At 37.3% G+C, this 122,636-nt stretch overlaps 1 long non-coding RNA gene across 1 annotated transcript; it reads left to right on the top strand.

Annotated features, from left to right (window-relative positions):
• The first annotated feature begins 18,169 nt into the window (after window positions 1-18,169).
• On the top strand, window positions 18,170-89,153 carry LOC140614489 (uncharacterized). Its single transcript, XR_012015343.1, has 4 exons — window positions 18,170-18,307; window positions 18,401-18,674; window positions 25,854-25,971; window positions 85,599-89,153. It is a non-coding gene; the product is annotated as an uncharacterized lncRNA (long non-coding RNA).
• The last annotated feature ends 33,483 nt before the right edge of the window (window positions 89,154-122,636 follow it).

Here is a 122,636-nt window from a genome sequence, read left to right as displayed (position 1 = left end):
TTTTATACTTGTTTTTTCTACTGAATATTTTATGGGATCCATTTCCAGTTAGTAAATGTGCGTATATTATCATTTTAATAGTTGTGTAATATTCTAGTAATATGCTGTGCCCTATATTTTTTTTCCAGCAAATGATCATTTTCTTGGATATTTAGTTTCAAGTCTTTATTTTGATGAGAATCTGATGCATATATTTCTCTGAACTGGTCTGACCATTTTTTTCTGGTATGATCGCTAGAAGCAACATTGCTGAGTCAAATATATATATATATATATTTATTTATTTATTTATACTTGAAATACTGATGCATAGTGTCAAATTAGTATTTCCAGGTTTATACCATACTAGTCCCCAAACAACAGTACAGCTTTGCCAATATTGATTTAAAAATTAAGATTCTTCCACTGCAAGAAACAAAAAAAAATGCCAACTAATGGAAAAAAAAAAAAAAAAAGGATATAGCAAAAGGAGGCTGAGGTAGCTCACAGATACAAAGAAAAGACTGAATGGCCAAGGTGGGGGCCATTCCTCTCTCTAGAGTTCTTCCAGAAGGGAGTATTGATCTATCCCCTTTTTATTTCTTTGTGATTTAAATTTCCAGAAGGAAATTGGGATTGGGATTGCCAGAGCCTGGCCCCATGCTCACTCCTCTGGACAATCACTGCCTGCAGGGCAATGTAGTATTAAGTGTCGATTGGCCATCTCCCAACATAGGCTAACACAATGAAGAAATGAAGAAATACCAGTCCTCCACAGTGTGAACACCAAAGGGAAGCCATTTTCGGGATAAATTCTCCCTGATGTCCAACCTCCCAGTGGTCCATTCCAAGACCAAATTAATAACTGCAGCTAAATCTGCAGAAAGAGAGTGTGAAACATTCACTTCTTGGAGCATGAATCACCTGAGAAAATAAAGAATGACATCAAGATTCCTGAGAATATCAGCCAAAAATATAGAAGCTGAAGGATAAAGGAAGGTGACCAAATTCCCCTGAGACATACCTGCTGAGAGTTTTCCAAATCACATTCTGTATTCCATGTAGTCTCCTGCATGTGACCATGCTTATGTTATACTCTGAATAAACCATGTAGACAAGAGAAAAAGTACCTCTTACCAAATGAAAGGCATATTTCTTTCTAGATGATCTGCATGCTACACTTCATAAGGGATAAAAATTTGACACAAACATTACACTAAACCTCAGATCCTATATGAATACTGAACTTACCCTTGTATTTCATTACTTGGGTAAAAAAGGCACATTAAATTTTACTCACTCCACCCTTCCCAAACTTATCCTTTTATCTCAGTGGATATCAGTGCCATTTACCAGGTAACTAAGCCCATGTTCTGTTTTTTTCTTGACTTTTTCTTCACCTCTGCGTCCCATCCATTTCTAGATTATACTTAATGGTAATGGATACCACATTCATAGCATTTACCATATGCTGACCAGGGTTCTATGCTTGTTACAAACATGAATTTATTTACTTCTCACTACATTTCTAGAAATTACTATGATTATCCTTGTTTCGCAGACAAGAGAACTGAAATGCAGGATCCCAAGTCACAAAGCTATAAAGTGCTAGAGCTGGGATGCTGCCTTCAGGCATTCTGGCTCCAGAATCAATGCTGTTAACTATTAGAGTTTGTGTTCTGTTTTTTGAATCTCTCCTCTTTGGTCAAGTCCTTATCAAAAATCACTTGGATTTGATCTTAACAGTGGGGCCATTATATGAACCTAAATATTTGATAAAATTTCACAAAACTATAGATAAGCAAAAGTTGATAAAATCTGAGTAAGGTTGGGACGCCTGGGTGGCTCAGTGGTTGAACATCTGCCTTCAGCTCAGGGCATGATCCCGGAGTTCTGGGATCGAGTCCCACATCAACCTCCCCGCGAGGAGCCTGCTTCTCCCTCTGCCTATGTTTCTACCTTCTCTCTGGGTCTCTCATCAATTAAAAAAAAAAAAAAATTGAGTAAGGATCATAGTCTAGTTAATAGTATTGTGCAATATCAGTTTTCTGGTTTTGGTGCTGTATTGTAGTTAAGTAAGTTGTCACTGTTAAGAGAAGCTAGGTTAAGGATACACGGGTTCTTTGTAGTATTTTTGCCACTTATTGTAATATATAATTATTTCAAAGTCAAAAAAATTAAAGTCTTTTTTAATTAATTATTTTTTAAAAGGAGGAAGTCTCCAGTTTTTTATCTCCATGTCCTGTTCTCCAATTTTTTTTTTTCTCACTGTAGCCAGAGGAATCTTTCTGATTTCCTCCCATTATTTCCTTGGTTCTTCTACGTCCCCCATTGCTCTGAAGGACGCAATCGACATTCCTTAATATATTTAAAGCCCTAGCTTCAGGCTAGATCTAGAATTCCACCGCCTGGCTAAGCCTGCATTTATTTATTTATTTATTTATTTATTTATTTATTTATTTACTTATTATTTTATTTATTTGAGAGAGAGAGAGGCAGAGGGAGAAGCAGGCTCCATGCAGGGAGCCCGATGTGGGACTCGATCCCCGTTCTCCAGGATCATGCCCTGGGCTGAAGGCAGGGCTACACTGCTAAGCCACCGGGGCTGCCCCAAGCCCTGCATTTAATACTGCATTTCCATACTGCACTCTCGGCAGACTTAACTTTTTCTTTCCAGAATGTATCCTGGGATCACTACTCTGGGACTTTGCTCCTTTTCTTTTCCTCATGCCTGGAGACCCCCCTCTGCTTATGATGCTTCATCATGCAAGCTGAGTAGGTGCTCAGAATTGCATTCTCTGGGACTTTTTTCCACATCATCTTGCTACTCCACCTGAGTTGAGTTTGATCCCTCCCAAAGTCCCCATAGCACCTGATAAGTGCCTCCACCTTGGCATTTCCTAAGTTGCATCACACCCATCTATTAATCATGTGCCTCCTGGCACACTCCCTGAGGACTAAAATAAATCTATCTTACACAGCACCTAGGCAGCCCAGTAGGTTAAACAACTGACTCTTAATTTCGGCTCAGGTAATGCTATCAGGATCATGAGATTAAGCCCCTGTATTCCGTTCTGTGCTCAGTGGGAAGTCTGCTTGAGATTCTTACACCCCACCCCTCCCCCTCTGCCCCCTTTGTTCCTCCCCCTGTTTGTGCTCACATTCTTTCTCTCTCTAAGATAAATAAAATCTTTTTTAAAAAATCTACCTTAAATAAAAAAAAAAAAAACCTACCCCATAGTGGGCCCTGAATAAGTGTGTTTCTTGAATGAAAGAAAAATAAATGGATCCCTGGGTTGAGCACTTTCTATCTAGCTAAGTATCTTTATTTACTTGACACCTAGCTCAAATTCCTTTTATTTTATTTTTTATCACAAAACAGTTAATGCACTTTTATGCTGCCATTCCCAGGTCCACATTTTAATTATTTTTTTAAACATTCCAAATGATATTTGGGAGAATTCATAAATGTACAGAAATAATTTCAAAGGCTATCAGTTTATGAGAATATAAAAGGTACATGATATTGCTGTGATTTTTGAATATTTCTATAAGGAAATACATTGGGTTCACATTTATTCTCTCATCCTAGGGTTGATCACTTTATGTAATTCTCCCTCTTGTCTCAAGGTTGCTTTATTCTGCCAAACAAAGCATGCATTTAGTTTCGATTTCTTTAAATCCCAATGTAAACTTGATGCTTTAAATATTTGGAATTTTCCGTTTATTTTGTCATGCTTACATTCTACAGAAACTTAAGGTAACTCAAATCTTCAATATGTTTTCTTTTAATCTCTCATGTATCATATGGCACAGATTCTGTCCAGGAGAAAGAGAACTCACCAATTTGAAATTTATCTTTTTTTTGATACACAAGTATGACTTTTTGGTTAAATGTGACCAAAAGTCACTTACAATTATTTGCTGATGGTCTGAGATACCTAAGTATGCACAGGGAGTAATAATGGTGAGTAAATCCAGCCAGACACATTTCATTCTCAGCAAGTGTCTCCAACTAGTTTGATAATGTGACCTCTTCCAGAATGTTCCAAGCAGAGTTAGATTACTACCTTCCTTTCCCTTGAAGCCCAGGTATAGTCCAGGGAAATTTAGGGCACATGTTCCAGACGTCTTACACTGAAATACCTTTGGCTATTGTGGTTAAAAATACTTTCTCCAAAACTAGAATCATTCATGAGGGAATTCTGAGACGATTTGGTCGCTTTTGTTCAAAAACAGAAAAGAATGATTTCTTTAAAGAGTAAGGAAAAGAACTTGAGGCAAAGAGTATTAGGTTGAAACTTAGAACTTACATAGCTGTCATGAATTGGCACTCTGCGATCTGGAAATACCTTCTGGTATTGTCAAGATGTTTGAAAGAGAAGTCTATTCTTTCTACGTTGGTGTGCTCTTAAAAATGCAATTTAATGATAGGTCTCCTAAAAAGTCTCTTGTGTAGATTTAGTCATGTATTCCTCTGAACTCCTGTAGCATTGGTAATAAGAACAAACTCTACGACCTGCTGGTGTTCATCTGAGCATATTATATATATATTACTTCATCTAATCACCAAAGTGATCCTTTGAGGTAGACATGGTATTACCATCAACTGCATTTTTCAGATGAGTACACGGAGACCCAGAGAGGATAGATAACTTGCCCAAGGTCGCACAGCTAGGAAGTGACAGAATAGCACTCAGCTCAGGCCATGTTACTCCAGAACACCAGTTCTTAACTCCCATGTTTGGTCACTTTCCATTCCATTCATGTTTCTGCCAGAGCACTGACCCTGCTAGAATACAGTTCATGTCTGTGGATGTCTCCTTTGCTGACTGAAAGGCCTTCCATCTCATTCATTCCTATACAAATGCCAAGAAAGTGCTGCCCATTGTTGGCTACATAAAGAGTTGTTGAATTAGTAAATGTCCCTTCTGTTGATTCAATCCTTTGGATTATTGGTAAGACTTAAATACAGGTACAAGAAGAGAAATAAGGAAAAGGCAAACTTGACTACAACATTATTGTGTGCAGTAGGGAACAGCATATTCAAAGACCTCATAGCAGAAAGGAACATGGGGAGCAAGAAGAAAAGAGCAAAAGAAGGATTCAGATGATCCTGGAATCTCACTGGCTTTGTCCTCTCCATCCCCAGTGTTCATGGGCAATCTAGGATTGACAACAATTGACCGGTTTCCTGTTCAATGTGTTCTTTGGAATAAATTTCATTGCATTCCTATCAGGATAATAAAATCATGTTCCAAATGATTCCCATTTTCTGTTCTCAAAAAGAAATCATTCTATAAAATCAGGCAATGGACATTTGACCTTTCAAACTCCTTTTTAATTTTATTTTATTTTTGTTTTTTTTTCCCCAAAACATTCTGAATTGAAAACTCCAAAAATTAAGGAATCTTGGAAATTTAGTGACCTTTCATTTATGCTTCAGTCCAAGCTCTGATGGTTGCCATCACTGAGCTACAAAAAAGAGGTAGTTGCTGAGAGGTAAAGAGCAATGACAGTCATTTCTTTCAGAGATTTAAAATGCTGAACTTCCCTTCCAGGAATAGAGAGAGCTACTTTATGCTCTTTATTACACCAGCACTGAGAGAATTCCCATGGAATTTCTTAGGAGGAGGAACAGATCTTGTTCTTTCCTTAGCTTTTAAAAATAGGTCAGGATATCAGAACTGAAGTACATGTTTATCTTGGTGTCCCAATTTATCCTATTCTATTTTATAGTCTTCCTGTTTGTGTGTGTGTCTCTCTCAGGGAACCACATGGAAAACAAATGTCTAGTGAGCAGTTTTTCCTCAGAAATAAAAATGTAAAAGCAATATGAATTCCCCAGTAAGCCTACCATCAGGGGAAATGGGGTAGGAAGGCAACTTTCAAACAGGTTTTTCCAGAAACCTAGATAAAGTGTGAGAATAATTGGAGCTGTCCCTCGAGGGAAGCCATAAAATGCTATGATGCTGAAGTGAATAAAGAATTAAGAGACTCCGCAGAGGGCACACTCATTTCCCCAGCACGTTACTGTGCAATGCTGTTTTCAATGCAGATGTCTTTGTTCTGCAGGGAGAAGAGTGAATGGATGGCTGTGCTGTGGGTGCTGGGTGCCTAGTGGGTTTCCTAGAGACCACCGAGATAATTAAAATGCCCAGTAACTAGAGAAAACAAAACAAAACAAACACAAAAAACTTTGATCTCAAGTATGATATGGATGAGGCTGCCAGTATATGGCTTGCAAATTGGGTTGCTTTTCTTTGGTCTATTCTTCAGTAATGGGAAGCAAGGATATTTAATATTGGCTGGAATTATGTTCAAAGCAAAATTTATTTGAAAGCCTTCATATTTTATTTTGTTTTGTGTTTTATCTTATTTTATTTTGCTGGTGGTGACTTGGAAGACTAGTGTTGGGTTTTTGAAATGATTAAGATCTTGACCCGGATTTGCTAAGCTGAGATGAATGTGTTTTAAAGATGACTGGCTTTGGTGTAGGATGTTCTCTATGGGATCATACTGTGTACTTTACCCATGGGCCTCATTAATTACACCCATTCTGCAAAATCACACTACATAGTCCCCGTCTTACATGGTCACAGGTCATCATTAATTAAAATCTTATCTGGCATTGTCTTTTAAACTTTTTAAAATTTTGAAATAATTTCAGACTAACAACAACATTTCAATAAATAGTACAAGAATTACTATTTACTTTCTACTCAGGCTCCTGTAAATGTTAGCCTTTATTACATCTATTATTTATTTTCTCTCTTTGAATTAGACACAGTGCATTGATATCTCATACCATTTTAATATTAGCTTTTTAGTTGCTGCTGAAGATCTGAGTTGCCATTTAACTTTTGTAGTCTAAAATGTCATGCCAAGAATGAGGTAATTTATCAATTTCCAGAGAACTAAATAGAATGCAATCATTACTTACTTATCCAGCAAATGTAAATAAACACAAGGATAAACCAAAGAATGTCAGGAGGGTATCTGATGAGAAACAAGGATAAGAAAAAATGAATCTAATTCCTGCTTCTTGTATCTAAGTTTCAGGGACATCTTATTCCAAAAATGAAGGCCCAGTGTATCTGAGATATGCAGATCCATAGGTGCTCTTGGCCATGGCAGTGAGAAGCAGTAGGAGGTAGGCAATTAAAGAGGCAGAATATAAATTTGGTAAGTGTAGGTGAAATCAATACTGATGCAGAAGATTAAATAGAGTTTTGATTAATGTAATTATTTCTTGAAATTCATGTGCCAAATAACTGCTTGTGAAGCTAGGACTGAAATCTAAAGTACCAGCCCCACACCCCCTCACCTCTGCATTCAGTGTGTTCTATCTTCACACAAGCAGTGTGTGTGTGTGTGTGTGTGAAACAAACTTTTTCATGTCATGAAAAAAATGAAGAAACAATGAAATACATTTTTACTTTATTTACTTTTATGAAATACACTTTTAAATAAAAGCAGTCATAATACTGGCTCAGTTGTGTAAGTCAAGTGGACATCTCTATGGTCACAGTCTCTATCCCTTCCTAGACTGAGTATATTTTGCATTTTTATGATCATTTGATATCCAGGTTGCTTCATGAATAGGGGCAATTTGTTATACCTTTTGGTATTGTCAAAGATCAGCCAAAAGCTTCAATTCATCCAATTGTCATTATTATTTGTTCTTAGTTAAGTATTCAAGAAAATGTTTTAACTTAATTAATTTGACATGTTGATATATTGCCACCGATTGTTAGGGTTGCATGGAGCAAGACAATCTGTGTGGTTTTACTCAGATCCAGATAAGCATCCTTCTTTAAACAAAGCTCCTGATAAAATCCTACCATAAAAACAAAAAACAAAAACAAAATTCTAAATAATACAGCAACAACATGATTTATGGAGCACCTTTTGTGTACGAAAGAGTGTTCTAAGCACAATACAGACCTCATTTTATATAGCTCTTACCATAGATTACTAATGAAGACACTATCATTTCGATATTGTAGTTGAAGTGATCCAGGCTCAGAAAGAAGAGTAGGTCACTGAACTCATGGGTGATAAACTTGGGATTTATCTTGTTCTTCTCTCTCACATCAAATTCCAAGTCTTTGTTCATTCTGTTAAAGTGCCTCTCATGACAATTAAAAGGAAAAATGTGTAAAGAAAGTATCAAGGTACAACAGGGATCTTTCCCATCAAACTCTGTCCATTTATTTCATGTCTTGCTAAAACTGGAAGCAGAGCTGCAGTTTATGGTTGCATGGTTTGTGCACTGCACAAGGGTGACCACCCGAGAAGGAGAGTGGGAGCTGACTCATAGCCCTTGCTTGACCCGTCTGGATCCTTTCTTGTCCATTCACAGGGAGCACTTTTTCTCATACGGAGCAGTCAACTGGAACAAACACTGCCACTCACACAGTTCACTCATCTCTTCCACTTAGTTTTTAGACTTCTCCTAGAATGTCTCTTGGCTCCTCATTCTAATGTTTTAAACTAACTATCTTTTCTAAGTTTTAGGCTAGCTTACCTCAAAATGAGCCCAATGCTATAACATTATTCTCTATCTTCAGCTAATCAGAAGTCTGCTGCAATTTGCTGTTTGCTCAATCTGTGCTTCCCTTTTCCTCATCTCAAAAGGAAGCCCAATTGTGTAGTCTGCAGTCTCATAAGTAAATCTCTGCAGTCATGTGTATTACTACAAATAATTTTTCTAATCCAAGACAATATTTACTTTTTACTCTACATTTCAAAGGAGCACCTGTGTTCTATGAAATGTATACGATATGACTCTTTCACTATATGCAAATAAAAGAATCACTACTCATAATCACCTTTTCTGGCCTGGATGGGAACAATGACATCAACATCAAAGATTCTACAACTTATTCTAAAAGATCTTGTATCCCTACAGGTTTCAGTAAAGATTTGACCAAATGTGAAAACTTGGAACAATTTAAAGTGGTTCCTCCACAGTCACAAAAATAAGTGCCTTATTTCCTTCTGTTATAGAGCATTTACATAAGTACATGATGAGGGAATTAAAATTCACACGAGTATGAGGAGCAAGAGAAGAAAATAAGAGGCATTTCAGGAGCACATAATGTTGAGGCCCAGAGCTAGCATGGGAACAAAATTAGAATTTGCTTTGTTGTTCCCTTCCCCCACGTGAGTCTATCATTTGCTCATTTGGTAAATATTTACCGAGTATCTGTTATGTTCAATGAATGAATTGAATTTTCTTCCAGCAATGAACAAATAAGAGGATACCAAACTTCATGAAGTATACAGACTATTGGGAGGAGACATCAAATAATTTTTTAAAAATACTTAATTGCTGGGACACTGCCAATAAGGAAAGCCTGCAATGTATGGTAGATAGGCAGCTGTAGCTTGAGGTCAGTCTTCAACACAGCAGCATCTCCTCTCATCTACTCACGGGGCTCTGGGGATATCACAGTTACATTTCAGAAGCAGTAGGAAAATGTCATTTGTGAATATGGAATATTTATGAAAATTACAAATTTGAAATATGTTTATAGTCATCAAAATCTAAACATACATGCACACACTCTCTTCACTTTTGTAAGCTATTTAAAATGAAGACAGACAAGGGCACTGCCTAAAAATGTTAGGCATAAGTAGGACTCAAAGTGTGCCCAAACGCAACATGACTTATAGCAAGGAGCCTAGTTCTCAGAGGGGTCTGGGGAGACCTCAAAGACAGGCAGGACTGATAATTTGCCTGGATGGAATAGTTTCATGGGCCATTTCTCCACTGTGTGTTCCTGAGCACCATATTCATCTCACTCAGAAGACCCCAGAGAAGCTGTTTGATTTGTTGGCTCATCTGTGGCAGATTCCATCCTTGGAGCTTTCGCCTTTTCAGTTCCTGTTTCTTTGGCTTCGTTTTCTGGAAAACTAGAACTGGGGAAAGGACATAAAAAGCATTTAAAGAATCCACATGTTCTAGATCTTCTCTTCTGCTCTTTCTTCTTGCTTTCAGCTCATCTTGAGACAAAACTGTCTTAAGTTCGGTTAAGTTTGGAAATTCAAACCTGAAACACTGGCTCCTTGAAAACACTCATGTGGTCTGGGAGGTGAGGAGGAAATACTATTTAGGCAGGAACTAATGAGCTGAAGAGAGTTGGCCATATAAAGGAGAGCAAGGGGGGAAGATTGTAGGGAGGAGGAATGGTTATAGGAACACACTTGGTATAAAGTAGTGGGAAGCGTGGTGCATTCATCAGAGCCACTGAAGGACAATGTGTCTGGAGCATGCAGGGATGTGGGGAGACTGATGCAAGATAAGGCTGGGGAATTAGGAGGAGGCCAAAATCTATAGGTCTTTCAGAGCAGCCTTTAGCAATTTAGACTGTACTAGAATAACAGAAAGCTCTTCAAAGGCTTTACTGAAAAGTAATCAGAAGAAAAGGGACTCAGGCCAATTGGAGCATAATTAGCAAAGCAAGTTCACAGATTTGTGCCTTCTATTACCATATGAAATAAATGTTGACATCCAAATTAATGTTCTAATACCTTCAGCCTTTGAACTTTCTACACACACAAATACAGATAAGCCTTAGGTATCCTCAGATTGCCTGGGTCTCTTCAGTATTCACCCACAAGTCATGGCATTTGTGGAAGAAAGTTTTCAACCATTGACAAAAGGAGAAGAAATAGCAACTTGTGTTTCAAGGCAATGAATAATTGGGCAAGATACCCAGTAATTTCAGCCAAAATAATGATGTGCTTATTTTTTGTGGGACAAAATATAAAATTCAATTAGAATTTCAAAATTAGTGTCTACTTAGGGAAAAGTCCTTAACATCATTACCAATCTATTTTAGAAAGGTAAATGTAAATTGTCATTTAGATTTAAGTGCTTTTCCATCAAAGTATATAATGAGCTTGGCTGAGGTGATTTCAGAACATCAGTGTGAACATAATTAATACATGGAAATGTATGAAAAATGATCATGAGAAGAACAGAATTAAATAATGAGAATTCATAATGCAGAGCACGTTGCAAGGGCTTAACATCCATAATATTCCTCATTTTCAAGGAAACACTATTATCGAATATGAAAATGATTTAACATAACCTTGCAACTTTAGGCCAGAACAATTGATAAAATGTCACTCATTTGCACATTTCAGATAAAAGTGAATATTAACACTCTGACTGCCTAATCTCAGAAATGCTTTTTTGCCCAGGACCTAGAACATCTAGAGCACAAGAGGTGCTCAATTTGAGTACGGATTCCTAATGTGATAAGCCTGTAAATCTTTTCAGTGACATAAATTAAAAAGTACTTAAAAAAAATGCTGTTAACGCAGTCCTATGCCTAGCCCTTTGTGAGGTGTTCTGGAAACAAAAGATGCAGAAAAATACTGTCCTTGCTTTCTAGGAGTTTACAATATATTCAAACAGTGTCTGGGAAAAATGACCATAGTGAGTGAGTGTGTGTGTGTGTGTGTGTGTGTGTGTGTGGCGGGGCAGTTAGTTCTAAAATCATGAGCCCTGTTAAGGAAAATTTTACATTACAGATAAAAGTTATATTAATATGAGGACCTGCATTTACTTAGCACTTTATCATTCTTTCATTTAGCAATTAGTTATTTAGCACTGCTAGTTCTTGGATTTGTTGCTTGGTATCTCACTTACCACTGTGACTAAAGATCGATGTTACACATTTAGGAAGCAGGAGATAGTGTTAAAACTAATTTCTACCCAGCTCTGAAGTCCAGGGTTTTTCCTTAACTAGAAAGTGATCATTTGTTGTTTCATTTGACCCCATGCAACGATTTCATTCCTTTTTGGGTAGCTGCTTCTCCTACAAGGTTGTGATTCTGCAAGGGGTTTCCAATTCCCAAGCTGGAGAGCCTTGGTCATGTGTGTAGGCCCATGACCTAGTCATTGTAACCATCTCCAGGTGCACTCCTATTGCTTCAGAAATGGATATGCAACTGAACCAAAACAAGAACAGTTCTTTCCTAAATAGTTTGTGCAAGAAGGCAGAGGAGACTTCTATTTTCTTTGACATGTGGTTGTAAGATACAACACTGAAGCTGCTCATGGCCATGAGTTCAGACCTGGGAAAAAATGATGGAGAGAATGAAACTCCTATCTACTGAGAAATAGCCAAGAGGCAGAGGTGAGAGCACAGGTGGAAGTAAGGGTAGAAGGATGGCAGGAGGGAAGGCATAGGGAAACCCAACGGTGTGTACTTAGAGACGGTTCTTTCTTCTTACTCCTTCCCATGACTTGCTTCTGAAATGAACACATTCCTTGTAGTTGCTTAAACTGATTTATATTATACATCCTGACCCATATATCATTGGGATTCAGCATGTAAAGCGGACAGCATTTGGAGCCTCAGCTGGGGTGCTTGGAATCCTGACTTAGGGCTTATTAACTGATTAAACTTAACATTTTGTAGCTTTGGTTTTCTCATCTGTTAAATTTTTTTTCTCCTATGTTATTGAAAAGATTGCACAATGTAATGTACTTGGTATATTTGGTAAAATGCTCACTGACAAAGGGTTTGATGCAATAGACTTTTTTTTTTCTCTATAACCCTCAGTAGCTTTTTTCTGTGTCCCTCGCAGCTTTCCACCATCCTTTCCAATTGGCATTCTTGAAAAACATCTGTTTAGCTAGAAGTTACAGAGTGACTTTAAAAGTTTCTGTGCCAGTGGTGACCAGGCAGCTTTCCTTAATTCAGACCACAAGCAGCAGAGGTCAGCTACATGCATGAGAATACACTGTGATATTTCCCCCTCGCCATCTTTCCTGTTGGCCCTTATTCTCCCATTATTCGTGAAATTTTTACAGGAAACTCCACCAGGAAAGCCAACTGAATATAAAACATGTTTCTGACAATATGAATCAGCTACCATAGAACTATAAAGTTGGAAAAACCTTAGAGAAACAATGGCCAACCAATAGGCAGTTATTTTACAACGGAAGAAGAAAGAGGAGAAAACACTGAGCTGAACCTTTATATATGCTTGTTCCTTCAACTCCTCACCATGAGAAGTAAATATTATTACCTGATTTGGTAGGGGTGGAGACTGAGGGTCAGAGAAGGGAAGTCATCTGCCCAAGAACACAGCGGAGGCATGTCTTACTCCAGAGAAGGCCCTTCACCTAGGTGTGTTTTTTCCAATAACAGAAGAGCTGATGAGTAGGAGTAAACAAGCCTTAGGATAAGTCTCAGAAAAAGAGTTTTTGTTCACAAAGGGGGCTCTGAAGGAGTAGGACTTTTTAGGATAAAAATAAAACCTGAAATTTCATTTTACTCTCTCTGAGCCATGCACTCACTTTCCACATGTGGATTGTTCTTTTTCTTTTCCTTTTTTTTAGGACCTGATGTTCTATCGTTATGCCAACTTCTTTGAAAAACATTCCTGCACACAAAAAACTGGAGTGGAGGAGGGCTGAACAGACTCTTCAAAGGAAAGAACTAGAATTTGGTCTTTTAGCTTTTTTTCTCCCTCTTCCTTCCTTCTCTTCTTTAACCAAACCCTCCCCCAGAATACACACATTCATACTTTTCTATAAATTATAACTAATAATAAATTTGATTATGCAAATTCTCCAATGTATCTCAATATTTTCCTTATAATCTGTTTCAACTCCTTCTTGTGGGGACAGGCAGTATTCCATGGATAGACCTGTAACTGAAATGTTACGCCCATATCTCAAGCCAAGATTTCACCCTCCTTTGAAAATTGAAATGCCCTCTCCGTGTATTTAGTCTTGTTAACAGCAATAATCATCATCATTTAGATGCTTTTAGAATATAGAATTTTCTTCGTATGTTTTTGAGACGGATTTCTTTTTAATTGGCATAGTGTTGTAAAAGCTTAGGCTCTGGAGTCTGATTTTTCTGGGTTTGAATTCTAGCTTTCCCACTTCTAGCTGTGAGTCCTCGGGCTAATTGTTTAATTGCCTTAATCATCAGTTTTCTCATCTGTAAAACAGGAAAGAGTAATATAGTTCTCATAGAACTATGGAAAAGTTAAATGAGCCTATGGTTGGAAAATATTTAGTAAAATGGATGGAACATGGTACATGCTGCATAGTTAGCTATCCTCCATCATTATCTTCTTCTTCATCCTCATTTTAATGTGGGATATTGATGAAAGAGCTACATAAAATAAAAGAATAATATGTACAAATCATTGTGAGGAAAGTTTCCCAATACTGACTTTTAAGTAATTTAAAGCAGTCATAGGGGCAGCCCCAGTGGCACAGCGGTTTAGTGCTGCCTGCAGCCCGGGCGTGATCCTGGAGACCCGGGGTCAAGTCCCACGTCCGGCTCCCTGCATGGAGCCTGCTTCTCCCTGTGCCTCTGCCTCTCTCTCTCTCTCTCTCTGTGTCTCTATGAATAAATAAATAAAATTTTTTTTAAAAAAGCAGTCATAGGGATCTATGTTATAAGACTGCAAATATGGCTTAAAACTGGTACCCAGAACTTCTGATTCAAATAATGCTGCAGTGCAAATGTTTTTGACAAAGACATGGATTACCTGGGGTATGCCATCCCTTTCAGAAATAGAGCATGTCAAACAATGGCCAAGTCAAAGCATGTGTTGGATATTTGAACAGGATATATCCACACTATAAGTTCAACTTTTAAACACCACTACTTTGGCTGTTGAAGATAGAGGAATTGAAACCTTTCTAGAGCACAGTGGGTTGTGAGCAGGATTGAGAAACCATGATCTCCACACAACTGTTGAACAAACAGTATCCTTAGTATCTTCTCCATTCCAGCATGGTGCCTGGTTATGACGGGGCAGTGGAGCACAAGGCAATGTTCTGGCTCTCCAGAACATTGTGATCATGACAGGGTGGGTGGAGAGAGGCCTTTAAAAAAGGCATATCAGTCAGGTTCTGCTGTAGTAACAATGAGCCCAAATCAACGACTTAGGCTAAAAAGTATGTACAAGGGAGATAAAGAAGCATGTAACCCAGAGTTCCTCAAAATTTTTTTCATTAATGCCCTCTTAAGGAGAATTTTTATATGTTTTCTTCTAATGCATTCCCAAAATGAAAGTTTCATACCACAGATAAATTGTATGTCTATGTACTATATGTATATCTGTACATATGTACTATATGTATATCCTTATATATAAAAATTGTAGGAGTCTTTTGCCTACCGAGAACAAATTTTCATCCCACTGTGGGCATTATCTCCCCCATTAAGAATTCAGGATCTAACCCACCTTGGAAGGTTTACAAGACACATCAAGAGTCTATAATACTTGGGTTTCATCTCAGAGGTAGCAGGAGGTTCTCCAACAAAGAAGAGGGAATAAGATTCCAGTCAGTGGGAAAGGCAATGGTACCAAAGGTTGAAAGAACCTTCTGTATTTTGGAAACTGTTAGAGTGCCTGGACTTTTGGGCTGAAGTCAGGGCATGGTGTGACAGAGAGCTGGGGAGGTAGGCATGTAATGATTCAGAGCTATGGTAAGGTGGTGAGGACCTCACCATAAAACCAACATTTCAGTTTTTCTTGACCTTCCTTGCCTGCTGACGCTCTAGTCATGGAAACAACTTTATTCCCAAGGGCAACTGTCCCTCACTTTAGCCTTTAAAATACTCCCACAATTGAAGGGGAGGGCTCCTAGCAGCAATGAGGCTAGCAACTGAGGCTTGAAACCTGCTGTTCGCCTTCCGAATGGGTCAGCTGGGAAATCAAGGGAAATGAATCATTGAAAACAGCTGTGTGGGTTGACCATGCTTTGGCAGTTGGCCATTGTTTGCCAGTAAAAGTAGCAGCAGAAGTCAACCTGTACTGAATCTTATTCACACATTTGGCTCAACCTATGGTGAATTTCTTAAAGGCTGATTTAAAGATTCTTTCTGAATTTCACTATTAACAAGAAAGCCATATCCTTATATCACAGAGGCATATTCAGATTGCCTATCAATTTGCAGAATTTATGTCAACTTTTCTATCTTCTTCTATCTTTGCAGCTTTAGCAATTAAAAAAATCATTCCAGGAAGTAAAGCACACATTATTTTTTGACAAACTTTTGTGTGTTCATATTTTCAAACCAAAGACTGGGTCACAGTGATGTGATAAACATGAACCTCCCTAGGGGTGGGGAATAAGACAAAAAATTGAAATATGGACTGTTTCAAAAAAATCTGGACATAAATTCACCATGTTTAAGGCTAGTCTGGGACTTAGTAAAAATGATCATGTTACAAAACATTAAAATAATTCCCTGACCTATACCTAATTACTTTACTTCAATTTCCACTGAGACATTTTTAACCTCTATGGACAGCAAAAATCCCTCCACTGACTATTTGCAAAATTGAATTCCAAAGCCTGTCTTTTAGGCTTGGTTTCTATAATCTAGCACGGATTACATTTGTGGAATGCTCTGATTTGTCTATATTTCTGTAACATATGGAGAAACAGGAAGCCCAGAACTGCTAAGTGCAGGTCATCATGCAGATACAATGTAATTGTGTTCAGATGTGATATTATTCCTTCTTCTGGGTCTTATTAGAGACACTCTAATTAATTAAAGGATGACAGATGTCCTTGTTGAATTCTTTTATCCCTTATAGTTAAGGCTTCATTTTTGGAGAATGGTACCATCTGAGTGAAAATAATCCATTAATACCAGGTTAAACAGAGACAAATAATGAAAATATAATTAAGAAGAACTGAGCCTCACTATGATTCAGAGGTAAAATTAAGTCCAACTTGTGACACTGAAGTTTCCCTGTGTCAGAGGCCCCAGTCCAGGTGGGTGCTCCAGCTTTCCCAGCATAGTCACCCCCTCCTGGAGCCAACATCATGAGCATTATTTAGATATTAGCACTGTATCCAACTTCCCCTTCACTATTAATGCTCTTTTGACAGTGGGAACCTCCCTCTAGTTCCAGTTCAAGTGGGTAACTTTGCAGCTGTAATTCCACAGCTGCTGAATGTACTAAAGATGTTGAATGCACTAGAAAAAGAATCACAGAATCATAGAAACTGAAGGAGGCTGCAGGGACAGGCTGGTCCATATCCTGTTCTTCCCCCTAGAAAAGATGTAGCCACACAGTGAATCCATTTTTTAAATCAAGACTAACTTTAATTATATTGAATTCTGAAAATTAAAAGATCTGTTCTGTATAGTACCATATGGATTTTTTTCCCCTCTTTGGCTTGTTTTTGTCAAGAACAGAGGTGGATTTATGAAGAAGCTAATGAAGCTTAAACATTAAGACTTTTCCAAAATGATGGAAAAAGTTTTGGAAAGTCCATGTCTTTAGTAATGTTTCTGTAACAGGACTCTAAAAGTGCTCTGTTTTAACTAAAACCTCACCACTGTCTCTTTCCACTCTGACATCTCCATCATATTGTCTCTTATATCAAGTGGCCACAGATTGGAGTTCCAGCTAGAAAAATGTTAGGTAACTCATATTTATATAATTTGCTGACATAGTTGTATATTTATTGATAGTGGTACCATTGTAGGAATGGCCTCTAGAAATAACTCCCAATTCAACTGTGCTCACTTATCCAGAGCCATGTCATGCAGGTGTACAGGCTCCAGACGTTGTATTATGAACTGAGGCTATCTCATGGACACATGGCACAAGAAATAAGTAAGTAGTGGAGCAGAAACAAGGCTTAAAATGTCCAGTGCTAGAAATGAGTCTATATAAAGAAAAATCTTCCAAATCTTACATGTCATACAAGAAGAACACATACATTTTCTCGAATTTGGTGTCCTGAAATTTGATGACTTTGCCAATACAAAGTTGTATAAAGTTGAGAAAAACTTTTCAAATACCAAAAATAAAAAATAAATAAATTTTGATCAATCATGCCAGATGAAAGACATTATTTTTACTTTCTATCTATAGAAAGATATATAATAAAATTACTATCATAAAAAGAAATGATCAAAGATTTTACCTGTCAAAAATGTAAGGAAAAGTGCTACAGTCTCCAGCAGTTAATTGATTAAATGTATCATTTTTTTTAGATTTTTGGCATTATTATAGTTGCCCATTTTATTAGATTTATAGGTTATTGTAATTTATCTTCTTATTCTAAATGTTTATTTTTGTTCCTAATTTGTGTTTGTGATTTTGTGCTCTTTTACTTTAAAAGGGCCTCCAAATGGTATAAGTTTCAGCATGTGTGGAGGTTTGGAAACAGAAGAGGTTGGGTGTGATTAGCAGCATCCAAAGGGCCCCTGAGAAGTCCTAGTCCCCTGGTATTCATGTTTCTAGGGAAGGAACTTCTTTCTCTTGAATGTGGCTTGGACTTGATGACCAACTTCTTAAAAATAAGGTAGGACAAGGTGATGGGATGTCACTTGGAAATTACAGTATAAAAAGAAAAAAAGACTATACTTTTCTATTGGGTGTCTCTATCTCTCTGAAGGAAGCAGCCGACATGTGACCAGCCATATGGAGAGATGCACAATAGCCAAGACCTGATGTCCCCAGCCAATAGACAGATTGGACTCAAGGCCTGCCAACAGCCACGGAAGTATGCTTGGAATGGAATCTTCCCCTTCTGAGAACCTTGAGATGCAGCCTGACAAACAGCTCCATCATTCAACCTTGTGCAAGGCAAGACCTGAGCCACAGGCATCCAGCTAAACCATACCCAGATTCCTGAGGAATTTGTGAGATAATAAATGCTGTTTTGAGGAGTAAGTTTTCAGACAATTTGTTATGTACTAATAGATGACTAATATGTTGGGGAAAGATAAAGATAATTTAATCAACTTATTAAATCCTTCTCAGCATGGAAGGAATATTGTCTTGTTTAATGAAATATCATTTCCTGATACTGTTGAAAATCCATTTCCTTGCTTCTTTCTATGTTCTGATACAGGACTCTGGTGATACTCATGAATTAACATAATATTCATGTTTGCCTATTGGAGTTGATGAGCAATTCATAATATTAAAAAGTTTGTATTATTCTTAAACCTGTATGTATGTGAGTGTAGGTGAAACATGTGAAATGTGATAAACTTGTTTTCATTGAAAATTAGACAGATATTGAATGTTAGAATTAGGAAATTTTACTTTTTATAAAATATTTTACATATTTAAGAGGGAGAGAGAGAAGTAGACTCTCCACTGAGCAGGAAGCCTGATGTAGGGCTTGTTCTTAGAATCCAGAGATCAGGACCAGTGCCCAAGGTAGACACTTACTCGACTGAGCCACCCAGAGGCCCTGGAAATTTTGTTTTTTAAAAAACATTTTAAAAGATTTTGTTCTGTATTCAATAACATTTTTAAAATTCAGCTTTAAATAAATTTCAGGGTAAAATCAATATTCATGATTTCTAATTATACTTTGCTTGTTAAATTAGTATATAATTTTTAATATTTTATAATAAAATATCTTTTTAAAAGCATTTGCATAATCATTTTATTTTTAAAGTTTTTACGTTTATTTTACTTTACTTTTTTGATGAAATAATATTTAAATGTGTTTATTTGGAACACAAATACTCTTAATTTTTGCATCTTGTATTTTATTTAAGCATCCATAGATGCTTAAGATTATGTTGGGGCACCTGGGTGGCTCAATTGGTTAAGCATCCAACTTGAGATTTTGGCAGATTATGATCTCACGGGTCATGGGATGGAGGCTCTGTGCTTAGCAGGGAATCTGCTTGAAATTCTTTCTCTCCCTCCCCTTCTACTTCTTCCTCATTTGCACCAGCATGTGCTCTCTATCTCTAAAATAAATAAATCTTTAAAAATTATGTCAAAATGTGATTATTTACATAGAGATTTTGCCAAAATGAAGAAAAATATGATAAATTTCATGGAAGAAACATATCAAATGTTATGAACTACACATATCTCTATTTTATCATCCACTTTAACATGACTGGTCTGTCAATAAAACACACAAAACTACATACTGATAATTAAATTCAGTAACATTTGATATCATCTGTCATATAAAAACCATAACTTTATATATAATTTTCAAGTTTGTCATTATGAAGATAAGTTTCAGAGTAAGAGGATGGAATATAGTTTAATTAACAGTTTGTTATTTTGATTTATAATTTTAGAGTATTTAGCTGTATAGCATGTGGACATCATTGGTACTCTTGCTCCAGGTCCTGCAAATATTAGGGGTAGGTGTGTCCTTTCTGACAACTCTATTTAAAATTTCAACATCATCTGTACCCCCCAAGTATACTTCTTCACCTTCTTAGATTTACTTTTCTTTAAAGCTCTTATCAATATATTACATGCTATACATTCTACTTTTTATTTATTGTTGTCTTTTTTTTCCTTACTGGAGTGTAATCAAGCTTGATAAGAGGAGGGATTTTTGTTGTTTTCATTGCTATATTCTTGGCACATATAATAATGTCTGGAACATACTTGGTACTCAGTAAATTCACATATTCATTCATTCTTCAATCACAAAAATATTTATTGAGTATCCCTTATGCTTCAGACATTGTTGAATTCTATTAGTTGGCACTTGAAAAGCAAAGATAAAAAAGGGCAGGAGAAGTTGTACTGTGCTTTTAATTAGAGAAATAAATAAATGAGGTTATCTCATCCCAGGGCTACACCGTTTTCTTGAAAGGCGAGAGAGCATAAGCCACCAACCACTCCCATATCTCACTATGGGATTCCTTTCAACTACTGGTTTCAATTTAAAAACCATGACATTATTTCTTTGTCACCTGTTTTAGAATACAAGAAGTGACTCATAAATTCTTTAATCCCTCTTGGCAGCAAGGTTGTTTCTGAGTCCACATAGTTAATTGTTGCCTCAGGAATCATCCCAGAGTAAAGATGGATGTGAACCAGCCTTAAATGGTAAGTTTTAGGCTACAAAGGCTTTTATGTGGCTCAATTCTTTTTTCCCTACAAGGGGAATTCACACACACACTGCAAACATCAAAGGCTACCTGCAATTAAGATCTTATTGTAAGGCTACTCATGTACTTTTGTCAAGCAAAATAAAAACTGAGCTTGTTTCTGAAGCTAAGTACAGTTTTGTCATCATCTCCTGTTTTTACAGCAATGCAAGTAATACTGCTTTTAAAAACAACGAGCAGACTTAGAATCCTGAGTTTTATTTTCTGCACTGCCACTAAGCCATGTGACCTTGGGAAGGTTACTAGAGGTTATGTATGCCCCATAAATGGTAGAGAAATTTCAAGAGCTTTCAAAATTGAAATACATATTTACAAATTAACTTACTTATACTTTTTATTGAATATATCATATATTTAATATATTTATAATTCAATATATTTATAATTTGTATTCAGTATATTTTTTTACATATATATTTCCTACTTTATGCAGAGAAAGGAAAGAGGGAAGATTTAAGGAAAGCAAAGTCTGCTTATAAAATGAGAATCAATTGTTTAATCCATATTGATTGATAGTAAATCAAATAGATGAGAGGAAAAAGCCAATCTAATTCTGTATCTAATTGTCCATTCAGTTTAGTCAAATATCATTTGACCCCCACGTATGGACACATAGAAGACCGTCTGCCACAAGGTCTGTTGAATTCCCTGATTGCCAGTAGTGCCGGGCAACAGCCTCTGCCTAGGACAGAAATATGTGCAAAGAAGGGATTTGGGAGTCTGATAGTTAATCAAAGGCCCAGATGAACGTGCAAGGGTTTTCAACTTAGATTGCTTATAACAGCAAGAAATGGAGAATAAACTACCTACCTATTTAAAAGAGTTGGTTAAATACAATATAATAATGAGATATATACATATAGGTTGATCATGAAGGATGATGTGATAGAAATAAATGTGTTTACATGGAGAGATGCTTATAACATATCAGATGAAAAATTAACATGAACAAGGGTTTAGCTGATGTGGTTCTGTCTTCATAGTAAAAAATTATATATGAATACATGTAAATATATTTCCTGTCTTCTTCTCTCTTATTCTCTTTCTCTTCTCCTCCTCTTTGCATGTGTGCATGTACATGCACACACATGCACACACACACATCTACAGAGATATACTGAAATCTTTACAACATTTATCTTCAGGTGGTAAGATTATGGGTTATTTTAATTTTTTTCTCTATGTCTATAACATGAAATTTTTAAATAATGAAGATTATTATTTATACACTAATATTTAAATAATAAACAAATAATAAAAGCAGTCAATTGCTCTGCCCTCAAGCCTTGAAATTTGAGAAATCTTTAGAGTTTTCCAGATCAAGATTTACAACCCTAACAGAGAAGACCTGATTCATCCTCTCTTGCCAATAAGGTGTGACCACTTAGGGATTCTCCTGGTAATCTGGTTACTGGAGAAGTTCAATACTACCTATATAATAATTATTCCTTGACATCTTGTTGAATAATTCCAAACACTCATTCATACCTCATTCCTGATTCAACCTTCCAGTAAATATCTATTAGACACTAGGCATGTATTTTATTATCATTTTATTATTTTTATGACTTATATAGTAATATTAATAATCCATTATTTGATTATTATTATCTGATCTTTATGTATTGAAAGCCAGGCACCTTATTAAGCACAAGCCTGGCTCTGTGCTAAGCAATAAGGTTATAAGGGATGAGGAAAAAAAAGAAAAAAGCTAGGCATGATCTTTTCTTCTATGGGAAGCTAACAAGGTCATTCTTCATTTTGAAAAAGATTAAATTCAGTACAGGAAGTTTAGGTGGGTGACCTGCAAAGTTGTTCAGCATTGACCAGATCACAGATCTTCTAAATCTTATGTCAGGACATTTTCCTTTATACCACACTTAAATAAAACAAACACAACCAAGATAAAATCCAAATAGTCAAATTTCTTCTACTGTAAATTGGAATAAAATTAGGAAAATAAGAAAAATAATTCTCATCCAGAAGTTTACCACCTTGTAGCATTATCAACAATAGCTAAACTATGGAGAGAGCCCAAATGTCTATCAACTGATGAATGGAAACAGAAGTTCTCCACCCTAAGCTTACTGTTGACAAGGTAGCATACCAGAAAATTTTTATACTTCTATATAGACAGTGTGATTTTGTAAAAAGAAAAAAAAGCAAGCAACTAATTAATTAATCTTAGGTATACAACAAAATATAGGCCAATTCACCTTGTTTCCATTAATTTTAGACTAAGTCTTTTTTTTTTTAAATTTATTTATTTAATCATGAGAACAGAGAGAGAGAGAGGCAGAGACAGAAGCAGGCTCCATGCAGGGAGCCCGATGTGGGACTCCATCCTGGGTCTCCAGAATCACTCCCTGGGCTGAAGGTGGAGCTAAACCGCTGAGCCACCCAGGTTGCCCCTAGACTAAGTCTTAATCATAGATAATCCACTTAATTTTAAAACTTAATTATTAATAGTTAAAAAGCAATGATAGTTACTTCTCATACATAAGAGGGTTTCATACATAAACTATGAAATGTATCATTTCACTACTCATATTTTTATAATTAAGATGAAAGATAAATATTGCCCATAAACCACACAAATTCTTCATTATAACTGGAATCATATTTGGCATCTAGGTTTCTCTCTACACTCTTCATGTTGACAAGGTTATGAGATCTTCATTCTTATAGGAATCAACTTATTTTGTAATAAAGAAGCCATAATAGTTTAAAAAATTAAAACAGACCACCATCTTCTCTCTTCTTCCTCCTCCATCGTTTCCTCAGTACCACTGACAAGTGAATTTGCCTCCACATCAAATAATAAAACCAAAGGGTAGATGCATGATAATTTGAGAAAAGTGACAAAAATATAACCCTTACTCCAAAGGAGATATAACATGCATATTTATTTTTAAATGCCATCCATATGTAGTATGTGTTTTTATGAGCATTTTATTAAAGACAAGAGGTTCACCATAATGTTCTAAGACAGATGGTAAGCAGCACACACACACATACATACATGGATGCCATATTTCACTTGGACCTATAATAATAGATACAACTGGCTCAAATTGCTTCCAGTTCCCTGGGTTAAGGAGGTAGAGTCCTCACTGCATCGCTGCTGTGGGCTCTGAGGGTGGAGTTGATAATCTCAGGGCCACAACAGGCTCCCAGGTCCTCTGACCTCATATACTTTCTCTGTTCTACTTCCAAAACCATTTGACTTCCATCTCAGTTCATTTTTTTTTAATCTCAAAAAAGAATTCAAACTCATCAAAGTATTTGTGAGCATAATAGACTTTCTTGGGGAAGGACATCATAATTCAGAACACCAGAGTAGGACTTCGCTTTTCAGCAATAAAAACAGCTTTGCCAGGAATAAGAAAGCATCATTCCTCTATAGTGGCATTTCACTGGCCACACCAAGTCTCAACCTCTCTCCATCTATTCCACTCCTGTCTTTCCTTCTCAAATTTCCTTCTCAGGTGCTCCCTATGTACAGCCTTGGCATTCAAATTATATCTGCTATCACATGGAGCATCCCACTCTGGTTTTAGTATCTGGCCATACCCACATCACACCCAGTCTCCTGTTTCACTCAGCCTTATTCAAGTATTTCCCAGATGAAGATACTTCTCTCCCCCCAAAGACTTTTGTTGGGCAAACATTTTTAAAAAGGAAAAGAAAAGCATTTCTCTCTCTGCAGAGATTTTCCCCCTTTTTATGCTAAGATGCACAATTCTCATATTTTAGCATTTCTGAAATCCAGATGAGTGTGTTTATATAGTAATAGTCAACTATTTTGAGACTCAAAAGAATATGGGCCTGGGATAGAAGGTTGTGATAATGACTCAAATAACATTTTTCAAAGAGAAAAATAAGTTTGCTTTTGTCCTCTCTGCCTCAAAATGGCCAGTGAACTTTGTGCAGACACAGTCTGGTTTCTCTGTCCCAGGAAGATAGTTACTTCTTATGTCAGAGGTTCATCAATGGTAGTCTTGTCAACTGCTGAATCTTCAGTACCAACAGGTCTGATGGGGCCACTGCATCTGTACACAGATGCTCAAGCACTATGTCTTGATAAAAATATGAGACCACTTGGACTATGGTTCAGATTTCCAGCTGTCTGATAACACAGGTTTGACACACCTTAATGTGTCCTTTCAGAGGAGAAAGGGGATTGGACTTCAGGACAGCAAAGCTTCTGTAAAACTATCAGAAATATGGTGCAGAAAATCATTTTTTAAATGTCAAATAGATTGTAGAATCCTGTTGGAGGTCATCGAGACGACGTGACTGCTGGTTGATACTCAGGCTAGATCCAGGCAATCAGAGACCCCTGACTCCCTCCGTCCTTAGAACGTATGTTCCACCTACTGTTTCCACAATAGGAGCTGTTTCAAGGACACAGCGTTGAGAGAGCAGTGTGGTGTTGAGAATACCTGCAGAGTATAACTGGCAGAGCACATGTAACATGGTTAAAACCTCTTTTTAAACTTTAAGATCCTAGAAGTGGTTCAGACATCTACACATCTTGCGGTCACTCAAGACAAATCTGATACATAAGTTTCTTGACTTGTTCTACCTGCCACCTACCAATCTGGAGTGGCTGGTCTCTTTTTTCTATCTCTCCCTGCTCTCAGTGAATGGGAGCCAGTTTGTGAACCAACAAATCCACACATGCCCAGAGCTACTGTAAAGAGATTTTGAGTCTCTACTGCCAGGCAATTTGTAATACTGACAATAACACGGAAAACTAGTAACGATATGGTCCATGGAGTAAAGAGATGGAAAACCAAGAGGTGAATGTTGTGAGAAACTTTTACAAATGGTGAGAAAGTAATTTGCTATATGGCAAACATGATCAGTGCTCTAGCCACATCCCTCATACCGGCCAGTTGCTCATGACAAAGTTCATCAGTGTCTGCAGCTTTTACATGTGGGCTTATTTTTCACCAGACCACAGAAGACTGCTCTGTCCAGAAGCATAAGTAACAAGCCAGAAAAGTCAGAAAAATTAACAATTCCTAGGACCAGTGCTCAACCCATAACTCTCTGGAGTGAATGTAATTCCAAGGTATGTGTTTTTCCACACCCCAATGTTTCCTCATGGCATTAAGTTTCAGCTGCCCAAGTAATGGGTAGCTCCATAACCACCCCTTCCCCAAGGCCTGCTAGTCCTCCCTGCAACTCCTTGACAACTACTTGCACTGAATTCTTGCCTCATGTCTGCTTCTGGGGAACCAAACTCTGGCACCCAAAATCAGACTTGGAAATTTTTGGTCTCTGTACATATGGTTAAGATTCTTTGTTGATGATCTTGGCTATTAAAAGTGATTTGTCATTAGTCTTTGAAATTCCCATGTGCAATACCAGACAGCCATGTTATGAAGAAGTGAAGTGGAAATTAGCTGCTGATGTCATTTTTTGTCACATTATTTGTACTTGGCATTTGGGTTGGTTTAAGAACATTGTTAGGAGACTACAGCATTTAAACATATTCATTTTTGGTTATTTATTTCAGTGTCTGTGGATTTATAACTTTGGCAAGTGATTTGTGTTTATTTTTAGTGGCAGATATCCATCTTAAAGTTAAAATTTTTAAATGTTGACATATCCACATTGTGTAGAAAATGATCATTAACTTGTAACCAAGGTATGATCTCATATTATTACTTCTCCTTTTATTGAAAAAAAAAAACCTACATTTTTATTATTTCCTCCAAGAACAAGTCATACATTTGGTTGAGATAAAAAATAATATATAGTAATACAATAATAGTGAATTTTTTTAACTAAAAAGCTCTTAACTTTATGGTGCTCCTATAATCAATGATGTCTTAAAATTCAGGAAATACGTACATATATTGTGTTAATAATATGTGCTCATTATAAAATTTCCTAAAATAAAACCTCAAAAGTATAAAGAAAAAAAAGCCATAATCTCAACAAATATAAACCGTATTACCATTTTCAAATGTATTTCCAAACATCTCCTTCTCTGTGTTTATACTCATATATTTTGGCATAAATAAGATTATACAATATGTATTGTTTTATTGAATACTATTGTTATGTGATAATGCTTCACAAATGTTTTTCCACTTATTCAAAATGCCAATATCTTCCTTGACAAGAACAGATGCTATGCAGATGTTGACTACGTGACCAGTGTATGGTACCGATTGAGAGTACTTCCTACTTTGAAGTAGCAATATTTGCCAAGAGCATTTGAAATGGCCTTCACTGTATTAATTATTTTTAGTTGCTACCTTTTGGGAGACTATCCAAACATGTATATGAAAATGATACCCAAAGATGTATATCTAACTAACTCATTAATGCATCAATCCTGATGAAGAGAGCAGGATTGTAGCGAGGTAAAACAAACCTATCCTGAACTTGGGGGCAAGCAAGGCAGGCTCAGGCAAGTCACCCAAAGTGGGGGACCTACAACAGATAGGAAACATAAAAAAACCAAAGGTGGGACCGTTTTTCCTTTAAATTACTGTGTACCGGATGCCTGGGTGGCTCAGCAGTTTAGCGCCTGCCTTCAGCTCAGGGCGTGACCCTGGAGTCTCGGGGATCAAGTCCCACGTCAGGCTCCCTGCATAGAGCCTGCTTCTCCCTCTGCCTGTGACTCTGCCTCTCTCTCTCTCTCTCTCTCTCTCTGTCTCTCATGAATAAATAAATAAAATCTTTAAAAAAAATAAAAATTAAAAAATAAATTACTGTGTAAATCTGGGCAATTTTCTCAACTTCTCTATGAGTTAGTTTTATTCACTGCACCTGGAGGAGACTGATTCTTCTTCTATATGACAATTTTGCTGGTTAAGATTTTATTAATTGATCACTTTTTGAGTTCTGGCACACTGTAATAGACATGTATGGTTTCTATCAGCTTCCCTTCTGCTGTTAACAAAACCCATCCTTTCCTTTTGGGGAACCACACCTTCCCCAATGTCCGCCAGAAAGCTTATGTGGGGCTGACCCCACCTCTGGATCCATAAGTGGGCGAGTCAACCAGTCTTGGCCAGTTAGGATACCAAATCCCTTGAATCATAATGATGGGTTCAGAAATCAACATATGATTCAAGTCAGCCAATGAGAATCCTACTTGGGAAAGTCTCCCCTTGTGTTGCAAATCTGGTAGAAGATAAGTCTGGAGCTGCTGACTGGCTATCTTCTTTATTGCTTGGGGGGAGTTTATAAAGGATAAAGCAAGCAACAGGAAAGATAAATAGGAAAGCAGATCCTTTCTGTACTTGTTTCTGAAAGTTTTTCAACAGAGGAGGTCTAGGGGCTCCAAGAGCAACAGTGATTCATGAACCACACTGTGGCAGTCATACAAGGTGGTAAATAAACTTCAGGGAGGCAGAACCCTGGGCAGGAAGTTTCCAGCTTCAGTGATGATTCCCATATTTCAAGCCTGCCATGGAAGCAGAGATCCACCACTGTGGCCTGGATAATAAGGGTGTCAGTACATTTGGGAACTGGCTATTAGAAGTCCTGCTTCTGCTATCCAGACACCACAGAAACCTCTTGGTTCTGGTGGGAGCCTGAGAGAAAGGAAAGACTCTAAAATGCCCGCATCTATATTTCTTATCCATTTCAGTGCAGGCTTGATGTTAGACTTTATTTAAACTTTAAAAACTATAAAAAATATTGAAATGTGATATGTCTCGCAAACGTGAATTATTTAACTAGAACTCTGCGAACTGCAGGGCATGCTCCTTTTTCTCTTTTCCCTACATTGCTTTTTTTGCCTCCGTACTTGTGTGACAAGTTGTCTTGCATAAAGTTAGTCTCAGTGCAGGGCATGTGTGTGTGTGTGTGTGTGTGTGTGTGTGTGTGTGTGTGTGTTTAAAGGAAATGAGAAGAGCTTTGCTATTGTTAGGAGCAAGCTGCTAAGAGAGGAGAGCATGGGTGTGACAAAGCCAGGGTTTCTACTTAATAGGAGGAGGAGTGGTGCTTGGCCTGTTTCTTAAAGCATTTGTGGGACCCAGGCAATGATGGTGGAAGAAGACACTGCGTGACAAGAGTCATGACACTGAGAGATCACAACACTCTGGGGAAGGAAAGTGGTGGAAAATGGGTTGATTTTGAAGGGTCTTAAAAGTTGTTCTAAGATTATGAACTTTGTTCAGTAAGTAACTGGAGTCCATGAACGTTTCCTAAGGAAGGAGTCACATGAATAATCTTTGGCTTATAATAACTTTGATCATGCAGTAGAGGATAGTGGTTCTTAAACAGTGAGCCCAGACCAGCAGTATTGCCATCACCTGGCTACTTGTCTGAAATGCAGATTCTTGGACCACACCCAGGCCTATGATCTGGGTGTTTAATAAGTCCTTCAGGTGATGATGATGCACACCCAAGAAGCAGTATGTGAAGGGGAAAGCACCTTTCTTATGAGTCACCTGACGAAAGTTGAATGTATTGCCTTTAGATGTTTTAATCCAAAGGTAAGTCAGGCCACAGCTTATTAACAGGCTGTTCACCCCATAAGGAGAGAAAGTAGAATTTATTCCTTCATGTAAAGAACATATTAAAGTGCTGCATTTTTCTCCTTCTTTGCTGAATTCCACACAAACTATACAAAACACACCCCAACCTCAACTATTGTCTAGAGAAATACAATAAAATAAAATTTAGCCACAGGCTCCTCCCCTCCCCAGATTCTCCCACTGGCTAACAGGATTTCACTATATTAGCCCCTGTTCTAGAGATGGGTGGATACCTTCGAGATAGTGTTCATTCATGTGAATGTCACACCTCAGAGACATCAGCTTTGAATTTCTTCAGAGCTGGATCCAAAGCTATTTCTCAAACCCTTCTCAAAATGTTCTTGATTTAATGCCCAAGAAATATTGGCAAGGATAAGGGAGCACATTCAGGGCTGTTGGGACTGCCAGCAGGCAGACAGGCTTACAGAAGACCCTTCTTTGGGTCCTGCCAAGCCTTGAACATGCTTTCTGGTGCACAGTGCTGCTGCTTTAGATCCAGGAGCCTGGAAGTCCTCCTACATGGGGAAACCATTCCATGCTGTAGGGGATAGGACCAAGGAAGAGAGAGCCTCTATTCCCTTGATAAGAGTCAACCAGCACTGTGGTCTCTGACCACTGGTTTTCCAGCTCGTTGACTCATGCACATTTTGTTTCATAGATGTCTTATGAATGCAATGAGGAACTCCTGGAGTTTGGAGTTTAAAGGGATTCCCTAAGCCATGAAGGTCTTTTCTTACTTTCTTCCCTGATGGATGCTCCTGTGGTCTCTTGAACACTTCCAAAGATGGGCCTCACATTATTTTGAAGACTGTAAAGTATCAGAGTGTGAACATGTCCATGGTATTAGACCACCAAAGCAGGACTGCAAAGGAGTTACCCAAGAATCAGTCTTGAGATGCAAGAGATCATCCATCTCACCCTATAAAAGGGATTAGAGGTAGCCAGAACGATGGGGAGCATTTCTTTAGAGAGGATTGGTGTTGCTATGCAGGGAGTCCCACCTCCCTCTGTAAAATGGCAAAATATATTAGTGTCATTGTGAGTAGGATTCTTTGCAGAGTCAATTATATTATGTGTCTAAACCAGGGTTTCTGAACCTCAGGACTGATGACATTTTGGACTGGGTAATTCTTTGTTGTTTGGGCCTATGTGTACATTGTAGGGTGTCGGGCAGCATCCCTGGCCTCTCCTGTAGATGCAATAGCACCCTATCCTCAATTGTAATAATCAAAAATATCTCTGGACATTGCCAATGGCCCCTGAGGACAAAATTGCCCTTGGTTGAGAACCATTGAATTAGACTCTAATGTCCCTGAAAATTATTATATGCATGTATGTAGGGTGTGTGTGTGTGTGTGTGCATGTGTGTTTGGTAAAATAGCTACCTCCTTACTGCCAGGAAAATGAGGAGACCTATCTTGACTTCACACAACTCATGACTCATGATTGAAAGACTTTGAAAAGCTAGTTGCTGGGTTAGAGTATCAAAGAACACTTTGCTGTGTTTTCTATACTGCATCCTTTGCCTCAAGCCCCAGCCCTTTGTTATGCTAGGCTTAACTCAGACATTCAGAACCACCTTGCCCAGGAAGTATGGGGAGCTCTGTGATCTACAGATTATACCGGTGAGAGTGGGAGAGAGAAGACAAGACTGTAGGGCCAGACCTCCTGGTGGCAGACAATGGTCTCTAAAGTGAGGACTGAATTCCACATTATAAAAGTTTTTAAGGGGGATCCCTGGGTGGCTCAGTGGTTTAGTGCCTGCCTTTGGCCCAGGGCAATCCTGGAGTCCCGGGATGGAGTCCCACATTGGGCTCCCCGCGTGAGCCTGCTTCTCCCTCCTCCTGTGTCTCTGCCTCTTTCTCTCTCTCTCTCTCTGTCTATCATAAATAAATAAATAAAAAATAAATCTTTTTAAAAAAAGTTTTTAAGGGGAGACATTCTATGGGAACAAAATTGAAGGTTGGGCCTCCACTCAAGGGCCAGGTACAGTAACTGGAGGCCTGATGAAGAATTTAATTTTACTTGTCTCTGAATTATTTCTCCTTTGTTTTGGGAACTGTCAAATTCAATATAAACAGTACATGTTTTCTATACCTTAGTTCTTGTTGGTTACCCTGTTCTCCTAGATCCATTACCCCTATATGGCTTGTAGGTGGTGCTGTGGGGAATTATTGAATGAAGCAGGAAAGGGTGTTCTGGTAAACAAAGCCATCATCTCTCAACTTCCTAACCTCCTTTCCTCCACGGCACTGAAGCTGAGATCTTACTTCTGCTTTGCCAGCTCCTTCCTTGTTAGCCTCTTAACAATAGGGGTCCTAGAGGGATTCAGGGAGAGTGCAAGACTGGAGAAGGGAGGAAGGGCTTGCTTCTGTTTGCTGCCTCCTCACTGTGTCACCTGGGCAATGGTTCACCATCAGCAATGGCTGGCTTCAGTGGTAGCAATTGGGTTCCCTCTGCAATTTTTCCCTTTTCCTGTAGGGGAAAGCTCCTAAGGTCTTGGTGCTGGTGGCAGTGTCTCCTCTTCAGGACTCTGAACCTCAAGCTTCCAATAGTCTGATTCCCTTGCTTCATCCCCCAGTCCTAAGAAGGGGGCAGCTACTTCCTATGGGCACTATATCTGTGTGGCTTAGAGGACATTTTAGTCCTCTGTACATATTTAACCAACTCCTTATATTACATTCTCTTTATTAAAGCAACTGGTAGGATTCCTGTTTTGTTGGCTGGACCTCAACAGAGGTAAGGAAACAGGGGTTTGTCTACAACATCTCTCTGATGAGATCAGAGTAGTGACAGCAGTTCTGCTCTGAGCCATTTAGTGATTCAGAGTGTTTCCAGCAAGACCAGCGGCAGAGCCAGCAAAGGACTTCAGAGATAGGCTGACAGTGGCAGGAAGAAGGACATGATGCCCAGAAACAACTCCCAAGAGGACAGACTGGGAGTACCCGTGCAAAAATCCCCCTTGTATCCCAAATCTGCAAGAAATTATAGGCTAGCTTTTCTGTTTTTCATAACAAAATAGAATTTAATCAGGTAGAGATGAAACTATCAGAGCATACCACATATAATCAGGAAAGATAGTACCTCATGAAACTTTTGTTCAATTTTGTATATATGCATGCATGTGGATACTGGTATGTAATATGAAACACCTTTTTTCTGTGGGTCTGGAAAATAATTAAGAGCAGAAGGGAGGCTGACATTTAGGATTCATGTAAAATCATGAGATTTCTGTGCTTTTTAAGTTCCAAGACAACTGACCTGGGCAAATGACTATACCATAATTCAGTCTTAAGGACTCTTTATATACCTAAAAGACTCTCAGTAGGTAATCCCAGGACTCCCCCAAACCTGGGGAATGGAAGTCCCAGGAAGGCCTAAGGATACATGGTCCCTGGATCCTGCCTCCATTTCGTGAGGCTGCTATACCAACCCTGGCTCTCCTGATCTCTTCTCATTCTTGCTTTACATTGGAACCATCATGTACTCATCCCACCCCTGCTCACTAAAATGAATGCAGTCAGAACCCATCACAGTAACTGAAAGTTATATCAGCTTTTTAATTTAGAGACATGTTCTTTGAAATGCTTTAGGCCCTGTGTTAAATATTATTAGACTTCACCCAGTCCAATGTTTTCTAGACTTTTGGGATTAGTATTCTCTTTCTAAAACTCACCGTAGTTCTACTAAACACACACACACACACACACACACACACACACACACACGCCTTTTATTATAATCCCAGGGACTGGTATCTGAGATTATGATGCAGATAACTCCTCAGATACCAGCACCAGCTGGACCACACTCCCTCACCTCATGGGTCTGAGTCTTGTCTAAAATGTCTATTCATAAACTGGCCATGTTTGGAGAAGGAAATGAGAGGGAGATCTCAGAATAAAAGGGCCCAGACAAACCTAAAAATTGGGAATGGGCTATTCTTCTAAAGTTTATTTTAGAGTAATACTGTGACAAAAAGACTAGTGGCATCTCAGGATGCAGGCTTCTGCTGTTGTATGATTTTTTTTTTACCAACAAGCTCCTCCTCAGGGAACCTGCCTTAACTTACCAGCATCTGGCCCTTTGATTATACTGTGCATTCCTTGGAGAGCTTCTGTACCTCCTTGGCATTCCATCATGCACTCTTCATTGTGGGGCTGAGTCACACTATGTTGCTGAGCTTTTAGAAGCTCTTTCATGCTAGGGATAAGAAAAGAAATAGTTACCTTAAGTGTAATTAATGAAGGGCTCAGGAGATTCCACTCACGAAAGAATGCAGGGGGAAAGATATTACTTGGCTGCAAATTCACTTTGTTCTTCCAGACTCTCTAACTCTACAGTAACTTTTAAAATTCCAATTCTGGTTGAAACTTGGATGAGCTACATAGAGATTACCTGATCTAAAATTACAGGCAAGGAAAATAAGAACCAAGGCATTTAAATGACTTATCTGAGCTCATTTTAACTGGTTATCAGTAAAGCTATTTGACATAGCATTGATTTCCAATAGATAATTTGTCTTAGGAACATCAAATATAATCCATTGTTAAGCAGCACACCATATGGCAGGAGGGCTGCAATTTCACAAGCACTGACTTGGCATTGAACATTTAATTTAAAAGTTTGCACCAACTGGAAAGCCCCTAATGGAATATCTGGCTCAAGCTTCAAATGGCTTACCCCCACAAAACACCACACTAATGAAAAGGGACATTGTTACCCAAACAGGTAGAGACACACAGCATCATTTCCTTGCTTAGGCGGTGGGCAAATAGGCTATTGTGGATACAGTTGTATTAGTATTAAAAATGTTATTTTCAAGAAGTGAAGATGAAATTATAGAGCTTAAACCTGCATAATATCTGAAGAAATGGCGTGATCTCTGCTATCCTATTGGTATTTCACATACATGATTTCAAATGTCATGTGTGTTAATATGTTGTTCAGTTGGAGAAAGGAAATGCTATACTTGTAAGTCACTGGTACAGTGCTTCTCATACTTCAATGTCAACTAGAGATCTTGTAAAAATGTAAGTTTGGATTCAGTAAGCCTGGGTAGGGTCTGAGACTCTGTCTTAGTAACAAGCGCCCAGCTGATGGGGATGTTGCTACTCCTCAGCCCTCACTTTGAGTAACTCAGACCTAGAAAGAGTGTATAGGAAGATGGAAAGATTACAGGCCGTAGATACAAAACTATAAGCACCTTGTTTCTACCACTCATTAGATGAATAATTTTACAAGATCCTTGATCTATCTGAGCAGTAGTTGTCCAGTGAATAAAATGAGATAATAGAAATGATACTCATTCTAGATAACTGAGAAAATACAGTGGTTTTGAAAAGCCAGGCTGTATATGTAGTTACTGGCTGTGGATATCATCCTACTATGTACTCTAACCTGAAGTCTTAAGGGAAAATATGGTTACTAGGTCAAGAAAAGTTCCTCAGAAAAACTCAGGATGGATTTCTCTCCATCTGTACTTTATAATAAAATTTCCAATAGCTTGGTGGAGAAACAGTGTCCTGCAGGAAGTGGCTAATGTGCCGACAAGTACAAGAACACCTTTAACTATCATGCGTCGTGTTTGGTCTTGTTGAGATTTAATTCAACTGGTGACATTCATAGGCTGCACTATAAAATCAGCCTGGCAGGAATGGCTGTGCATGCTGTTGACTTTATTATAGAGTCAGGACTCTGATGGGCTTTCCAGCCGACGGTGGGTTTTGAAAAGCTGCCACTGTGGGCTGTGCAAACACACAGTGTGCCCAGGCGAACCTCTGTTTGGTTAATGGGAATCTCACAGCTGAGCAAACGCGAGAGCTCTATTTGTAAGATCTTCCTTCCCTTCCATGGCAAACCAAGCAGGAAAGTGAATTCCTTTGGGCTAACCCGCAAGATGCCTCTCTTAGGTAAATAGCAGATTTGTGAAAAGCTGTCTGTCCACTCCTAACCTATTTACATCACAGATAGCTTTCCTGGTGCGTTTTCAGCTGCCAATGAATGCTAATCTAAAGGATAGATTTATCTGTTAGACAGTGGTCCCATTTCTACTCCCTTTCCTTCCCCATCCGCCTCCTACCCCTGACTACACACTAGGATATAGTCTAAGTAGAGACAACACAATCATTTCGATTTACAATCTGTCCTGTTTAAATGGAGTGGGAATGATTTCATAGTAATAGTTTTCAACAACCCATATAACTAATGGAACCAAGGCTATACTTTATTCTGAGTATCTAGATAACAATTTTTTACTCACAAGAAAATAGTGATGCGAGCTCACACTCAGTGCTTATTCTATAGAACTACACAAAGACTTAAAGTAAGAATGATAATCTCCCTCAAATTAACAGAGATTACCTCTAGCAAGGGCTTTACAAATATTTTCTCTTAGACCTTATCAGGGAAGAGAGTATCCATAGAGATTTTTAGCCCTTTGCTCCACCTCTTTCTAGTTATGTGATCTTGGGCAATTAACTGGTGATTATACTTCAACCCATTCATCTGTGAAATGGGGATAACAATAGCTCACAGAGTCATTGTGAAGCTTGAAAAGATATTGTGCTTGTACGGTATTTAGCGTAGGATTTGGTACATTAGTAAATGTTCAAAAGTACTAATATTTCTTACCATCATTGTCTGTATGCTAACCTACTGACATCACAATATTACCTAGCAGGCACAATATTGCTTAGCAGTACATATTTTCTGGGTCCAGGAGTCTGTAGAAGTGATTTTTGTCGTCTTATAGATGTCTGGGCTCTGTCAATGCTGATGCTCATAATCTTATCAGCCACCATTATTTGGGCAACACAGAGCCCATGTATGAATTACAGGTATGAATTCTCAAGGTAACCCTAAGATGTATTATCTTCACACGCAGATAAGGAAACCAAGGTTTAGAGAAATATTTGGTAAGTTATAGAATTGGCATTTGAGCCCCTGGGTGTCTAACATTTGTGCCCCATGATCTGACATACTGATTATAACTAGCATGTGTGCTGAAGTCCAGGTGTCTCACACCTCCTTCTACTCACTCATATCCAACAACTGTATATATACTGCTGGAGCATTTGGGGACTTTTTAGGAGATGCATAGTTTTCTCCTCAAAAACAGTAGCATTTGGGAAAAAATTTTAAAAATCAGTAGAATTTGAGATGGTTACAACATTTGCATATGCAAAGAATTCCTTCTTTCTAAAAGGGAGCTTTCTAATAGTCTCTCAGATATGCCTTGACTCGTAAGAATAAAAATCCACAGGCAAGTTTCATTTTGGCATGGAAGATGTCTCTGTCTTCTTCAAACACTTGTGAGTCTTACCTTCATGTATCAGGGTAAGTATTCATATACCCATCTTGGAAGGCTCCCATGGTCCCGGGATCAGATGACCTCAACCTATTCATCAATGTCCAAGTCCCTTCAAGGCAGTGAAAATCCATTCTGTCATTGTAGATTATGTCAAATATAAATGCTCCTGGAAAAGCAACAAAATGACACGTCATAGAGGCAGCATTTGTGAAATTAAATGAATCACGGATTTTGAGTTCAACAGACCTCCATATGCAATCTAGATAAGCATGGGCAAGTTTCTTTCAACTTTTCTAAGACTTTAAAATAAGTGTAATAATAATCATCTCACGGACCATTGCAAAGATTGGATGAAATAACATTTCTAAAGCACTTAACTCAGCACTTGGAGTGTACTAAAGGCAATAGAGTAACTACTGTTATTGCTAGTTACTTTCCAAAGAGTAATTTGGAATGAAACATAAGGACTCTGGATACCTGTGAGATATAGGGCATGCTGTGGGGTGGATGAGATAGGAAGTGACAGAAGGATAACCAAAGGGACAGGTAGGGTTCGGAAAATAGTTCACCTTCCTCCTAGGACTGCTTAGGTTAGCCTTGCTTTATATGATCCTCAACTTTGCGAACATTTTCACAGTGTGCAGACCTGATCTCCCTTCAGCAGCATCTCTAAATGACCAAGAAATATTAATCTGTTTAATGAATGGAAGTTCGTCTTGCTCAGCTTCTGAACTGACATTTTCCAGAAGTATTAGAAATAAGAAAACTTGTTTTAAACACAGATGATCTTAAAAGAAAATGGAATATGTGGGCCCTAGAAAAGATGGTAGGCATGAGCAAGAATTCCTTATAATTTAAAGAGTGGCTTTGCTTGTTCTTGGGTCTGCTGCTATGGACCCCATCAAGTGCTTAGTAAATGTGCACTAGGTGAGTGATTAACCTAGTGGGTGACTCAAAGTTTTCCTCAACAGTCAATGATGTGGGATGTTAAATTTTGGATTGTTCTCAAGCTTTCTGTAAAATTCCTTTCCCAGATGGATGCATAGGCAAATACCTCTGACATCAACTTTTTCTAGTAGAATTTTTTTTTTTCAAAGCATGGTTTAAAAGCAAGTATTCCCTAAAGAAAAACACTCTAGATCATTCTTGGTTATTGACTTGGTTGTTTTTCTGGGAGTATCTGCTAATATCATGTTGGGACTCAGAAGAAGGTCATTTCTGATTTGGAAGGTAAGAAGGAACTGAATTAGAGAACACGTGTCCCTAATTCCAAATGTTTTCAGTGGTGGGTACTGGGAGGGGCAAGGGAGAGATGAGAAAGCCCCAGGAGGCATTGTGTTAAGGAAGACACTAAGTTCGCTTCTCAAACTTTAACTTCATAAGAGTCACCTTGAAGTTTTGTTAAAATGAAAGTTCCCAGGCACTATACTCAGAACTTCTCATTCAGTAAGACAAGGATGGGGGCCAAGAATATGTACTATTAAAATGCTTCTCGGTGATACTGATGCTATTTGTCTGAGGACCACAATTCAAGAGGTACTGATGAAGATATCAGGGAGGTGAGTGAGAGAGGGCTTATGATGGGGGGAAGGAAGGATTCCAAACACTAAGGAGTATGTGTAGAACCAGACTTTAGTAGAGTTGGGGACAGATTTATACATCCTATACATTCAGCAATGAAAATCATGCTCTCCAGATTTTGTAGATGCCATATCCTTCACCAGAAATGCCCTGAGGTCCTGAATCACATGCTGAACCCCAATCATCTTTTAAAGATCTGTCCCACCATCATCTCTATGAAATATTTCCTGACCAACTATGACTTATCATGACCACTTTTTAGCATGCTCTCCCAGTACTTTAATTGGACCTTTGTTAACACTGCTCTGTAATCTCTTATTTGCATTGATCTGACCTCAAAAGCAAGTGCTCAGCAAATTGGAGTATATATTTTTTAAGATTTTATTTATTTATATTTTTTAGAGAGAGAAAAAGAGAGAGAGAGCGCAAGCAGGGGGAGAGGCAGAGAGAGAGGGAGAGGGGCAAGTAGACTCTCCACTGAGTGTGGAACCCAACCCAGGGCTCTATCTGAGAACCTGAGACCATGACCTGAGCTGAAGTCAGATGCTTAAGTGACTGAGCCACCCAGGTACCCCTGTATCATATCATATTATATTTGTCTTAGTACCCATTGCACCTAGTGTCATGTCTTTTATATAGTTAACATGAAGTAATTTTTGTGACATCAATGGAGACAAATTAGTGACTAACTTGGGCTTACTTTAAAGAGCTAATCAGCTATCTTCTCTACTTTATTGTAAAACTCTCCAGGCAGTCACCTATACTTGTGCCTCTACCTTCCTCCCATTCTCTATTGAACTAACTTCAGTTAAACCTTCATCCACATGTCTCCATCAAATTAGCCCTTGAAAGGTCACCAGTGACGTCCACATTGCTTAATCCTTGGTCTTTTGGGAATTCTCTACTTCCTCAACCAATCAACAGCATTGAAACTTTGATTTCATTGGCTTCTAACTGAATTTGTCCTTGAATCATCTCCTTCCTCTCTGGCCTTCTCAGTATTTTTTTTTTTTTTTTTTTTACTGATTATTCCTTATCTCCTTGACCCCTTAATGTTGGACTGTTCCAGGGCTCAGTCTTTAGACTTCTTCTTCTTCTTCTTCTTTTTTTTTTTTTTTTTTTTTTTTTCCCTTTTCAGTCTGCGTTCATTCTCTTGGTAGTTGCATCTAGTCTAATTGCTTTAATGCAATCTCTATGGTGGTGACCCCCAGTAGATCTCCAGCCTCAACTTCTCTACTGAATTCCAGATATATTTCTCCACCCAAATGACTAATAGACATTTCAAATTTTCATTTCAATTCAAAACCCACTCCACCCTGAATTCCACAAGCCCGACACCTGCTACTCCCATAGACTTATTTATATCAATAAATATCAGTTTATTCTACCAGCAGGTCTGCTTGAAACTTCAGAGTAGTCTGCCTTTCTATTACATTGGAACTTCAGCAAATCTCTCCTTTACCTTTGAAATATATTCAAAATACATCCAATTCTTACTAACTTCACTGTATCTACACCAGTCTATCATTTCTCACTTGGAATATTGCAACAGCCTTGGGATTGAGCTCTTGCCTTTCTCATCTATGGTATATACTCAACAAAGCGACACAAGTTTTAAACACCTGACTTTTTATCATTCTTTTGTTCAAAACACTCCAATAGCTTCACATCTCAGAGCAAAAGTCATAGTTCTTATAATGGCCTACATCTCTGCCCAGTACTTCTACCACTTCCAGCCTTGCTCACCCTGCTCTGACCACCCCAGCTTTCTTACTATTCTTCACACAAATGAATCCTTGTCATAAGGCTTGCACTTTTTGCCTCTTCTGTCTGGAATCCTCTTTCCTGGATGTTCTCACTTCCTTTAGGTTTCTACTCAAAAATCACCTTATCAGAGAGGCCCTAACAAGTCTAATACTCACCCACATGAAATCTCTATCCCTATACACTACTTTATTCTTCTGCATAATACTGACGAATTTTACATTTTTAAAAATATTTATTTATTTATTTTAGAGAGAGAGCTGGGAGGGGGGGAGAAGGAGCAGAGGGAGAGAATCTTAATAGACTCCCTACTGAGTGCAGAGCCCGATGTGGGGTTCAATCCCATGACCCATGAGATCATGACCCAAGTCAAAACTAGGAGTTGGACACTCAACTGACTGAGCATCCATGATTAATTCTGATTTTTTCTATATTTATTTTATTTGTTTGCTTGTTTTATATCTTTCTCCCCTAGAACAAAACTTTCCAAAAGCATAAACTTTGTCCATTTTGTCCACTACTCTAACTCCAATGCCTAAAATAGTGCTAGGGATATGAATAACTGAATGGAAGAATAAAATGAGAGCATGTGACTAGAGACCCATGGATCCTATTTCTTTGTTCTGGCACTATGATTAGTTTAACATTCACTAGCACCTTGAGTCTAGGTGGTAACCATGACTGGATCTTACCAATGGGACGGGTGTATTTTATTGTTTAGTTTTATTGAGATCATATTTTGAAAATGACAAAGCCAGGTACAAAGTCACCTCCATCCCTGAATCACCTGAATCACCTATGGAAGGCAGACTGTTGAACCCACTGGATGTGACATGAGCAAAAGATACCACAGGTTGTATTAAGCTTGTAACAAGTGGGGAGCACTTGTTATAATGGTTAGCCTTTCTTAACCATGAAAAATCATATTAAAGCTAGAAAGTATTTAGATAAAAGTTAATCTAATAGGGAAATGCTAGGCTCAGAAAGATTATGCATATGATTCTCTGAGAGAGAGTTGCCAGATAAAATACAGGATGGTCAATTAAGTTTTTAAATTTCAGATAAACAGTGAGTAATTTTTAGTATAATATTGCATGGGACATACATATACTAAAAAAACATTCAGTGTTTATCTTAAATTAAAATTGAACTGAGCATCCTGTATTTTCATTTGCTTAATGTGGCAATCTTAGTCTAAGGAGACTTTGTAGCAGAGACCTGAACCTAATTTTAATTACCAATCCAATTCCTTTCCACTAGTCTACCTAGAAAATCACCAGTACAGAGATGTCAGGAGGCAAAAACTCTCAAATTTTTATTTCCTATCTTTCATTTACAAAAATACCTAACAATATTCAGAAACCTTGAGAAGCCATTCTTCTAGCTCCTTCTCCCCAGAGATAACTGTGCTTTGAGTTTAGGATGTGGCCTATGGCTATATCTAATTCTGTGTTCCGTACAGCTCCACTGAAGTATTAATATCCAATGACTTTTCATTACTAGCAGAAGTAATTATAACTAGATAATCCCAGTGATAATAGGATAGGGTCAGTTTAGAGGTTAGTTCTGAAATTTAAAAGGGCTATAAAAAATTCATTTGTTCTTGATGCTCATTTCCCACCAGAAATCACAGACCTCAGTGGAGCTTTGGTAATCATCTCCATGGCAACTAGTTATCATCTTCATCATGGAATAAAGATTGTGGAATACTCAAGAATAGATCCAGTATTTAAGAATGCCTTGCTATCTAACAAATAAACAAACAAAAATGGAAACAAATACTTGCAAAATATATATATCTGAAACTGGATGGCTTTCAAAATATTTTCTATTTTTATGAGGCCATGATCACTAGGACTAATGAATTGCTTTATGAATCTCAGGGATCCCCAGTTTTCTTTTATAGCAACCTGCACTCAATAATGATGATTTTAATTTATTAAAAGTAAAAGAGTGTAAAATATGATACATAAATTAATTTAGAGTCAGAGGAGTAGAATTTTGAAATGACCAGTTGCTAGAACATACATTTCTTTTTTAATTTCAGAACTTTTCTTGTATACATTTAAGAAGTAAATGTTTTACTTGAATTTTCAAGTATCTTTAAAGTACTGGGTTGTGCTTTAAATCAGCCATTGGCAAACCACAGTACACAGGCTAAATGTTGTGTACTACCTTTAAAAAAAAGTTTTAAAAAATATAACCACAGCCACTTACTCATGCATCCTTTATAGTTGCTTTTGCTCAAGAAAAGCAGAGTGGAATAGCTATGACAGTGACCACAGGGCTTGCAAAATCTAAAATATTTACTATCCGGCCCTTTACAGAAAAAGTTTGCCTTCTTTAGAAGCAAAATCTGTTGCAGGACACTCTGTTTAAAGTAATTTCACTTCAACCTTAAGGCCTGCATTTTTAAGGATATGTTAGATGTGACGAAATACAAAATACCCCCCTAAAGTTGTTTTGAACCTACTGAAGCTGCTGGATGACACAATCAAGTGCTGTTATGAACTCCTGAGCTAAAGTGGGGAAGGGACTTTTCTCACAAGGATTCTGAAAATAGATGATTAATTCTGAAATTTTAGAAGTGGGAATCACCAAGAGAGGATGGAAAGGGACAAAGATGGTGAATGGGGAAACCGAATACACAGGACTATAGTGAACCTCCAAGCAATGTTTCACCACTTGTGTTGAATCTGCTACCATCCCATTAACCAAAGCAAGTTTCATGGTTGAGCCTAAAGTCAAGCAGCGGGAAGGTAATGGGAGGAAGTGCTAAATCACATTGCAAAGGCACCATAGAGAGGGTGGAAAAGAAATGAAGCCAGTAACAGAATCTTCCAAACTAACACAACCTGTTTGCTAGTGAGTTCTATGGACAGATCTCTTGCTGAGCTCTCTGCTCTAAAACCTCTTAGTCTAAGGAGACTTTGTATAGATCTCTATCCAATCACAGGGAGATGAGAATTTCCATCTAACTCTTCCTAACTGGATAGAGAATAGCAACCCTCTGATTATACAGTAAGAATTTATTGACTCACTGACAGCGAATTTGCCAAAAATTCAGTGTTAGATTTAAGTTTTTCTTGACTTTATTATTTTTTAAGTCTGAACCTAAAAGCCTTAGAAATTTTGACTTTATTGCACCTTTGCCAGAGCTTTAGGAATTCAAAAAGTAAGTCACATGGCTTATACATTCCTGCATCATGAAATTGTAAAGACTGATACACCAGTGGAGGTTACTGTAGAACACATTTCAGATTTGAAAATGGAGCTTCTTCACAAGTACTGTTCTCCACACTTGTGAAAATGTCAGGCTACATGTGGAGGGGGGAAGGGGAGGGGAAAAGAAGGGAGGAGAGGGGATAAAGAAAAGGAATACCTACCTTCATTTAGCTTGGGTGAAAATGCTAATTTTTACATGCCTCCCAGGCAGTGGCAGTCTTACAATCATAATTTACTGTGGGACTCCTACTGGCCTGGCCAAATGCCAAATGACTCCAAAATTATGTAGTTATCTTATCAATTTATCTCTGCTTTGTGCAGTTCCTTTCCATCAGCTGCCATGCTGCATTGATTCTCATTTGGAATCAAACCAAAGGCGATCATCTGTCTGTTGGGTTTGTCCAAGTTTTTGCCCTTTCTTGAGCTGAGAGCTCTGTGGTCTAAATTGTAAGTATCCCGCCTGCCCAGCCAGGAGGCATGACACAGCCCACCACTCTCTACGTAGAACAAAGGGCAGGAAGCTGCTTGAGTGGCCCTGGCAAAGTGAACCTGAACGCTGAGAAGCCAGGCTAGATGATTCCTCTGCCTGCTGTCAAGGAAAATGAGCCTTTTGTTGTCATTTTAAATTACTCATGTAGTTCAAGTTCAATAAGCCTTTCGCTGTCCCTGTATAACCACAGTATTCCACGATTTTACTGGCCCTGGAGCTGAAATTTAATCATTTTAACTCAGTTCTTGAATGGCCCTCTGGCAAAACTACTGCTGTTCAAGTGAGCAGCAGGTAAGGACCTTGCCGAATGCTAACATGAGATTTCCTTGAGGTTGAAACAGAATTAACTATTTTTTTCACCACCTCCTAATCTTTGGGATTCAGCTGCTGATGCTGACTGACTATATTCAGGGCAAATGAAGTTAGGTCCCCCTAATTCTTCACTAATTCATTCAAAGCCACTCTTCTGGGCACCTGGATGGCACAGTTAAGTGTCTGACTCTTGAATTTGGCTCAGGTCATGATCTTGGAGTGATGAGATCAAGTCCCAAGGTGGGCTCCATTCTCAGTGCGGAGTTTTGCTTGAGATTCACTCTCCCTCTTTCTGCCCCTTCTACTCATGTGCTCTATCTCTCTCTCTCTCTCTCTCAAATAAACAATAAGTAAAATTTTAAAACAAAAGCAAAACCCCTCTCCTGTGTGTGGTGAGGGATGAAATGAATCTAGTATTGCAGACCTTGTCTCTGGGGAGCTCAGAATCTCCCACAGGGTTAAATGCATAGTATACACTGAAAGAAAACCGACACTACAGAGGCTGTCCACGTGAGAACAAATAAATACTCGGGGAAATGACTTTGTAAAAGTTGGATTATACCAAAGTTTTTCACATACTTATTACTTTATATTCTGTAACAGTGTTTTTAAGTGTAATATTGTGGGAAAGCACTAATACAAAAATAGATAAAAATAGCTTTCCTTGAAATATCTTTAATCTTGCCCTTCAGACTGAATTATTGAGGCACCCTCCCTTCCAGGGTCCAGTACCACTTTGTTACGCTCGCTCAACTGGTTATAATCCACAGATGTTATGACTACATTATGAGTTCTAAGAAGGCCAGCATTTTCACTTAACCTGTACTCCTAGGGCAGGGATACAACAAATAGGAGACATATGAATTAAACCCCCACCCCCCGCCCCAATCAGGAACAGACATTGCTTACTGACCCCAAAACTTTTTAGTCTGAGCCCAGATTTAGCATCCCAATGCTCCAGGCAGCTGTAACCAATCTACTGTGTTGGCAAAGGAGAATAAATTGACTTGCCTTTCCTGTCCTATCATTGAACACAGTTCTGGAAAATGGTAGGAGCCCAGCAAATGTTAGGTGAAGTGATTTTAAACAATACACTTGTTATTCATGGAACTGTAAGTAAAATAGAGCCAAAACTTACAAAAGATCTAATGTGATAAGAAATAAACACAAAGCATTGCTATGTCTCTATACTTTCTCTGCCTCTGAGACCTTGCATATCCTTCAGATCATTTCTCCTGAATGCTGAGAACTGGAATCATCCATCTGCATTGAAGAAAGACTGCATATAGATGCTTGTTCACATAAATGCTCCCAACATCCATTAAGAGGCTTCTTTGCATAATTATAAGTGTGCACAACTTTTTTTTTTCAGTGTTAAATCCAAAGCCATGTCAAACTAACAAAGCAATGGGTTTCTTTTTAAAAAAATTTTTTTAATTTAAATTCAATTTGCCAACATATAGTATAACACCCAGTGTGCATCCCATCAAGTGCCCTCCTTGGTGCCCATCACCCAGTCACCCCATCCCCTACCCTCCTTCTCTTCTGCAACCCTTTGTTTCCCAGAGTTAGGAGTCTCTCATTGTTTATCTTCCTCTCTAATTTTTCCCCACTTAGTTTCCCTCCTTTACCCTATAATCCCTTTCACAATTTCTTATATCCCATATATGAGTGAAACCACATGATGATTGTCTTTCTGCAATTGACTTATTTCACTCAACGTAATACCCTCCAGTTCCATCCACGTTGAAGCAAATGGTGGGTATTCATCCTTTCTTATAGCTGAGTAATATTCCTTGTATATATAGACCACATCTTCTTTATCCATTCATCTGTTGAAGGACATCATGGCTCCTTCCACAGTTTGGCTATTGTGGACATTGCTGATATGAACATTGGGGTGCAGATGTCCTGCTGTTTCACTACATCTGTATCTTTTTGGTAAATCCCCAGTAGTGCAATTGCTGGGTCATAGAGTAGCTCTATTTTTAACTTCTTGAGGAACCTCCACACTGTTTTCCAGAGTGGCTCTTCCAGTTACATTCCCAACCAATAGTGCAAGAAGGTTCCCCTTTCTCCACATCCTTGCCAATATTTGTTGTTCCTTATCTTTTAATCTTAGCCATTCTCACTGGTGTGAGGTGGTATCACATTGTGGTTTTGATTTGTTTTTCCCTGATGGTAAGTCATGTGAAACATTTTTTCATGTGTTTGTTGGCCATGTGTATGTCTTCTTTGGTGAAATTTCTGTTCATGTCCTCTGCCCATTTCATGATTGGATTTTTTGTTTCTTGGGTGTTAAGTTTGATAAGTTTCTTTATAGATCTTGGAGCCTACCCCTTTATCTGGTAAGACATCTGTGAATATCTTCTCCCATTCTGTAGGTTGTCTTTTAATTTTGTTGATTGTTTCCTTTGCTGTGCAGAAGCAAACCAATGGGTTTCTATATGCTTTTGGATACAAACAGTAGTCGGACATTCATATTACTGTTTGGTTGTAAATTCTGGCTAAGAACTCAGACCCAATCAACACCAATTTATTGAGCAAGTATTATGTGCCAGGCACTTTGCAAGTTTTTATTGAATGAATGAAAGAAAGTATAAATTGTACCAAGCTGCATAATATCTTTCTTTTTTAGAAAGAACCCATAACTAAATATGGAAAATATGATTAAATATCTAATGTCTGTAATGTACTTCTTTACATCTTTTGTCTTCATTCATGCTACTCTCTTTCTTGGTCTTAGGTGTCTTTTTCTCACCTCCCTTACCCACCTGGTACAATGTTTTTCATTCATTGAGGACTAATTCAATGTTATCTTCTCTATGGTATCTTTCAAACCCATGCCTCCTAGCAGAGTTTGATGTCAATTCATCTGTTCCCTTAGTATGTTGTTCATATTTCAATTACTGCGGTGCCTTTAATTGTGGTTAATAATTTATGTTTCCTTTTCCCAGTCAGATCCTTTAGAGTGGGAGCTACATTTTTCTTATTTTTTTTTTTTTATTCCCAGCATTGAGAGTTGGCACATATCATGGCAGAGTCTGGGTTTCCCAGAAAGCAAAGCCTATGGCAATGGCTTATATACATTTTTATTGGAAAGTAAAATTTCAAAAAGCAAGAAGGAAAGGCATTGTGGAACATTGAAAAGAAAAAGAATCTAATACAGAGCTGGCTGCTACCTGCTATCAAATGTAAATGATTACTTGATCTCACAAGACAGTCTTTTGGGAGGTCATCTGAATGATGGTTTTTAGGACAATCTTTCCTTGAGGAAAGGATGTAAAAGTTTATTTATGAGTTTTTGTCTTCCATTTGGTAAGATTTGCCCCATATGGCCTGAAGTGGCTCATTCTTCTGGATTTTGCACATGTTGGAAGCCACCTAACTTCCTATAGTAATTTATGCCTGATCATCCAGAGGGAAAACTTAGTGCAGAAAAAGATAGGACTCAACATGGATATGAAATGGGGCACTGGAGTGTGCCTGCTGGAGTGTGTCTGAATCCACACAAAGTTGGTCTACACAGCAGTGACTGAACCAAGGGACAAGGACACAGAGGATCTGAAAGGCCTCATAAGTGATATGTGGTTCATAGCATATAAGTAATAGTATTTATAATTTGAATACAAGGTAGTCTTTGGTGATAGTCATAATGGAGGAATATATCATGTGTCGTGGGACCAATTAAACTGCTGAGATGGCCCATGGCAGGACATTTCAGGCAGAAGAAATTTTATAAGAAAAGTAATGTGATAAAAAAAAAAAAAAAAAAAAGTAATGTGAAAAACACATGGAAAGTTCAGGAAGTGGAGAGAAACTCATTGAACTTGGATTATAGCTTGATTATAGGAGGGAACAAGGTTAGAAAGCTTATAAAAGTCCTTGAATTAATTCATTTGGCAAATATTTTACTGAGTACCTACCATGTTTTAGACACTTCTCTAGGCACTGGAAAAAAAAAACAGTAATGGCCAAATCCTTGGCTAAAGGGTGTGTGCTTAATTCAGGAGAGAGAAGGGGGTCAAAGAAATTTCTCTTTCAAGCTAAGTTAAAACCTGTATATAGTAAGGTACGAAGCAGTGAAATGGTAATGGTCTTCTCTATGCTTCACCTGAAGAAGGACTAAGAATCCTGTTACATAGAAAATTCTATGCAGAGAGATACTTATTTTCAAGTCAGATATTAATCTGGAAGTGGCTTTTCCTTCCAGGGAGCATATATAATTGTTCTACTCTCCGCTGCTTGGTAGTAAGCGCTCTTTACTGCAGGGAATGAACAGCAAACAGACAACTCCATTTAGCAATAAGAACTCCACAAACAGCAAGCAGACATTTGAAATAAGGATGAACATTAAAAAGATCACCTGCTTTTAACAAAGAGTATTGAAGATATAATCTTTTGATGAGCATACTGATAAATAAAAAGGTATGTATTTAAAATAAACTTGGAGCAAATGCAAACGCAAACACTAAGATTGCTCCATACATTCAATAATGGCCTTTAAACCAAGAAGAGCTAACGAATTGTAGACCAGATAGAATGAGATGAAAACAGTATAGATTACAGAAAAAGCAAAACAGCACATAAGGAAGAAGCTACATTGGACCAGAATACCTAAATAACTCTTATGACTCAACAATTAAAAGAACAACAGACCCAATTTAAAGGTTGGGAGAAAATTTGAATAGACATTTCTCCAAGGAAAATATATTAATGGACAATAAATACAGGGAAAGATGGTCAGCATCATTAATTTAGGGAAATGCAAATCAAAATCACAGTGAGATGATTATAATGGTAACAGTAATAAAAATGTACAATAACAAGTGTTGGTGAGAAAGTGAAGAAGTTGGCCTGCTTATGCATTATTGGTGAGAAAGTAAAGTGTTGAAGTCACCTTGGAAAAACAGTTTGGCAGTTCATCAAAAAGTTAAATGTGTCATTATTATAAGCTTTCATATTTCCAGTCTTAGGTATATATCCAAGGGAATTGAAATCATACATCCATAGAAAAAGCTAGACACAAATGTTCATGGCAGCATTAATCATACTAGCTGAAGAGTGGAAACCAGAAAAGCCAAGAAGTGGTGACTGATAGTGTACAGCCATACAACAGAATATTATTCATCCATAGAAAGGAAAGAAACTTCAGTTCATGGTATAACATGGATGAAACTGGACAACATGCTAAGTGAATAAAGCCAGAAACCAAGGAATATATATTGTAGGATCACATATACATGAAATGTCTAGAATAGAGCAAATCCAAAGATGGAGATACTGGCAATTGAAAGTAGAATGTGCACACCCTGAAATGTATGGCTGAAGGGGGGTTGGGAAGAGCAACAACAGCATTGATTACAGTGGGTCTTCTGTCCACCTATACACTCTAAAAGTTCTGCCTCCATATGTTTATATCTCTTGAGTAGGTTATCCATAATGATTTATTCTTCCAAATCAATAAACTCTTGAGAGTGAGAATGGATGTTATCAGAAATCATGTCTGTATTCAGTGGTGGCCATCATTGCCCAGTTTCCTATTCCCATTCTGACTTAGAATTTTGCAGGGACCCATGTGCGCACTGTGCACTGTGTAAACCCAAGGAGTGCTATTCACATTTAAGGCACCATAAATTCATTTACTTAGTAATGAAATTTCCTGATACCTGGCAGTAAAGTACTTATTAAAAATAAAATTAGTATACAATTGACCCTTGAACAATGCAGGGATCTCTATCCCCCCTGCCACAGTCAGAAATCCATGTATAATTTTTGGCTCCCCAAAAACTTAACTATGAAGAGCTACTCTTGACTGGAAGTCTTATCAAGAACTTCAATTATCATATATTTTGTATATTAGATTGTTATATACCATATTATTAAAATAAGGTAAGTTAGGGGAAAGAAAATATTAAGAAAATCACAACAAAGAGAAAATACATTTACTGCGCTGTACTATAGCAAAATTTTATAAAATCATGTGAAAGTGACCCCACAGTTCAAACCCATGCTGTTCAAGGGTCAATGTATTTTCACAGTGTTTTCAACAGAGTGGAATAAAGGATGCTTCCTTCTGATTTCCACAGGGTATATGGGCTGGCAGAGGTCTTGTCAGTCCCTCCATTTGATCTTGTCACTTGGAAATATCCTTTTCTTTCTTTTGAATCTGGTTAGGTACTTAGTCCAGAACTTCTGGGTTGAGGAAGGGTTTAGACTTCTACTGTGCCAGCTCAGTGTACCATCTTAACCAAGAGTCTACTGCAGTTCTGTCAAATTCTTTAATATCATAATGTAATTGTGAACTCCTAAGAGAAGACATAGCTGCCAAGTTTCTGAAATATAAGTGCAAGTGATTCAAAAGAACTTATGTTTTTCCAGGGGTATAAAGTCCGGTGCCTACAATGTCTTGGATAAAAAGTTCTCTTTAAAAATTTACAGATGACACCTTGAGCCAGAGCAAAGGCACACATATTCTGCTTACTACCAAGATATAGGCTTAGGAATTGTGTGTAGAGAGTCACACTGGATATATAAACAGATGGACTTAGGAAAGAAGCTCTTGGAATCAAGCTTCTCAGCAAATAGGGGATTTCACGTATTGCAGAAAAGAATTCCTTGTGCTCTGGTTGCGTGCTTCAGATCAACTAGGATGACAGCAATAAAAACTACTCCAGAATAACCTACTTTTGTAGTATTTATAATGAAATAAGAATTAACATACCCTCAAACTTCTTACATCTTATCTGAAGCCATATTACGAGGGAAGGGTAGTACAAGCTTGACTCCTTTTTCTGTTTTGGGTTCATTTTCAACATCTATCGTGAATATAATCAGCTATCAGTGAAAAGTGATGTATTTTAAGAGTCTGGTGATTGAAAGGCTGATATTGTAGAGGGAGCTTTGAGTTCACAGATGTGGATTCATAAACAATATAAAGCTATTTCTAATGGTGCTTGATGATAATTTTGTTCAGAGATACTGAAAGTTTGCTCTTAAGACTTGTTTATTTTAACTTGCGAAATAAATGAACACATTTCCCAGAACTCTTTAGATATTAACAATGAGAATGCTTTGGTGGTTTTAAATTATTTCATACTTGACAGCGCCAAAGCCACTTCCTGAACATGATATCAGATCATTGCTGACCCTTATGTCCATCCGTTTGTACTAAAATTATCAAATTCTACAACTTAAATAAACTTGAGAATGTGTTCCATTCACTTATTCTAATGAATTCCTTCCTAAAACAGAAATATTATAAGTCAATTAAGTGTAGCTACATTAAAACGAGTAGTGGTTAGGAAGAAAGGCTGTTTTGAATATTTTTTTTTCCTGGTACCTTAATTCATTCATCAAATATTTGCAGGGTGCTTATTAAGTGCCAGGCTGTTTTTGTTTGCTTGTGTTGTGTTTTATTTAAAATTAATGACTGAAAGTAAAATATGTCTGTGCCACCATCAGGTCACTTTATTTTCCTTCTTTTCCATGTGGTCACTATTACACTGTTTTTTCATGATGACTTCAATATTGCAAACAAACAATTTTAGCCTGGTGGATTTTGTTTGTTTTGGTTTGGCTTTTGGTCAAGCAATGCCACTGATTAAATTAGAATACTAAATCAAAGCCAAGATGAGGTTAAAAATCTAAATGAATACATATTATATTGAGATACCTACAAACACAATCCTTCCTATAAATATTCCTGTGACTTATGCATATATTTGCAATAATAGATCTGATGAGGGAAACTGAAGACTTGCAAATTGTCTAATGCAGCACTATTTTAGTGGTTTAGAGGGGTAGGGGAGGTTTAGACACTTAAAAGAAGGACACCAGCCCCCTTATCCCTCCCTCCACCATGCACTTCAGGAGGATTAGACTAAGCCTGCACAAGGTTCCCATCCACATCAGAGCAAGACCAAGTTAAAACACATCCCGCAATATACTACTAATGTGTATATTAATTAGTATATGAGTTAATGACTTAGTACAGTAGACTTAACTGGAGACCCATGAATAGAATTCAGGGGTGTTTGTTAACTTGGTTGGAAGGAAATCATATCTTAATATTTACTAATTTCAAACTAATATTTAGTAGTTCGTTCAATTATGAATGCTGGTAAAAAGTCACTATAGTATTAGCAGTATTTATGAGTTTGTCACAGGTATTTTCATATCACATTATAGTTGTTGCAGATATCCTCAAGTATGGTTGACATTTATCACTGCTTTAGAATTATGGGTGGATTAGCCCTGCCTCTGGATTTTATCTTTCAATGAATGCATATAAAAGTTACATATATTACTACATCTCACATATTCTAACCCCCTCCAGCTTTGTTGAGGTATAATTGACAAATAAAATTGTAAGGTATTTATTTAAAGTGTAGGAGCACCTGGGTGGCTTAGATGGTTAAATATCTGCCTTCAGCTCAAGTTGTGATCTCGGGGTCCTGGGCTCCAGCCTGAGTCAGACTCCCTGCTCAGCAGAGAGCTTGCTTCTCCTTCTCCATCTGCCTGTTGCTCCCCCTCCTTGTGGGCTTTCTCTCTCTCTGATAAATAAATAAATAAATAAATAAATAAATAAATAAATAAATAAATAACAAATAAATAAATAAATAGATCTTAAAAAGAAATGAAGTGTATAACATGGTGATTTGATATATGTATATATTTGGAAATTTAATTAATAATTAATAACACACCTCACATATTTACTTTTGTGTATGTGTGAGAACATTTAAATTCTACTCTCAGGAAATTCAATCACACAATACAGGGTTATTAACTATAGCTGCCATGTTATACATTAGATCCTTATACCTTGTTCGTCTTATAACTGATAATTTGTACCCATTTATCAAGCTTTCCCTTTTCCCCCTATCCTTCAGCCCTTAACAACCATCCTTCTACTCTGTTTCTGAGAGTTAGACTTTTTTCCTAAAATATTCCCTAAAAAAGTGATACTATGTAGTGTTTGACTTTCTCTGACTTCCTTCACTTAACATAATGCTTTCTGAATCTGTATCTTATAAGATAGGAGTCTTTTGCGTGTAGCAGTCCAGTTTTCCCAGCATCATTTATTAGAGACTGTTCTTTCCCCATTGGGCATTCTTGGCTCCTTTGTTATGAATTAACTGAGTTTATTCCTGGGCTCTCTCTTCTGTTCTGTTGATTTATGTGTCTGTTTTTATGTCATACTGTTTTGATTACTATAGCTTTGTAATATAGTTTGAGGTTAAAAAGTGTAATGCCTCCATCTTTGTTCTTCTTTCTCAAGACTGCATTAGCTAGATAGTATCTCCATAAAATTGTAGAATTGTTTATTTCTGTGAAAAATACCATTTTGATAGGGATTGCATTGAACCTATAAATTGTTTAGGTGGTATGGACATTTTAACAATATTAATTCCTCCAATCCATAAGAACAGAATATTTTTCCATTTATTTGTATTTCCTCCAATTTCTTTCCCCAATGTTTTATAGTTTTCGCTAAACAGATTTTATGCCTCCTTGCTTGAATTTATACATTTTATTCTTTTTGATGCTATTATAAATGAGATTGTCTTCTTAATTTCTATTTCTGATAGTCATTGTTGATATATAGAAATGCAACTGATTTTTATATATTTATTGTGTATCCTTCAACTTAATTGGAATCATTTATTAATTCTGACTTGTTTTTTTTGGTGGAGTCTTTAGGGTTTTCTGTATATAATCATGTTATTTGCAAATAAAGTCACTTTTGTTTCTTCCTTTCTGATTTGGATTTCTTTTATTTATCTTTCTTGCCTAATTGCTCTGGCTAAGATTTCCAGTACTATTTTGAATAAAAGTAGTAAAAGTGGGCACTTATTTTGTTCCTGATCTTACAGGACAAAGTTTCAGGGTTTCTCCACTGAGTATGTCAGATGTGGGCTTGCCATATATGGCTTTTAGTATGTTGGGGTACATTTCCTCTATAACAAGTTTGTTGAGAGTTTTTATCATGAAAACATGTTGAATTTTGTCTGATGCTTTTTTGCTGTGTCTACTAAAGTGATCATATGATTTTTAATCTTTCATTTTAAAATGTGATGTATCGCATTTATTGATTTGCATGTATTAAACCATCCTAGACTAGAACCATCCTTAGAATAAATTCTACTGCTTATAGTAGGGATCCTTTTAATGTGCTGTTGAATTCAGTTTGCTAGTATTTTGCTGAAGGGTTTTGGCACTCTTGTAATTTTCTCTTTTTGAAGTGTCCTTATCTGACTTTGGTATCAGAGTAAGGCTGGCCTTGTAAAATGAGTTGGAGATTGTTCTCCCACCTTCTCTTTCTCAGAAGAATTTGAGAAACATTGGTGTTAGTTCCTTTTTTTTTTTTAATATTTTATTTATTTATTCATGAGAGACACACAGAGAGAGGCCGAGACACAAGCAGAGGGAGAAGCAGGATCCATGGGGAGCCAATGTGGGACTCAATCCTGGGTCTCCAGGATCACGCCCTGGGCCAAAGGCAGGTGCTCAACCACTGAGCCACCCAGGCAGCCCAGTGTTAGTTCTTTTTAAAATGTTTGGTAGAATTCACATCTCATTTCCTTTTATTATCATTTTAGTAACTGTATCTCAGTGTAATTGGCTTTCTTTATCCTATGTTTTATTTTATTTAAAAACTATTCTCTAGAAGGATTCATAGGCTTTACCAGACTGCTGAAAAGGTTCATGCATACTTATAATAAGTAAATAAATAAGAGCCACTGCCTTAGAGTAAGACAGAAACCAAAACCAATTGGTTAGAAGTCTAAAAGGAAAAGAGGCCACTTAGCTACTTTTACCCTGGCCTGTCTTCGAAATCTCCCATCTGGCTCTCTAAAGGACTACACAGGAATCACCTAGATAAGCCTGTTAAAATGCTAATTCTAAATCAACAGGCTTGGGGTGGTGCCCAGGAATGTGCATTTATAAGCTTGCAGGTGAGGCTGATCTGCTGATCAATGATCAATGGATCATTCTGAGTAGTGAGGTTGTAGGTCTTAGCAAGTTTTATTTTCTTGTCTTTCAAAATGTTTACCTATTTTCTTTCACTCACCTGGCTCTAGGGTACAAATGGTACCTGTAAATGCTGATAGCAGTTTATGTCATCAAATACTGGAAATGGTGCTTTTTGGTTGGCCTGCCAGATTACAAGCATTTTTCATCAGAAGAAGAATGGATATCTCTAAGAGTCGGGCCTCTAGCCCAAATAATTAGCATGAGAATTATCACCCTCTTCTTTGGGCTGGGAGGAGCGGTGGTCTGGTGGATTTTCCTGGTAAGAAATTTCGACAGCAATATAAGGCTAGGGGGCACCTGGGTGGCTCTATCGGTTGAACATCTGCCTTAGGCTCAGATCAGGATCCCAGTGTCCTTGTATCCAGCTCCATGTAGGCCTCCCTGCTGAGCAGGAGCCTGTTTCTCCCTCTCCTCCCCATTTGTGCTCTCTCATGCTATCTCTGTCACTGATCTCTGTCTCTTTGTCAAATAAAAAAATAAGTAAATAAAATCTTAAAAAAAAAAAAAAGAATATAAGGCCTGTGTTGTGTAGTGAAAAATAACCACATCCTTCCACCATCCCAGGAAGGTCACAGGATCACAACAGAGGCTTTGAAAATGCTCTGTGTGTTGTTTTCAGTTTAGCTAAGCATTGACTTGATTAGGCACATGGGTTTTTATGTTTCCATTTTTTCTATCATTGGAAACTTTTGTGGAGAGGAAAGATCATTATCAAGGCAATAGACCATTGTCATAGGTTAGTGGTCCCTGGTGGCTTTTTCTAAACCTGTCTCTAAGGCTTTGGTTTCCCAAAGCAAATTGGGAAACATCTGGTCTATCCAACTTAATCTCCTTATGTTGCATTCACAATCACACTCATTTTGGCCTTAGCTAATCACTAATTTGTTCATGCAACAGTCCTGGAAAAAAAGGGTCCCGGGGCTCCTCTCCCAACCCAATCTCTGGATGTCTAATTTCTCTGGTTGTTCATTAATGCTTTCCCAACTCACTCAACAGTCCAGTCTCATAGGTAGAAACAATTTGCCTCAAGCACAGAATATGAGGTAGATTCGGAATTGAAAACAAAATGGAATTAGACCCCAGAAATTTAATGATGGCCTGGGCAAGGGAGACCATTTTCAAAAATTAACATGGATCATCCACAACTCCTTTCATTCAGTTACCAGATCCTTAGTAACTCAAATCTTTGTTACCACCCTCTCAGTCCAAACATCTTGTCCTGCCACTCTCCATGTGAGCCCAAATTCCTCTCTGTTATGTTCCCTGATTGTGTCAGAACCCTGCTAAAATCTTACATGGTCCTCCTTGGCCTCTGTGAATAGGTAGGCCCTCCCTTAATGGGGCATCTAAGACCCTTGGTAATCTGACCTTTCCATTATTTCTTTCATTCTACAACTCCAGTCAACCCAAACTGCTCACAGTTCCCCCCAGATTCCCTGTGTTCTTATGATCATTTGTATCTTTGCCCAGACTGTTCTAGGCATTACCTGCCTAAAAATATCTATATCTCTAAGTTAAAGGATGCTTGGTAAAAAGCCTTTGTTCATTTTGGAAAAATTTCTTCATGTCTGTGTCTTATTTATAATACTTCTTGACTCTTATTATGATGCTGCAGTTGTCTCGTTTGTAGGATCATTCTGTTTAACTGAGCATTAGAGCACTGGGCTTGGGTTTTATTCCTCTTATCCCCCTATTCTAGCACAGTGCCTGACACATAAGAGGCAGTACATTAATGTCTGTTAAATTGTTGATTAATTATTTAGCTTATTTTGTCTCTCCTATTTTTTTAATTAACTGAAAAAAGATAGTTTAATGTTGGCCTGACTATAGCTTTGTGAAATAAAGGTCTGAGTCATTGTTAACATAATGAAAAGATGTAGAAATGTTTGTCTGTAAAAGAACATCTGAGCAGTGATTTTTCATTCTCTGACATTACCAGATAGAAAAATTTCAGTTGACTCTAAAACATCATTTATTTTCCCTAAAGATGGCTGGGCTCTATGTGTAGATAAGAGGTAGACTTTTGGATAAGGGAATATGTTCAGATTATTATTATCTGGATGGTTTTGCTTATTATTTTTCTCTATATTCACAGATATGAGTCCCATAGATGAGGGGTGGACTTACTTGAAACAAAGAAACCTAATTATCCATTCTACATTTACAAATACATGCTGTGTTTGTCAGAGATGTGCCTTCCTGGGGAAATAGCTCATGGGATTTCCACATTTAAGGCTCCTCCCTATTCTGGAAGGTCATTGGTATTTTCTCTTTAATTTCCTCATTCTCAATGTATCTGCTCTTGTAAACCCTAAAGGAAGAAAAGAAAACTGAGTAAGGATTATCCCTTTTTTTTTTTTTTAATTCAATTAGCCAACATACATTACACCATTAGTTTCAGATGTGGAGTTGAGTAATTCATCAGTTGCTTATGACATCTGGTGCTCATTGCACCAAGTACACTCCTAATGCCTATCACCCAATAATCCCATCCCCACACCCCTCTCCCCTCCAGCAACCCTCAGTTTGTTTCCTAGAGTTAAGAGTCTCTAGTGGGCAACCCTGCCTATTGCATCTTCAGCTCAGCAGAAAAGCTCAGAAATTTTATTAATAAGTGTTTTGATTTGAAACGTCATCCTAGGGGATCCCTGGGTGGCGCAGCGGTTTGGCGCCTGCCTTTGGCCCAGGGCGCGATCCTGGAGACCCGGGATCGAATCCCACATCAGGCTCCCGGTGCATGGAGCCTGCTTCTCCCTCTGCCTATGTCTCTGTGCCCCTCTCTCTCTCTCTCTGTGACTATCATAAATAAATAAAAATTTAAAAAAAAAAAAAAAAGAAACGTCATCCTATTGACTAATCTACAGACATCTGTATTTGACATGGTTACGTGACCCCAGCAAACTTATCTCTTCATTTGTGACCTTCCAGACTCTTCCAGTGTTACTATTTCTGTACTTCTCTGCTCCTGTTTATTTATTTCTACAAATTAATTCTATAGGATGTGTCACTTAACCATCACAATCAAATTACTATGCGGCAGTAATAAAAAGCTATCCATACAACAGAAGAAATATGTTATAAAGTCAAACCATTTTAAGGAGTTTTCCCTGGGAAAGGGGTAATTTTGCAACTACCCCACAGATTTTGAACTTCTATGGACCCAGTGCTTGTTTTGTTACTCAATACATTTCTAAAGAATGGTACCTGCATATATTCCCACCATTCTTTCTCCTGAGGGTTGAATTATTGTCTGTTTGGAAGACAGGAGTGACTACTAAGTTACTACTTACTCATCTCCCCAGGAAAGTATCACTTGCCTTTATTGCCATTGACCCTCCATGGGAGAGATCAACATCAAATTTTAGCAATCTGTTATATTAGGAACAGAACTAGAGAGGACAGAACAAAAATGCAGGTGGGTGGCATTATTACCATGAAGGCACTAGAACACACGGCTATAAAGGAAGATCAAAGCAACTGGAGTTTCTGTGTCTGATCAAGAGTCAAGGGAGAACAGGGAGACCATTCAAAGAAATATTTCAATAGACTTCTTGGGAAATTGGAAACATGGGGGAAGAAAATCATTAACATATCTAGAATTACTGACACTGAAGAAAAATAGACTTGACAATTTTTCATTTGCTTAAAGGGTGATGCTAGGTCAGACAGGAAGATCAGCCAGGCTCTATTTTCACAAAATATCCAATGAGAAGAATTTCATCTTGTGCCGCAGTGTGAGACATTTAGGCCAATTCTTGAGATCATTTCAGGACACTAGGGTTTGTAAGCATTGGATTAAAACAGTGAATCACAGCTTTGTTTATTTACTATCATTTGCAGATTACAGGAAAAAGGTAAAAACACTCTCTGGAGTTTGGGGAAGAAGTAATATTGTCTTTAGTCTGAAGTGATAAAACGTGTCCTACTCACTGATAAGAAGTGGCAAGAAAAGGTACAACAGATGTTCTTCTTACTTGACAATTCTAGGTAGTCGGTGAAAGTGGGTGCTGGCAAGGGAGGGTCCCAAAAGAATCCCAAGCATTGCAGATAGTTGGGTTTCAGGAGACTCTAGAAATACCTAGAACTTTGGTTGGAAGAACTGTTGAAATTATATTTGCCTCTGAGAAATTAGGATAGAGAGAGAGAGAGAGAGAAACAAATTTGGCTCATAAGCCAAAACTTATGTCACCAGACACCAGACATAAGAGAAGTCACCGGAAATGAAAAGAAGATTCTATATAAGGCATGATGATTACCTCTCCTAAGTGTTCCTAGGCCTTAACCTTAAAAAAAAAAAAAAAAAAAAAAAAAACCTTAAGTCTAGAGAAGTGAGATAATATTAAAGGGCTAGCAGACAGAGACAGGCCAAAAGTAAAGATCTAAAATGTATTTTGGGGATGCCTGGGTGGCTTAGCAGTTAAGCTCCTGCCTTTGGCCCAGGGTGCGATCCTGGAGTCCCGGGGTCAAATCCCACATCGGGCTCCTTGTGTGAAGCCTGCTTCTCTCTCTGCCTATGTCTCTGCCTCTTTTTTTGTGTCTCACGAATAAATAAACAAAAATTTAAAATTAATTAATTAATTAATTAATTAATTAAAAATAAATAAAATGTATTTTGACTAAAGTTCCTTTCAAATATTGGGCCACAGGTAAAATTACCTTCAGATCCACATGCCTAATATGACACAAAATAGAGAGGAACATGTGATCCCTGCTTCTGCACAAAGCAGGCCATGGCTTTAGTACCTTCAGGAATTCAGCACACACACCCTGGCATGTTGAGTGTCCCAGTGTCTTCATAACACCAGAGGTGTTTGATGGAGATAAGGACATGGAAGTGGCAGTGCCAAGAGGGAGGTAATCATAGCAGGTAGTGGTGGCAATCATTCTAGGCTGCTTATCAGTCAGCTAAGTCTTCACAGCTGACATTGAGGAAGGTCAGAATTTTGGGGGGAAGCAGGTGAAATGCCCTGGAAGATGTCCCAAATAATTGGGAAACTGTTGACAACTTATCAGTAAGTAGTATGTGAGGGAAGCAAAAGATTTCAACTACTCCATTTGCACACTGGGCTGTTGTGGCAGAAGATATATTGATGTATATACACATTAAACATGTTCTAATAATGCAAACTCCATGAAATCTTAAGACAGAGATGATCCTTGGAGCACTTAGGTAGCTCAGTCAGTTAAGTATCTGTCTTCGGTTCAGGACATGATCTCAGGGTTGTAGGACTGAACCCCATGTCAAGCTCTCTCCTCAGAGGAGAATCTGCTTCTCTCCCTCCTTCTGTCCCTTCCCACCACTCATGCTGTCTCTCTTTCTCTCTCAAATAAAATCTTTTTTAAAAAGTATAAGACAGAAGTGATCCTGACCAGTTGTGATCAAATCAGAAAAACAGTAGTCAATATTCATGGAGGGGGGAAAATTTCAGGCTGGAAAGAGTGTTTTTTTTTTTATTGTTATTATAAATATTATTCTCTAGCTATCTATCTATCATCTATCTAGCATTATATTTTGATGTACTGCATTTTAAATGAATTCTCTCCTCTAACCTTCGTAAGAACCTTATAATTAGGGCAGCCCAGGTGGCTCAGAGGTTTAGCGCTACCTTCAGCCCAGAGCCTGATCCTGGAGACCTGGGATTGAGTCCCATGTCAGGCTCCCTGCATGGAGCCTGCTTCTCCCTCTGCCTGTGTCTCTGCCTCTCTTTCTCTCTCTCTCTGTCTGTCTCATGAATAAATAAATAAAATCTTAAAAAAAAAAGAAAAAAGAAAATGTATTAAAAAAAAAACCTTATAATTAATTATTGTATCTGTTGTGATCCATTCAGCTATAATTATAGAAGCACTAGCTAAAACCGCCCTAACTTTAAGAATGGTTATTGTCTCATAATATATGACTGAGAAGCAGAACCTAACTGGAGGAAGGGAGGGGCTATCACTGGTGTACTGACTTCAAAATATCAGTAAGAACCCAGGGTCTTCCCATCTCTCCATTATGCTATCCTTTGTATATTTGCTACTTTCTCAGTCTTGTCTGTCATGTTGTAAGATGACTGTGGTCCTGGCATCACCATATGATAAAATTACTGGCCAAAAAACAAGAGCATTTCCTGCTTTGCAACTCAGAGGTCTCTAAGCAAGCTTTCCCTGAGATCCCACTGGATTTTATTGGATTGAATCATGTGCTCAAGGTGGTAGGTGCAAACAAAGCTGGGAAATTGAATAATACATTTTTCATCTGTACTGTGGGAGCAAGGCTCTGCTAACAAAAATGGGGGATTGGGAGAGACAGGAGGATAAAAATCTTGCCCCAGATAACAGACCTCCTAAGAGGCTAAGTGGAGTCTTTATAATCATGCTGTATAATGTACTACTACGGAGAGTCAATCTGGGATCTAAACATCTCTTGGACTATTTTGGGGATATAAGATAACCCAGTATGGCCTGAGACTCAGTTATGCTTTACTGATGTTTCTACAATTACTTTCTGCCCCTCTACCTAAGCACCAGGCAGACTTACAGAGTGCAGAGAGTGAGTTTGCTGCCTGCTCTAACTTCTCTCTCCAGCTTTCCATTTGACATTGGAATATCTCATTTCCTTTGGGTAAATGGAAAAATCCATCATTGCCATCCTAAAAACCCATTCTGTATAAGTCCCTCTCAAACATCAAGGAAGCTTCTTTGATTTTAATACTTATTTAAGTCTCTCAAAGGCTACAAGAAGGACATTTTGCTAAAGAACGAAAGAGCATCAAAAGCGATCAGAAGAATTTCCTTTGTGGTTGCCATTGCAGATTCCTTAAGTCCTCATCACTGCACTTGGAGCATCCCCTTAGTTTTCAAATGCTCCTTTTGAGCACTGATAATTTGCCAAGACATATCTAAGAGCCGAAGGAAAAGGAGATGGAAAATATAGTATTGGTGATATGGTGTATGTCTCTGAGTACTGAAGAAAATTCTAAAATCCAGTCTGCATTTAGTTGGTAATATTGTACTCACACCTCATGTTTTCCAATATTATCATCACAAGACTGAGCATATTGACAGTCCAATAACCCGGCAAATAAGACTTCCAGTTTGGCCTGCCGTGCCATAAACACTCTGGCCATAAAATAGAATATTGACAATCAGTCAAAATAATCCATTTTTTGTATTTCTTTTAACTCTCAGGCTGTGTTTGGCACTTTACTTTGTCAAGAAAAGTTACTCTTAGTAAAGTGAGCATCTGAGGGCTTTCAAGCCCAAGAGAAATCACTTTCACTCACTGCTAACTCTATGACCTTGGACCTATCACCTATCATCTCTGAGAATCAGTGTCCTCAGTTGACAAATGAAAATGTTCATGTATTCACAAGGTTTTTTTATAAGAATTAAATGAAATAAATAAATAAGAAAATAGTAGTAGCAAGAACACAGTAAATCTTACTTCACTTTCCCCAGAACAGTTTCCTATTTTTAAGATTTAACCATCATTCATTCATGTATTGTTTTTCATTCACTCATTCATTGAATATTTATTGAACTTCTATTCTTGCCAAATTCAAGGCTAATCTCTCAGTATACAAATAACAGTCAGTGTATCAAAGGTCATTTGGTATAGTCTGGGAATTGAATAAGTAAACCAGGGTTTGCAAATTAGCAAACAGATTAGCAGACTTTTTTTTTTCCTTTCTTTTTTATGTCTATGCACACTGTTTTGGTTTCTTTTTTTTTTTTTTTTAACATTTTACATGTGAATACCTTATGAAGGACACTTGATCTCCAATTAGCCAAAAGCCCTCTGTTTTCTATGCTTTACATCCTGTTTCTTTTACTTTTTTTGGACCCTAATGAGGTTTTTGTGTGTGACCTGGATGTAAACAATTATTATGACAGAGTAGAAACAGTATTAATGGACACCGGTTCAACTTGTTAAAAGAATATCAGGATAATGTTGCTAACTTTAGAGTAAATAAAATTATGTGAATGGTCCCAAATGTACCATACTGATGGGATTTACCTTGACTTCCTGACATCTAGATACAAATTCTACAAGAGAAAAAAGCAATCATGTTCCACCATCTCTGTGAGAAACATCTGCCTCTAGTATGCAGATACAAGAAAACTTGGCGTGAAATCAAATTTTCAAGATGAATAATTCAAATGTAGTATATTTTGAATGATTTTAACTAGAAAATTCATTAACTGGAAAAGAACTTTAAAACCACTCTAATAAGGGCATTTCAACCATCCAGCAGCTTTTGTTTACATTTTAATTTCATTTTCTTTCATCTGTCATGTATCTTATTTGAACTGCATAGTGATTTTTTTTTTTAAGTAAAAAAAGGACAGAGTTTGCCGAGGTGTGGGCAGAGTCTGAATAGGAGTCTGAATGCAAAATGGAAATTCATGCTAGTTCTGTGTGCCAGTGAGATGGGTTGTCTATTCTGGCATAAATGTCAATGAGGCCAAATCTGGGTCTGGCAGCTGGCTAACACATCCAGGACAGTGACAGCAATACCACAAATTGCATTTTAGTAGTTCCCTGTTCTCACTGGAAAAGTACTTGGTAAGCAGATGTCCTCTGCATTTCCATATTTGCCAGACCATCTCCCTGACTAGTTTTGCCAGCCTCTCTATGTACACTTTTGCTCATCCTCACTTATGAGAATACATGATAGTTGGAGAAAAGGGACCAATGGCTAAATAACATTATATGAAAATTTTTATGGCATATTATCACAAGATTTTGCTATATGTATTTCCTTTTCCTTTAAAAGTTAGATAGGCCTTTCTAGACTTATATATCTGAGAAATGGCTACAGTTATGAGGTCAGGAATTCAACTCTGCATCTCTTATGCCTTTTCTTCTTCAATGCATTAAATAGTGTAGATATTCAATATGTTGGTGGTTTATAAGTAAGTTGATGAATGATCAATGTGAAATTAACATTGGAAAAAAACAGTCAGTAACCTTACATTTTTAATAATAGCTGCACCCATGACTATCTTAATGACCTGAGAGAAGCTACTAAATACCCAGATTTTTCACTTAAAAAATAGGGAATGAAATAGCAAAAGTAGGGATCATAACATCTACTCTATTCACCATATCAGGCTGTTGTGAAGATAGACTCAAACAATTGGTAGAAAAGCACAATTACACTAATAAGAGTATAGAAATGTCATGTGAACTAATAATCTTAGCCATTATTGACAAAAAAATGAATTCTTGTCAGACTGTGACAAAAAACAAGCAGGAGGCTATCCCCTTTCATTGGGGCAACACCATAGGCATGACATATATGCAAGAACTTACCCAGTGATTTGTGCTCTCTAGGGGTAGAACATATAGATGTTCCCCATACTGATCTTAGCACTTCAATATATGCTTTCTTATGTTTTAAAGGTTGAAAGCTCTTCAAAAAATAGAAAGGGGAGGAAAACTTTCAAACTCATTCTATTTGGCCAGCATTATCTTGATCCCAAAGCCAGACAAAGACCCCACCAAAAAGTAGAATTGCAGACCAATATCCCTGATGAATATAGATGCAAAAAATCTCACCAAGATACTAGCCAATAGGATCCAACAGTTCATTAAAAGGATTATTCACCATGAACAAGTGGGATTTATTCTGGGTTGCAAGGAATAAATATGATACACCTGCAAATCAATATGATACAACACATTAAAAAAGGGCAAATCAATATGATACACCACATGAAAAAGAAAAAAAGCAAGAACCATATTATCCTCTCAATAGATGCAAAAAAGCATTTGACAAAATACAGCATCCTTTTTTGATTAAAACTCTCTGTAGTGTAGGGAATAGAGGAAACATACCTCAATATCACAAAAGCCATATATGAAAAGCCCAAAGCAAATGTCATTCTGTTTTTCCCCTAAGGTCAGGATGTCCACTCTTAACCACTGTTGATCAACATAGTACTAGAAGTCCTAGCCTCAGCAATCAGACAACAAAAAGAAATAAAAGGCATTCAAATCAGCAGGAAAGAAGTCAAAATCTCCTTCTTCACAGATGACACGATACTTGATGTGGAAAACCCAGAAGACTCCACCCTGAAATTGCTAGAACTCATACAGGAATTCAGCAAAGTGTCAGGATATAAAATCAATGCACAGAAATCAGTGGTATTTCTATACACTGAGATGGAAGAAAGAGAGATTAAGGAATTGATCCCATGTAAAAACTGCACCAAAACCCGAAGATACCTAGGAATAAACCTAACTGAAGAGGTAAAGGATCTGTACTCTGAAAACTATGGAACACTTATGAAAGAAATTGAGGACAGAAATTGAGGAAGACACAAGGAAATGGAAAAACATTCCATGCTTATGGATTAGAAGAACAAATACTGTTAAAATATCTATGCTACCCAGAGCAATGTATACATTCAATGCAATTCCTGTCAAAACATCACCAACATTTTTCATAGAGCTGGAAAAAATAATCCTAAAATTTGTATGGAACCAGAGAGGAACCCAAATAGCCAGAGGAATGTTGAAAAAGAAAACCAAGACTGGTGGCATCACAATTCTGGACTTCATATTACAAAGCTGTAATCATCAAGATAGTATGGTACAGGCACAAAAACAGACCCATAGATCAATGGAACAGAATAAAGAACCTAGAAATGGACCTTCAACCCTGTGGCCAACTAATCTTCAACAGAACAGGATAGAATATCCAATGGAATAAAGACAATCTCTTCAAAAAATGGTGTTGGGAGAATTGGACAGCCATATGCAGAAAAATGAAACTGGACCATTTTCTTACACCATACACAAAAATAAATTTAAAATGGATGAAAGACCTAAATGTGAGACAGGAATCCATCAAAATCCTAGAGGAGAACACAGGCAGCAATCTCTGTGACCTTGGCCACAGTAACTTCTTGCTAGACACATCTCTAAAGGCAAGGGAAACAGAAGTAAAAATGAACTATTGGGACTTCATCAAGATAAAAAGCTTTTGTACAGCAAAGGAAACAGTCAACAAAACCAAAATACAACCGGCAGAATGGGAGAAGATATTTGGAAATGTCTTATCACATAAAGGGCTAGGATCCAAGGTCTATTAAGAACCTACCAAACTCAACACCCAAAAAAAACCAAATAATCCAGTCAAAAAATGGGCAGAAGACATGAACAGACATTTCTCCAAAGGCATACAAATGTCCAACAGACGCATGAAAAAATGTTCAACATCACTTGGTACCAGGGTAATACAAATCAAAATCACAATGAGACACCACCTCATACCAGTCAGAACAGCTAAAATTAACAAGTCAGGAAACAATAAATTTCGGTGAGGATGTGAAGAAAATTCCCACACTGCTGGTAGGAATGCAAGCTGGTATAGCCACTCTGTAAAGCAGTAAGGAGGTTCCTCAAAGTTAAAAAAAGAGCTACCCTATGACCCACCAATTGCACTACTAGGTGTTTAACCAAATAATACAAAAACAGTGATGTGAAGGGGCATCTGCACCTCAATATTTATAGCAGCAATGTCCACAATAGCCAAACTACGGAAATAGCCCAGATGTCCAATAACAGATACATGGATAAAGAAGATGTAGTATATAAATACAATGGAATATTACTCAGCCATAAAAAATGAAATTTTACCATTTGCAACAACATGGACAGAACTAGAGGGTATTATGTTAAGTAAAATAAGTCATTCAGAGAAAGACTAGTATCATATGATTGAACTCATATGTGGAATTTAAGAAACAAAACAGAGGATCATAGGGGAAGGGAAAGAAAAATAAGATGAAATAAGAGAGGGAGACAAACTGTAAGAGATTCTGAACTATAGGGAACAAACTAAGGGTTGCTGGAGGAGAGGGAGTTGGGAAGATGGAGTAACTGAGTGATGGGCATTAAGGAGGGCATGTGATATAATGAGCACTGGGTGAAGCACTGATCTCTACCTCTGAAGCTAATAATACACTATGTGTTAATTAATTGAATTTAAATAAAAATAAATAAAAACTGAAAGCCCAAATTATTCCTGAGGGATTACCCGTAATAATACACAAATATTACTTATGGCGCAGACCACAGATAGATCAGTAGAGAAGAAAGCTTCATAGGACAGACAGACAAAGTTGATATGCCTCAATCCAGAATTACTCTGAGGATGAAAAAGTGCCTCTGAAAACTTACCCTGGAGCCACATGATGAGCCTGTCCATTCCTCTCCCACTGAGGCTAGTTCTTTGGATGTCCCACCTACCTCCCACAAACTCCAGAGCTCCTTCCCCTCCTGTCTCTCTCTCTCTGTCTCTCTTTTCTCATGCTCATTCACTCTTTTCTGTCTTTGGCATTTAGGGGTAGAAAAAGAGTGTTGTAAGAGTACAGTATCTTGCCTCTTTTCTTCATCTTTGGATCATTATTAAGTTATCAGCTAAAATTTCCACACTAGGTGTATCAGTTTCCTAGAGTCATCGTAGCAAATGACCACCAACTGGGTGGCTTAAAACAACAAAGATTTATTCTCCTATAGTTCTGGATGACAGAAGTCCAAATCAAGTTGTCAGCAGTGTAGTACTCCTCTGGGGCCATAGGAGACAATCCCTTTTATGCCTCTTCCAGCTTCTGGTGGCTCCAGGCATTCTTCAGCTTATGGCTGCTGCATAACTCCAAACTTTGCCTCTATCTTGCATGTGCCCCTCTCTGTTTCATCTGTATTTCTGGCTCTTATTAGGACGTTTATTGGATATAGGGCCCATTTGATAATCCAGCATGATTTCATCTCAAAATCCTTAACTTAATTATATCTACAAAGACCATTTTTCTAGGAGTTCATATTCATAGGTTCCAGAGATTAGGATGTGGACATATTTTTTGGAGAGCCACCATTTAGGCTAAAAGGCCATGTAGAGGCCAGCCCTCTACATTGGCCAAAGAACATAAAAGTGGATTGGAATTCCTCGAAGGCAAGATAAACCTGCTAACCCCTTATATTGCATACCATAGATAAAATGCTCTGAACATATATATGGCAGGAAACCCCTAACCTTCTTGTAATGAATATAGATAATTCTTGCCCCAACCCTTCTGATAATCTTATTTAGGGGATATTGTCAATATTCAGACCATATTAAAAATATTTTCTGGGACAATTAGTAAGGTAGAAGTCTCTATGAGCCCTATTGGCATTAAGCTATTTAAAGAATACAGAGAATTCATTCACTAAAATGAATGCAATTACAGTCCAAGAAACAAGACTGGTTTTCTCTTTTCCAAACTCCATTAAGTGAGCAGCATATTTTAGGCAGTAGGAAGGCTGGAAATATTTACACTCAGGTCGACCAGAGCTCAGATTCCTACTCTGCCACTTACTTATTGTGGGCCCTCAAGGCAAGTTATTTGACCTTCCCAAACCTCAATTTCCTTGCCTGTAAAAGTAATGATAATAAGAGATAATATTTATAGAGTGCACACTATGTGCCAGACACTATTTTGAATGATTTCACACATGTTCATCTTAAATCTTCATAGCAGCATTATGAAGTAGTGGGGTGAACTTCTCACTGCCCACTCAATATCTCTCCTTCCTAGTTCTCCAGTAATAAAGTTTTAAATGGGTTTATGGCCACCCAGACAGGGGCTACATTTCCCAGGCTATTTTGCAGAAATAGGTGACCACGTGAATAAGCTCCCTCCAAAGGAATGAGAGCTGAATTGCTATGTGCAAACTCTGCATCAATTCCTTAAAAGATAATTTCTTGCTTTGGATTCTCACCATCATCACCTTGACACAATTTCTGCCATGTCAATACTCAACGTGTTGGTAGAATCACAAGTTGGAACGTGTTTTGTGGATAGAAACATGGAGCATGATTAGTTAGGATGGTCCACTTCAAAGGATGCTATGAAAAATAAATACATGCACTTATTATTTAAGTCATATTTTAGAATATCTTTATTCTAATGATATTTAACCTATATCCCAATTAATACAGGTGTTTTAATTATTCTCATTTTAGGGATGAGAAAACTGGAGTCCAAGTAATTATGTAACTTGCCCAATGTTGTACAGCTGACAAGTGGCTTCCAAACCAGTCACATATCAACAGTTATTCTAGCTCTTAACTCATATCCCTAACTTATTGGAAGGCTGCACTAATAAAACCTTGAATGTTAGTAAAGATTAAACAACATTATGTAAATAAATCACCTACTTCACTGTCTTCCTTATCTATACTTCATAGAGGTATTCATTCATTCATCATTCTGTTACAGATATTTTTAAGCAGATCCCTTGGACTGAGCACAAGAAACCATGCCTATTCTCAAGGAAATATTTTAGGGGTGTTAGATACGTAACAAATAAATCACAATACATTACGTTACATACAACATATATCAGGCATTATTATAACATAGAGCAAGTGATTAACTTTAATAGTTGGGAAAAGAATTTTTAAAGGAAGTTTTTCAGATACATATGAGACACAAAGATATGAACAACTCATGCAAAATATGGAAGCATGAAACAGCCTGGGTAGATGAGGAAGATATGGAAATGACTCAATAGGGTGTGATGCTTAAAGTGTGTGTGTGTGTGTAGCATGTACATGAATGTGTGTGAGTGTGTGTAGTGAGGAGGGTGAAGAGATAAAGTTGGAGATGCAGAAAGGCAAGATCTTGAATGGTTCTGAATGCCATATTAAGTGATTGGGCCATTACCTTGTAAATGATAAAAACCCACTGAAGATTTCCAGGTAAAAGAGACATGTTATCAGACTTAAGCCTCGCAGTATGTGGGTAGCAAATTTGGGAGTTGGCTTAGAGTAGAATGTGCCTAGAGGCAAAGATCTTGGTAGGGAAACTCCCAACAGTTGAGTCAAGAATGATAAGAACCTACTCAACAGCAATAGTAGAAAGGTAGTAAGGCAAAGAAGATTTGAAAAATTATTTGGACCTGGAGTTGAAAAAATACATAAATGAATTGGATGTAGGGGATTCAAGTGAGAATGGAGTATGACTCAGAGTCCTGACTGACCAGGTAGATAATGGTGCTAACTTTTAATATAAGGAAAGCAAGAAGAAAGGCTTGGACTTATGAGGAGCCCTGAGGTGGAGGAAAGAGTTGAGTAAAGAGATTGTAGGGATAATTAAAGCCACAGCAATGAATGGCAGAGGATGTCTGGTTGAATGACAAAGGACTAAAGAAAGAAAACTTGTCAGGATGCGTTAGGAACAAACAAGAGGAGATTGTGGAGAAGACAGCAAGTTCTTGAAAGAAATCTAAAGACAATATACATCAAGGGTTCAAAGCTCAGAGTCTCCAAGTAGGTCAAGGAAGTTGTCAACAGCATTTAAGTTTACAGAGAGTTCAAAAAAGATAAAAACTGAGAAATACTTTTAAATCAAATATTTATTAAGTATTCAATATAAATCAGAGTGTCAGGTAACAACATTTTGGTGAACGAACCCTGTTGAAGAAGTGAACTTTGTTTAACCTGGTAAAAGCCAGATTGCTTTATATTCTAAGATCCTACCGGTGGAAAAACATGTTTGCTCACAGTCTGTGTCCTTAGTCATGAGATAGAAAATAAATCTTGACAGGTGGCTAAAACTACATCAACTCCTGAACTAATTCACACTATTGTATTTTTACTCTCCATTTCATTGGATTAGGAGCACTATCCTGTCCATGCATCAAGTTAAGAGCCCTATCGCATCCATCAGGGCAATACTACCTGATTCTTATTTTCATAGTGACAAACTTAAAAAAAATTGCAAACTCGGTGTTGAAAGTTAATGTTGAATCAATTCAGTTTTTTTTTTTTTTAATTCAAGACAATTTCATGAGTTAACATCTGTTTGGGAAAAGATAACAGATCATCTGAGTACATGATTTCATTTTATACATAACATCCGTCATTTTATATCTCCTCCATTCAAGTAGATAAATACCTAACATGTTTGCTAGGCAAAAGAGTGGAAGGTACATATAGTTGTGTGTAAAACAATCTTTTCCACCATCAACGTGCTCTGGTGTTCTTATTAATGATACGATGTGTGGGTGTGCACATGATATGAGTATATATGTGGGTGTGCACACTTACATATGCTAAAAACATTTCTTGTAGTATGATCTGATTATGCCTCATAATGACTACTGCCAGTAGGATGCTTCATCTGTAATAGGAACTGAGTTATCCACTGAGGATCCAATCTGAAAGTGACTATTCTCACCCAAGCAAAGGGAGTATACCCTGCCCTTTCAGTGGGCAGTAGAAAAAGTGCTGACCAAGACAAAATACACGAAGATCCCATAAAATACAGAAAAGTCATTCTTTGAATAATAATGATGGTCATTTGCCAGAATATATAAAAAAGAAAAAGGAGAGCCTATGAAGATATCAATTTACAGTAATACCACTAAAACAAACTTTCAGCAATACATGCCAAATTCAAATCAGTTAGATATAATTATTTTGTTTAATAAATATTTGTTGAGCACCTATTATTGGGAAGGTGCCTATCTATTGGTGAAATATATTAAGATGTCCATCTTCATGAAGATTATATTAGTTATCTATCGAATTAGGAAAGACATTTGATAGCTAATGCTTGTGGGTGTGAATGAAAATCACTATTAATTACTAAGCTAAAAAACATTAAGGAGCAGGCTATTCTGTATAGTGTGAGGGTTTTTTTTTTTAATTTTTGTTGTGAAATATAAACCACATACTAAAAGGTAAACAAAACATAAATGAAGAGTTTAGCAAATTTCTAAATTGAATGCCCACACCATCATCAACTGATCATTACCTGCATCACAGAACCAACAAACTCAACTCCCTCTCTTTCTATTGAGGTAAACACTATCTTGAATTGCACATCAATTACTTCCCTGCTTTTCATGGTGACTTATGAAAAAATATACCCCAAACAATATAGTTTAATTTTGTCTATTTTTGAATTTTGCATGAATCTAATCATACTGTAAATATTCTTTTGTGCCTAACTTCTTTTGCATTATATTTGTAAGATTTGTTTATATTCCTTCATATTCATAGCTGAAATACATTGTGTAAAAAAAACCATAATTATAGTATCTATCCTACTGGTAAAGGGCATTTGTTTTGTTTCCTTATTGGAGGCTATTGCAAACAATGTTGTGATACACAATTTATGCATTGATCATGTTGCTTATGTGCATGCTTATCAAATTTGCAAAGTCTTAGAAATGCTTTTTTCAAAGTTGTTTGATGAATTTTTTCTCCCACCAGCCGTGTATGAAGATACCTATTATATAATATGTAGTGTGACTACACACACATAAATCACTAGGGATTGCATCAAATTTATACATGAATTTGTTGATATCTCATTTTTGTTTTATATTTACACTGGATGGGAGTATTTTTATTTCTATTATTGAAATGAACTTGAAAGGAAGAAAAGAAAATCACAAGCATTTAACCACGACATGAAGAAAGAGGCAAGTTTTGTTGAAGGAAGTGGAGAAGTTGAGACCAATGAAGCATATGAGAGCTGCTAATGGAGGAGAGAATAAAGGAAAGGGATGAAAGAACCACAGCAAATCTGAAGATGAAAGTTCAAAGTGAACAGAGAGGGAGAAGAAGGAAGAATCAAAACTCTTCCCCACGCACATGTAATGCATGTGGGAGAGAACCATAAATCATGGAAGCATGAAGCATCAGAGCATCTTGGCTTTGGACTCCCCTATACATTGGCTATTACACAGCACACTAAACATTCTAACCTACCTTGTAGTTAGTTATTCACAGTCTGAGAAAAGGAGAAATGCAACAAATCTTTAGGTTACTCAAAGTAGTTAGTTCTATGTGCTCATATCATAAGTTCCAATTGATAACCAAAGCCTTATTTTTTGTATAAGACTGAAATTTTATTATTGTGATTGTCTCAATGGACAATTACTTGTTTCATGGCTCTTACAACATATTAACATTTTGGATCATTCAAAAATATTTAACAGGGCAGTCCAGGTGGCTCAGCAGTTTAGCACTGCCTTCAGCCTGATCCTGGAGACCTGGGATCGAGTCCCATGTCAGGCTCCCTGCATGGAGCCTGCTTCTCCCTCTGCCTGTGTCTCTGTCTCTCTGCCTCTCTCTCTCTCTCCCTCTCTGTCTCTAATAAATAAAATCTTTAGAAAAAAGTATTTAACAGAGCTGTAGAGATGTAGTTGACATTATAAACTGCACAAATTTAAAGTGTAAAACTTGACAAGTTTTGACATAGGTACATACTAATGAAACCATCAACACAATCAAGACAAAGTGCACGGTTTCCTCATTGGCCCTTATAATCCTTCCCTTTTGGCCCTTCTTGCCCCTTCCCCATCCTCAGATAGCAGGTTATTTATAGTAACCATTTCTGTTACTATAGATTACTTGGCATTTTCTAAAATTTTATATCAGTATGATCCTACAGCGTGTGCTCTATTTGTCTGCTATTTTCATTCAGTATAATTAACGCTCCATCCTTGTTTTCCAATATCAATACTTCATTCCTTTTTATTGACTAGTTCTCATGTATTGTATAGATATACCACAATTCTTTTATGCATTCATCTCTTGATAGATGTTTAAGTTTACAATTTGCATCTAGTCAAATTAAACTAGTAGGAACATTTGTGTACCAGTGTAGGTTTTCTTTTCTCATGGATGAATACCTAGAAGTGGAATAGCTGTGTTAGATGATAGGTGCATATTTAACTTTTTAAGAAAGTTCCAAGGTGTTTTCCAAAATAATTGTACCATTTTTGCATTCCTATCAACAGTGTATGAGAGTCATCCCACATCCTCACTAACATCTGCTATGACCCATTTTTTCAATTTTAGGCATTTTGACAAATGTATGGGCATACGGTCTTACTTGCATTTGTCTAATGAGCAATGATGTCAAGCATATTTTTATACCTTTATATATGTCTGTATAGGCGAAATGTCTGTTCAAATTGTCTATTTTTTATTAGGCTATTTGGGGTTTTTTTGGTAATTTTTGAGAGATATTTATATTTTCTGGATGTAAGTCCATTGTTAGATATATGATTTATGAATTTGCTCTTTCAGTATGTAATTTCTCTTTCATTAACATAACAGTGTCTTTTGAAGCTTAGAAATTCTTAGTTTTGATGAAGTCTAATTTTTTTTTGATGGATCATGTTTTTGATATTGTATCTAAGAAATCTTTCCCTAACCCAAAGTAACTCTTTCTTTTACATTTTCTTCTGAAAGTTTTATAGGTTTAAGTTTCACATCTATGCCTGTGATCCATTTTGAGTTAATTTCTGTATATGGTTCAAGATATCAATCAAAGGTTTGTTTTATTTAGTTATTTTTGTATATGGGTATCCAATTATTCTGTACCATTTGTTGAAAACACTATCCCTTCTTCACTAAATTTCCTTTGTAACTTTGATGAACACCAATAAAGCATATATAATATATAAAATTATATAATTAATGTTAATCAATTACATTATTTATGACATAACAAATTATAATATTAATATTATTTGATAATTAATAAAATTTCATATATTATATATGCTTTATTGATTTATATATATAAAATATAAAGCATATATATAATTTTAATTCTGGACCCTAAATTCTTTTCCATTAATTTATTTATCCATGTTGACAACAAATTTGCATTGTATTGATGATTTTATATATATATATAATACTCGATTCCAATATAATATCTTGGAAAGTCATGTACTATAAGTTTTCCAAATTTATTTTTCATTTTCGAGGTTGTATTATTTCACTATTCTAGATCATTACATTTTCATATGATTTTTAGAATCAGCTTATCAATATCTACCAAAAAATGCTTATTATTATTTTGACTGAGAGTGTATTAGATGTATAGATCAATTTGGAGAACTGACATCTTAATGATAATGTCTTCTGATCCATGAACATGGCATGTCTATTGACTTCAGGCTTTCTTAATTTCTTGCAGTGATTTTTCAAAGTTTTCAGCATACGAGTGTTGAACATTTTTGTTGAACTTATTTCCACGTATTTAATATTTTGTTGTTATTGTAATGGTAATTTTTAATTTCCATATCCAATTTGTTGTCATAGAAATGCAGTTGATTATTCATATTGGTATTATATCCTGCAACATTGATAAATTCACTATTAATTCTCATAATGATTTTGCATATTGCATTAAATTTAATACATAAGTGATCATGCTATCTTGAAAATGAGACCGTTTCTTTCTTTCCCATCTGGGTGCCTTTTATTTTTCTTCTTCCTCATCTTCCTTCCTCTGTTATTCCACTGGCTAGAGCTGCAATATAATGTTGAATAGATGTGATGAAATCAGACATCCTTTGCTCCTGATTCTAGATGGAAAGCATTCAGTTTTACTACTGAAAAGGATGTTACTTAGAGGTATTTTTCACAGATTTTTATCAGGTTGAAGAATGTCACTTCCATTCCTAGTTTTCTGTGCTTTATTTTATTTTATTTTCTTCAGTAATGGAACTTGTATTTTGTCACATACATCTTGTGGATCTACTGACATCTCACCTGAAAGCTGTTATACTCATGGTTATAGTTCATTAGAAAGAAAGGATGTATATTAAAATCAGCCAAGGGAAGAGACACAGGGTAGAGTCCAGAGAAGTTTCATGGATCTTCCAGTTGTTGTCTAGCAGTGCAATAATGGCAGATACTACTCTCCCAGCAACAATTGCCCACTATGGGAGCTCTCCCCAGCCTTGGTGTCCAGACTCTTTATTGGAGCTCTGTCACAATTTCCCAAATGGCTGACTTTAGTCTCCAGCCTCTCCAGAGGTTGAACCAATAGCACATAATCAAAAGCCTCCACAGTAAATCATATTGTCAGATTGTTTGGCATGACCTAAAGCCCCCAGGTAAGCAAAGGCATTATTATCAGGTAGGACTTAAAGATTATTACCAAGGAGTCAAGGATAAAGGCTAAACCTCTCTTTGGGCAAGGGTAAATTCTTTTCTATGCAACTGTGCTATATTATACTCTTTTATATTTCTAAATTTGATTGTTAAATCATTGTTAACCATCTTTGTATTTATGATAATGAGTGTTACTCGTCTATATTTTTCTTTTCTTATAATATCTTTGCCTAATCTGGATATCTGAGTAATATCCCTTGCCTCATAAAATGAATTAAGTATAGTAGTTTGTGTTTTTCAAAGAATTCATCTATTTCATCCAAGTTGTTGAATGTATTGGCATAAAGGATTTTTTAAATAATAATATTTCTTATTATCCTTTTTAATAGTATAGTAACTTTACCTCTCTCATTCCTAATACTGGTAAGTTGTGTTTTTGGTCTCTTTTTCCTAATCAGTTTGGCTAGAAATTTTACCAATTTTATTGATGTTTTCAGAGAAACTACTTTTGGTTTCACTGAGTTGCCTTATTATTTTTTTTCTGTTTCCTATTTCAGTGATATTTTCCCTGATAGTTATTACTTCCTTTCTTTTCCTTACTTTGTATCTAATTTTTTAATTGTTCCAGTTCCTTAAGGTATAAAATGAGGTCACTGGTTTGATACTTTCTTAATTTCAAAAATAAGAATTTAGTACTGTAAATTTCTATTACTTCCTTCACTGAATCCCACATATTTTGAAATGTCTTGTTTTTATTTTGGTTTAGTTCACTTACCTTCTAATTTCACTTTTGATCTCTTATTTGACCTATGAGTTATTTAAAAATGTGTTATTTGTTTCAAAATATTTGAGGATTATTCAGAGATCCTTTATTACTATTTCTGACTTAATTCTATTGTGATTAAAGAGTATATTTTGTATAAGTAGCATACTTTTACATTTACTGAGACTCTTTTTTGTGGTCTAGAATGTGGTCTGTCATTAAATATTTGATATACACTTGCAGAGAATATCTATTCTGTGATTTTGAGGGTGAAGTGATCCATAAATATCAAATATATCATGATGGTTGAGAGTTTTATTAACATCCATACTCATACTGACTTTTTTGGTTTATACTATTACTAATTGGGAAAATCTTTTTGAAACCTTGAACTATAATCATAGATTTATCTATTTCCCTTTAAAGCTTTGTTAGTTTTTGTTTTATATATTTTGAAGCTTTGTTATTAGTTGCATAAACATCTAAGATTTTTATGTTCTTGATTAATTATGTTCTCTCTCCTGGTTATGTTGTCTCTCCTGGTTTTTAAAATTAATGCTAACATAGTCTATTTCCCCCCTATTCTTTTACCATAGAATTACTGTCTTTCCGTTTAAAGTGCTAGTCATGTAGTAGCCGGTATTGAGCCTTGATTATCCTATTTGACCGTCTCTACTTTTAATTTAGATATGTAGGCCATTTATATTTAATGTGATTATCAGCATAGATGTGTTAAAATATATCAACTTGTTATCTATTTTCTTTTGGTCCTACCTGTTCTTTGTTAATTTTTAAAAAGTCTGACTACTTTTGTATTAATTATGATTCTACTTCATCTGTGGCTTATTGTTTTAGTTTGTTATTTTAGTGTTTGCTTCAGGATTTATAATTTTCATCATTAACTTATCAGGGTTTATCTTTAAGTAATATTATACCACTTCTCCTTTTGTATTAGGATCTTTTATATTCATTTCTCTTCTCCTCCATTTTATGTTATAGTTGTCATAAATTTTATTTTTACAACTATTGTAAACCTTATATATAATACATTATTATTTTCTTTTCAACCATTAATTATCTTTTACATAAATTTAAATAACAACAAAAGTTATGTATATTTACCTGCATAGTTATCATTTATGTATTCTTCCTCATAGATTCAGATTTCTGCCTGATACCACTTTTCTTCTGCTTGAAGAACTTCCTTTAGCATCTTTTTATAATTCAGGTCTGTTAGAAACAAATTCTTTCAGCTTTGGTGTGTTTTAGAAAGTCCTTCCCCCAAATTTTCTGATCAATATTCATCTGAAGACCCAAGAGGGGCCCTTTACAGATCTCTGGAGATCACTCTGTGAAACTCTTTTCTACTTTGTACTCTGTCCTGCACACTCTAGACATATCAGCCTTCCTATACACTCACCTATGTCCATCACTCTAGTAGCTTATCCACTAACCCATCTACCTATCATTCATCCATCCCACAAACATATAATAAGAGTTCAATGGTTGTCAAGTCTTGGTGTACAATACATAGGTAACAAGTGCATAGGACAATTCACATTTTTGTGAATTTTTAACAAAAATGATACACATTTTTTTTTTAAAAAAGCAATAAACATGACAAGATGATGATGTTGTTGATGATGTCATCTATATAGAGCACTGGAAAGAGTTGTACATGTAATATGTTTCAGCATTGATTTTGGTATATGAGAGAATCACCACATTGCAGTGGGGTGCAGCAGTGTAGAGCACACAAAATTCTCTACCCTTCAACTTTTTGTATACTTTGTATACAGAAAACACAGACCTTGAGTGAGATTACTATGGATACCACTCATAGATAATCTTTGCATCTCCAGTATTTAGCACAGTGATAGATGTACACTTAATTTTCAGGGAACATTTATGGAACTGTGTATGATAAAAATTTGAACTGTAAAAAGATCTATCAGGATATTATATTAGAAAACTCATGGTCTATGCAAGGAAGACCAAACTGATCACAGAGTTACAATACAATGAGTTTCATGCTCATGGTAATACATATAAGTAATAAGGAAGCAGAGTACAACTACACAGGACAGAGAAGTTCCATGCCTAAAAGCTTTAGAGAAACCTCCTTAGGTACAGTGTTAATGGAAATGGTCCAGTGATGGGAGTGAAGGACATAACAGGTTGGAAGAACTGACTGTAAGTATAGACAGTGATGCCAAAGTCAGACACATATATAGCAGAAAGGAGTAAATTTTTAAGGGAACTGGAGGTGTTGATCCAGGAAATAAGGTTGACTAAGAAATCTGAGCCAAATTGAGAAAGCTTTTTTTTTCCTCTCAAATTGAGAAATCTTATATGCCATGCTGAGAATCTTGGACTTTGTCCTTGTTCAGTGGTGTCAAGCAGAGACATGGCATGATTTAATTTGCATTTCAGATAGATAAAGCTGGTGCCAGTATGGAAAATGGATGTGAAGGGAAAGAAATTATTTAGGAGGCAGTTCCTTTTTTTTTTTTTTTAAGATTTTTATTTATTAATCGAGAGAGAGAGAGAGAGACAGGCAGAGGGAGAAGCAAGCTCCATGCAGGAAGCCAGATGTGGGACTCAATCCTGGGGACCCTGAGATCACTCCCTGAGCAAAGGCAGATGCTCAATGCCTGAGTCTCCCAGGTATCCCATAGGAGGCTGTTCTAATGCAATATGTCACTTGTGCTAAGGAGTGATAGGGGAATGGAGAGGGAAAGGCAGATTCAGAGATATTTTGGAAATGGTGCAATCTCCTCAAAGGAGAGGGGGAATTATTGACAAGTCTTCTAGTTTGGGCAGTGAACCGAATGGGGAATTAAATTGGGGATCCATACTCATTTCCAATATCAAGTCCTTAAGATCACTTTGTAGGCACGAAGACACCATTCAACTGATCCATTTTTTTAAAAAGATTTTATTTATTTATTCATGAGAGGCACAGAGACAGAGAGAGAGGCAGAGACACAGGCAGAGGGAGAAGCAGGCTCCATGCTGGGAGCCCTACTTGTGACTCAATCCCGGGACTCCAGGATCACACGCTGGGCCCAAGGTGGCGCTAAACCGCTGTGCCACTCGGGCTGCCCCAACTGATCCAGTTTGAGGCAATCTGCTTTCCTTTCCTTCCTGAAGCTTCCACTACTCACCACCACATACCCTCAAAACTGACTAGGAAGCAAGACCTAGTCTCCCAAGTTCTCTTTACTACACTCAGGAGAGAAGAGTAAGCATTATTTCACTTTAAAGAATGTACTGCTAACCACTAATTAAAAAATAAAATGAAATAAAATAAAAAAGTGGAGCTAAGTTTCTTTCATTTTGAAAAACTGCAAAGTTCTAAAAATTATTGTTCCTGGTAGTTATTTCATGACTTCTGTCCCAGATGGTGTTTACAAGCCCTCTCGGACTCTTACGGTCTTCCTTTGTCCCAAGGGTGCCATACACTAAACTTTTTCCCTGACACAACTTGTCTGTGTTATGATGACCCATTTCTCACTTAAGTAAGTTTCCATCCCTTTCTGACAGGCCTCGTTAATATGATTGGATAGGAAAGTGGGTTGGGAGTTGTCTCTGCATTTGCTCTTGGTTGTCTCAAGTGAGCAATTAGCATCTCAGGCAACCACAACCTAGGAATCCTGCATCCCAAGGGAACCATAGCCTTTCATCAACACAGTGGGAAGAAAAATGAACGAATTGCTGAGAAGAATGAGAAAGGAGAAGAAAAGTCATTCTTTGGCAATTTTTGATTCTGTAAGCGTCGTAACAATTAGCGAATGTTTTTGATAGACAGCTAGAAATAGGGGTTATTACTGAAATTGCTTCTCTAATGGTGTGAATTTAAATAAGTAATATTGTGAGAACAGCCTCTGATTCTCAATAGCACTCTATTAAGAATAGAGAATATAAAGCTCTCTTAAAATGCATTTTCTTAAGGAAAGTCATCCAGAAGCAACCTGAACTAAACATTTGAAGAAGTGAGTTATAGTCCTAACATGTATCCCAAGCTCATTAGCTCTGGGATATATAATGTTCTAGCATCTTGGTTTCTTAATATCTACAATGAGGAGTTATGCTATGATTTAAACACATGTCCAGTTCTGAAAATCCTGCCACTCTATCTTTTCATTTTCTTCTTGTACTTTATTAAAAGTAAAGTGATAGTATTTAGTAATTACTGCATGGCCACCTGGAATTAAGTTGCACCATACATTTTCTAAGGATACCTTTTTCCTTTTCAGCTCGAGGTTTAACTTCAATTTGATCTCCACATACTCTGCTCTCCTGTTTTTAATTTTGGAGATAGCCTCTGTTTTTCTTCTGAAAGTTTAGGACTCTGTGATTTGTGATTATTAACACAGCAGCCAACAGGTGGCACTGCAGGTCCGTGCAACTTAACTCTGCTCCCGGACTTCCCTGCCTGTTTAGGGCAATAGGAATCTGCTCCTCTGTATTTTTTTCAATTCAAAATAAAAAGGGTCCAAAAAAATAAATAAATAAAAAGGGTCCAGTGAAATAGCCTAATAGTCCTCCAATTTGTATAAACCCCAAGTATCAATAATATATGGTAACTGCTTGCAAATGAATCTGACTGTGGTAGAGAAGACATTCCCATGGGAATATACTACCAGAAAAATTTGAGTCTTATGTTGCTTGTGTATATTAAAAGGGAGAAATCTGTGTGCATGAAAAGGCAGTAGTCCAGCCCAGGAACGTACAGCATGATTCCATGTGTGTCATGATGACAACCAGGAAAGGTCATACAACTAGGTGGGTATTACCTTTCAGGTGAATTTGCAAGGCTACCATTTTTAATCAAAGAATCCTAGCATTTTGATCTGGTGGTGTCCTCAGTGACAACTGAATCCAAGTGAACTCATGTTATAGGTGGGGATTCAGAGACCTAGAAATGCTGTGTGACCTCCAGGAAACCATGAGTATTTAATAGTGCATCTCAAATTATAACTGAGGTTTGGCCAAAGTCCACACAGTCTCTGGAGAACATCAGATGGTTCTGGGCAATTTCTGGATTTAGGCACATCCCTAAACCTCAATTTTCCCATTCACTGAAATCTATCTATCTATGTATCTATCGATCGATCCATCAATCGATCTTTGTAATGTACCTGTCTCATGCATTTCATATTTACTAGGATAGGTTAAGAGCATTGGAAACTTCTTTTGTGGTTGTCAGAATAAGAAGTCAGCTTGGTTTATAATTCTGTGAAACAATCTGGCAGACTTCCTCTTATGACATATTCTGTACCTCTTGGACACATTGTACCAAATAAAGAACTTGCCTAGAATTCCTTTATTCAAGATCAATAAACTAACAATGAGCGCAGCTGTTTCTGCCTTTAATCTACGGAGGAGCAGAGAGTGGTGCAGGAGGAGGGTGAGCACACATCTGCTTTTCGTCTCTGTGTCATTAAGAATAGGGCCTCTTGAGGGAACTTCTGGGCTTTTCCTTGCTACTTTGGATCTGGAGCCCTGACTTCCAAAAGAGATCGGTTCTGACCTCCCCTCCACCTCTGACTCTCAGCCTTGCCAACGCCTTTGTCCCTGAAAACAGGGTAGCAAAGATCGTCTTCACTCAGATGAATATGTCTGTTTTCTACATTTTTCTTGTTCAAAATGGCTTAAGCAGCTGCCCTGGGGATGTTAGGAGCATGGACTGAAGCTCTGGAGTAGTAGTTCCAATAATCCTCCTTCTCCAGTCCATCCCAGAAAAAAATGACTCAGTGAAAAGTTCCTGCAAGATGTAATGTAGAAAGAAATAATATTTCTCTGTTAAGTGCTAATTCATAATGATAATAGCTGATATTATATATCAAATGCATTTCTCCACTTTTTACTGCAACCTTGATGACAGGTATTAGCACTTTTTTTTTTCAGCTGAGAATGCTGAGATCTGAATAGACTAACTAAACTCATTAAGTTATAATCTTAATGAGCATTCAGTGTACTAGCTGCTACTGTCTTGTACAACTATAGATGGGAGACCTAGGATTCAATTTCAAGTTTGTTTGGCTCCAAAGCTGGTATTCTTCGCTTGTATGCTGACACAAATATATAAGCACAGCCTGGAAGCATCATGGTCCAGATGAATAGGAAATGTTTTAATATTAAGCCCAGCTGTCTTGGGCTAAACCAGAACTCTAAGATGTATTATTTCATTAATAATTTTCTCTTTTGGTAAATCTGCTGTGTTCGTAATGAAGACATATATAACAACTTAAATATGTAAAAGAAATAGAGTGCATAGCTCCATTGTTGCAACAAAGCAGCTTTTCAAAATCAGACATCTGGGCCTGTGAAATCTGAGTGGTGAGCCAGCATCATGGCTTGGGGCACTGGGCACAGAGCAAAGTTAGACACTTGAAATTTGAATCTTGGCTTTTTCTTCTCTATGGAGAATCATTTTTCTGTATTTGTTCCTGAACTCACAAGTAAAAATCCAGAGCAGCCTTACCCTTCATCTTCCCTGTCTTGAGCACCTGGGGAAAGTATCATGCAGATGTGAATTATAAATGTTTATATTGCAAAAAGAAAAATGGTAATTATTTTCCAACTCCGATGTGAATTTCCATTGGGGTGATGTAGTTTCAAGATATTTCTCTGTTTCCTTACCAGATAAATTCTGTAACAGTCAAGAATGTTAATGGCTCTATGTAATTGAAAACTCCTATTAGCTTAAGCTGTTAGGGGTTTATTTTTCTTATGTGGCCATAGGGATAGATAGAGGCAGTTGCAGATATTGGTTTAGTGGCTGAAAGGTGTCAGTGCTGACAATCGGGGCTCTCTCAGTCTTGGCTTCAGATTTGGGTATAAGATGGCTAGCCAAGTATTAGACAAGTTCTGCATTCAAGGCAGGAAGAAGAGAGAGAGGAAGCATAGCTTATGTCTGTCATTTTTATTAGTGGAGGAAAATCTTTTCAAAAAACATGACAGCAGACTTCTGCTTACCTCTCTTGGGCCATCAATGAGTCAGTCACATGGCTACCCTGAGGAGCAAAGTAGGCTGAGAAAGTGTGATTTTATCTTTTGTGGCATCTAGGTGAAAGGGGGCATTGTTAGAAAATCTGCTGCACTTCCCACCACATGAGTGATGATGACACAGGCAGTACGTGCCTGCAAATACAAACAGGTATTCGCAATTCCCGATTCAGGAGCTCTTAAAGAATGGGCAATACATGCAGGTTAGCATTCGTGCATGTTACTCAACAAATACTTATCAGGCACATGTCACACACTGAAAACTATGCATACAGTCTGCTTAAACTCGGCTACTTAGCAATGTCCCTCCACTCAGGCCTTAACTCCTTGGCCCACTTGTGCAACGACATCAGTAGCCTTGGGCTGGACAGGTAAAGAGTAGGAGGAAGGAAGGTGCAAGTGTGGAGATGCCAGGAGCATGCTCAATATCTTTCTCAATCATGGGTCTCCAGATGCCTTTCAAAGCAAATGCCCAAAACTCTGGTAGGGAGAAAAGACATTTCAACCTCTTCTCAGGCTCTGCTGCTCACCTCTTTCCTAGTTCCTTGCAATTACTAGCATAATTGTTCAGAACTTGGAATGTTAAGGGACCATGATTTCTAGCAGGAAAGGAAAGTGTATCTTATTAGGTCCTGCAAAGGAAGTGCAAGTTCCTCTTTTTTTTTTTTTTTTAGATTTTATTTATTCTTGAGAGTCACACAGAGAAATGCAGAGACATAGGCAGAGGGAGAAGCAGGCTCCCTGCGGAGAGCCTGATGTGGGGCTTGATCCCAGGACCCCAAGATTACAAGCTGAGCTGAAGGCAAACACTCAACCACTGAGCCACCCAGATACTCCAGATTCCTCTTTACCCACCTGATGCATATGGCTGTGTGGGGAATTTTCAGCAAGATATTTAGTAAAGACATGGCCATATTATTCTCCAGTATATTTAATTTCCTTTCTCTGTATGACCATCCAAATAGTATAGTCTCAGGATGTAGATTTAGAAAGAGATAGGAGGCCTTCAACCTAAATTGGATGTACCAACCCAGCTTTTAATGTGGATGCACTATACCATTTAATACCACTATAGGTATTAGGTTCTTACATAGCTCTAATAAAGGAATCTTGGGTCGCTTTCTTGTTATCTTTCATGTGGACTGAGCTCCTTTGAGAATCCCATAGAAAGAAGATTGATACAGAGGCAGGATTTGGGATTCCTAGGTCTCTTAGAAAATATCAGTATAGCCCCAAACCCACAATCTCATCCAGAGTAAATTTGTACAGAGGATAGAAATAGCAGAATGTCAGGCTCAGGGAACTTGGCAGTGTCCTGTCCCTGTTTCATGCTTCTGCTCACCCCTTTCTTAGCTTCTCCTGCAGAGCATGAGAGTAGTGAATTTGGTCAGAGTTTCAAGACTTTCATTAGATCACAACTACCAATGGGCAGTCCCTGTGCTCTCAAATAAAACAAGCAAAACAAAACACTAAAAACTCAGTTTCCATGCTGCTTTTGCCTAATTTCCTCTTCAAGTGGAAAAGATGCAAACGTCAGCGAGAGTTCTCCTTAGGAGGGTCTGCAAACTCAAGTTGCCTCCTCTGATACTATGTATCTGAGTGGATAAATGAACTTCACTCTTCTCACTGTTTTCCTGGGACTTTCTTTTCTTTATTCTTTTCTTTTTTCTTTCACAGAATGGCCTAAAGTTCATGCTCCAAATGTGACGTTAGACATAGGGCCTGGCATTGGTACACAGCGATTAATAAAATTGTGTTTCTCATTTCACTTCTGTTCTTTGTGTTCACAGGATTCAACTGTCCCTGCGTTCCTGATTACAATTCCACGAAAATCTCATCACTCTGACTGCAATCTGTGATAATAATAACAACTGCTATTTACTGAATGCTTTTTGTGGGCAAGAAACTGTGTTAAGTGACTTACTGTTTTTCTTAATTATGCTGCAAGAGTCATCCCTCCACCCCCACCCCACAACATGGCAGTCTGCTCTTGTGGTCTGAGGGGTGTTTGACAGCATGTAAGTGAGAGGAATTCAGTGAACTTAAAGGCTCTTGGGAAGCCCCAGTGACAAATATGTAAATAGACATAGAGTGACTCCTTAATTGTACATCCAGAGCTCATGGTACTCTAGCTTTAATCTGTCCACCAAAGCTAAAAATCTCACACTGTCAAATATAGATCTTCTTCTCCTCCTTGTTCTTCACAAATTTCACCATCCATGCCTCCACTCATATTCTTATTCCTTTCCAATCACCTTACTGCTTTTGCCCATTTTTCTATATCCTGCTCATTTTTCAAAGCTTGCTTTAAGATATCATATCTGAACATCATTCTCTGATAGCCCATTACTGAGAGAAATTTCCTGGAATTTCTCTGGATTTAGGAGGTATAACTTGCAAAAATAACTTCGTATTTACTGTGAGTCCAAGTTTGGGTCTAAGTGTGAGGTCTGAGAACTTGTGTCAATATCATTTGCGTAAGATTTTTTGGTCGCCTATGTCAACATGACTTAGAAATTTTTTCCAGGAAAATTTTGCCTGGGAAAGATAAAGCTGTAAACTAATAAATAACTTCAATGTTTGCTTAAAGAAATTCCTACAGATCAATTTATCACGGACAACAGTCTCCTCACCTCAGCAAACAGCTTGCTTAGCAAACAAAAAGGTGCCTATCAACACATGCTTCAAGGGTTGCCTGATTGACAACCAGTTATGAAATATTATAGCATAAATTGTGTCCAGTTCTAGCCAGTTACCCACCTTGCAAGGCCCAGCTTATACCACTTGAGCCCGGACCCCAGACCCAAGAGCCTCAGAGTGCTACAAATATCCTACTTCTGACTTTCCCTTCTGAGTTGCTTCTGAAATCCTACCAAGGAGTTCTCTCCAACTACAATAAATTCAAATAAGCTTAGTTTTGCTTTATTAGCAGATTTGTGATGATATTTTGAGGAAGGCAACACTGGAATTGTACGTATTGGAGTATATATGACAAACTGAGAAGGGCTGTATACCAGAAGCCCACGTGAATGAAGACCAAGAAACTTTTCCTTAGAATTTATAAAGAAAGAAGGAGTTTTGAATGACATATAAACACAGTAATGAATTCTTCATCAGTGGAGGAGAAGAATAAGTCCAACTCTCTGAGATGATTCCCCCAGCCCATGAGAATCATTCCCCAGCCTTTGTCCCAGGAGAGAAGAATACTTTTAGATGATATGAGGATGTGCAAATAGAACAAAAGAGGTTGAAAAATAGCACTGTTCCAGAGATCCATACATATCCTCTCCTCGTTCAAAAATGTGAAATGAAAAATATTTTCTTGCTGCATCTCGGGTGGATCCGGGATAGACCTACTAAAACATATGGAGGCAGCCAGCCTCAGAAGAGAAGGGATAAAAACTGTTTCCCATGGCACAAGAGGTGGCCCTGATGGGGGGACCTGAGAAGGCCTCGTGGACAGTGCAGAGGGGTGATCTGCGGGTGCTGGCAGCTGGAGACTGATGGGAAAAGCCACATCTCCATGGGCATCAGAGTAGATGACAACCTCAGGCCAAATATCCCCTTCTCAAAACTGTCACTGCTGTGCACACATGTACCCTATAGAAAGGAGTTGCAAAGCTCAGTAAAAAAGAAAAAAAAAGGGGGGGGAGGGAAGTGAGTGGAACCGAACACTTAACCGTGACTACACTGAAATGACTAAATTTAAGTTTCTGTTACTAGGTGCCATGGGAGTCAATTGGACATTGATTTCCACTATAGAATATTAAAACTACCGAAAAATAACTTTACATTTCTTGTAAACTTAAATGTATGGCTTTGAATTTAGTACCTATAGAAGAAGGAAGGAAAAAAAAACACGACTGAAGGGCTGCTTATTCAAAGCTCTGTCAGCAGGTCAGTTTGAGAAATTCTCAAGTGGACTATAATCCTTGCGCATCTGCAGGGAAATGTCATCCAACTGGGGCATCTGTAGGTGTCCAGCCCTGCCACTATGCTGGGCAGCTGCCTGTGGAAGTCTCCCAGTAACTGAGAGTGGGTGGAAGATGTTTAACAGAGGTGGAATTGTTTGTGAGCTCATAGAAGACAAGAGAAGACAGCCTTGGAAGACACTCAGAGTGGATAGAAAAGGGGAGAGGTGGAATTTGGAGTCACTCTATGAATCACTAAAGGCATAAGCCAGATCTGTCTGCTTACTATCACTGTGACCCTTGTCCAATCTAAAAATGTGAAGCTTGGGGAAATCTGAGTTAATAGTATGTCTTCTCTGAAAATTGTGATAGCCATACAGTGGAGTTCTACTCAGGAAGAGAAAAAGAAAAAGTTGGGATGCCGGAGTGGCTCAGTGGTTGAGCATCTGCCTTCGGCTCGGGGGGTGGTCCTGGGGTCCTAGGGTTGAGTCCCGCATGGGGCTCCCAGCAGGGAGTCGTCTTCTCCCTCTGCCTATGTCTCTGCGTCTCTCTCTGTGTCTCTCATGAATAGATAAATAAAATCTTAAAAAAGGGGAGAAAGTTATTAAAATGTGAAATAGCATGGCTGGATTTCAAAATTCTATCTTGAGTGAAAGAAGCTAGACTGTCTCCCCCTATCCCACAAAAAAGAGAAGACTGTATGAGTCTATCTATATAAAATCCTTAAACATGCAAACTAATCTATATAAATTCCAGAGAATGCAAATGAAGTAGATTCTTGACTGCCTAGGGGGAATGAAGGGAGGGATAGATTACAAAGAGCATGAGGAAAGCTTTAGGGGTGACACATATGTATATACCTGGGAATATATGTATCACATATATGTGATATATGTGTCAAAATGTATCAAATTTTACACATTAGACATTTGTAATTTGTTATGCACTTTCATCATCAATAAAGTTCTTTAAAATTTATGTTTTTGCACTTCGATTGTCCTTAGAGCTCAGTACCCATTTACTATTTTTTACTGTTTATGTACTCCCATCGTATGTGGCCCCTGAGACAAAGATTTGGTGTGATATTTGAACCCTTACTATGTTAAAAGAAGAATTATGGGTGTTGCTTCAGAAGGTCTTTGTTTATTGATCAGATAAAAAACTGGAAGTAGTCTTTCAATTTTGATTCTGTCTACTTAAAGAAAAGAAAGATAGCAATAATAACAAACAATAAGTTGAAGGCTTGGCATGAGTAACCAGGAGGGCAATCCTGCCCAACGAGGTGAAGAGGTGGGGAAGCAGGCACATAGCATACCGGGAAAGGCTTCAATGGGGACCTTCTGGTCTGGGGAATGTTTAGGACAAGGTTATGCTGAAAGGGCAAATGTCAAGAGAACACTTCTTAAAATAAATATTCAAATCTCAGGCATTGTTGTCCTCTCAAAATAATCTTTACTTATGTATTTATAGCTTGGCAACAGGAATCAAACTCCTTATGTGTTAACACAGGGCAGTTAATCTGAGTGTCCCACTGAAATGAAATTTAATCAATGCAGTCCAGTTTCCTAGTTTAAAACATATCAGAAAGTTTGAATATGTGAAAAGTGCCATCAGATAGACTCGTTATCTACTTTCTTTGCTGTGTATATTTTGAAATCTGTAATTTAGATAAGGTTACATATACCATATACGTATAATTTAAACAATAATGATAGAATGAACATGGTGAACCAATAACCCAGGTTAAGAAAACATAGCCTCAAAGATCTGTGGGTATCTGTACTTGATTGGTTCCTCCTACTTTTTCCTTTTAAAGATAATTAATATCCTGGATGTCATTAATCATTCTCATGTTTTCTTCATAGTTTTTTTTATTTATGTAGGTTCCTGTACACAAAATATTATTTTTCACCTTTCTTAACGTTTTTTAAAGCAGTAAATCATAGTAACTATATTTTTTTCTTTTTTCATATGGTATTGTGTATTTGAGATTCATTTTTATTGATAAGTATAGCTATGGCTTCCACTGCTTTATAATAGTCCATAAACTACGGAGTATTCATTTGTATTAAGTCTATAAAGATTTAGCCTGGTTCCATGTTTTCTTATCATAAAAAGTGCTATTACACATATTTTTACACATCTTTTTGTAAAGCATGCCAAAGTTATGTCTGGAGAGAGAATTGCTGGGGTTATAGGATCCACATATGTTCAAATTTACTAGATTATGTTAAATATTTTTCCAAAGTGACTTCCTTATTTACATTCCCATTGCCATTATACAAGATTTCCTTTTGGGTCACTGTCTTGTCAATACTTGGTATAATTAGATTTTACTCCTTGCCAATCCAGTGATTTAATTTGGTGTATTGTTCTAGTTTTAATTTTGCATTATCTGATTACAAATACAACTTAGCACCTTTTTTTTTTTTTAATTTGGTCGTATGTGTGATCTTTCCTGAGAAATGTTTGTTTCTATCTTTTACCCATTTTATAGTAAGTTGTCTTTTATTGATTTTAAGGGTCTATAATATATTTTTAATTATAAAGCTTTGTCAATTCTATTTGTTGCAAATGCCTTCTTGCATCTTGTGGTTTGGGGGGTGGGAGTTTGGTTGTTTTTGTGTTTTATAAAGCTGTCGATTTTAATGTAGTTGAATTAATCAATCTTCCTTAAATTGTATGTTTTTTGCATCCTTTTATAAACCTTGCCCCTAAGGTCATAAACTTTTTCATTTTTATTTTTGTCTATATGCTTAAAGTTTGCCTTTCAATCTTAAGTAGTTAACTCATTTGGAATTAATTATTGAGTATTAATTTAATTAATTATATGAGATATAAACTCAATTTCTTTTTTTTGTTTGTTTGTTTGTTTTGGATAACCCATTGTCTCAGCATAATTAATTAGCATTTTATACTTTCCCAATCATCTACAATGTTAGTTCTGCCATGTTTTCAGTTAACTTATATGTAATAGTCTATTTGGATACTCTCTGTTTTGTTAAGTTTCTTATTTGTCCATCCTTGCACTTATATCAAGTTGCCTTAATTTAGATTAATATTGAGTTTTTATTTCGGGTTAAACTTTTCATCCCATCCCTATCTTCCTATTCTTCATTCATCCTATTTCTATACTTCAAAATAATTCTTGCTTTAAGAAACTTTTTTTCTTGGGGCACCTAAGTGGCTCAGTGGTTGAGCATCTGCCTTTGACTCAGGATTGAGTCCTATGTCCAGCTCCCCACAGGAAGCCTGCTTCTCCCCATGCCTATGTTTCTGCCTCTCTGTGTGTCTCATGAATAAATAAATGAAATCTTTTTTTACGAGAAAGAAACTTTATTTCTTGAGGAAGCCATCACCAATTTATATCCCCATTTCCCAAGAAAAGGGATTACTTCTCAACTCTGAGAGGCAACAGCCTTTGAAGAAATTATCTTATATTATTTTGAGTTATTTCACTAGCACCAATAAATCTTAAGTACCACTTTCATCTATTAGATAGCATTTTGCTCCCAAGAGTAATTAACTCATTGTAGACCACATCTGAGACTTCATAAATCAAAAACACTTGGCCTGGATTTCCTTGGTGAGTTTATATGACACATATTCTGTGTTAATGGCAGATAGCCAACATAAAGAATGGTGCTTCTTCCTACAAAAACATGTGCCTGATTATGAAGAGATTGGGCTGGTTCACAAACATGAATAGGCTCCGGAAAATAGTGTTTGTGACTCTGCCTCCCAGGATAGTCTTTAAGGACATATCAAAGTTATTTGTTTTTTCACTTCTTTATCCTTACATCGTGATTTATTAGATATGAAATTATGTGAAGAAAAGGAGAAAATTGCAGTTGAGATTGAAGTCATCCAAATTCAGGTATGAAAGGAGAGACTTATTTCACTACCAAGTACTGAAAGGCTTGGATCCATTACAGTGGTGAATTTACTATTCTTCAGTTTCTGGTCCTTTCAGATTTGAAAGTCCAATCTGTTTAGCAATAGACAATAGATTTTTCTTTGAGGAGCTGATTCACATTTAACTTGTTCACAAAGTCTAATGTATAGATACAGAATGCCAATTTATTAACTGAAATTGTTACAGGATTTGTAATATTTGCCAAACTAGATCTGGAAGTTCTCTGTGAGCATGGAATAGATTCAATCAATTATTAAATAAGAATTATTGAAAATCTAGTATGAACCAAGCATGATCATAAGTAGTTAGTTGATAATTCAAAAGCTTAATGAGGCCAAGTGCAACAGTCATCTGCTACGAAGTAACAAAGCACCCCAAACTTAGTGGTTTAAAACATCAATGGCCATTTATTTTGTTCACAAATCTGTAATTTAGGAAGGACTCATCAGGAACTACATGTCTGTGTTCTGCATGGTATCAGCTTGGCTGGAACAGCCTGAATGCTGGAAGAGATGTGATGCCTGGGGGCTGGATGCATCTGCAGGTTCATTCACTCACGTGTCTGACAGCTGATGCTGGCTTTCAATCATGACAGCAGCTGGGGTTTCTGGCAGAGACACCTGTAGGTGGTCCCTTCACATGATTGTTTGGCTTTCTCATAGTATGATGGCTCTGCTCCAAGAAAGAATAAGTATCCAAGAGTAAAAAGGCAGAGATGCATGTCATTTTTATGAAGTAACCTTGGAAATCACACACGTCACTTACACCATGCTCTATCAGGCAAAGCGGTTGAGAAGGTCTTCCCAGGTTCAAGGGGAGTGATATAGACCTCATTACTCTTTGAGATGTAAAAAGAACATACAGGATGGGATATTGGTGGCAGTTATCTTTGTAAAATACAATCTGCTACATCAGGCTGTCAGAATCAAATCCATCCACCCTGATATGTAAGCATTACTTGGGTAAACAGCTGACATTCTTAGTCCCATTTGGGGAAAACCCCAAAAGAGTCATTAATTTTTAATGGCTAAATTTAACATTACTGAATTATATCTTTGGATGTTACTCACATTTGAAAAAATTGACTAGTGGAAAGGGCAGTAGGTACATAGTTAAGACATGTTGAGTATCAGTCCCAAATCTGCCATTATCTGTGACCTTGGACAATATCAAATTCTGAACCACAGTTTGACAATAATTTTTCTCTTACCCTAAAATTAAATGACTCACATATACATGTTGATGATTGAGTAGTTTGTTCATTTGATACAGTTCCTTTCTATTTTCTTTTAAGGAAATATTTACTTAGGGGAAGATTATTAAGAAGGATGGTGTCACAACTGTTGGGAGATGTAAATTTTCAAATCTATGATCCATTACAGGTCTGAAAAACCCTCAAATGGTGTTTCAGTGTCTTTGTATTGGTATTTGGAGAATAAACTGATTTCCTGTTAGCCAGCTGAAGAATAGATTGAAAAAAATCTGGATCATATCCATTTTTACTAAAAACATCTTCTCTTAGAGTGTATGACTATATGAAGATAAAGACATCAGCAGGGTCCCTTACTAATTACTCTAAAAAGAAATGTACTGAGCCTCATTTGGGTGAACTTTGAATTTTAATTCAGTATATCTTATAGACAGGGTCCTAGTAAAAGGAGAAGGTCACCTTCTCTTAGAGCAGGTTTTCACAACCTCAGGATTATTGGCGATTTGGGCCAGATGATTCTTTGTTGCAAGAGGCTATTCTGTACATTGTAGGCTGCTTAATATTCTCTCCGTGTACCCACTAGATGCCAGTTGCATCTTCTTCCCATCTTGTGACAACCAAAAATGTCTTCAATTGTTACCAAATGTCTGCTGCAAAGTCATTCCTCATGGAAAATCACTGATTTAGTATGTCATGCAGGGACTTTACAGATTTGCTCTACTTATTCATTTCAATAGGTAATACAGCATTTGCAAATGTGGTGAGTCCTGTGCATTGTGACTACTTAAAACTGTAGAACTGTGGTTTTCCTTAGTCATGGGTTCAGTCCTCAAGATTCTGACTTAACTGATCTGGGATGTTACATAGGCAGGGTTTTGTTATTCCTATTGTTATTCTTGTTTGTTGACTTGTTTTTAGCTCCCAAGGTGGTTCTAATATTCCACCTGGGATAGGAAACACTGCTTTACAAAAAAGCAAGCATCTTACTCTGAGCCCTCCTAGGTTTGTGGGCATATACTGCCTGCCATCAAAGTACTGAGCAAGGGGAAGCTTTGACAGAATTCGAATTCTTTTCATATGAGCAAAAGTAATTCCTGGCCAGTCTTAGGAGTCATCTGCCCTCTGTCCCCAATAGGAAAGGGTACAATTGGAAAAAATTATCTGTGGATTCAGAGATCACTCCTAGGTCTGGGGCAAAAACTGGAAAGAGCTCTTTATAATTAATCTGACAAAATGGACTAGTGGAGGAATTGAAACGAATAACAAATAAATGACAAAGATAAATACTGATGATGGTTGTTCTTTGTGTGAGAAGATGCTATTACTGACAGTGATATTGATATCTATTGTTATAGGCAAAGTTATAAAGGACGATGTGATGTGTGCTTAGTAACGGGGATTACTTTCAATGGGGCTATTAATAATACTGTGAATTTGTATGCCCATTATTATCAAGTAAGACTAAGATGGATTTGATAAGAAGTGGCCTGGGAAAACCTCACAGGTTTCCTAGTGTTTAAACTTTCAAAACAAGCGTTTTATTTGCCATAGATACTTGTACTAATTTTTCAAGTGCACATCAACAAAAGGACGTGTTATTTTTACCACGAGATAAGCTAACCTGATGCCAATTCTCCAACCAAGTGGAAATCTCAAAGAACTGGCTGGATTCTGACTCCCAGAGGCTACTAAAGAAGGGGAAAATTTTGACATTTAGAATTCTGAAATCTTTTGTCTAAGAAGTGGAATGTTGACCAAAAGTTATAGAGGTAAGTGGATCACAGTGGCAGGAACAGCAGCATTTCAGCACTATTCCCTGGGAATAATAAGTTGTTTCATGTTTGTGTTTAGGTTATCTGAAGTTCAAAGGGATACAGCTATCCTAACCAAGTTGTTCCATATTTTCCTCAATACTCTGCCCATCTTCTTATGGCACTGGTCCCCACCACAGTAATAGCAGCACCAGATTTTTTCAGAAAAGCCTGAAATTCACAAATTCCTCAAAGAAACAGAACATTTGTGTGATAAAAAATAAGCAGAAATACCTCCCTCTTTTTCACACTTTCCTAAGGTTAAACATGACTCACACACCACCATCACCCTTGGCAAGAAAAATAAACACCTATGTTCATGTTTCAGTGGGTTAAGACACAAGTCAAAAGAAAATTATCCCTAAAGTCGGAATTCTAAAATCACTTCCATTATCATAAATAGTATACTGAAATTACTATCAGATCATTATCAAAGATTTAATGGCACAAAAGAATGGAGATAAAAATTGTGTTGAGTTCAAGTTCTCCCCCAGAAATTGCATGCTTATAATTTTTGTATCAGATTCAAGACTCAATTGATGCTCTCTCTACTGATAAAAGAAATCCTATACACCTGATCCTCTTGTCTCTGAGGGGGAGGTTCTCTATTCTGCATTAGCCTGTTTTTGCTACATTGCCCTTTTTTTTTTTACTTTAATTTTTTTTTTAATTTATTTATGATAGTCACAGAGAGAGAGAGAGGCAAAGACACAGGCAGAGGCAGAAGCAGGCTCCATGCACCGGGAGCCCGACGTGGGATTCGATCCCGGGTCTCCAGGATCGCGCCCTGGGCCAAAGGCAGGCGCTAAACCGCTGCGTCACCCAGGGATCCCTACATTGCCCTTTTCACTAGTCTGGGATGGAGAAGAGTATGTGATCCTCAACACTGTGGTCTGGGAAGCAAAATACCCATAATCTTTCTCCTGCTTTGGTCTGGTTGTCCATGTGCCATTATATAATTAGCTTCATCTTGGTGTCCATCAGTTACTAAACTGGGATTGGCAGGACGCTCACCTATGTGTTCTTTCTAAGGGTACTGTGTTCCTAGAACTGAAAGAAATATCTTTAAATTCAAAGGGCTATGCATCCAGGTATACTGAGAGTTTAAAATCCTGATTGCAGTAAATGTGTTCCAAGGAATTTTTGTTACAGTGTGTATGATTCCAGTAGCCTAATCATAGTGTTAAAAAAATGCCTTAGAGGGCAGCCAGTGTCCTTTCTAATTGAGCATTTTCATATAATAATAACTAGTATTCAGTTGGTCATTTTGGGATACAAAGTACTTTTAGAGATATCTGATCCTTGTAGCCACATGTGAGAGAGCGGGGACAGATATTATGATAAGTGACACCTGTGGCTTTTGCCACTTAGGATCCACTACCCAAGAATAAGGAAGGCATCACAGGGGAAATTAGAGCCAAGAGATGGAGATACTGATATTATTCATTTACCCATATCCAATTGTGCCTGAAGGTCTACTTACTTTGCTACTCGTTAAATTAGATGAGACTATAAAGTCCTCTTCTGCTTAATCCAAATTATATTGGATTTCTGTGTCTTGCAACCCAAAGTATCATGACCAACACATTGTTATCCCTACCTAAAACATAAAAAGGAAACTAAAGTCAGAAAGGTTAGTAATATAAACAGTGCCACAAAGGCAGAGGAAGAGACAAGGTTTGAATCAACTGACTCTTGTGTTCTTTTTACATAGACCTGATGGAGCTAATAATATCTGATACCGTCCGATAAACATGTAACACATCTGTTCAGGAAGTTCCTCCATTAATCAACCACCAAGTATTTCCTGAGCTTCCTCCCATGATGATAAGCAGTGTTGCTAAATTTAGGTTAGGCTACCTGCCCTCATATCACACAATCCAGTTAGGAATGAATAAGCCTATGCAAAAGAAGCCATTAGTCTGCAATGGGACAGTGCAGGAATAAGTGCTAAAGGATGGTGTAGACCATTTTAAAAATGAGATTTGTGGAAAGGGACTGATGCATACCAGGACTCCTGTTTGTAAGTGACAAACACTCAACCCTAAATAGCATAAGGAAAAGAGTTTCTTTGGTTATACAACTGGAAGAGTGGGAGTCAAGTTGGCCTCAAGAATTCCTGTGTGTCTTAATCTTACTTATCTCTTCTCTTTGCTTCTAGTTCTATTTTCTTCTACTGCAGATTGCTTTCTCTGCAAAGCAGAGTGACTTTCCCCAGTGACTGGCAACTAGAAGGGGCTTATCTGCACAGCTTGTGACCAGGAAAGAAAAGGCCCATCATAGCAGTTGACAATTCCTAGGGAAGAGATTGCTGGTGGGCTAATCATTGTGATGAGGAGCATGTGCAAGTACCATATGTTTCCAGCTAAATCAAATATCATTCACTGTGGTCATGGAGCTGGAATATTATTAGTTCCCACGATAATAGAGTGGTGGGAGGCAGGAGGTGGGAAAACAAGGAGTTCCTCAAAAGGAAAAGATTGCTGTTCCCATTAAAAAGAGAAGAGTGGTGGGTTTATAGAAGAAAAGAGAGGGAATGCCTTGGAGAGGACCAAGACAGGTTGTAAAGGAGACAGAGAATTTGGACATGTAAAAAAAAAAAAAAAAAACAGGGTGGAGAGTGGAGCTAGCTGGTAGCTTTACAATCAATGTTCTGTGGTGTAGAAGAAGAAAGAATCATAACTGAAGGGAAAGGAAGGATGGAACCTGGAGAGAGAGCCTTGCAGGAAGCAAAAGTTTCCTATAGAGAAGTGAGGGATGTTACTAGTTACTAACTCCTCCATGGAAGAACAATCACACATGATCGCTGACTTTGGGTGAGAGGAATTCAAATCAACTGTTCTTTATTCCTTAATCACACAGTAAATGAATAGATGTAAATGGCATTTTCCTTTCATAGCCATAAAGTTATAGAACATTGTTTTATTTGTGCACTTTGGTGAGGTATTAAGTTACTTTTGCCTGGGAAAAATCTCTGCCTTTCCCCACTTAAATTCAAGTCAAATCCAGTTTTAAATCTCACAGCTACTAGGAGCATCATGGCCACCTCAATGGTGTTGGCAAGGAGTGAGGGATATATTCTTTACATTTCCTTTTTAGTTTGAAAATTTAGAATTGCTGCATAGCATTGCTTTTCATCTAACTCTCAGCTCCCAAGAAGTAATCCTAGTGAGTAAGAAATCCATTTAGCAAGCAAAGTGAGAACGCTTATTGATATTTACTTACCATGGGGGGCAAGGAGGAAGGGAATATGTTGCGGAAATAGTATGAGTACCATTAATACATTTATAGTTTAAGTGACATCTTACAGGCTGGTTTGGCATCTCAGCACTTTGTAAAATATCTTTTCTATGAGAAAATAAAGTTTGAGTTATCTATTGACTGAACTACAATTCCCTAAGTAGGGGACTGTTTGTAGTAGATGACGAGGTTGCCAAAGGCGGCTGTTTATGAAGGAGCCTCTGGGCCAGGCAGAAGGGTGTGATGCAGGGGGGGAAAAGAGCAATTGGAAGTGTTCAATGACAGAAATGACAGAATGAGATCAGTAGGATGTGTCTCTCAGACAAAGCAACTCATGAAGACAACTGGATGGAGAAGCTGGTGTCAGAATCAGCAGCACCCAAGCAGTAGCCATTAGTCATGCAGCTTTTTTTAGGGGAAGGAAGATAAATGTGCAGGAACTTCCTAGGATTCTTCACAAAGGCCATCAGGGGTCTCTTTGAGGATACAGAGGCCCTTTATTTCTCTATGGCATGATAAAAATCATGTTCTCTAGCTTATGGATAGAGCTCTGTACTTGAAAACAGACAGCCTTCCCCCTGAGTAGGGAAAAACACAAGCATAAACAGAAGCTTTCTGGTGGGGTCATGCTTCAGTCAAAAGCTTTAAAAGCTCAGTGGGCATTTGTGCATGCAGAAGTAGAAACAGTGGCAATTTGAAATGAAGTATATCTGTTCAATACAATCCAGCAAGAAATGGTTATTAATAATTCTTGTGTCCCTTAAAATTATTTTCTACCAGTTCTTGAAAAGTATTGGAGGCACTTGAAGGAAAAGAGGTCCTTATCCCTTCAGAAATGATTCTTTCATATAACTTCTAAGGGACACTGGATTTTATTATAAGGCACCAGATCTGTTTACCTCAGAGTTCCTATAGTAGTCATGCTTTATTATTCTGAAATCAGCATGTCAATAATTGAATCATGAATTTGTGCATTTGTATGAGTTTTATATTGCTATTGTAACAAATTACTATAAAAGTAATTATTTAAAACACCACCAGTTTATTATCTTGCAGCTCATGAGGTCAGGATTCTGAAATGTGTCTGTAGGGCTGCATTCTTTCTGGAAGCTCTGGAGGAGGGTCAATTTCCCTCTCTTTTCCAGCTTCTAGAGAATGTCTATATTCATTATCTCATGGCCCCTTCCTCTATTTCCAAAGCAAGGAGTGTAGCATCTTAAAATCTCTCCCTCTGACCTCTGCTTCTGTTGTCTCATCTCTTTCTCTGACTCTGATAATCTTTGACTGACTCTGCTGCCTCTTTCCCTTATAGGGACTGTGGGGGTTATATGGAGGCCACCCCAATAATGATCCAAGATAATCATCCATCTCAAAGTCCTTAATCACATATGTGAAGTCTACTTATCCCAGTGAAGGGATACTGGCTGAAGAGTATATAAATTCTCACCTTTGTGATTTAAGACAATCCATGTGATTCAAAAAAAAAAATATTGTGATACTCAGAGGGTGAAGCATACCCATAAACACTTGGCTTGCGGTCATGACTTCAAAGAGGGTGGAGTGGGAGAAGGATGTTTAGAAGCATTTGTTCTGTTATGCTAGGTTTTCCTAGCTGAGAAGGAATAAGGAAGGGACTCCTATGTCTTCCTCCTTCCTTGGAAGGCCCCCAACATCCCCCTTGCTTTTCTCCATCCCTAGGCAATACAGCTGAACATTTAGATCTATTTCTTTGGACATTTTCAATCAGCTCTTAAAATTCACAAGAGCAGAAATCAGTTGGGTTTCTACTTTTATGACTAAAAGTATGTGCTGAATTTTTTAAGAGACACAAACTTGGCAGTCTGTAAGCCAGTATAATTCCACAGTAAGAAGGGAATGTATTAACTAACAGAAGTGGGGGAAAAAATGCCCACACCTCTGTGCACACTAGTGTTTGATCATCCATGGGAGACTGATTACTTGATGTTGGAAATTCACAGCCTGGGTCAGTGGTGGGCCTCTACAATGCCTCACCATGGTTTCCTGCCTCAGGATTTGCACAGTCAGGAGGTTAAGTGTGATGATTGTTTGTTTAATATATCTTGCCTAAGGAACAGTTAAAAGATACAGTCCTAGTGCTAACAGGAGCTCAAATGATGCCTCTATAACTGTCTGACCTTGAGCAGGATACTGCAATTGTGCATCTGCTTTCCTATTTGCAGAAAACGGAAATGCCCACTGACAGTGCCTCTGGAGCCCTCTGATATGCTTACACTTAAATTGGCAGTATTTTTGTTGCTATAACAATAAATAGAATCATCTTACAGTCCCAAAATCCTGTGTTAGGTGTTATAGCAACAAATATTAACCAAGAATTGGTTTTCATAGCTAGTTTTTACCTGCAAACATATAGTTTGTTTTTTTTTTTTAAATAAGTTTCATTATTTGTTGGTGAAACCCAGTATCTCTGGAAAGTTGAGGAAGATAACAAAGCTGTCACTCAGCAACAATAAAGGAGAGGAATTAAAACTTCCTGATGAGGGCTTATAGGTAATTATGGCAATTGAGTTCCCCCCACTTGAAATTACCTAAAGAAATAAATAAAAGTGAAAATAAATTTTTGATAAACAAACAAAAAAAAGGCCAAAATTCAAATTCAGTCACAGCCCAGTATTGTAAATACCATAAAATTTGGAAAAGAAAAGAAAAGAAAGAAGACTCTGAAATGATTAAGCATTGTTCCTAACCTCCACCCAAAACTGTACTGAGCCAAACAAACGTTGGAAGTATCCTGATTGCCCCAAAGGTAGAAATAAAGAGAATATGAGGCAATATCGATATATTTTCCCTCTTTTAATCTGAGGAATAACAGAGGAAGTAGAAATATCTACTGGATAAGGATGGGATAAAATTAGAAAGCAGATAATCACAGTGAACTCTGACCTAAGTACAGACTCTGCAATTCCATGATCAGTTGATAGAATAATCTGAATCTCAAGATAACTGTCAACCATGGAAATAAGAGACCTTTTTACTTCCAGCACCACTACTATAAGGTAGAAAGTTAGTAATTTCCATTAATGGAAACTAGTTCCAGTTGATCTTACCTTACCCCATATCTCAGAATATGAAAAATGAATTGAACCTAAAATCCCATCCTCAACTGTAGATTAAAGGGGAAGATAGATATATATGTCTTGGATAAGGTAAGAGTAAGAGGTCCAAGAAAATCCAAGCATACTATATAAAAACAACTAAGACAGCTGGAGAGTAGACCCTGCATGAAAAAAGAATGAGAAGAAAAGTTATCTAATAACAACTATAGAAGCATTTAGCAGAAAAATGGGAAAAAGGAAGAAAAAAAAGAGAGGAAAGGAAGGAATAAATGGATGAAGAAACTGTTCTAGAAGAAAAAAAAATCCAAAAAACAGAAGTAAGTTTTCATGAATATTTTATGGTTCAGAATAATAACATGAATTCCCAAAGACCCAGATAACAAAACAACGAAATAAAATAAGAATGAGATCACAAAATTGAAGCTACAAACTGAGAAGAAACAGAATTCTATTATAGAAACAATAAATCAACCGAACATAATGAAAACACAATAAACATGATTAAGCATAGAATGACAAACTTAAAGAAAGTCTTGAGCCTTGTCACAAAGGAAATGACAGGATGATCAAAAATTCTAGAAAGAAAATATTGTGGAAGATGAAGAAACTGAGCACAAGGAAAATCGTTAGCCTTGAATGTTTCTGATAAGGTAAGAAACATGATAAATGAAACAGAAAGGCGTTCAAAGAAATGCCTTGAAAAGGAGAACCTGACCTGTGAGTTGAAAACCAATTTGTTTTAGAAGAAAAAATAGATTCACAGAGATTGACGTTCAAGCAAACCTGGACAAGCTTTTAACATTTATTGAAAATGAGAAATTCTCCAGGCATTCAGATGGTGGAAGGGGAAGATATTAACCTTTTATTAAGTTTTTCCACATCAACGTTCAAAGCTAGAATACAGGAGTGAGGTCTATACAATTCCTAGAGAAAAAAAAATGGGACCCACAAATACTATGCCCAATCAAGTTGTTATTATAGAATAAAGGTCATACACATTTTCAAACATGCAGAAACTATAATCATGGAGTACTTACAAATTCCTCATGAAATACAATTCCTTTGTGAGTTTCTAATAGTTAAGAGGATTTTTTTAATGAAGGTGGAAATGCAGAAGATGAAGCTAAAAGATACAAGTACAAACTCTGCAAGTCCATGAACAGTAAATTCATAAAGAATGGATCTAGGAAATAGTGGCAATTATGATCCAAAAATAGAACACATATGTGCACACATGTACATAACAAACACTAAGTGCTCAGAAGAAGAATTAGGAGTAACTAGAAGAGCCTAATCCCATCATCATTTGTAGCAAGGAATTTTAAAATAGAAACACATTTTAAAAATACAAAAATGACATCAAACTCTTAATTGTCCTTATAATCTTTTTCATAATCTTCTGCTACATTAGATAGAGTGTAATTTCATCATTTAATTTATAGATGACTACAGAAGGTAACATCTTTGTAAAAACCCACTCTATTAGACCACTGCCTAGGGTGTAAGAGCAGAAGTTATTCAATAGGACTCCAACACAAAAGGTCAAACTGGGAAGGCAGGTGGCCTTTCTTCTCCATAATTTTTCAAAAAATAGAATACTTGTGGCTCTGATTAAGTAAAACGTAGATTCTAATTCAACACATATTTATTGAGCATCCACTATGACAAGCTATTACAATTCTATGCTAGATGCTGTCACTGTTTGTTTTAATAGTCAAAACAAAAAACCACTTACAAAATTATAGAGACTATATATATATTTTTAAGATTTTATTTATTTATTCATAGAGATGCAGAGAGAGAGAGAGGCAGAGACACAGGCAGAGGGAGAAGCAGGCCCCATGCAGAGAGCCTGACGTGGGACTCGATCCAGGGTATCCAGATCACGCCCTTGGCTGCAGGCGGCGCTAAGCCTCTGCACCACCGGGGCTGCCCTAGAGACTATATTAAAACAGAAATAACTCTTGTAAGTAACTAGGAGCACTTCATAATTTTTCACCCTTTCTTTTATATCAATTGAATGGTTTAAATGACTTGACATATGTACATGATTTTCCTTTTTTTCCCCCTTTAGTCTAGTTTTAGAAAGTCTCAAGTATACTGTTCATAAGAATTAGTGAAGCAGCATTTATACATAAAATCAAGTATCTTGTATGAGTGTTGGAAAAATCTTTAGGGAAAATAATAACTTTATACACTGGTTTTAGAATTAATTGCAAGATAAAACACAACATCACTAAAAATTCAAATTATTATTTAGAATGTAATTTGTATACTATGAATCTATTTACATAGATTGAAATCTACCCATCTTGTTTGCAATCTATCACGCTAGTGATTCATCCAAATGGTTGGAGAAATAAGTAGAATAACCCTGACCTAAAAGCTAAAGTTATTTCTGAGTCTGGGTAGAAAGTTAGATGATTTTTTAGAATTTTACTCTCTTGTACATACGTTGATATTTTGTTAGAATGCTCTATGATGATCATACATTGTTGTGGAGTGAACTGTGTCCCCTCTACAAATGTATATGTTGAAACCCTAACTCCCTATGTGACTGTATATGAAGATAGAACCTTTAAAAAATAATTAAGGTTAAATGAAGTCGTAAGAAATGGCTCTAATCTAACAGGATTGGCATTTTATAAGAGGAAGAGCTCCAAGGAGTGTGTGCTCACAGAGGAAAGATCATACAGGGAAGCAATAAGTCAGTCATCAGCAGGTCAAGGAGAGAGGCTTCAGAAGAAACCAACATTGTCAGTACCTTGATCATATATTTCCAGATTCCAGAACTGTGGGAAAATACATTTCTGTTGTTTAAGCCACCCAGTCTTTGTTATTTTGTTATGGCAGCCCAAGAGGACTAATAAAAAAAGCTCGTTTTACAAAAGCTCCCTCTCTCTGTCTGTCTTTGTCTATCTGTCTGTGTCTCTCTGTCTCTGTGTCTGTCTGCCTCTGTCTGCCTGCCTGTCTGTCTCTCTCACACACAAACACACACACACATCGATAAAATGCCTGAAGGCCTTTTGAAAAAAAAATGCTCTGTAAATGTAAAGATACAATCATGCTAAAGCCCTAAAGGGTCTGTAAGGGACTTCACTTTATCCACACTTACCAAGACTGCAAAATTGATCTCAGAGTTTCTTAAGAACAGGCTCTCTTTTGAGATCATTCTGAACTGTAAATGCCCCGTCAGGACGCAGATCACCAGGAGAGCTACTTCTTTTACAATGGGTTGGCACTTTAGCCATTGGTCCTCTCAGGACTCAGAGTATAGTAATCTATTCCTTATTTTTAAAGTTTAAAAGTGTTTTGGGCTGTGTGAAGGTGATGCTTCAACTTCATATTGAAGGGCTTTCCCCTGGTATCCTGAGAATATAAACCCTCCACTAGGTTATATCTCCAGTTGGCTAATCTATCCTGGAAAAGAGATACAACAAACAGAACTTAACTCTTGTTATGAATTTAATTTAATTTGAATTGAAGTATGTTCAATTTAATTTGTTCTGAAGTATGTTCCCACTGGCTACTCCAAAAACACATGGTTTTAAAGTCAAATGCATTTGAAAAATATTGTCTATTAATTATTTACAAATGGATTCCTCAGTATACTTGGACGTAATGGCAGAGGTCTGGGAGTTCTCTATAAAAGTTTTCTTTAACTTTATGTTTTTATTTTTTTATTTTAATAATCATCAACAAATCACATTTTCTAGATTAGGTATATGACCTCCTTATAGAAACTTTGTCACAAGATTTCAATGCCAGTGTTTCCATTTGTATTTATTAATTCAGGCCTTTGCCAGGATTGCATGATACAATAGGATCAAAGTAAATTACATTTTAGCAGCATTTCCAGAACAGGTAAATAATCAGAGAATTGAGACATTATAAAATACATGATAGTAGATGATGCTAATCTCAGATGAATCTGCCTGCGGGAAAGTGTACAGTGCTCCCCTGAGAGATTTGGTGGGAGCTTTTCATTTTAGTTTACCATGTTTGACTGGCATATTAACAGTGTATATATGGGTCTGTTAATATTCAATATGTTGTATAGTAATGGTATTAAATACACAATGAAAATTTTTCTGTTCCTGTTTCTAGCAATAATTGGATTGGAACCCAGAAAAGAAATAAGTAATTAAGGATTTGCATTTTGAGAATTACCTTATCAATTTTCTCTTATAATATCATTTATCTTTTTAAGACATCTGTTATTTCTACAGCTCACACATGCCCTCATTTTATCTTGCAGTCTTCTTTTACTTTTTTCTTTTTTGGGCATTATAAACATCGAACAAGAACTGTGGGAATGTGATAGACTTGCAGTTAATTTGAAACCTCTGTGCTTCAGAAGAGAAAGGTGAAATTTTACCTAGGACACTATTTGGACATTGGTTTTGTGCTTCTGTTTCCGAGAGTTGCTCATTTCGTTGAATTCTATGAAGCTCAAAAGCTAATATACTGAGGTTATAGGTAGGAGGACCATCTGTACCTATTTAAGGTTAGCTTGGTTCCTCTTCGGCATCTCTTTCTATTGATAATTTATTTTTCATCAGCATCTAGAGAAACTAGAATATCTTCTGCTAGGATAAATGCTTTTTAAATTTTTGCCACATTTCTTGGAATTCTAGATGACATAGATCAACCAAAGGTGTTTTATTCAACTTTTTGGTTGTTTTGAAAGTCTTATAAGATCTTTCTCAAAACAGCTTCTCATCTTTGTGAAAGATCTGTTCTCTTTGACTGAAAATATGGGCTCCAGTCTTCCATTTATTTTTTGCCCTCTGCCCTTTTGGGCCTGAGGTTGGCAAACTTTTTTTTATAAATGGCCAGATAGTAAATATTTTCCCTTTTGTGAATCATATGTCTTGATTCACAGTTAACTTTGATGTTGTAGCAAAAATGTAGTCATAGATATGTAAGTGAATGGGCATGACTATGTTCCAATAAACTTTTGTTAACAAAAAAGAGTGCAGGGAGATTTGGCCAAAGGGCCAGAGCTTTCAATCCCTGTTCTACATTTAAAAACATAATGAGAAAGGGAGACAGAACATGAAGACTCCTAACTCTGGGAAACGAACTAGGGGTGGTGGAAGGGGAGGAGGGCAGGGGGTGGGAGTGAATGGGTGACGGGCACTGAGGGGGGCACTTGATGGGATGAGCACTGGGTGTTATTCTGTATGTTGGCAAATTGAACACCAATAAAAATTAATTTATTATTAAAAAATAAAATAAAAGGAAAAGGAAAAAAAGATAAATAGATACCTACTCAAGAAAGATTTGTCAAAAACATTTTAGAGAAATAAAAAAAGAACATAATGAAGGAAATGCTAACACTGCAGACTAAACCTAAAAGTATGCTGTGTCTGTAGCTGTTTCATTATCAATAACACAGAAAACTGAGTAAATATCCTTCTGTTATTTGAAAACTATTGTTCAATTTGGCAGAGAACTAACTCACATTATTGATGAATAATAAACAGGGATTCTGGGTAGAGGGAAGTAATCAAAACCCCAGAATCCCTGAGGGCGGCAGAGAAACAAAGCATTGTGGGTGTTCGGAAAGATCATTTTCAAAAGTGAAGCAGAAGCCTTAGGAATTGTGAAAAAGGGACTTAGAGGAAGTTGGGGAAAAGACTTAATTTCTATGTAAAGTGTATAAGGTCAGACAGAAATCAGAGAACATTTGTTTTCTAATAGGCAAATGATTCAAGAAGTATGTGGGCTTTGATCAAGGATTTTTCAAAGATACTAAACCACAAAATGAAGCAGCTCCTGAGATGTGTATGGCTATCTCTTCCTTGTGGCTATGGAAAAGAGGAGTTTGGAGTATGACGACAATCTTCCAACTTGGCATAGCACCCACCCCCCTACACACACACCTGGCCTCACTTCACCTTTTCTCTAATACATAACATTTTTATTGGCTTCATAAATAATTCAGGAGCTCTGGGGAAATATTGCTTAAAAGAATGAATTGTTATATGTGAAAACTACTAGATTGAACTATGTGAAATTTCCTTTTTTTATAGGTCAAAACATTTTTAGTGGAAATTTGGCAATTTCACATGGTCTAACTTACTGTAAGTTAAGGAATAATTTTTATTATTCAGAATTCACCTAAGTTTACAACTTGGACTGTCTAGGATAGTGACAAGAAGGGTGTTAGCTAATAAATATTAGCTTTAATTTCAGGATTGAGCTAGTCCCTAAGAGGGGAAAAACATGTATGTGCAATGTTAAGAGCCCAGAACTTTATGTTTATTCTCTGTGTGTTTTTAAGTAGCCACAGATCAAAAATAACTATTGGGAAAGAAAAACTGGAAGAACTCAAGTAATATTTCTAAAATTCAAAATCAATTCAAGGGCAAGGAATATTGTAGGGATAAAGAAAATTCCTAATAGTGATGTGAGATAAACAAATGACTGCCTAATGCAAAATATTACTATTAAAATCTGGACATATAACTTCCACATGAACTCAGAGCCAAACAAAACAAAACAAAACAAAACAAAACAAAAACATAGTTTCAAGGTAGCAGAGCTCTGAAAAGTATATCACTGGATCAGTGGAAGTGTCTTACTTATATGGACTGCTATAACAAATAATATACGTTGAGTGGCTTAAACAAGAAAATTTATTTCTTACAGTCTGGAGGCTGGAAGTCTCAGATAGGATGTGGGGATGATGAGGTTCTCCTGAGAGCCCACTCTTTGGTTGACAGAGGGCCTCCTCTTTGCTGAGTCGTCACATGGTCAAGAGAAGGAGCCCTGATCTCTTTGTTCCCTTATAAGGGCACTAATCTCATCAAGATGGCTCCACTCACATGACCTTATCTAAATCTAATTGCTTCTCAAAGACCCACCCATATAGCTTCACACTATGGATTAGGGCTTCAATATATGGATTTTGGGGGGACATAAACATAGAGACTATAGCAGTATCTTTGGTTTGATGCAGAGGGGGACTGAAGGCCCATGGTGGAATAATCTCTTTATACATCAGATAAGGCCTCAGTCAATCTCTGTAACTTTTGCATGCAGTAGGGAGTGGACAGGAGTGGTAATGCTTCCTTAAAAAGGAGAGATATCAAAGAAAGAAAAATAATCATCTTAGAATAAAACATCAATATCAATCCTTATGGGTCAGAATCCAAGTATGTAAAGATTTCTCAAAAGGGACATTCTCGCTTTTGAGATTTCAGCCCTGGAGAACTCCAATGGAAGGTATTACATCCATCAGAAAAGAAAAGATTTGCAGGAAAAAAAAAAAAAAAAAGAGGTTCTTTGTTTTTGTTTTCACCCAGATGGCCAATAAAAGATGCATAGATATATATGTTTGCAACGTTCACTTAAGCATCGCCCAAGAGAAAAGATTCGCGGAGATGTCAACCTTCTTCCCAGTGGCAAGCCATCTAAAGCTATCAACCATGCAAATCCTTGAATCCTGGAGCCCACCTCAAGTTGTTTAACTTACTTGCTCTTTGGTCACTTCCTGATTGTAATTTGGCACTAGGGATTGTATAAATTCAGGGAGAAATTCTGAACTTAATTTTCCCATCTCTTCTGTAGTTAGAATCCATTAATTTAATTAATTGATATTTCTGTTCTATATATACTGTTACATTTTATATGTTCATTTTCATTAATGTGAGTCTACCTTATATGTAGGGTAAGTGTATAACCTACACTTCGTATGATTTCTAAAATTATAAGGCTTGAAGCTATACTTTGAACTGTGGGAACGTTAACATGGTTTTGCTCTCTGAGGTTTTCTAGGATGATTTCAGGCTTGGTTTTTCTAAGAAAACTCATCTCTAAGCAAGCAAACAAGTAAGCAAGCAAATAAGGAATAGACATTGAGTTGCCCATTTTTATTTTTCTTGGTAAAAACATTAAGGGCAAAATAAGAGAAACATAAACATCTACATCGCATACATGCAATAATGCATGTTAACATGAAAGAAAGTTGGCATTACATAGAAGCCTTTTTTTAGTACAGTTAACACACAATATTCCGTTAGTTTCAGGTGTACGACATAGTGAGTTGATCAGTTCATATTACACTGTGCTCACCACAAGTGTAGGTGTCATCAGTCACCATCCAATGCTATCAAATACCATTGACTATATTCCTTAGGTGGTGCCTTTTAATCTCATGATTTATTCATTCCAAAACTGGAATCCTGTGTTTCCTACTTCCCTTCATTCATTTTGCCCACCCTACCACTGTCCTCCCCTTTGGCAACCATAGTTTGTTCTCTGGGTTTGTAGATCTGATTCTGCTTTTTGTGTATTCATTTTTTTAAATTCCAGATATGAGGAAATTACATGGTATTTGTCTTTTATAGTCTGACATATTTCACTTTGCACAGTATCCTCCAGTTCCAACCACATTGTCACAAATGGCACCATATCATCTTTTTATGGCTGCATAATATTCCCGTGTGTGTGCATGTTTATATTTACATATATTTATCTATATTCCAGCGTGTATACACACACCATATCTTCCTTATCCATTTGTCTATCAATGGATACCTAGGTTTCTGCCATATCTTGGCTATTGTAAATAATATTGCAATAGCACATAGAGATGCATATATATATTTTTAATTAGCATCTTCATTTTCTTTGGGTAAATACCTAGTATTAGAATTATTGGATCATATGCTATATCTATTTCTGATTTTTTGAGAAACCTCCATACTGTTTTCACCGTGGCTGTACCAATTTATATTCCTGCCAATAGTTTACTAGGGTTCTATTTTTCTCCACTTCCTCACCAACACTTAGGATTTCTTACCTTTTTTATTTTAGTCATTCTGTCAGGTGTAAGGTGACATCTCATTGTGGTTTTGACTTGCATTTCCCTGATGATTAGTGATGTTGAGCATCTTTTATGTGTCTGTTGGCCATCTGTATGGCTTCTGTGGAAAAATATCTGTGCAGGTCCTTTGCCCATTTTTAAATTGAGTTGTTTGGTTTTTTCATGTTTAGTTATATAAGTTCTTTATATATTTTGGATATTAACCCCTTATTACATATATTACTTTATGTAAATCTTTTTAAAAACAGAAACATTGACTTGTGTGTTCATATTTGATCATATAAAATAAAATGGAGTTTGACTATCCAGTTTATTCATGTAATTTATCTTTATTACAATCATTGCTAAAAATCCAGCTTCACAAATTGTAAGTTGACAAAAATGGAAATCAAGACAACTAACATGATTTCACTCAATGTGATAAATCTCAGGTGAAGTGAGAGAAGTTGAAAAATAGCCCCAACCTTCTAGCTCATTCCTGAGCCATTTACACATCTTTGGACTGAGGCCCACCTTGGGGGCAAGACTACCTCTCACTGACAAGGTGACCTGTGCTGAAACCATAAGTATAGAGTCAGAGAAGGGTGATTTCCACCAAAAATAGGAATAGTAGGAAGAGAATATTACACGTGTCTATGAAGAAAAATTATCCAAAGTTTGGAAATAAAACAAAAAGATTGTGACTTGTAATGTCATGCTAGAACATTAAGCTTGCCTAAGGATCATTTGATTCTCCAGAGGAATGTAGCTTCACACTACTATTAATTAGGGCACATACATATTATAACTGTAAAATTACAGTTCTGTAAAAATGTTAATTTTAGAAAATGAAAGCAAATTATTTCTATCTCATAGGTATGCAAAAGAGTTTTTTTCCTGATAGCAATGCAAATGACTTTGTCTATTAGAGAAGATAACCACAGAAGCTGTTTTATTGTGCTGTGTGACATTAATCAGCTTAGTATTTAACATATAAATATTACTTGAACATTTTTTTCATTCAATGACTATACATTTATTTTCTCTTTTGAAGTAACACATGAATTCATTTCCTTTCATCTGCCTTTGAACTGGCTTTGTCATCCTGCTGGTTCCCTCATTAAAACTTTGACATATGTTCCCTATCTATTTGTATAATTATGTGGGTTTTTAAAAACATTCTGAAAATTATATTTTTAAAAGTCACAATAGGTGTGTACCTCTCTTGATGATAATTCAACCTGGAGCTATGAAGGAGGTTGGGGCCATGAGCACTCAACACAGGAACAAATGACTTGATCTGAGCAGGATGACAGAAATTAATAAAAAAAAGTCATCTTGGGATCGAACTTGGAACTAATTTTCCAGAGGACAGCTTGCCCCCACATGAATCACTATTACATTTTTTCAGTAACTTAGGCACCTAATTGTGAGTTATCTTAATCTCCTCCATCTCCCTGTTATCCCATAGTCAACAAGTCACTACACTCTGTCTTTTTAGGCTTAATTATTTCTCTCTCATCTATTCTGTTTAAATTCTCCCTGCCATTTGCTTTCTGCTTAGGCTTCCTTCTCTTTACCTATTTCCAACTTCAGATTATTTCCAAAACTACTCCCAGATTCATCTTTCTAAAGCATAGCTGGAATTCAGTATTCTACCAAAAATAGAAAAAAAAAATCTTTAACGAATCACCCACTATCTATAAAATAAGGCATATGGTTCTCAGATAAATCACATCCATATTTCCAAATTATCTTCTTCATCATTCTCATGGTTGAATGTTGTACCAAATCAAACTTCTTACTTTTCTCGGACATACCGTGGACTTCCATAGCTCTGTGCATATGGGAGGTACACCTATGCTGTGGGAAGAATATGGATTTTGGCAGCAGACAGGCTTTGGTTAGAACACTAGCTCCTCTAAGTGGACAGACCTTGAGAAATTTGTTTAATCTCTTTAGATGTCAGTTTTCTAATCTATAATCTGGTGATAATATCCCACAGGGTTGGTAAGGATTAAAATAAGTCACCAATTCATTCATGCATTTATTTATGCACTTATTTGTTAGTTAGTTTAACAAATAGAGAATAGGTAACCCACTGTGTGACAATGTGCAAAGCCCTACCTAGGGTTACAAATCCAATGAACCAAGGTCCCTGTAGCCAGGTTCAAGATATGAATAATTGTCTTTAAAATAGTTTTGCATGGGAAGAATGATATCCTATGAGTGTTAGTTGGATAAAATTTCAACCCAGGTCCAGACTGCATTCTACTCAAGAGTGCTTACTCCAGGGTTACTCAGCTAATGGGCTAATCTGATAGCCTATTATCATAAGGCATTATTGTTAAAGTACATCTGTTATCTTTACCTCAACCAACACCAAAGGCTTTCCAATTACCTTGGTGACTATTAGGAATGAGTTTCTAGATGTGGTATTAGTACCTTGATGCCGTGATAAATATTGGGAATTGATTTGCGTTGGTGAAATTAAAGGTATTCCATGTCTAAGGCTGTTTAGTAGAACTATTCCCCATGCTTGTGTGAACAGGATATGGGAACACAGTGATGTGTGTACCCTTTATACTGAGGAATGATATCAAGAGTCAAATGGTTCTGTGAAATTAGAGGACTCTAGTTGCCAGAAGCCCACTGAAAGGGTAGCATCCTGCTGGGTCTGGCACATTGGCAGGGATCCTCAGTTGAATCTTCCCCACACAAAGTTAGAACACCTTTGAAAGGCTTGTGTGGGTTTGTTTTTGTTTTTGTTTTTGTTTTGTTGTTGTTGTTGTTTTGTGAGTACTTCTTTATCTATAGATATCTAGTTAGTAGCCATCTGCTTTTTACAATATTGTGAGTGAATATGGGTAATATGATGTAGCTAAATTTTACCCATTTCAAACTTTTAGTTGTCTACCTTTATTTGCCAAAGAGTACACAAAACATGTGCACTTATGAAATTGGCTGGATCATTTTGCCTCATCAGTATACTCATAATCAGGAGAAGAAGACAAGTGAGTAAACCAGTAAACACAGTGAAGTATATACAGATGTACATATAGGGAGATAGGAGAGCAGAGATAAGGAATATCTGTGGGGTTTTTCCTAGTTCTTTTGTTTCATTTGTTTTTATTGAAGTTCAATTTGCCAACATATAGTATAATACCCAGTGCTCATCCCATCAAGTGCTCTCCTCATCGCCCATCACCCAGTTACCCTAACGCCCACTCACCTCCCCTTCCAAAACCCTTTGTCATTTCCCAGAGTTAGGAGTCTCTCATGGTTTGTTTCCCTCTCTAATTTTTCCCACTCAGTTCCCCTCCTTTCCCTCATAATCCCTTTTACTATTTCTTATATTCCCCATTGAGGGAAACCATATGATGATTGTCCTTCTCCGATTGACTTATTTCACTCAGCATAATACCCTCCAGTTCCATCCACGTCGAAGCAAATGGTGGGTATTCGTCCTTTCTGATGACTGAATAATATTCTAGTGTGTGTGTGTGAGTGTGTGTGTGTGTATCTCACATCTTCTTTATCCATTCATCTGTTGAAGGACATCATGGCTCCTTCTACAGTTTGGCTATTGTGGCCATTGCTGCTATGAACCTTGGGGTGCAGGTGTCCCAGCATTTCACTACATCTGTATCTTTGGGGCAAATACCCAGTAGTGCAATTGCTGGGTCATAGGATAAGAATAATTTGAATCAAAGAAGGAAGTATCCTGTTATGAACCAATGCAATTCTGTTTGGGTTATTCATAATTATTAAGTTCTTTTTTGGTAAATATTTGCATCCTCCAAAAGTCAGAGCAGGAGAAAGCTATAGTTTTTTTTTTTTATGTACAATTTCATTAATAATTAGCATGTTAAAAAGATGGCAACTCTGAGACTCAATTCTACCAAACATTTGACCATTTGTTAGAAAGGCAGCACAAAAACTGGTCACACAAATGTTTTACAAGCTCTATGAAGTCCCAGTTCTCCATTCTTTCAGGCCTTCTAACAAGCTCCTTTGTGTGAAGGAGTCAATCAATGACATTTCAATACTGGAATTTGGCTAACCTTGATCTGTTTGGGCCACAGAATTCCTGAAAAAAAAAATAGAGACATAAATGACAATGCCTGTAGGCCTCACAGAGTATAATTTGCAAGGTCACAGTTGTCTGTGTATTATTTCTAATCAATACACTTATTCTGAACACCATTTTTTCACTGATGAAAAATAATCTCTAACATCCATTAAGCAAATTAACAATCCCCAACCTCCGTGGTATTGATCTGAGATAAGTAGTTGATAAAAGCAGTCCCTAAAAAGTGGGTTTCTGAATAAAGCCTTAAATGCTAACCACCCACCCCTCGAGAGTCTGTTTTCCAAATGAAAGCACTTCAATTGATAAATAAAATTGATTAAGCTAACAAAGTAATATGGCACCAGTTGTGATTAAGTATCTAAAATAAAATGCATAGGATATAACAAAGTTGGAAGATATAAAAAGTAGTGGGCAGCATTTTAAGAGGGTGCTCCAGTTAAAATGAATTTTGAATGCCAAAAAATCACTTTGAAGTACTTGCTGTGATGATTGTAACTTTGCTGGGGGCACTTAATGAATGTTGCTCTCCCTCCATTTCTTCTTTGCTTATGTCTATTCTTTCAGGCCAGCACATCCTTCTCATTCTTACTCTTCTCAAATCATACCCATCTCTGACAGCTCAACACAAACACCGTTCCTTCAGCTGAGCTCCCATGATGCTCATCCATAGAACTACCTCAACCCCTACCTCCCTGCTTCTCTCCCAGAGCTAGAATTGACCTCTCCTCTACTGCGGGGCCACAGTGCATGCTCACTTCATTTTAGAGTTGCTGTTCAGGCCCTTTTCAGAAAAGGTCTTCATGTCATATTTTCCAGATACCTTCCATGCAGTGGGTGCTCTTCAAATGTCTGTAGAGCAAATAAATAGATGTACAAGGAATTATTATAACCTTGACAGCTTCTTCTCCTTCAGAATATTTTCTTGTGTCTTTCAAACTTTCCAACCACATCCTTTTAAGGGAAGGGAGGAGTACAAAAGAAACTTGGAAGCATACCTGAAAATAGCTTACACAAGCAAAGATTATTTTTGCAGGTTCTTGTTTTATCTGAGAAAGTCATGCTAGAGTTGCACTCTCTTTAACATTTTTAAAATAAAAAATTTGTAATGGTACCAAGTTAGACTACTTTAAAAGAGAAGAAAAATTGGGTGATGCTCCTTGTTTATCCTGTAGTTGCATGCATCTGAGGGAAACAGGAACCCAGCTTAGTGAAACATGAGTTAAGGTAGACCTTGTTTAAATATCAGGGCTCTTCTGACATCATCTTTTATATCAGCTGAGAAACCATTTAAAATAAAAGTGCCAGGCAGGGCCTTTGAAATTTTAATTCAGGATGTCCTGAGGAGGCCCCAATTACCACTTTTGATACATAATTTAGGTGATTCTTTTTTTTTTTTTTTTTTTTTTTTTTAATTTTTTTAATTTTTTTAATTTAGGTGATTCTGATCAAGTTTATGTTTTTACAAAAGTCTCTCTGCGAAGGGAGACTTTTTGTCAATTAACTCTCAAATTACCAGACATAGATAGATTGGTACTTTCCTACCTGTCATGCTCTTTGAGAAATAGAGCCCTCAGGTATAATTTTGCATTGAGTTTTAAGTAATTTTTTACTGACTCTGGCTTCTTGGAAACACATGGGTCTTACCACTTTGATAAAACCAAACATGTACTCTGGGCTCATGTAGATTACAAATTATATGGCTCAAACTGGCCTAGAAATGCTAAATAATTGGTCATTTAAGTTACTTTCTTCTTGTTTTTTTATGATGGAAAAAAAAAAGACTTCAAGAAGTTGTGACATTTGTCTAGTGTTGCACTCTGGGTCTGGGGCAGAGTACATGCAGGTCCTCTGAACTAATTTTATTCATCTGAGAGTCCCCTCCCCACATTATCACCTAAGGATTGGCAGGTATACCATTTCAATGACTCAGTGACCTAGAAGCTACCCTTCTGTGGCCAGTCAAGCTCCTTTATCCCCTGTACTTCCTTCAACCTTGGTTTTGACACAGTAAATCCCATAGGATATTATTGGGATTGTGGCAAGATTTCTACTTAAAATCATCCTGAGACCACCAGCTCATTTCATAACTGTCAGAAACTGAAGAATTGCCATCCTTCTGCACAGGTTTGAAACCACATGTGAACTGAAGTTGCACCTTCTCTTGCTTATTACAAATCTCTTGAATCACTCGGCAGGCAAAGCCACAGGGAAGAATCAAGGAGAGGCTTTTGTTCCATTTATAGAACAATATGGGCTTCCTCTAGGGCCAAAGTCACACCTGTGTATTCACTTAATAAAAATGGCTTATGACCAAAGAGTCAGTTGTGCCCAAAAATGCATTGTAATTTCACATGTTTTCTCCATCATGTTGAAAAGTAAGTAAAGAGAGACATAATTAGCCTTATAAGGTAAGTAACAACTCAAGGCATAGAGAGATCAAGAGATCTGCAAAGGTCGCTTAGTATATTCAAGGAAATGATTAAACTGTAAATATTCCACCTCCCTAATCACTATTCTTTGCATTATTTGTGACTTTCTCCTTCTGTATTCCTGCCTATTTTCAAAAAATACTTATGAAGTTTGCAATAAAAGCACAAAGAGAATAAGGCAGATTTCATAAAGAGCTTACAATCCTGCAGAGGGAGGAGAAACATGCAAAGAATCTGGAACATCATGGTCTCAACTGAGCAATATAGTCGGCTTTGAGCTTTGTGGTTATGATGAAAATGGGTAAAGGAACCCTCATAAAAATGGAGTTGGGAAACTGAAGGGGGAGCTCTCATGCACTCACTGCAGCATGCATAAGCAGAAAGAAGGAAGATAATTCTTGTCTTGACAAGGCAGGACACTTTTCTCATAGGAATTTTATCTCCTGCTTTAAAGAAAAAGAATGAACCCACTGGAGCTGGTGAGAAGTCGTCATAACCTCGAACTGTTCTTCTCCAATGAATTTTTGTTGAAAACAACCCTTTTTAATTTCCACCTGAAACCTAATAATAGCTGAGTTTCCCTTTGTCTATTGGACTCACCTATGGTTTGCCATAATTTACTTGTCCTGAGTTGTAATTTCTCTACTATTCTTGAATAAACTTATTTTGCAGTAAAATAACTGACTTTTACTTTTAAGACTGGTGTTAGGAACGTGAAAAGGAATCAAGATGAGCTACAGATGTCTAATTGTCTGATAAGAGCAACTATATTGTTTTTCAGAAAACCATATTAATGTCTGGTTGAAATTCTAAGAAGAAGTGATAGTAAGGATCCTCAGTAAAATAAAAATAAAGTAAAATAAAAAAAACATATCTTCAACAGTGATAATGCAGAAAAAGCAAAAATGCTCTTCATATGACCTTTTGTTCACACTGTCCTTATAGAAGCATAGGAGCATACTATTAAATTGTAGTTCAATAAAGAGCCTTCTGTAAGATTGGATTCTTTTTCCAACAGTTAATTCTCACATTTGCCATGTAGCTATACCTACTAGAGGTGTTTCCTTCTCAACCCCTTGAATTTGGGCTAAGTCGTTGACTTTCTCCTGCCAAGGGGACTTTAATAAGTGGAATAAAAGCAAATAATTTGAAATATTCTTCTATAGTTGGAACTTCTGTAGTTGCTCTGTAGTGCCTCTACTGTCAGCATGAAAACAACATGCCTCAGCCATTTTGGAGGTTCAGGATGAGAAACTTGTTCAGATCCTGACCCGCAGATGTCCAGCAAGAAAAGCTGCCACAGCTGTGTCCGGCCAAATCAACTGTCTACCACCACACAGCCAACTCATAGGGCCTTGACAATAAGAAGTATTTTTTAAGCCACTAAGTTTTGGAGCGACTTGTTGTATAGTGCTCTTTTATTAAAATACAATACCTAGGAAATACAATTTACCCATTTGGGTACACTGTTCTATAAATTCTGAAAACGCACACTGGTATGAAAGCAACACCACAATCAAGACAAAACATTTTCATCACCCCAAAAAGTTCCTTCATTCCTCTTGGTAGTCCTTTTCCTCCACCACTCCTAGCCAATGTTAATCATGAATCTGTTCTGTCTATATAGGTTTGCCTTTTCCAGATTATCATACAAATAGAATTGAGGAGTATGTAGTACTTTGTGTCCTTCTCTACTTAGGGTAAAGAATTTGAGGTTAGTTCCACATTGTTGCATGTATCAATAATTTGTCCTGCCTATTACTGAGTAGTATGCTGGTATGTGGCTGTACCTGTCTATCCATTCACAGCTGATGGACGTTGAATTATTTCTGGTTTTGGTGATTATGAACAAAAGTGCTACAAATACTCAGATAGAAGTTTTGATGTGGATTTATGCTTTTATTTAACAGATCACTGAGTTATATGGAAGTGGTATATTTTATAAGAAACTGCCAAACTGTTCCCCAAAATGGCCATCCCTGTTTGTATTATCTCCAGGATTGTATGAGAGTTCCAGGTGCTCCACATTCTGACCAACACTTGATATTGTCAGATTTTATGATTTTTAGCCATTTAAATTAACATACCATGGTTTCTAACTATAATTTGATTAACGTGTTTGTGCCAATGCTTAAGCGATACAAAAGAACTAGGCCATTATGACCCAGGTATAATGTTTCCTAGTGCTCTGGACTTCACAATTACTAATGCTATTTAAATAAAAATAGCAAAGTGAATCTATGCCTTAATTATTTCTGATTCAACCTGTTAGAAACATTTGAAAACCTGTTAGGACTTCCAAAATGTCCAGTGGTACTTTCTGTAGCCTCCAATGTTAGAGGGACAACATGTCAGCCCTTTCAAATGCAGTAAGTTCTGTAGATTATTGTTCTTTCTCTTTTTCCCCCTCATTTTGTTTTTCTAGTTATAACTCAGGCCTGTCTGTTTCACCAATTGCACTTTTTAAAAAACAAGCTATAGTCATTTCACTACTTCTCCTTTCTAAATAGGAATAAAATCCCAGCTAGAATCAAACTTCTAGGACCAAAGGCATAAGATCTGAGGTGAGGGGGAGAGAAGTCTTCTATGTTCTAGTGCTTAATCTCTCCTTCATAGTTCCAGGGAAATGAGGTTTCAGAAAGGTTCTTTTCATTTAAAATGGTTGTAAAGGGGGATCCCTGGGTGGCGCAGCGGTTTGGCGCCTGCCTTTGGCCCAGGGCGCTATCCTGGAGACCCGGGATCGAATCCCACGTTCGGGCTCCCGGTGCATGGAGCCTGCTTCTCCCTCTGCCTTTGTCTCTGCCTCTCTGTGTGTGTGTGTGACTATCATAAATTAAAAATAAATAAATAAAATAAAATAAAATAAAATGGTTGTAAAGGGAAGGTAGATAGTGTTTCCATCAACTCCCTGCAGCATGTAGTATTTTAAATGAAAACCCTAATTACCCACCAAAGGTACCATTTAGCGTATCTGTTTTAATTATTGTCAATTCTAAAGGAAATCAACCTAGGAAAAAAATTAAGTGGGACTTATGTATTACCAATTAGTTTCTGGTTTAGTAGGTGCCAAAGTCAGGTCTCTAGTACCTGGAATCACAACCCTGCAGCGACCTCTTCTTTCTGCTGAAAGGCTGCCACAGACCTATGATCATTTCACTTTCGCTCACTCGCACATGCTCTGTCTCTCTTTTCACGTGGATAGACTCCAATCAGCCTTGCCACTTTAATACAATATTGGTCTGACCTTAAGCAAACATCCTTTCCACCAACCCCAATGACTCTCTCATATCCTAAAGTTTATCTCTCAGTATTGTTTAATGGAATGCTTCTAGTAGGGCTGTTTGTCCCAAGGGGCAAAAGACAAGGAAATAAAAACCGTGTTCAAATATTGCAATCTTTTTTGATGAATAGGAAGGAAACTGATAATTTTCTAGAAGGAAGGACTAGGAATGACAAGGGAACACTGTCAGGTTTGCTTCATGAGACAGAATTGCCTTCATTACAACTATTGATCACCTCAGAAAAAACGGCTTCCCCATGTCATTATTGTCTAGGCAAAGTCTGAAATCATATCATGTGAATGAGATCCAGAAGGTAATTCTTAGCTCTGGGACCCTGTGATTCTGTGACTTGCATGTTTGGGCTGTAGAAGCAATCCAAGATTGCATCTCCTCAGGTGTCTCTTTAAAATGATCTCCACATTCCTTACACCCCGATCAGTCTCTCTCTCTCTCTCTTTCTCTCTCTCTCTGCTCTGTGTGTGTGTGTGTGTGTGTGTGTGTGTGTGTGTGTGTGCTTGTGTCTCTCCCTGCCTCTGTCTGGCACAAGTTGGAGAGAGAGAGGGTAGGAGCACAGGGCGTTGTATTTTCCAGTAAGTATCGGTTTTTTCCAGTAAATTTTGTTTTTGATTTTTTGTTGTTGTTATTGTGAGTGACAAAAACCAGTTTGAACTGGTTATGTCCTTCTTCCTGTCCCAGAAAGGGAACATCTTAATTCCTATAAACAAACTGCAGAAAGTACATGGACATAGCTGGCTTAGCAACCAATGAAACTTGGAACAGGAACACTGCTATAGGACTTCCCATCTCTTATCTATGCTTCTCTCTGTGCTGAGTTCATTTATCTTATTGATAATGAGCTTTCTTCACATAGTAGGTCACATGGCTTCTGCAAATATCTGGATTTATAACTCATAGCCTTACCCTTAAGAGACAAACTGACCATCTTTCCTTTGTATCCATTCAAAAAATTCAAAGGAAGAACTTGGATTGATAATATATCTCCTGTGGCCTGGGGGCAAGAAGTTTCCCATAATTGGCAACCCCACTGAACCACATGGGAAGACAGAGCAAGTAAGGTTCATTGCTGGTTCGAGATTCTTTATATAAAAAACAGTGCACTTTTTATATGGAAGGGACTATTGTAAATGCTTTGCAAATATTAATTCATTTACCCTTCATATCAATCCTACAGTATCCTATTGTTTTCATTTTGAGATGAGGAAACTGAGGCATGGAGCATGTAAGGAATTGCACAAGGAATGCTGGGGAGAAGGGGCATATATTCATATAGAACAGCTTGCTTGGTACTCACAGAGGATGTGGCACTCAGTGCTGCTTTCTCACTCCTTTTCCCACTTCTTCTTCCTTTTTTTTTCATGTATTTTTCCCTTCTTATTGTGTACTTTCCCATATAACACCCAGTATGGTAGTCTTTTTGCCCATTTCCCTGCTTTTCTCCCTCAATTGATAGAGGAGTAATCTCTATCTGGCTGTGATGTCAAGTGCTAAATATATTGGCATGACTTAAAGAAGCAATTCATTTTCTTTTCTCAAATGTATCACATGCACTTAAGTGGCACTGACTTGTGCCCTCACTGACCAAATTTCACAGAGATGGCCTGACAGAGGCTAGAGAGCCTTTTGAGGAATGGGTATCTTCTCTATGGAAATATCCCAATTACCATTTTTTTTTGTGGGAAACCCAGCATCACCCCAGAGATCTGTGGCCATCAGAAAACATAACCAAGTTGAAGGGGCATCCATCTTCATTCCCAGTGGGAACCCCACCATTTTCTCTAACGTGTTCATCTTGAACGATAGAAAACTCTAACTAAATAAACGAAAAAAGATGGCAGAAAATAATCCACAGTGACTTATGCATCTTTCTCCATCCATAAATAACTTTATATTTCACTTCTGGCAGCTGAGCTGAGCCAGAAGGTAATGAGCCATTGTGGAAAACCCATCTGTTGCTCATAAGGGGAAAGGCCGGATTTATTGAGGAAGAATCTGGAGTGTAAGTCCTGTTATTGTTAATGGGAGTTGCACATCTAATTGGTCATGCTGAAAATATGCCCTATTATATTCTTTCACTGGCCAGATGGATGTGCTCAGCTGCAATGCTGAGAAGAAAAATGTACCTAAAGAATTTGAGAGTGGGAGTGGACACCACAGCCAGTAGGGAACTGACAGTTCTAATGAGGATAGATAGTACTTGTCCATGTGCCTGATTTAAAGATGTTTTCAAAAGAACTCCAATGGCCCAATACAGGTATTTCCAAATGGGGTCACATAGTCCAGTCCCCTGGAGTGGATGGTGTTGAATCATTTTAGCTAGGCCCCACCAGCTCCGTAATTTGGAACACCTCTACCTCTCATTCTTTTGTAACTTTGCCCACTGATACTTAATAATTGCATTGAGACTTTCTTAAATGGTGTTGCATAATGGCAATTGAAAGCCATTCCTCCCAACGTCCTCTTTACCATGGTGGTGGGAAGAAAGACTGAAAAATCAAAGGCAGGTTTTGCTTTATATGCTGAATTTTCCCCAATCATGTTTAAATCAGATTTGGGGCAATAAGTCTCTTGACAGAGATGAGGCATTCTATCTTGACACAGTTTCTGGTATGTTGCAGGTGCTTAATAAATGTCGAATAAAGAAGAATAAGATAAATTAACAATGATAAGTCAAATCTTAGCACATTATGGCTGGAAGGGATCTGAGAGATTTTGTTAGAGTACACTAACTCCTCTAACTAACAATCCCTAATTCTTAGTAACTTAATATAGGTCTAGTGCTTTCCTGGAATGTCCCAACATCCCAGATGTGGAGAAGGGCCATGTGGTGGTGGGGAGAATGCTCCACACTATTATTCTCCATCTTGTCATACTCTTGACTTTGTGGCCTCCATGTTCACCACAAAAGGGGAGGAAGGCTGAAGAGGATGGATTCCAACCAAGCCTTGGGTGAGCTGCCTCACTGCCAACCCTTGTACTGGCCCAAACTCAGTCATCTGGTCTGAAGCA

Source organism: Canis lupus, chromosome 22 (genome assembly GCF_048164855.1).
Source record: "Canis lupus baileyi chromosome 22, mCanLup2.hap1, whole genome shotgun sequence".
NCBI lineage: Eukaryota > Metazoa > Chordata > Mammalia > Carnivora > Canidae > Canis > Canis lupus.
The sequence above is the reverse complement of the archived record's forward strand: the minus strand, read 5'-3'. Positions and strand labels throughout refer to the sequence as shown.